The sequence below is a fragment of the Lycorma delicatula genome, chromosome 6 (genome assembly GCF_047948215.1).
Source record: "Lycorma delicatula isolate Av1 chromosome 6, ASM4794821v1, whole genome shotgun sequence".
Classification (NCBI taxonomy): Eukaryota; Metazoa; Arthropoda; class Insecta; order Hemiptera; family Fulgoridae; genus Lycorma; species Lycorma delicatula.
The window spans coordinates 42,749,297-42,893,475 of NC_134460.1; the positions used below are offsets into that span (position 1 = coordinate 42,749,297).

Genomic DNA, 144,179 nt, shown 5'->3' on the forward strand with positions numbered 1-144,179 from the left:
TAGGTACTGAAGTTTTTGCATAATTAAATTCAAATGTTAAATGAAGCCTTAGAACTGCCAACCCACTGGTTTGGTCTAGTAGTGAACTCGTCATTGCAAATCAGCTGATTTCAAAGTTGAGAGTTCTAAAGTTCAAATCCTAGGCAGTTACTTTTATACGGATTTGAAAACTAGATTGTGGATACTGGTGTTCTATGGTAGTTGGGTTTCAATTATTCACACATCTCAGGAATGGTTGACCTGAGACTGTACAAGGCTACATCTCATTTACATTCATACATATTGTCCTCATTTATCCTTTGAAGTAATACCTTATGGTGGTTCTGGAGGCTAAATAGAGAAAAAGAAGCACTAGGTATATAAAAAATATCTGTTGCAAAAGTAATGTCACCTTTTTTGGGATTTCCCAGCTTACTTTCTCTGATCAACCTTGACCACCAGAGAAATCTATTTCACAACAAGAAAATTAATTCATAACAAGAAGTTAATGTAGAGAATATTCAATTTTTTTTTTAATTTAGGTAAATACATAAAAAAATAAGGAATATTCACAAAATTATTATTTTTATTATAATACAAAAGTATGTATTATTAAATAATAAAGCTATTTTTTCAAGTGATTAAACAAATAATAAACTAAAGTAAATCAAAAAAATAGGGTCAAATGAAACTTGTAAAATTGTAATTGATATGAGTTGATATATTTACAGTGGAGTATATATTTTAGAAATTTTAGTAAATTATTACTTTAATCATACTGGTCTGTCTTTTTTTGCGGATTGTGCTGCCTCATGGTTGCTGATGGTTTTTTGTTAGCACCATTTTTAACAACTCAAACCTTCATCAACAGCAAAATAATAGTTTTCACAAATGAACAATATATCCTGTTAGTATAAATCAACAGTTCACAGGATTTATAACTAATAGAGTTAAATAAAAGCAATTTTTCATATTTTATGAGTACTGGTTATATTTTTGTTTAAAGTTCAAAGCCAATTCTGAATGAGGATAATCTATTAATATCAATTTATTATTTGTGAACCATATATCTCATATGTTTTGTAATGAATTTAACTAATTGATCTTGACAATGAAAAAGGTTTAATAAAGTGAAAATTAAAATAAAGTACAAAGTGGAAATTTTGATTGTGTTAGATAACAGGAAGGTTTATCCAATGTCAAAAGTTAATTTACTGCATTAACAATATCATAAGCACTGTTTCCGTTAACATCAAGCAACACTGAGTGATGGCTATCAAACAAATAACTTCCATCATATTTCTCTATTTCTTTTTTAAATTAACAATTTTTTGTATTCTAAAATTATTTTTGTAATTAAGCCATTTGAGGGGAAATGTTAAAAACAGTTTTTATTGCAATTTAACAAAAGATTTAGCATTTAAGAGTGTATAATGTGTACAGAATAGGAGAATGGTCTCATAGACAAATGCTGTGTTGTAAAGTGGATTAAAACATGAAAAATAAGATTCTTGCATTTAGCTACTGAAATGTGGACTGAAAATGGTGATATCTGGAATAGGTTAAAGGAGAAAGGGTAATCTATTGCTCAGTCTGTTAGAAGTAATAATGAAAATAACACTCAACTGAAACTCCGTTTAATCATGTCTAAAAAATGAACAACATAATTTCAAAATGAAAATTTTTTGAAAAATTGTTTCGCATAATTGCTAAGTAGTTAGTAATCTTTCTGTAAAATTTCATAAAAACTGGACAACACATTTGGTTCTAATTGAGTCACAAACATACAAATATACAAAAGTACCAAAATGTTAAAAGTTAAAGCTTGGTTTGCTTGGTGACTTATTAACAAAATTTCTTGCTTACAAGAAAGATACAAAGTACCAAATATAGCCTTTTAAATGACCACGTGCTTACTAGATTTATATTAACTACTAGATATTCACTAAATTTATGATAAAAATATTACACTCTAAAAAAGAAACATTCAGTAAAATATATCAGTTAATACTTTTTTATGAAATGGATTTATCTGAAATATTGTGTCATTGAACATGACTATATCCATTAGATTAACCAATACAGATTAATAATACCTGTCAAATATTACAGTAAATAAGACAAATCTCACGCAACAATTCATTTAATGATGATTTCAAAAAGCAATTTTAAATATTTTACTGAGAACTGATTAAACATTTAGTGACAAAAATATAACCATTGAACAAAATTCCTTACTCAGGTTTTTATCTTATCTGTTTCTTATTTATTATTTTATTCGCAAAATGTATCAGTTTTAAAAAAAAAATCTTTAAAGATCTGCAATGTTCCTCAGCTAATTGAATTTTTCTTAAATATTCCTAGTATTTTCTAAGTTAGCATGTATGCAAGTAGATGTTTGCGTAAAAATAAACAAATCTATTTGTAGATATGTATGTGTATGTCTGTGCATATGTGCGTGTGTGTTAATTAAAATATTAAATTATAAATTCTTGACAGATCTGAGAAATTAAAGTAATAAATGATATAAAGAGACCCTGTGAATATAATAAATGCAAATATATGAAGAACAGCACATATATAAATATTATACAATGTATACATGATATGTCCTCTAGATGATGCTACAGTTAAGAGTGTGACCAGCAGGCACAGCAAGCGGCGAGCTGTCTGATTGCCATACCATCCAATGGCACCTAAAAATTAAAACAAGTTATAGAAATCAAACATCACAGATTAAAAAAGAAACTTTAAACAAATTTAAAATCTATTCAATTCAAATTATAAATTAATGAAAATATGCTTCTAGGTGATTCTTTCAAAATTATTGTGCAATATCAGTGGTAGTATTGCAGATAAAGCTGCTACAAATTACAAATTTTGTCATGTTTACTTAGAATAAATTGATTATAAACTTACTTAAAGTTAAATACTTTTTAATAAAAAATTTGTATTCGGGATAAGAAAGCTAATCTGAAATTAAAAAATAAGATCTTTTTAGGATTGAAGAGAATAATATATTAGCTTGATAATTCTATTTTCTATTTTTCTGGGTATTAAAATGAATAAATATATAAATAAACTTTCTTTGGAAATTGATTTTTCTTATAATTTAGTAATTCATAGTTTTTTATACGTTATTAGGTAAGCGCATTTTTATCAAATTAACATATTTAAACAATGTACAAAGAAGTTTGTTGTTTTTAGTGCTTATTGGTCATCAGTGTAAATTCATAGAAATCTGATATACAACTTTATGTTATTTGTAGAAGTTTCTATGTACTATGTGATTTATAACATGTTTTGGTACTTTACCAAAACATGGTAAAGTACCAAAACTTATAAAGTTTTTATAAAGAAAAAAGTATCTGATTTTTATTGCATTTTTTCAAGTAGGTTGGGTTTGAAACCACTTTGCAAGTTCAATTTCCAACTATAAAAATATTCTTTGGAGAAAATATTCTTCATGTTTTCTAAGTAGATCAACTAAGTTTCAGTTTTCTGGTTCTATGGGCTCAAGACTTTAAAATAAAATTGTTACATGAGGGAGAATCAAATATAAACTGGAATTTTTGTTGTCACTGATGCATGGCTAATGGAGAGAGGTGTGGCTTTTGTGTTGTACACAAAGATGTGTAGAGGGGATCCCGCTCTTAGAAAGCCAGCTCACTACTTTTTTCTAGTCAGCATCACAATGTCAGAGCAGGAGGTATCATCGTGTGTTGCGCAATGTATTATTATTAAATTTCTCATGGCAGAGGCTGTGAAACTATCCAAAATTTTGAGAAGACTTCAGGCACGGTTTGGGGACAAGATACTTAAAAAGACTCAAGTGTATGATTGGAATAAGCAGGTTTTAGAAGATTGAGAACTAGTTGAAAATGAAGGTCACCAATATCACCCAAGGACAAGTGCTACTGTGAAAATTTTCTCATGGTTTGTTGCCTTATTGAGGACAACCATTGATTAACAATTGCAGAAATTGCTTCTGAGATTGGAATAAGCTTTGACAGTGCTCAGGAATCATTACTGGCAATCTTGTATTTAAAAAGTGACAGCACGTGGGTCCCTCATCTTCTCACCAAATGCCAGAAGCTCTACTGGTCAGAGGTGTACCAGTGGTTGTTGAATCATTACCAAGCTGAAGGAGAATTTTTTTTTGGATCTAATAATGACCTGGAATGAAACTTGGGTGCACCATTACACCCCAGAATTGAAACAGGGAAGTATGGAGTGGCGAAAAAAGGGAGAAACTGCACCCATTAAAGCCAAAACTCAACTGTCAGCTGGAAACGTCCTGGCCACAAGCTACAGTATTTTTTGATTTCAAAGTAGTTTTACATGTTGATCTTCTCCATGAACATTGTACAGTGGATTCTGAATACTACTGCCAACTTTTAGATGAAGCAAAACTTGCATATCGTCAAAAAAGACATCAATTTCCAATCTGAGATGTCATTCTGCTTCACAACACTCGGCCCCATACTGTGGCTCAAACTCAAGAAAAAATTGCATCATTATTCTGGACCCTCCATACCGTCCAGACTTATCGCCCTGTGATTATCATTTGTTTGGGTCACTAAAAGAAGCACTTGGAGGACATATATTTGAAGACAATGCTGTTGCTGAAATGTTTGTGTGCAATTGGTTGATGTCATGCCCACCTTTATTTTACGATAGTGGGATCAAAATGCTACCTTACTGCTGGGAAAAATATGTTTCCAAAAGAGGAAACTATATAGAAAAATAATATTATGAGTATATATTTTTATTATCCCTCAATAAATCATAAAACAGAATTCCAGTTTATATCTGATTCACTTGAAGAGCACAAAATGCTAGTATACTTGGATTAATAAAAATAAAATAAAATTTATATTTAAAAAAAAATTTAAAAAAAATAAAATTAAAATCTAATTTCTAAATTAAAATAAAATCTAATTTATAAAATTAGAATTTAATAACTATGGAGGATTTTCTCAGAATAATGTGTGTTATAATAATGAAGATTAATGCAAAATCTTAATTAAATTTTTTTTAAGAGATGATACATAATCTACCAGATGAAGTAGAATGTGTTTTTTTTTTAATTTTTAATACTTTTGTGGTCTCAAAAGAATATTATAAAAAAATGTGCAATCTTAAAGGTTTACAAAAATAATTTTGCTGTAATCCCTCATCAATAAATAAATTACATGTATTTATTTACTTGGCATTAATGAAGGCACAAGAAGTGACTAAGAACTGCTGAATCTGAGCTTCTGTTTCTTTACAAAATCTTGCGCTTGTTTATCCCAAGTTCTTGTTTCAAGAGTTTGTAGAATTGGATGCCCTATACAAAAAAAAAAAAAAAAAAAAAAAATAGAAAATGTTATTAATAGTGTTAACAAAGATTACTGACTTTCATAGTTGCTTGTTATTATAATAAAAATTAGAGAAGATAAGTTGATCTCTGAATACAATCAATATGGGAAGAAAGTAAACACATTTAAGTTATAGCTACTATTTCCTCTGAATGCAGAACTACAATTAGAGTCATCATGTATATGATGTTTGTTTAAAACTGTTCTAAATGTTAATGTTTTATCTATTTTTTCAGAAAGCTTAGGCAATATACAAGTGGATCAATTTTACTTAAATACAGTACTACTTTCATAGAAGTGGTATTTCATAGTGTTATATAATTTTTACCATTTTAGGAAAAATTTCAAAAATAAAATTTCCAAACAAAAAAAAAGAAGAAATAAAACAATATTTCCTAAAAATAACCCAATGGATTTTGGTTGGACTTCCATGAAATATTCCAACAGTGCTCTGTAATATGCTGATGTAATCAGTAATTTCAATAACGCTGCTAATTTCTCCGTAAATACGTTTTTGAATTTATAAATAACCATTTTAGCAAAACATTTTATATAATGTAACTTGAAAATCATTAAAAATTATCTTCATAACCTTCATTCTAAATGGTTTCTAATGAGTTTACATTTTTTATGAATTTTAATTCTGTTTATTTGAAAACAATTTTTGACTTTTAATTGCTGAGCAGTTAAATTTTACTTCCTTTTACAAAGGAAAATTAAAAAAAAACCAATACTTATTTATTTCATTGGTATTAATACATTTATTTTTCACTAGCTATACAGCCAGTTTCACTCAGGTGTCCCAAAGGGGGAAGTATATTTATAAAGTTTCTAGTAAAAGTTAACATAAGTTTAAACCAAGTAAATTACTTGAACAAGTTTTGTAAAATAGTTAAATATATTATTCAAATATGAAGTGCAAGAGGCAGATTGACAATGTTGAGATGACAAACAATCTCATCTCATATCAAGGTTGTAGGTACAATAGAAACTGTACTATTTGTGTATGATACAGTAGTAAGAATGTATTTTTAAACAATTGTATAAATAAGCAATGTGTTTTACAATACAATATAGAACTCATATATGTATATTTATACGCACCTAACAACTCAATTTCACAAAAATGATATCAAATGATCATATTCAGGTTTCCAAAAAAGATTAATGGACAGTTAAATACACCAAAATGGCAGATATTTTATGTTAGAATACGTTAATATATCAGATTTTTTAAAATTGTATATGAAAATTGTTTAATTAAAATCGGCCAGCAGAATATAAAGAAGACAGATGTTACAATGTGTATGTGGTATAAAGTAAGTATGATATTCAGATGATATGATGTACGTCAGTGAGCATCTTCTGCCATAAGTGAAACAGCAGAAAAATCTTTTGGGCAAAAGTTGACAGAAAAAAATTCTCATTTATTTTATTATTTATAAGACATTCAAGTGAAAAATACCGTAAATCGATTTCAAAAGAGTAATTGTTATATCTTTTGTCATTTAGCTCTTTCTTTCTTTCTTTTTCCTGTTTAGCCTCTGGTAACTACCGTTTAGATAATTCTTCAGAGGATGAATGAGGATGATATGTATGAGTGTAAATGAAGTGTAGTCTTGTACATTCTCAGTTCGACCATTCCTGAGATGTGTGGTTAATTGAAACCCAACCACCAAAGAACACCGGTATCCACGATCTAGTATTCAAATCCGTGTAAAAATAACTGGCTTTACTAGGACTTGAACGCTGTAACTCTCGACTTCCAAATCAGCTGATTTGGGAAGACGCGTTAACCACTAGACCAACCCGGTGGGATTTGTCATTTAGCTCTAGTACAATAGTTAGTTACTAATGCAATATACAGTCATAAATAAGATAATTAATATGAATATTATCAAGTCATTTCTTAAACCTTTTTATTAATTTCAAATTAAGAATCATGTAGAATATAGAATGATATACGACGTCCATTCAATATACAGCAAGACTATTATACTATAATATTACATATTTTTATTACACTATAATATTACAGAAGTGTAAACTTGCTGTTTCTATTACAGTTCCATGGTTTAAAGTAAGTGAATATTTTGGTGTTTGGTATAATCATAGAAATAGATGTCAAGGTCACTCTTTTGAGGTAAATTTGTACTTAACACAATATTTGGTTTATAATACAACAAGACTGACTAATATAACAATAAATGTAAAGTACACAAAAGATTCTGAAAATGTAGGAAGTTTATAATTGTTATTTTCTAAAGATGTTTTTTAAAGATAAACATATATAATCCATTTTTAATCAAACTTGTACAGATACAACATATGATTATTTTTTTAATACAAATTATTAAAAACATTTATACTTCTTAATTACATTTAAAAACATTCATTATTTTATTAAGATTTACTGATAAATTTTAAACACGTAGTTTAAGAGGATATTAATAAAAAAAAGGAGAAAAAGAGTATAAAATAAGTAAAATTATATTAATTATTTACTTACATTTATTTTTCTGATGCATGAGGCACAATTCTACTTGTTTCAGTCCATGAAAGTTGTCAGCATTGCATGCTGAATTGACACCTGGTATACTTCCTAGAGAAAGAAATGCTTCACCCGCAAAATCATTGGCTGTCAATACATCATGATCCATAACAGTGAAACAAACCATAGCACCCTCACTTCTACATTGGTCTAATGTCACAGAACTGTTAAAATAAAAGATTACAAAATTATTCATAACTAAATTTTATTATTTGCAATGAATTAAAATTTTATACTTTCAAATAAAAAGAAATAATTTAACAAAATAATTGATTAAATATAAGAGTTGTATAATACTGATTTCAGACAAATCCTCCTTTTTTTAAACTTTGATGCAATGAGAAACTAATTTTACATATCCATTCAGAACATAAATAAAATTGGCTAAGTGGATGGAAGTAAAATTTTGATAAACTTTTAGAAGTGTAAACGTGTTGTTCTGTTACATTTCCATGGTTTAAGGAAAGTGAATATTTTAGTGTTTGGTATCCTCAAAGAAATAGATGTCATGGACACTCTTTGAGGTAAATTTGTACTTAAAAATAATTTTATTATTTTGTTGAATTATATTCGTCAAAAAAATTTGATAATATTATCTGGAATACTATATATTCTAATCAGGTAATATGATAATTGTATATTAATTTTTAGATTTTAAAATTCTGCGCTTCTTTGAAATCATTAAGAGTACTTTTTTCATCTTTTATGACCGCATAGGATCACTTTAGTCAGTCCATTATCCAAGTCTCTTTGATACTTTTTCATAAGTTCCAATCTTCATGATCTTTCTGGTGTTGAAAATATTCTTGTTGTGAGTTTCTTTTGTGTGAGTGTGAAGCGAGTGTTTTTGTTCTTGATTTTTTCATTTAATTTTATCTTGCCTATGGTGTCTTCTAGCGTAAGGCCAAGTTCCATCAGCTCCTCTCTTATTTCTCTGATCCATCTGCATCCTGACTGTGTTTTTTGAGTCAATATTTTACTGTACCAGCTGTTTCAGAAGTCTTGAATCTTGCATCCTCATAATGTATCCAAAGAATCCTAATCTCATCTTAGGCATGGAATCAGTGATGGGTTCTAACTCTTTGTACACAACGTTGTTAAACACAATCTTCTACTGCCAGTCTTTCAGGTACTTTTTGTTGATGCAGATTCTTCCAGTTTTCTTACGATTTTCTGGAGCTATCGGTCTTTGTTTGTTCAGGTTGAAAAGTTGCTGTTCTACAGTGGCTTCCAGTTTTATAATTGTGTTGCAGTGTTTTATTTTTGTGTTTATGGATAAATACTTTTTAACTGTAGATATACCAGGTAAATTTGTAAGCTTTAGCTAGTTTGTTTGTTCTTGTTTGGATTGAGTATTTTTTGTTTATGTTATTTGTTATTACTTTTCCCAAGGTATTTAAACTGTGTTACCATTTTGACTTTATTACCGTTTATATTTACTTTTTTTTTTGTTGGATTTTGGGGCATAGTTTCTATTTTCTTGGTTGACATTTTGAGGCCAATTTTATTTGCAATGATTTGAAGTTATAATATGTGTTTTAGCTTCATCAATGTCATTTGCTAGCAGTACCAAGTTGTCAGCAAAACCAAGGAAGTTTGTTTTGATTTTTTGGCCTATTTTTATTTTTGGGGGCATTTCTTTGAGCCATCCCTCATTAAAATTTCCAGAGCTCAGTTCAATAGTAGTGGTGAGAGTTCTCACCTTGGCACAGTTCTGTTTTGACCTCAAATAGTTTCAAGAGTTCACCTCTGAATTTCACTTTTGATTTAACGTTAGTGAGGGTCAGTTTTATCATGTTTATTAATTTGGGATGTAGTCCAAGGTTCTTGGAATTTTTAGTAGGGATTCTCTGTAGATGCAATCATATATGTTTTCTTGAAGTCTAGAAACATTATCACCATGTCTCTGTTTCTTTTTTTGTTGTAATCCATTATTAGCTTGAGACTCATGATCTGTTCTGGACAGCTCCTCCAGGGTCTGAAACCTCCCTGGTATTTTAGTAGTTCTTTACAGAGTTGTAAACCAATCCTGTTGAGGATGATTCTTGAAAGAATTTTGTTATATTGTGTCTAGGAGTGAGATTCTCCTGCAGTTGGCTGTGTCTGTTTTGTTTGCTTTTTTGTGTATTGAATGGATGAGGGCCGTTGTTCAGTGTGCTGGCAATTCTTCTTTGATCCAGATGTTGACAAGCTGTTGACGAAAGGTAATTTTTGCTGATCTTCCTGCATGCTTCTAGATCTCTATAAAGGTCTGATCTTCTTCTGCTGCTTTGTAATTCTTCAATTCTTCATCTCATCCAGTGCTTGGTAGGCTTCTTTTATTGTGAGAGGGCTGATGTTTTCCAGTGATGTTGTTATTGGGGGTCAGTCATCCTTCAGTAGTAGTGTTGGGGGTTTGTATTTTTGGAGTTGTTTTTTGAAGGTTTTGTGGTAGTCTCTTGACTCTGTCTTGTTGAATTCTTGTTCTATTGATTTCAGTGTGTCTTTATGATGTTGTCTTTTTATTTTCCTTAATAAGTGTTGACTCAGGTGGTTTCTTTTCTTTGTATTTCTAAATTTTTGAAGCATATTTTTGATGTTTCTACTCAATTCTTCTGCAAATTGCTTAAGGCTGTTCACTAGGTCTTTGATTTATTCGTGATTGTTAATTTTTTGGTTGCATTTTGGTAATTTTCATTCTTGATTACTTGGGTAGGATCTATTTATCTTTTACTTTTAGGGGTATGATCTCTTGCTTCCTTTGGGAAGTGAATTCAATTTTAATTTTGATTAAATAGTAATCTGAGCCTGTGTTTACTCCTTGGAGAACTATTATGTTGAAATCTTTATGATGGTGTTTGTCCACAAAGACATGATCTAGTTGCCATTGCCATTCTCTTTTAGTGTAGTCAGGGCATTTCTACATTTTGAGTTTTTGAGGTTTCCTCTTCAAAAATGTAAATTTTGAGATTAGGTTGTAGTTTCTACAGAGATTGATGTGTCTATCTGTTTTCATTTGTTCTCTTTTGCGCATGTCATTTTCTGATGTTGTCACAGTATCATCTTTCTCTGCCTAATTGGGAGCTGAAGTCTCCGATTAGTTGTTTACTGTGATTTTTGGGGATGTTACTTATGGTCTGGTCAAAAAGGTCTCAGAACTATTTTTTTCCTTTATGGTCTTTTGGAGATTTGTTTTTAACATTAGTGGAGGTTCGAGCATTTATTATGATGTAGATTTTATTAGATGCTTTTAGGATGAGTGTTGAAATTCTTGGGGATTGCAACTTGAATCCTAGTATGGAGTTTATTATTTTGAGGCTGACCAAAAAAACCTGTTCAAACTGTGAGACACTTTTCATCATTCTCTTCCCAGGTATTTGTTTGTATGTGTGTGTGTATAGATTAAAAAAAATTACTGTAACATTAGTGGATGTGCAATTTGTGTCTGTGATATATTGACAAATGTTGACTGTGCTGTTATGGAAGGCAGTTTTAACAGTTCACAGCATTTTTGTTTGAAACTGCAACCTACAGAACACAATTTATGTCTTGTTGAAAAACCAATGTAGAACATTGTTTAGTTTTTATATTCAATGAGCAATATGTTTGGTTGGTGACAGTATTTTACGTGTTTATTGTTACAAAGTTGTTTATTGTTACAAAGATTAAAATGTATCCAGATTAGTTAAATTCATAAACTGTTTACACACTGGCTATGGCAACCGGTGCCAGGACATTCATAACCATGAATGTCCTGTCCAGTATGAGCATTTACGGTGAGATATCCTATTTTACCCACTATTTCCATTCTGTGCAGTACAGGTTTTAGATAGTTGGTTGAAAAATATAAATTTACTATCACTTTTGTGTGACACAAAACATATAGGATTGGTACAGCTGGAGCTTAATGTGATATATTTTTTGTTCATTAATTTTTTGTTTATTTTGTGTAAAAAAGTAACATGCTGTTACACATTACATCTATTTGTATATGTCAGATATTTTACAGTGATGAGTTCTTTATTTGGTCTTCAGGTGAAGTTGGTAAATAATCTATTATAAAGATTTGGTTCAGTTTGTTGTTACAAATTTTTATAGTTTTAAAGCAAAAGATTATTATCATCCTTAACAAATGTATATTGTAAAAATGAGTAAGAATAAACCTTAACTTACAATTCAAAACATTCATCAAATAATGGATTTAATGTCTTCTTTTGAACATTAGTTGTTTGCTCTGCACAATGAGAAAATACAGATCTAGGAAGAAGTTCAACTATTACAAATGGATCACTAAAACCTGTAACAAGAATTTTTCATATTTGTTTTTATGCTGTTTCATTTCAATTTCCCATATATCATAGAATGATAAATAGCAATAATGAATGAAATGTAGCACTCAGAGTAATAGAATGATATAAATAATATATTTGAAAATAAAGAACAATATTCTAAAACTAGCTGTTATTAAAATCACTATAAAAAACAAAAACACTTTCTACAGGTTTCTAAGAAATTGTACCATCAAAAGCCAAATTGTCCTATTATTTCTATTTTTACAGTATTTATTTAGGGCAAAGTTTATTGCACTGTCAGTACAATTATTGAAAAACTGAAAAATTAAAAAAAAATTGATTATAGTACTTTTTTAAAATATATAAATTACTAAAAAAAACTTTGTCTCTGAACCAACTTTTCTCTTTGATAAGCTTCTTCAGACAGACGTCTGAAGAAGCTAACTCAGATGTCTAAGATTAAAATTTCTAAAATGTCTAAAATGAATTTCTAACTCAGATGTCTGAGTTAGAAAAAACTAACTCAGACAAGTAAAGGTTTTTAGAACTTTTACCTTTAAAAAGTAAGCTGTATTAATCTGTAGAAAGATTCTTCAATTTAAAAAAACATGTTATGTCACGGATATCATAATTCACACTGTTGAAGGACGTTACCAGCCTTCAACAAAACACTCATTCACTTACAATCATATATTACTTTAAACATACATTTAATCTTACTGTGAGATTTAAAAAAAAATCTTTTTGTTTATTTTCCACAACTATGCTTCAAAAGGGACTCTTATATGTTGTCAGACAGAACTAATCTGTACAGTTTGTATTGAGTGGTATAGGTAACATGTACTCGTGTTTGCTTCTACAATGCTCTGTGGATTTTAGCCAGGAACCTATTGAATCTTATGGAGACTTGCTTGACTGTTTGGTATTTAGTTGGAGGTAATTTTAACAATCAATCTACTTATTTCCTATCTGCTGATTGTAAAGAAAGTTTAACTTGGGGCTGAGATATTAAAAGATTGCTTAAAATCTGAAACTAGACCTGCTATTTTGATTATTAAACAATTGTAATCATTTAACTGATAATTCTGATGAAAAAATCTATACAAAAAAATAAAAATAATAAATAAATAAAAATTATATACATGAAAAATTAATAATACATATAAATTAATAAACAAACAATACAAGCATAACACTAAAAGGAACATTTCTAACAATATTTCCAGAATAAAAGTAAAATATATAAGGAAAAATTTGAAACAGGGAGTGTAATTTTCAGTAGAATAGATGTTTTTAGCTAAATTTATGCTTTTAATTGGGATTGCCTTAAATAAAGATTCTCAGTTTTAGCCAATAATAGTTTGAGTTTTTTACCTGTATTCGATAAATACAGACATAAATTCTCACTTTACAATGTTTCTTAGCTATTCTATGTCTATTCATTATTTCATTTATTTATTATTATTTTTTAATATACTTCTTCAGTCAGTGAATATACTACTTCGTCAGTGTTTGGTGGAGATGATTGTTAACAATAAAAATTGACATTTAATTTTTGATTTTAAATAACTGCTTGTAAATGGTTTTTGGAAGTTTTCTTATTTTTCTAATTTATTTCAATAATTGTTCCATATTAACTGGTACAAAATATTATGGATAAAAATGCTAATGATAAGATAACAGAAATATTCTTGCAATATACATGTAGAAGAATGTGATTGATGTTTTTAGACAAGCTAGTACTAGTGTCAGTCTGTTTGTTAACTAAACTTGCAACTTGGAATAGAAAGCAATCACATAGTATATGGGGCATTATAATACCTATGCATTATAGAACGGATAGGAATGAGATTTTTTTCCGCAGTCAGCATTCCACACATGTGCACTGTGTACCTGCATCTATTGGCAAGCCAGAGACGCCATTATAGAAATATTCGATTGTGCTTATATTTGTGAGTATTTAAAATGCTCTGGTGATCGAGAATCCTGCCGACTGTGAAATACATGGTGTGATTCGTTTTCTTAGTGCTAAAGGCATGAAAGTGGCTGAAATTCATCATCAGATCAGTGAAGTGTATAGAGAAAACTTTATGAGCGATGTAATGGTACAAAAATGGGTTAGAGCTTTTAAAGATGGCCACCAGAATGTTCATGATGAGGAACGGAATAGATGACTTGTTGTTACTGAAGATTTTGTGCAGAAAGTTGATGAAAAAGTGAGAGAGAACAGATGCTTTACGATTTGCTCGCTATCTGAAGAGTTTCCTCAAGTTTCAAGAAGTGTTGTCATGCAATTGTGACCCAATTATCAACAATGACGATGTCAAAGCGACCGTGTTGCAGTGGTTATTAAGTGACAAATTTCTATGATGACAATGTTCAAAGGCTGGTTGCATGATATGACAAGTGCCATAATAAATTATGAAGAAAGGCAGATTAAAGTACATGCTTCCACATAAAAATAAAATTGTTAAGAATAGTGTACTTGTTTTTTTTTTAATTTAAAAACTGTACTTACTTTAAAAACATGCCTCGTATTATAAAATTGGAATAATTACAAGTATTTTTACATAATAATTAAATAAACATATTTTATTTGAAAATAAAAACAAAATAAACAAACATTTTGTAGATCATGTCTATATGTAGATTATGTAGAGTAACCTACTCTATTCCGTAAATAAAAAAGGAACTGCAAAAGCATCTGCCTGGGATAACAAGGGAAATTATTGTAAAATTTTGATCAGAGCAATGCCACAAAATAAAGAATTAATTCATTATAAAAAAAAAGATTGGAACAAATAAAGTCTACATCAATAATGATATTAACAAATAACAAGTCTGTGAAACTTTTGAAAAGCGTTCACACATAAATACTAAATAAAATAAATAAAAAAAAACAACAATTTACAATATTTTATAAAGGTTTGTATTCCAAATACTTGTTTAACAAAAATAGTGAGCATTCATTTTTTTTTTTAAACAGTATTATTTAAAACACATTCCCGAAGTAATATTCACTCTACAAAGGAAAATCATTCAGTTTTATTTTACATAAACTGTTAGGAAGATATTTTAACAGGATGGTGATTTATTAAAGAGATAAAAAACCATAATAAGGTGCTTTCTAACATACCAGAGTATTACAGCAAATGACATGAATGCAAATGTGTTGTCTGGTTTCACAGAGGTAGATGTTTTTATATATGTATAAATTAATAATATTACTTATGTTATTAATACTTACCATTTGGATCCAAAGGTATAACATCTCTAGCATTTAATACTTCAACACATAAAGAGTCATGGTGAAAGTATGCTCTCACTGTAAGTGTTCCATACTCAGTGGTTTCAGTCATCATTTGTTCATGCAATCTTTCATTGTAATACAGATTTATTAAATGCTCTGTGTCTGTCTTATGATATTGTAATCTCATTTCAACTGCTTGATATGTTTCTGAAATGACAAAATCAATATTTTAATTAAAAAGTTCAACAGAACATTAATGCATTTTTTCTTTTTCTCTTTAAATTATATATAGTAATATTGTTTATTAAGATTATATTACAAGTATAACTAAAGCTTCCACTTTTTTAAACAGAAAAAATTTAAATGAAAAAATTAGATATACATGCATAAAATATTATTTGTAAACCTAAGTTATTTCTTTACACGTATTTCTCGTTATAAACAGATAATCAGTAACTGAAGACATTACAAACTATGTAGTGAGTAAAGTTAATAATATACTTGAATTCAGGACTGGATAAAGAGATGGGTTTTCTGAATTGTTATATCACACACAAAATGGAAAGATTTCAACGAATGGAAACCAAAATACAGTGATAGAGAAGACTTGAAGAACTGATCAAGTTTATTTTAGAGAAGCAAACTTTCTGGTTTAATATTTTTATCAATGTGTATTGTTGGTTCAAAATTATGTAGACAGAAAAATAAACTAAAAAAGCTTGTTAATTTTAAGATCAGTAGAAGGTGATTAGTAAGGAAATTCAACGGGGGGGATTGCATTTGAAAAGATATCAGATGAGTATAAAGTAACTGATTTACAGATGACTTCTGATGTCAAGAAAATCTAAAAATGTAATCTTATATTGCCATGAAAATTCAGACCCTTACTACAAACTAAACTAGGAACCTTCAGATTAGCAGCCAGCGGTGCTCCAAACTGAATCAACAAAGCCAACTTGTTGCTCAGCCTTTCTGATCAGACAGCTGTAAATTCTGATGTATTTGTAAAATAAATAAGAGGGGAAATAACTATATCAGTACAGACTGAAATCTATGTGAATTACATTCACAGCAGAGCAGCAAAATGTAATAAGTTATGAAAATGTGATTTGCATTGTAACTTCAAAATGTTGTAATTCACAATAAGGAAATGTTGAAAGAAATATTGGATGATCAAAAAGAAGTAAGCATAGGTGGAAGAAATATAAATTGTGTCAAATTTCCTGATGAACTGCTGATTGAAGCTACAGACACTCAGATATTACAAAGAATGACAAAAACATTAAAAGTAAGGATGTAGGAATATGGGATGAAAATAAATGTGAGGAAAACAAAAGTTATAAAGGTAAATGAGAGGGAAGATATTGTAACAGCAGAAGGAAAAATTGAACAATTAAAAAGATACAGATATCTTTTGACGGTATCAACTGAAGACTGGAGGAATACAGAAGAAATTAAGATGAGAACTGCAATGACAAAAGAAGCCTTTTTTAGAAAGAAGACCTACTTTGCAGCAACATGGATCTGAAACTGAGGAAGAGATTGGTAAATGCTATGTTTGGAGTATAGTTTTGTATGGTAGTGAAAACATGGATACTGTGGAAAAAGGAAAAAATAATAAGATTGAGGCTTTTGAGATATGAGTCTGGAGGAGGACAGAGAAGATAAAATGGGTAAACAGAGTAAGTAATGTAGAAGTATTAAGAAGAATAAATGAAGATAGAACAATATTGGCAACTATCAGAAGGGGGAAAAAGAAACTAAATTGGGCATATAATTAGGAAAAAGAATAATAAATACAGTTCTTGAAGGCTCCACTGAAGGTGAAAAAAGAAGAGGCAGGAAGAGGCTGAAGTTAATAAATAACATAAAGGGAAGTGAATGTAATGATGAGACAAAAAGAAAAGCATAAGACAGAAACAGATGAAGACAACAGTGATACCACGGACCTGCCAATAGGGAGAATACCATATGATGATGATGATGATGGTATTTTATGATGATTGGTTTTTGGAACACTTCTTTTTCAAAACAATATTATTTCAATGAAAATAAATTTTACTTATGTCACAAAATGTTTTCTTATGCAATAAGCACTGATTAAATCTTACATAAGTTATTAATTAAAACAGATCAGACATTCTACTATTAAATTTGTAATGAAATTTTTTCTTCATATGTACAGGATTTTCTGAAGGATATGTATGCACGAGTCACAAAAATCTGTCTATCTTACTTTACGTCGGACAAAGATAAAGAATGTCGGAATGATCCTTACAAGATATAAAGTATATGTATATACTTTGTATATACATCAAGTAAATTGTCCTTTATAAAGATTGAATGATAATCAGTATTATCAGCTATTTTAATAATCCTGAATAATGAAGATCTCGGCAAAAACAAGAATATTATGGGAAACTATTTCGGTCTTTTTCTCTGACAATATGAATAATTATTTATATAATTCCATGATTATGTAAATCAGTACCTGATTTTATGGCTTCCATAGAAAGCCCTTTCCCTTCTGCATGAAAAAAATCAGTAAGTATGTCAAGTGCTTCATACAATCTATCATAAAATCCTGGTAATTTATCCTGTGCATGACCATCCATTTGATGAGCTAATTCTTGAAGACCTGTATCCCAAATGACCGATAAGACACGTTCAAAATTCCGTGGCAATAACGCTGAGTTTAAACTAATAAGATGCGAGTCAAGATATTCCAATAGAGGTGATATTGCATCACTTGTTGGAAGTGAATCTGGTGACCATGCCAAATGAAACATTGCTTTTTTCAAAGCCCCTCGCATCTATAAAAAAAAAAAATAATCAAAATTTCAATATCAATATATATAAAATTCAATATAAAAATAATAATAAACTACTCTTCACTAATTTTTCTGTTTATTTATTTTAATAAAATAAGAAATTTTTCTTATTTTATTAAAATAAATTTTTATCACTCATTGTTTTTGTTTATTATCCATGTTCAGTACTTTCACAGAGGTCTCTGCTTCTTCAAAGTGTTATATAAGATTTAATTAAATTTAGTGAAATCTCCTCATTTGTGCTTCCCGTATTCACAATTTCATTATTCTTGGTGCAATGTTCTGCGATGTCTTTTCTATATTTGCGGCTAAAATTTTCTGTATTCGCATACATTACATTTTATAGTGACATTAAAAAATAAAGATATTAAAACATGTAATGGTGAGGTAGAATATGAACGTGAAGAGATAGAAGATACGATCCCTGAAAAAAAAAAAAATGTTAAAACACTTACCGAAGGCATTAAACTATCCCATGATCTTATCCAGTGTTTTATAGATGCTGATCCATCTTTGAATAGAAGCTTTATCATTAAGTGCAAAATTGAAGATGTCATGCAAGAAAACATAGAACTTCACTCAGATGTAAAAACAAGAGCGAGACAAGGAAAAATGATAATTTTTATAAATGCAATCCAAAATACTATAGGTAAGTTTTGTAAATTTCCTTTACAGTAAAATTAATTTTAGTGTTTGTAGTACTGTTTTCTTGACTTTTTAAGGCCATTCTTAAATGAGTATTAAACCATTCTTCCTTAAATGAGTATTAGTTTTGTTCTATATTTGCGGTTTTCTGTATTCATGACATTTTTACGGTCTCTAACCCGCACAAATAAGATTTTATTGTTCATAACTTAAAAGTATAATGGATTTAAATTTAATAAATCTTCACAATTTCAATCAATGAAATTAAATGAACTTTATGAACTATTTTCTACAAATTTAATTGTTGTTTTTAAAATTCTGTACACACTTTAGAAATAGAAAACAATAATAAATTTCACTTCTAGATATTACCATAAAATTACAACTGGGTATTTATTGAAAATAAAAATTACCAATAATAAAAATGTATTATAAATCCGTACACCTATAACACCAAAAAAACAACTAACTTACTGTAACATAATTTGCAAAGCGCCCAACTACACAGTATTGAATTAAATTATTTATTTAAATTGAAATAGTTAGGCCTATAATACAAAATACATAAATAAATTAATTATCATTTTAAACACAATAATAAAATAAATAAATTTACAACATTAAAAGGGCATAAATAACTTTTGTATTCTTATAAATATTCATATGTATATACATGTTAAAAAAAGAATTTAAATAATAGTAAAATTATTTTAAAATTAATAATAAAAACAATTAAACAAAAATGTAATTCTAATACTAATATTAAAAAGATTTTATAAAGTGGAAAGCAGATAGTAAAATTGTAAAACCTTTGACATAAAAATGACAAAAAAAAATACTTTCAAGGACAAGCATTTGAATTAAATAAAAAAATAATAATTTTGCTGATCACAATAGGGAAGTTCAACATACATTTTCAAGTATAGAAACATGTCAACAGTAGAAATCAGTAACAAGAAACTTAAATCCCTTACAACTAAAAAATTACATATAATAAAAAACAAAAACAAAAATATAATTAATGAGCAAGTAACTTTAGAAAATTGTGGTTGGCTTAGGAAAATTGTACATTTAATTTATATTATTTAAATGTATAATTTTTATTTAATATAATCAAAATGTAATAATAAACGCAACTGTTCATCATCTACCAATACATTAGAATAACAACAAAACAGTTTATTTCAATTACAGAGATTGTAAAGATACATTTCATTAAACAGAATATTTTAAGTAATGTTTTTAATTACTTTTTACAAATCAACATTCTAAAAAAGCAGATATCTTTGTAAAGTTTTAAATACTAGCTCCCCATTGCAGCTTTGCCTGAGCTATATGGTTATGTGTGCTGTTTCTCATCGGGGCCAATTTTTTTTATTTTACATTTTTTTGTTAAGTAACCAGAGGCAGGTGCCTCCAGTTACTTAATAATATATTGCCAGTTGCACATATAATAACGATGGCAGTAGCTGTGTTGGTTGCAAATACCCTGTTTGAATATTGAAAATAGGAAGATTGGTTGCAAAGATATAACAACATTTCCGAATAACCATGATCTCTTAGATCGAGAGTGTACCCGATGCATACAAAAGTTAGCCTACTAACAGATACCCTATTTGAATTTTGAAAATCGAATGATTGTTTGCAGAGATATTTTAAGAGCACCCCATTGCGTATTCCAAAACAGAGTCCCAAGGGCACCCCATTTGTTACCAGTTGATGGTGATGATTGGTCTAAACTCCCATGAGCTGCTCGCTCGCATACCTCACCACTCTAGTCTCATACATCTTCCCTCACCACAGGAAGACCATTATTGTTAAACAGAAATTTTATTAATTTATTTAATATTATTTTATTTAGCATAAATTTAATTCTATTATTTTTGTAGTATTACATAATATATATATATATATATATATAGAATTTTATAACAAAAGTTTTGTATTTTTGGCTTGGGCCTCAAAAAACTGAAAAATACAACAAATTCTCACCATTGTTGTAGCAACACAACAATGGATGGTATGTCACATTTTGATCGTAGCCATTAATTTACTCTCCCTTTGTTCATAATATGATTCAAAGGAAAATTAAAAATCATTATAAATGTAAAAATGAATTCATCTTAAGAAATCATTAATGTAAAACACTGATAACAACAGTAATCTATCAAAGTTAACTCACTTTAACACCAATTCTGGTTATAATATGCATAACATCAGACTGCAGCTGATTTGTACATGACTCAAGTATAGACATCATTGCATCTCGCCACTGTCCTGTACGATCACCAGCAGCTTCAACTACTTCTAAAACTGCTTCTAATTGAAGTTCATCTGGAAGAAGGCTTATTGATCTTCTAACATACTCTAGATCATTCATTGCCACACACATCTACAACAGAACAAATCATATCATAAATCGAATAAATAAACTACAGTGACACAAACTGTACTTTCACATTGTTAAAATACACAAGCTGTAGTTATAATTTAAGTCTAAACAAAAATATTTCTTTTTATGTAAATAACAAGTGGATATAACTTAAAATTATTTTCTTTTTTTATGCTTTAATGCTTTCACACTGTGTATTCTTCTTTATCAGTTGAATGTAATATATATATAACTGATAAAAAATTATTTTAATATAGAATAATAAAGGTACTCTTTCTTCAGTAACAAATCAGAACTGATTGCAATTTATCAAAACTTGCTATTCGAACAATCTGATGCAGGGATTGAGAACTAAATAACTGTAATTTTAAATTATATTAGGATCTATTGTTTCTTTTATCTAATAATTATTTTCAAATCTTTTTTGTTCATTTATTATTTTTGTATTATCATTAATACTGTTAATGTATGTAGTTTTTCATATGTTTGGTTTCTAAATTTGTTATTATTCTCTTATACTAATATGTCTAATATATTTATAAAATCTATGCTTATTATTATTATTTAAAAAAAAAAATTACTTATTATTATTTAATTTATGAACTTATTTTTAAATTAGTGCATAAATTAAATTTATATATTTCATAGCTTGATTTTTTTTTAATATTCTTGTTTTGTATTTTGAAATAATTTTTTGAAATCTCTATTAGTCATTTCAAAATAAAACTGTTATAATTGGTTTTATTGTGATAATACGTAGATATCATTTTTTAGTTTTTTTAATGTTATGTTTTTATCTATTTTATGTTTATGTTTAAAATTATTAATTAATTTCTTTACAATTAGTGTGTTATACTAATTATTAATGGTAATGTATTTAATGTTTTAAGGACTTTATGTAATTCAATATTTTTATAAGTCTAAAACTATTCTATTATAGTTTAGTTTGCAATTTTTGGATAACATATATATTTAGTGTTATTACTGATTATAGTTATTGCTAATAGGTTTTCTAAACATTACAAATTTTAATAAATATATTGCATTGATTAATTATTTATTTAGATTTTAGTGCTTTGATGGTTTTCAATAAATTATTTATTAAGTTTAATTGTTTTTATAAATACATAAAATTAGGTATTTAAATTCAGAGAAGTGACCAAAAATTAAACCAGTGGACCAAAAAACTTCAAAGATATTTACAAGTTCAAAATGTTTCTTTACATAATTAAAAACTATGTAAAGAAAATTTTTTAACATTCGTAATGAGTTATATTATTAACTAATGTTACAATTTGTCAAACATATTATGAACCACCCATGTATGTAAACAGCTCCTGTCTCTAATTATCACTAATATTTATAATAGTTACTGTCATACTGATATTATTCTGACTGAAAAATGCCTTTCCAAAAATTAGTGAGATATCTACAAATAAGAAATATTTCAAGTGTAAAGAAAATTAGTTGTGTGCTCAATTATCAGTTATTTGACTGCTGTGGCTTTTGTTGGGGTGATCTGGTAATATGACAAAAAATAAAAATTGTGCAGAAATTACCACAAGATCTTGACCATAAAGTTATGAGTTTTCATGAGTTTGTTATTGGTATGAGGCAGAAATGCAACTTTCCATTATCTAATATTGGAAATACGGATGAAACACCGATTAACTTTGACATGATAAACAGTAGAACTGTGGGGGAAAAAAGGTGTAAAAACTGTTAAGAAGTACAGGCAATGAAAAGACCAGGTTTACAGTAGTATTAACATGCATGGCAGATGGAACAAAGTTAAAACCCACGGTCATTTTCAAGAGGAAAACTACTCCTAAAATAAAATTCCCGCCAGGTATTTTTGTACATTTTCATGAAAAGGGATGGATGGATGAGAATAGTGTAAACTTTTGGATGGAAAATCCAATGATGCTCTATGAAATCAACACAGTTTGTTGGGTGGGATATGTTTCGCAGTAACTGAGAACACTAAAAATCGCTTAGCACGGAACAATACTAAACTAAGATTGCTATTATACCAGGTGGTTTAACTTCGATGCTACAACCTTTAGACATCTCTCTGAATAAACCATTCAAAGATAACATGTGTGAACAATGGAATGATTGGATGATGAATGGTGAAAAGTCGTATATGAAAGGTTGAGCTATGCGGGCTGCTTCACTTGATGTGTTGTTTGATTTCATGATGAAATCATGGGAAAAGTGAAAGTGGAAACACTGATCAAATACTTCAAAAAGTGTGGGATTTCTAATGCTGTGGATGGCACTGAGGATAATTTGTTATGGGATACTGGTAATGAAGTGGAAATCGACTAGCTAGGTACAGAATGAGACCCATGTGATGAGCTTATCAACAACGAAAGTGAGGATGTATTTGAGGAGCTATTTGCCTTAGATGATGAATATGAGAATTTTAAATACACTGGTGAGTGATTTGTTTTATTTTATAATGGTTTCAATTTATATAAATTCCAATCTAATTTTTTTTTATACCTGTCCTATAAGATGACCCCAGATTTTGGAGGCCTTTTTTATGATTCAACTATCGTCTTATCTGTGGAAATATACAGTATTTTAATGTTCAATTTCTTTAGTAGTTTCTACCTTTTAAATTTACATCCACAATTAAATTAACTAACCTTAAATCTTTAGAAGAAGGTTAATTTTCTTTATTTACAAAATTATCCCAAAAACCATTTCAATTATAAGTTTTAATTTAAACATTCTTCATTTTATCTAACCAATTAGGTTTTGCTATGTTGTATTCCAAAATCCTCATTTTCTAGCTTTACTATTGTGTATAATTTACTACAGTTCATATAAATATTTTAAAGAATTTTTTTTATTCCCAAAATCAATTTCTGATAGTAACAGGCTTTTCTTCTGAATGAACATTTTCTTTTACTGTGCCATAAAGTTTTTCATATTTTATACATTTTATTAGTTCTTAACAATTATATATTTACTCATAGTAACAAAAGACTAATGCCCAATTATTGCTACTCTTTTTGTGACAACAATCTTTTTAGCACATGAAAAAATTCCATATCTTACTAGTATATAGATGTCGACAGAACCTTCTGTAAGAATGACAGACCTTATCACTCTGCTATAAAGGTTAGCAGGTATCAAAGTAATAGCTACTTATTATTCTACCAAAATAATATAATTTGGCAATTCTATATATATATATATATATATAATTTATTGAAATTAGCACTCAAACTGCATCATAACAAATAATCTAAGTTCCCAAACCCTGAATTTATTTCACTGTGTATATTTTCAGTTAATTCTCCTTATTAATACTTTAAATGTTAATTATTTATGGACATATTTGCAACACACTGGAAATACGTTTTACACCACTTTATAAATTTATAGATAATAAAATAAAGCTCTATTAGCATGAAATAAAATTTATGTACCAATTAAATATGTAACTCAAAAAATTAAGCTAGAAATACATCTGATAAAGTTTCAAACATCCAAACCAGCAAAGGTTATTAATATATAAGATCATATATTACTACTTACAGAATTATGCTTTTGCATTCTAAACCTTTGAAAAATGAATATGTAGTGCAGCATTCCTACAAGAAGTTGTAAAATTATAGTTTGAAGAAATATAGAAAATATAAAATACTCTTATACTAATATATATTACAGAGTTATTATTCTGTTATTTATCAAAATTTACATTTTTCAATTGGAGAAATTAAAAATTTTAATTGATTAAATTACTTTTAAATAAATTCAATAATTAAATAAATATTAATTACTGTCTGGTATAGTGAACTCTACAGCTTTGCTGTTTATTTATAAAAATGTTCAATTAAATTTTTATAAAGGTATAGTTTAGAAACTGTGCAATGCATTTTTAAAACAGTTTAATTATGCCAAAAAATATGCTAAATTCATTTTTGTAAATAAAATGTGATAAATACAAATGTTTAAATCAATGGTCTTATTAATTAAAATTTTAGAGATGCACGTTTGATTTTTACCTTTTATTTGTCTCAATATACTACTTTATTACATTACCTTCTGGCAACTTATGACTAAACACGTTAAGTCTGTGTTCTTCTCTGTTGGTTATAATTTTTGGATATATTTGTTATCTATAATCATCTCAACTTACAATGAATAAATCATACTAATAATATCCAGAATAATTATGTTTCAGAGAACATTAATGTGCTATTAAGTTGTATAAATAATAATGTCTTCTGGCACATAGCATATTGAGGAAGGAAAATTCATACATTAATTGGAATAAGAAAAGTAAGATTAATAGTTCTGTTCCAAATATGTAACTTAAAAAAATATGGTAGATTACAAGAGAATTACTTTGTTTTTGACACTAATAGTATATGTCTGATTTGTAATTCATTATAGTTAGACTCAGTTAAATCCTCTTTTTTTTGTAAGGTACTGCTTCCAATGAGGGCACATCACCTTAATAAATATCTGAATGTGTGGGATAGAGAAATGAGCTATTTAAAAAAACCAGTTCATAAATAGATACATTTTCCTAATAAATGATGTTTATAGAATTGTAATTCATGCTTTGAGAATCAGAAATTTAGTGTTTTCTAATCAATCAGTTGTTATTAATTTCTAATGTTCATTTTATACATAATTCATTTAGTATTATGATGTGAACAATCATTTTTTAGGTAAATAAATATCTTAAATAAATAAACTATCTTTTTTTGTTATATAGGAAGAACAAATTTTTCCCATGGGTAAACTCCCATCAAAGTACACAAAACAGCAGAAGGGCAGTAATGGCATTAAAGTATGTAAAGAACTATATATAAAACAGATTAATTCATCATGATTTTGAAATTTTATGGTGAATCTTGGCAGCAGCATTATTATAGGAAGGGATTTAAAATTTTGCCACCAAAATATAGATGGTTTAGTCTCATAACTCATGTGAAATCATGTCTCATGATGACCTTTGTGATAATATCTCTGTCTATTAGAACCTAGACATTTCTGAGTTTAATTCCTGATCAGACTTGGGATTTTATATACATTAAAAATTCATTCTTATCATAAAAGAAGTATTTGTGTTTAGGCATTAGCTTAAGAGATTAAATAAATACATTTTTTATTTTATTAAAACATTATTAGTATGAAGGTATAAATGTATATTATTTACAAAAGAAAGACGGCATAGTTCATCTTTAACAAAAATCAATACCATTATAAATTTATTACTAAATTTATAATTGTTCCATCTTGAAAATAATATAGCTTCTCTTATGTAAACTAGACACTTCACAAATATGTTAAAACAGCATGATGAAATGTGACAATAGTTTAAAAATTAAATATCAAACTCTTTAAATAATATGGAACTAATTTTTTCAAATGGGCTCTCAGAGCTCCTAGCAGCATCTTCTTTATTGTAGTAATCGATAACACTGTTATTAATACTGTCTTAAAAAGGTTAGGAAAACCCTAAGCTATAAAATCAAATTTTGTTTGTTCATAAATTTCACATTCTTGATTACATTAAGATTCCTGATTTTGTCTGGTGTGTGTAACATACAAATTGTGGTCAATGCCTTTGCATATGTTTGTGAAGTGATTTACAAAATTTAATTCAGTTGTAGTGTTTAGTGCCTCTATGTATTCCTTGAATCTGAATATAAATGTATGTCTCATTTGTCAAATGAAATATTTACTGCATTTTAATTAGTATACTACTGGGTTATTCATTTCATTACAACTCTATATGATATTTTTGTATTTCATTTGTTGTTTTGAAAGTGACACAATAAAATTCTTTCCAAATTCTTGCAATTGTTAGTGAGTTTTTAGAGTGCTAGTTGTTATCTAATTTTTATCACTGAGTTTCTCATTTTTTTCAGTAACTTATGTAACATACTGTCTATAAATATGGATGTCTAGCCAAAAACATGTACTAGGTGTTTTGTTGTAGTGAAATTATCATTGTAGTTAGCTGACAAAGGTATTGGATAGTACAACATATATATGAAAGCTGCATCTTTTTTCTGAATTAAGTAATTATATGGGTTGTATTGTAATTTTCTTGTAAATTCTAGTCATGGTTGTTGTCTACTTTGGATGTGGGAGTATCAAGAAACTTAAGTGATTTATTTGTGTTCATATTCTTCAATACAATGTAAACTGGAATACAATTTATTGATATCTGAGGAATGTGTGATTCTTGTTTTCTTTGTATAAGAATCACGTCATCAACATAGCAGTACCAACATAATGATTTGCCTACATTTTTCTCATTGTGTGATAAGTGAATTTTCAAAGTGTTTAAAATGTTTCTTTCACCTAGGAGATTAGAAATTGATAGGCCTGGTTGAATGTAGTAATTTTACTGCAGATGGCATTTAATTGATCATCCCATGAAAACTTATTTAACAATATGCTGAGGAATTTCACATGATGGGCATCAAAAATACTATCAAAATTAAAGTACTATCTTAGATAGGAATACTACCAATGTAAATGCAATGATTTTGTACATATTTAAAGTTATATAACAACAATCTATCCAGTTAATAATTTTAGAATTTTCTAATCCTTTTAAGTACATATTTTTGGATATTGATACACTTCTGCAGAGAGGATTACAATGAATATTTTGAGATTTTTGGATAAAATATTAATAAATAAAAGTAAAGGACTACTTTGCTTTAGCACTTTATATTCTACATTTGGAGTGAAGACCTATAACTAATTTGGATGTTCTTATCAAAAAATAAAATTTTAACTTGCAGTTTGTGGTTGTTCAGGTATGACTGTTCTCTAATACCAACGTAACTAACAGTTTTCATTAGTAATAAGTTCAAAATTGTAAATTATCTTAATTTAATAATTTGTGTTTGATACTAGTATTAAGGTGTTTACAGATATATAGTAATAAAATTTGACATGAACAATTATATAATATTTGACACATAAAACTAAAATATACTCCTTAAAAAAAGTACAGTCACCTTTCATACAAGAACTTACAAATAAAAAACTCTTTACTGATGTAAAACACTTTTACTTATTTGAAGAAATTATATTTTATGAAGAAAATAACTTTTCTTTAAAAAGTTAATTATATAATTTCTTTTTTACTAGTCAATGACATACAGGATAAGTTTATTTACATCAGAATAGCATATTTTTTATAAAATATTTTAGTAAATTTATTGTAATTACAGATTCTAAATAAACTACCACAGAAAAAAAAATTAAAGATCTTTTATTATCTGCCTATGATGATTCATAGCTTTCAACTTATTATTACATGAATTATTCTAAAATTTCCATGCACACTAAAAGCAACATCATACAGAATACAAACAGTGATCACATACTGCAATAGACAACTTACCTTTAACAAAACTATTTCAGTTTGTTAAATTTATTATTGTTAATTACCTTTCCGTACGTTATAACACATGCAAAAAAAAAAACTGACAGTAAGATAGAAGAAACTTTTAACTGTCTAATTCACATATTGACAACTGAAAGGTGTTTGTTGACACACCCCTATTTGTTCTTTATTAAAAAAAACATAAAAAAAAAAATAGTTACATGAACAGAGCGGATAATTTATTCAATGACTGAAAACTTTCATTTCATGTAACAAACCCATTACATGTGTTATGAATTTGAGACAAGTTTATAGAATTTTTTTTTTAATATTAAATTGTTATTTATTACTTTAAAAGCAATAAACTCCATACAGGAAAATACGAAGCCTGGCTTTACCTAATCAATTATAAATAATAAAAAGCTGTTAAAGACTTGTATCTTTTCCAAATTTTTTTATGCAATATGTTTTACAAAAGTTATTCATTTTACAATTAGAAAAGAAAAACAATCAATTTTTCAAGTTGGTTGTCTTTACTAAGTACTTATGTAATTTCCAATATAAAAAATTGACCTTTACAGATGATATCTTTGTGCAGTTTTTGAATACTTTGGAAAAACATTAGCCTTCTAATGCAAAGGGTTCGGTAGTTAAGAGCCATTTAAAAAGTACTGTTTTCTTTCCCAAATTTAAATGTTGAAGTCCTTCTATTAATTAAACAACAAAGAAACATTTTTTTACTTGTTTCATTTTTTCTTGTAATAGTATGTAAAATATTGAAAATTGCGGTATAAAGATTCAACATTAAAGTTAGATAAGATGAGTATAGCTGTCATTTTGCATAGAAAAAAAATTGCTGACACTTTTTAATGCTGACTTAACAGTTCAGTGCTAAAAAATTTCATGAAATCTTCCATTCATATTGCTAGCAAGTGTAATTTTTAATTACAATTATTACTATTCACTGTTATCTAAAATTTCTCCTTTCTGAATTTTTAAGATATTGGTGGTCAACCTTTGAATCATGTGTCAAATAGAACACCTTTTTTCTATCTTCTGTTTACCCTCCAGAACCACCGTAAGGTATTTCTTCAGAGGATGATATGTATGAATGTAAGTGAAGGGTAGTCTTGTACAGTAACAGCTAGACCATCCCAGATGTGTGTGGTTAATTCAAACCCAACCACCAAAGAACACCGGTATCCACGATCTAGTATTCAAATTTGTATAAAAGTAACTACTTTACTAGGATTTGAACCTTAGAACTCTTGATTTTGAAATCAATTGACAGAACACCTGTCAGCTAGTTGTATAACCTAGTGAATTACTTTATTTCTAATTGAAATTTGGTAACAAAAATGATTTTTTTTGAAAAAATCAGAAGAAGGGAAGACCATGTGACAGTACTGAATATTTAAACAAAATTTCATCACAATCTTTTTTTAACTTCTAGATAAGTAGCTTTTGCTATTAAGATTATATTTATTTCCTTTGACTGTAATTATAAAATAGTATAAATAAAAATTTAATATTGTTTTATGTAAATGATTCTATTATTAGTAAACAAAAAACCCAATGTGATAATATTTTATTTCCGTTATCAAATGTGTTGTTTTTATAAAATTTAAAAAAATATGTTTGGCAGGAGGGTTACAAAGTTTATTACAATGAGCTGTCTAATGATTTTTGAAAACTTATTGGCGTTGGGTTGAAAAACACAGACAACTGTCTTAAGAAATCTTAAATAGACCATTCATAAACTCAGGTAAGGACAGGCAATCAATGGTTGCCTGTCGAATATAATAAAGTAGTACATTTTAATACTAAACAAAAAATTAAATTAAGGATTAGTAACTGTCTTTAATTTATTGCAGAAGTTTAACAATCACATTTTAAAGAAGAACAATTTCTGTCAACTTTTATAGATCTTTGAAGTTGGTTTAACAGGAGTAAAATCCTTAAACACCATCAAAAGTATAACACATAATATTTACACAGAGTGCATTCTAAACAACATATCTACATAAATGTGTCAGTGCAAAATATTATATGATGCGATAAACAACATAACTACTAAATAATATTAATATTCATTTAAATACAACAATACTTTTATAGTTAAAAATAAACTGTAAATTTAAAAAAAACTTTTACAATTGCAAATAAAGTTTACTAACGGTGTTTTAACCAATTAAAACCAAACTGGATATGAATAACTTGTCTGAATTTTTCATCTTCTTTGGTGTATTAAAAAAATTAAAGTTTCTCTGCTTCATTAAATTTTAAAACTACTTCTGGCTACAAATTTAAAACTCTTTAAGAAGAATTCTATATAATATTTACATATTCCAAACTCATATTAAAATAATACGATTATAACAACAGAATTAAAAAAAGTGAACAGATGTGTAATAAAATTATCTAAAAAAAAACAACATAATTCAAGCAATTGATGTTTATCAATTCTATTGTAGACTTAGATTGGTCTAATAACTTCATCATTCAAGTTAAGGCTTTATCTTACTGTGATCATTTAAAGCACTGATTTTACCAAAAATATCGAAGAAAACCTTTTTCTTCTTTTTTCATTCTACTATTGTATTAAACATTTGTAAATAACTCAGATTTCTGCTAACATCTCTGAAAAGGATATATATAATAAATGAATAGCCACACTTAATATGTAACTGCCTAATTAAAAAAAGCCATCAACAATAACTTCAACTGATCCCAGTATGGAAACAGCAGAACATCATTCATTGAGGATAGTCACAAAGTTGATTGAAAACACTTTTAAGTACAGTTTTTTAAAAGCATTATATAGTATATTTTGATTTGTCATTTTTAAATCAAAGATCTCACTTTTCATATGTTCCTCATTAAAATTTATTAGGTCATATAAATTTTATTTTAGGTCAAAAGAAATAATTAGGTAACTACTACAGCTGTATTTAGCTTTATCAACATTAATAATGTACTGTAAAATTATATTTTTGCTAATACAAAAATTTTGTTAACTAGAAATATTTTGCAATTAAATTTTCTACTGGTGATCTCAGCTTTTAATTACCTGAATTTACATACTAAGAGATCCTTTGTTTATAAATTAACAAACTTTAAGATAATCACAACCACAAAAATCAACATTTTACTATATACATAACACATAAACGAATATTTACAACATAAATAAACAGTATTTACAACTGCACAACATACACATACGTACATACATACATCCACGAATGATTGGCTAGAGCAAAGAAAAAATATTGAAATTGAAAACAAAATTATAATGTTTTAAAGCATAAGCCAGAATAAGCAAACACAAACTATAATTTTTCTTTGTATAATCAACAATAATTTTGCTTTTATAATTGAAACAATATGTATTAACTACTCTATGAATATATTTAAACAAATATTTTTAAAAATATAACAGATATAACAGTGGTAGTTTTTATGTTAAAAGTGCACAGCAGCAGACTTCTAGTAATTACTTATGTTTAAAATTTAACTGTATGTATAAGTATACAAGGGATATTTATAGAGCAAAAATTGAAAGCATATTTAAAATGTTAAAGGTTGAAAATAGATTTAAATGATTCTATTTTGGGATTGAATTATAATACTATATATCTTCATCTTCAAGTCTAATCACCACAGACGTCAATGCATTTGGTGAGCTGAGAATGAGGTTCATGGTTCTGATGTCATAGAGCCTCTGTTACCTTAATGCCTTAATAGTGTTACCTTAATAGTGTTCATTAATCTGAACCTCATCATTGCCAAGAAGAATGTTAAGAAAAATTATAATCAAAATTTACAACTTTGTTCTTCCAACTATGTAAACAAATAATAGCTGATGTGATAGTACTTTCAAAACTGAAATGTTTTTCACACTTTCAGTTGTTCAAAGTATCAAAACTTTTAAATGTACCAAGGTGTAGAGATGAAAGCAGTTATCAAGATGTAGAGAATCATAAGATTTCATAACAAAGGATCTGCAATCCTTACACATTTTGTTTTCTATCATCTAAAAATTTTTTCAGGATCTTCCATTAGAAATAGGTGGTACTTATTGTTTCTCTTTGAGGCAGAAAGTCAACAAGAAGTATCTCCTTCCTGTCCCAGAAGATGTCACAATTTTTTGGTTTGATGCTGAAATTTTGAATTTTTTTCCCATTGAGAATATGTATACATATTTTTCATAAACAGAAACAAGTTGATCAGAAATTTAAATTTCAGTTTCTACCTTTATACACAGGATTGAATGACTGAATGAATTTCACAATAAAAGTTTCTGTACCAAAGACTTGGAAAACGCTAAACATTATAGACTGCATCAATTGCATATCAGATAAAAAAATTTTCTTTGACTTTTATTTGCTTCTTTTATTTATTTTTCAAATGCTGCTACTGCAGCTGAGCTGAATAATTAGGGTTTTAACAAATGCCAACAGGATTTAAGGCAGTTATGGTTGAAACCAAATTTTATAAACCAGTTTCCATGGATCACGAAGTCAAACAGTACATGCAGTTTTGCTGCCCTCTGTTGATATTAATCAGTTTTTAAATTTACTCAGATATGATCTTAGTGCCTTTACCCTATCCAAGTGAATTAAATTGGTAGCACCGTAGCAATGAGATTAGTAGGGGATCTTTAAGGAATAAAAATTTTCTTTCTTTCTTAATAATTTTTCCATTCAATTGTTAACTGAAGTTACAAAACTACATAACTAACAAAACTACAGTACGTACTATAACAACATTATTTAAACACATAATCAATGTAAAAAAATTTCTATCATTAGAGGGCCTATGTAGTAATATTTTTTAAAAATATTTGTCATATTGAAACTGATCATCATTGGAAAAAAAATGTTCAACTTTTAAACAATGGATAAAATTATGTTTTAAGTAAACATAAACACTAAACACTAATTTGTTAAGTAATCTGTAACAAGATTTAAGTACAATTGAAATGATACTACCATAAGAACAGACGAAAAGTAGAATCCTTTTCATTTATAACTTTTTTAATTCCTACACATGTTTCTTCCTTGAATAAATTGAAACTCTCAGTAGTAATACAGAAAAGAACACGATTTAATATAATATAAAACTCAATTTTTTCCAGTTAAGTAGTTGCACTTTAAAGACAAGATTTTTCTCTTGTGAGAAATACTGTATCACAATATTACAAACAAATAGAATACATCAAACAGAAAAATCTTACTCAGTTTGCACCATTCTATGTGAAAGTTTTACAGCTACCACTGATATACAACATGTATGATATAAAAACAAAACTGAGCATTAGTTATACTAATAACAGTAAAAAAAACAAAAAAACAACTGAATAAAATACACACAAATAAATATTTTTTTTGCACTATTTTACATACCAATAAAAGAGATTAAAAAATAGTAATATATTTAAAAAAATCAGTATGCAACTATTATAGCATTAGGCTAAATATAAACTCAGCTTATAATATTTAAACTAAACTACAGTTTAAATTATGTTTAAGTAACAAACATTTCTAAATAGCATCAACAACTTACTTGAAGTCACTGGTTCTATCCAGCTTTACTATACACTATTAAAATGTGTAGTTCAATTAAATTTTGGCAGTGAGACCAGTTAGATATTTCAAATAAGCATTTTCACCATATTAGGTAAGCATATCAATTACTAGATACATTGATTATTAATAAAATATTTTGTTAATCAGAATAACATAAACAAACTAAAAAAGGTTAACAAAAATTGTATGTATGATTTATAGACACTAACTTTTTGTTTTGTATTATAGAGCATCAGAAACAGCATTAACATAATGTATTTCTCCAGGATTATTTCTTAAAATATTAATTATAAAATATAACAGAGAAAAGTTATATTTACATGAAAAATGAAATGCAATTATTTGTTGGAAATAGGTAATTACATTTCTTAAATTTTACACTAACAATAAATGTTTTGAACAAATTTTGTACTTCATTATTTGCGAATAAAAGTCTTATCGAAAGTGAAGTGTTTGTGAAATGTTTACATGGGTAGCATTTAAAATGAAATTTTGGTACATACAAGGTTTGTCTGAAAAGAAACCAAACTTTTTAAAAATTATTTTATTGGTTTATTACACACTTTAATGAGATTTCTTCCCTTCAGTCTAATGTCTTGCATTATTGATACACTCAGCATTTTTTCTGCTCTTAGAATCCGTTTTCGCATGCATTTTGTGGAATAGCATGGTCTTGTACTAAATATTTTTTTTTTCACTTGTAATCTTTCCTATGAAAAAATGTCTGTCAGAATGACTTTAATTTTCATAAAAAGGAAATTTGCAATGAAAGCAATCAGCTGAAGAGGGGATTTCACCAGTTTTATGCTTCACTAAAATCTTTTGAATGACTGCTAAAAATGCAGTAATGGTGTGGCACCCACATTTTTTTTCCACACACTTCATACCTTTACATTAGTTCTGTCTCTAACAAATCACACATTACTTCCAAGCAAATCTCTTCATTGATGTTAAGACCATATATTATTGTACTCATAATGTATGTGTTATACTTCATATTCCAATCAAAAAGAAACTTGTTTGGGTGACACTGAGATACTTGATTTGAAATGATGATATTGGATTATGACTTCATATGGTACTGCATATGGCTTCTCCTTAACTTTCTTGCAACATTTTCAGAGTTTCTGTAAATATGTTGCCTAATTTGAAAATAAATTTTTCATAGTCATGTTACTTTTCAAAAACACAATTTTTTATATCAGAAAATTGTCCAAATATGAAAAAAAAATCACTTTTACAATGGAAATGAAACAACACAGAATGACGTGGGCAAAAAAAATGATTTTTTTTAAGTCCCACTCTTCAGTGCCACTATCAGAATAGTGACACTTAGCTATTGTTTTCTTTTTTCAAACCTTGTGTGTGTATTAATAAATTAAAAACTAATTTAAATATAATATCCTGTATATTTTTCTAATTATTATGATTGTGATTCATTTATTAACATAAATTAATTTCCAATTAACTTATTATATACCCATAAAAATTTAACTAAAATCGAATAGATATTTTTCATTAACAAAATCTATTTTATAAAAACAAAAAGTGAAAAAAATTAATCAAGAATTCATTAATGCCACCTTTGACAATAAAGTACAAAAAATTCTGTTCTACATTTACAAACCTTTATTAATCTGTAGTAATAGACATTTGTTGAAATCTTTAGGTAAACAATAATGCATGCAAAAATAACTTAATTTTAATTAACTGCAAAAAAATTCTACTCAAAAATCAAATCATAAAAAAAAATAAAAATATTAAGACCAGAATTCTGTAGTCCACTGTTTGTTAATTCTTTCATTTGGTCACAGATAATGAAATGATAAAGCTTTTAAATATTTACTATTACTGGAGATAGTTGTGTGTTGAGGTACTAATCTCTGTTCGCATCTCATACTCCCTCATCATCCAGTCTGTGATATTATTGGTTAGAAGAAAGTTTTAAATTTTGGACTTGCCTTGTAAATTTTCATTAACCAACTAACATTGTTCTGTTAGCAAAAAGTAGTTTATACAGCAAGTTTAAGGATGAATATTTCATAACTGACTGGAAATATTTAAGAAATTTAATGAAATTTCTTTGGGTGAAATTTTTAAAAATATTATGTTAACAATGGTATCTGATTGTAATAAAACTTAGGGATAAATTTATTTATTATATTGTTACTCGAATAATGAAAATAAAAGTTATCAACATATAAGAATTTAACATTAATAAGTCACAAAATATTATCTCTACATTGAAAAAATTTACAGTTTAATTTGGCAAACAATAAAATAAGGTATTTTAAGCGAGGATTACCTCATCACTAGTTTTGTAAGGTCCAGTGTCTTCATAATAACCAGTTTCCTGAAGCTTTTGCTGAGTAAGTTGTGCATAATATAATGATCCACCACATATAATCTAGAAACATAATTTAATTTAAATGATGATGCATATTTATATATGCATAAAAATTATTTATTCTAATAAATGATATAAATTCAAAAAATTTATCAAAAAATATAAATTTCAAAATATAAAACAATTTCAAATAAAATAACAAAGAATTAAAAGAATGTGTTTTAATGTAATAGATATAAATTTAATACCAACTAAAGGTGTGGGATACTACAAAAACTAATTATTGGAAATTAATATGGTAAGTTTATTAATTACTGTGTTTTGCTGGTTTATATTACATATAATATTAAATATAAAATTGAAATTTCAATATAAAATTGAAATAATAACCTAACCTGCTGAATGGTTAAGAGCTTATTAATAGTGATTATGGTTTTTTTAAAGGATGAATAATCTAATCTTGTGAATACATAGAGAGCAATAAAGTAATTTACTAGAAAAGCAAATAAGAACATTCACAAAAAGGGAGTAAGATGAATGCTTGAATGAGAAACAAGTTTTCACAGAGTGTTTTTAATGTGACAAAGCTTACTGTTGTTTTTTGCTTGTTGGCAACTGATATTCACTCCTCTATTTTATCCCCACTGATTCTTCACAAAACATATCTAGTCAGAATGGATCACTTGTTATACAAAGATCAGCTGGGAGCAAGCCTTCTCGGCAGCTGCATCAGATCGTCTGTTGATTGGGATTTCTATATCGTTAGGAATCCAGCAGCATATACACAAAATAAAACACAAGAATTGTATTATGAAAAAGTTGGGTTTAAAAATTAAGAGCCCTCTGAACTGGATGATGTTGCTAATAAATCCATAAAGTGACAAAAATAACTGATAGATAGCATTTCATTTTCATCAAATATGCTGGAATTAGCTGTTCTGTTATGGAAGGACTTGAAAATCTATACAGTGAGACTCAGGAAATGATCCTTATGAGGAATGGAGTTTATATTTTATAAGAGAATTACACGATGACATTCGGTGTTACAGACTAGATTAACAAAAATTTAATTTTTAGGAGAAAAGTTTTACAAAATTATTGAAAAAATAATTATTTCTTAAAAATACAACTTTTCAAACCTTAATTATGTTAAAAATGACTTTTATAATTCTAAAAGCATTCTTATCTTCTTATTACATAAAATATCAGTTTTTGCACATACTTAAAACAACTTTTATTTTTATTTTTTACAATTTCTTTAAATTAATACTGATCAGTCACTAAGTAGCTGGTGATCAGTCAATATCACTACTAAAAAATTCAGCAAACTGCATTCTAACGTACAACAAAATAAAAAAATAAACTTTTTTTGTTGTTTAACCTACAGTCTCAGTTCGACCATTCCTGAGATGTGCAGTTAATTGAAACCCAACCACCAAAGAACATTGGTATCCACGATCTAATATTCAAATCTGTATAAAAAGTAACTGCCTTTACTAGGACTTGAACGCTGGAATTCTCAACTTCCAAATCAGCTGATTCGGGAAGACGTGTTGAGCACTAGACCAATCCGGTGGGTAGAATGCCATAAACTGGACTCGTTATTCTTAATTTTGGTATTGTGCAGGAAATGAATCATGGAACATTAATTTGTTTATTGAGATTTTATTTCATCACATCCTTCACTTCCCAGGACATTTCTTCGTGAGATTCCAGATGTAGCAGAACCATAGTGTTGTACGGATGACAGGTTATTATTGTATTACCCAAAAGCCATTTTTAACAAATCTGTTGAGGAAAAAACAGTTGGCTTATTTGAAATATTGGTCAGAGGAATTTCATATTGGTGTTATGGTAAGTTTTCATTAAAGCAATCCATATAAATAATTAAAATTTGTTAAAAAATTTGCTACACAGTTGAGGATACAAATGTAGACTCTCCATATAAGGTCCAAGGAGGTTCCACATCTCCCTAAATTACTGTTCTTTTCTAAATTAACCATTTTTAAGCAAATTTCACATCTGATGATTACATGATTATAATGCACTGCTCTTTGTACTAAAAACCACCATTAATAATTTCAGCTATAATTACATACACACAACTATAATACTTGAGTTTTAACAAATCAAAGTTACTTATTTTTGCCTAAAATTGTTGTGATAGGATGAAAAAGTCATACATTAAAGTTTTGGTAAATACTAAAAATAATAATTTTTATAAAACAGTAAAAAGAGTAGATAAATACCACTATTTAAAAATACATTTGTAGGTTAATACTCACATCTATTAATTTCATTAATAAATTATAAGATCCAACCACATCTGGCCAAGCTAACTGTCGCCAAAATTCTTTAATCTGTAAAATAAGTACATATTTTTCATTATATTAACAGGAAATTAATGTAAAAACAAGTATGATAATGTTAAAAATTTTAAATTATGAGGAAATTCTGGAAGTAAAGATACACAGGCCAGAAAATATATCAAAGCATTTTTCATTTATAAAAAAAATCATGAGCTTCTGAAATTCAACATATTTTTCTTAATGTAATGTAAAATAGTTTATCATCAATTTACAGCAGATGTTTAAAATTTAAACCTAATATTAATATTTTTCTTAATGTAATGTAAAATAGTTTATCATCAATTTACAGCAGATGTTTAAAATTTAAACCTAATATTAATAATTATTATTTCAATATAAATTTTAAAAAGACAATCTGTGAATAGTGCTGGTTTGAAAAAACTCAAAAGACTTCTGATTTAGAGCTTAGAAAACTATATTATAATTGAATAATATAACATTAACATTATTAACATAAAATATAATATATATATATATATATATATATATATGTTATATTTATATATACATATACATATATATTTTGTTGCCACATACATGCCAAGCTTCATATCAGCGAATGCATTGCTAGCAGCTCAGATGTCAGTGGGTGTGCAGTATATGTACACACCTGCACAAGCATCACTCCCACGTAGTAGTTGACCATGCAGCTCTCCCACCACAGCAGCGTGATGGCTCCATCACTCTCAGGCTCCAATAAAAGAGCAAACACCAGAGCGAATTTTCAATTGTCGTCGATCACTGCATGAAGAAGAAGAAGAAAGAAGTTCCCTGGCCAGCTCAACGTGGGACTTCCTGACAGATGCCAATATCCCTGCCAGAGCAACAGGCCTGGCCGACCTGAGCCAAGGGAGCCGCTGGACACGGAAGCTACCTTCCCGTCCCAGCTCAACAGGCTTCAATTACCCTGGGTAATGTGGACTGCTTGGAGGAACCATCTTGGCTGCACTGGCAGAAGACAATGACACCGATCTGACACTGCGGGCCTCTGGCCAGCCACCACTGCCATGCTGTAGTGGGGACCCAACTGCCACAGAGGGGAAGCTTGGTCTGATTCCAATGGATGAACTACAACTCCCCAACTACAGCCGAGCTGACATTGCCAGTGACCAGCTTCCGGACCCAACAGCCCTTTGCAGAGCTACCTCACAAAAGATATAAACAGCCCTTTTCAGGGCCACCACTCTAAAACTCTCAAACCTTTTCAAGGGTACCACAAAGTTTTAAACAACCCTTTTCAGGGCTACCACAAGGTTTTAAATTGCCACGTGCCATCAAAGCTATTCGGTGACAATACACACACACATATATATACATATATATATTACTGAAGAAGCTATATTTTAAAGTAAGAAGTAATATACCCTAGTTACATTATAAATAACATTGTAAGTAAGATGGTTCAACCATCTTCATAAAATTACATTTTACATTGCTTTTTCTTAGCAACATAACAGTAAATCACAAATACATTCTTCATATAAAAAATTGATTATAAGTACAAAATTTTTCATTTCTGAAAGCAATTCCTATAAAATTCACGTACTTCACACCACAAAAACACCAAAAAAGATAAACATTCAAAAATAAGTTTTTGATTGAAGAAAGAAATCATGAGTAGCATGGCATTATTATAGTACAATAATCTGTTGTTATTTTACTCTGTGATTTCAAGTAATGCACTCACTTCTTGTTACTATACACTAATGAAATATAAGCAATTAAAGATTATATTTATTGTATTTTTCTATTTGGAATCATTATAGAGACAGAAAAACAATAAATGATAACAGTATTATTGGGCTCAACTGTTAAGTGTTTATTAATACATCAGGATTTACTAAATACTTATAAATAAAAGTTGCTTAATTAATGCTTAATTTTCTTGTTCGTAGGACATATTAATTTGATTTTACTTTACCATTAATAAATTCATCTACACTGACTTCTTGCTTTTTGCTATAATCGTTGAAATATATCCTTGATGAAAAACAAGGAATTACTCTAACTAATGAAAAAAAAATGCAGTAGTACCTGGTAAAAACAGGCACTTGTGTCAACAGCTGAGGTACTATGTTTGACTATAAGGTCACCAATACAAAATCTATTAAGTTCCATCGCTTTCTTTATTCTATGCATTGCCTGTGGAGAGAAACAATAAAATATAAGTTAAAAATAAGTAAAAGGTGGATTATAACATGTAAACTTTAAGAAATAAACAAACTTTTTAGAAGCTTTTTTCACGATGTAAGCTAAGCTTTGAAATATGGACGAATGTACGTAATATATTTTTCCAAAGAATTTTTTTTATAACATAGCATATAACATTTAATAAAGAGAAAAAGTAACAGTTTATTTTTAATTAAAAAAAGGAATATAAGCTAACTACTGATTTTACAGTAGTATTCAGATAACAGAGCAGTAACAATGTTCAGTAGGCCACCGGTTAAAACCCTCCTTTACTTCAGCAGATGTTCTCCCAAATCTGATTGTCATTTCAAATTGTTTATTTTTTAAACATATTTTTAATTTCTTTTTTATTAAAGAAATATTATAAAACCAGTGTAATAAAGTTTATGTGGAAAAGTTATGTCTTTAAGTTATTATTATTATTATTATTGTGTAGTAGTTATTTAATATGAGTCATAATAAATAGATCATATTTTTAGTATAGCTGTTTTTTTTTGTTATAAACAAAATTGTTCTTTTTATCCTGTAATTTTTACATTACAACCTAACTTTATAGTCAAGTAAGAAAGTGTGTTATATCATAATTCTCTTCATAATCCCAATCCAACAAAAGAGAACTAATCCTAATCCAATGAGAGAGAAATTATAATTTACTACATCCATATTGAGATCAGAATTATACTGCAATAAATGCAACAAACGAAAAAACAGACAAAATTAGATAACATTTTTCAGTTTAAAGATTATTATTCTGTTTTAAGATTACCACCACCCTATAATCCTTAACTAATTCTTAACTTAATCTGGATCTACTTTAATGTGAAGACAACCCCAGGTATTAGTGTATAGATTCATTTACCTTTTGTCAACTGATCCCATTACTTTATATTGAAAACTAACAAGGAATGTGATAAAAAAAAGTAGAAATATCTTTGCTGTGACAGGAATATTTTTGATAATGTTGTAAATATTGATGACTGTGAATCAGATTTCATGGATGGTGAACAAACTTATGAAAACTTACAAGGAGTTATTTTTCTTGCATTAGAACCTGAAATGATTAGCAAACCTACATTACAGATTCATTTTGGTGATTTTCTTCTAAATATAATAATAGTAAGTGAAAGAATTCGCTGTTTAAACAATAATTTAACTAAAAAGTTGAATTATTAATAATTTTGTTAATTATAACAAAAACTGTATTTATAATGGCTAATAATTAAAAAGCAGTAAGAATATCCAATGGTGTTCAATGTAAAATAAATTCCCTAAGTTGGGAACACTGATGCGGAAGCCTAACTTCACAAAACACTATTTATAACATGAAAATTGCTAAATAACCGAAGAACAATAACCTCACATTACACACACAACTTAAAGAATGGGTGTGGTCAAGCAGTGTAGCCATAACATAAAAATAAATAAAAAATTCCTTGCATTTGGTTTAAATTGCTCGCTATTGCATACTTTATAAAAATAAACTGCTTAATTCATTTACAATTTTTTACAATAGATTAACAGATTTTAAATTCTGAATTCATAATTGTAAATTTAATCCATGATTCCCATCAAGCATAACTGGTTCTGGTGGAGAAAAAAACACCTGAAAGTTTCTCTATATAAAATTTATTCTCAAAATAGCATTTATTAAAACTTTATATCAGAAAACATCACATTTGTTAATGGTAATACTAATTTGATTGACATTATCCCTCCATGAGAATTACATGCTCAGCATGTGGCATAAATCTAATGTTGTTAAACATTTTTGAACTTTGATCTTTCATCACATACACCATGGCACTGCTATCAAGAGAACATTTTTTGTTAGAGATTTATTTATGTAGAACAATTTTGATAACCACTTTTGAATAAAATTTGTTATTGTTGAATCTTTAGTTCATTCAAGCTATTACAAATTTTAAATATTTGAATTCTTTTTGCAGTTATGTAAAAACATCAGACGTACAAGTAATAACTACAAGCATCATCTGTGTTTTAACAATTGTGATGTACAAATATTTTATTAAAGATATACCTTTACAAACAATCACAGTATACACTTGATTTTTTTTTTTCAATTTTGTTTTTTTTTTTTAATTTACCTTGTCTTTGGGAATAAATGGATAACCTAAATTTTAATACTGTAATCACCTTTCTTTAACATTTAAAATAGTTTTTTTTTTTTATGAAATATCAAAAACATACAATTATTCAGAAGTAATACAAATTATGGCACAACATTTAAATTATTCAAATTTATGTAACCTGTATATAATCTTCCATCTAATTATAATTAAATATAAAAAAAATAAAATCATTAAAATTATTATATTAAATAAAATGTTGAATATATTTTTTATACAATATAACAAAGCACTTGTGTTAATAAAACTTCTTCACATGGTTGTTTTTATTGATTGTAAAATTTCTTACCAAAGAAAATGATTTTTAATGAATTAATCTTAAGATAAATGTTAGGTAAACTATTGTAATAAACAAGTGAAATATAGTTAAGGAAATGCCTTAACAGTAATATTTATACTAATATTACAAGTTAATGACATGCATATAATAAAAATTAGTTATACGTCTATAAGTTATCACTACCAAAATAAGTGTATAAAAACTGGGTTGAGAGCATAGTATAAATACTGTACAGAGTAATAAAACAATATATACTATGGAATTAAAAAAAAAGGACATCTCCGTTACAGAAAATTACAGTATAATGCAGAAACTTGCAGCACTGCAAATTCTTTTATTCAATTATAATGTACAAATTTGTTTACCGAACAAATTTGCATGTTTATTACCTAAACATATAAGTGCGATTGTAAGGTCAAAAACAACACATTGCAGAAACAAATTATTTATAAATCTCAGTGAATATTTCATATTTTCGTTACAGGACGCTTGAGAAGTATGGTATATTGTGCTTCGCTGATGAAAAAAGGTTTGTGTAGATTTCTGTGTTGGTGTTAATGTCAAAAAAATATTATTGGTCCAATGATTAATATTCTTGCTAATTGAAAACTTGCTCCAAAAAAATGTAGGTTTCCTTAATTAAACTTGTTAAAAAGTGTGGTTCCACAATCATCACTATTTTCTACTGACATCATTTGTTCAGTGTGGAAATAACACTGTTTAGCCAATACACATTTTGATTCAAATGACAATAAGAAATGTTCAAAATTCAGAGAAGTAATGATGGCAAACTGTAGACACGATATACGGAGATTACAAAGAAAAGTAAATGACATTCCATTCCAAGCATTTAAAAAATGAAAATTATAAGTACATGCAAATCAAAAGCAGAATATTTTTTCATGAGCCATTCTGTAGTTATTTTACAAATACACTTTAAGAGTTTTTCATCTCTACTAGCTCATATATATTTAGTATTTAACATAAATGATAATGTTATTATAGTTCAGATATTTACCTTAAATTTAGCTAGGTCTAACCATTTATCTATAGCAGGTTCAAACCATTCATAATATGAGGCCACTGTTAACATCTTATGATCTGGTAAGTGAGTTCGAAGGCTGTAAAAAAGTAATAAATACTGACTCAGTCTTAATTATACTGTTGGAAGGCCACTTACTACAATAAACGTAGAATATCTGAGTTAGATTTAGTAATGTGTAACATTATACTATTAATGGTTTAAGTCCTTGCATATGCAGTTGATTTTATATGATTTTGAATGCTAGACTGTGGATACCTGTTCTTTGTGGTTGGGTTTCAATTAACCATGTCTCAAAGAGTGGTTGATTTGAGTCTGTTCCAGACTACATGTTTACTGGTACATATACACTTACATTGCCAGAAGTAGCAATTGAATTTGCTTACAACACACATACACACAACACACACACACACACAACACACACACAGATCTGGCGGTAGCTGGAGATCTGGTAGGAGAAATATATATATTATTAATGCAAACCACACATTGAAATGTGTGTACTGTATAATAAAAATGTCTTATTAAAGCACTGAACAAGTTAAAAAGTGCTATGTAAAAAATTTCTTTCTATGAATGTTGAATGGATAATCTCTGTTATAAGAATTTGTAAATAGCAATTTGCTATGACTTCCTTGAACGCCTATTTAATTACACTTTTTAAATGAAAAGCACAAAAAATTTTATTTCATTAAAACTTCTGATATTTTTATTGAATTATTATTCATTGTAAAAATTTTTTTACAATGTGAGGTTTAAATTAAAAAAAAAAAGGAAAAAAGGTCTGAATCGATGTGTCTTCCCCTAAGGTCCAAATATTTCATTAATTAAAATTTTATTTTTTATAACTCTGGAACCAATGAAAATAAGTACCACTTATATATCGTTTAAAAGCTCTCAATGAGGGCTTATTACTGCAGTTAAGAAAAATTCCAAAATCCAGTTTTTTTTTTGGATTTTGGGCTTTATTGGACACTTTTGGTCCAGTCAATTGCAATAAAAAGGGGAAGTGCACAATTAGATGTTACAACAGTCCTAAATTCAAAATTTCAACATCCTGTGGCTAATTGTTTTTGAGTTTTGCATATGTACAAACATCACGCCGAAACTAGTCAAAATGGAATCAGGGATGGTCAAAATGGATATTTCCGTTGAAATCTGAAATCTTTCGTGAATCACAATACTTCCTTTACATTATACAAGGAAGTAAACATAAGCAACATTATACAAACATTTATTATTACTTTATGTAAGAAAATTATTGAATTATTTATGTAAGAAAAGTAATAAGGTTTATTTAAAAAGAAAATCTATTTTCTGAAACAATGGAATGAATCAGTTTAAAATAATTATTCACATTATTTCATATGTTTTAAGTCCTAGACATTGATCTTTAAAGTTATAAAATCATCAGATTAAGTTAGCGTGAATTATCTCATAAGTTATTAGTATTTGAGAGTAAAGCACAATATAACAAATTTTACCGTATATTGTTTGATTTCTTGGTTCTGATCTCTATCATATCTATATATTTTAATTGATTAATCTCATATTATTGCACCAAAGAACTTAACAAAAATTATTTACTTTAAAAAGGTTATGATTTAATTTTCAATAAAAGTTAGATTTTTTCTAACATATACAGAATGCATATTATTGTCTTAGAATATTAACATACTTCTTAATACAAACTAAATAATTCCCTTTAAGAAGTTTAATAATCTAAGGATTAAGGATTTCTTAACTCTTTTGTTGTGAATTTGCATGTTTATTACTGAATATTATAATTTATAAACAGGTCTAGTGTAACTGACAGTCAAATTTGCTTGTTTCATGGATATATAATAATGCTTCTTTTCTTTACAAGAACGGTTAATTAATTAAAAATTTTTTAACTGATAAACTTGCTGATAGGAGTGCATACTTTATTTCAGAAAAAAATATCACTTATGTAATACTTAATTTATAGATGATATGACACCTTTACTATCATGTTTTTATTGTTGCTTCTTATAAACTTATACAAATATATTTGCTTCTAGCTAACAAATATATATATATAAATTTAGAGCGAGTTAGGTTTGATCACTTTTAGTGGGATTACAATAAAACAGGATGTATAACTGAAAATCTAAAACTCATTTAGGATAAAAAATACACCATCATTTAGCTCTGTACCAAAAAGAAATAAAAAACAGACAGTAGGTGTAAAATAACATATTTAATTTACCACAGGACCAATAAATCTGGAATAAAACTGAAACAACAATTATATCTGTGAAGTCTACAATTCAGATATTATAAAGATTAAAATCATGTAGATAAATAGAGAACAAATAGTAAATACATATGATAATATCTTCAATTAAATATACATAAAACAAACAGATTCATCTCAGTATCCACTTTATAGATGTGACTAATTAAAGATCAATAAATTGGCCAGCACTACAGGAACTTAAACTTTAACCTATGATGACGTTTGAATAAAATAAAAAACTACAGGTGTAATTTACAACAAAATATTTCATTTCTTTATCTTTAAATGAAATATGTTGGAATTCTTTGGAATAAAATGTTAACAAGACAAATTTTTTGGGTAGAGATTAATCAAGTGAAGTCATCAAATTCAGATCTTTAGACAGCAATGTATGATAAGACAGATTATAAAAGGGAAATGGTTACATTAAGTTTACGTTAAGTTAGTTTAGTGGATTAGTGGACTACGATGAAAAGATTAACAGAATTTTTGGTAAAAGAGTTATACACTAATTCAAGGTGAGCCAGTGGAAATTCAGGAGTAAGTACTATAATAAAAAAGGGGGCCTGAAGATACTATTACAAACTTGGTATGAAATTATATTCCTATTACGATTCTTAACTAACTCTATGTTTGAAAGTTTAGCACTTTAGTAGTATATAAAGATAAGGATTTAAGTACGTAAAAGGTGATGAAAATGTAATTATAATAATATGGTTTGGATGCCACACTAGGGGAAAAAGAAGAGATAAGATTGTAGGAAATTATGAGCTGCCAGAGAAATTGAAGAGAAATTTCATACGCCAGGACAAAAGCTAATAAACAACCTTTTTTTTTTAAAAAAAAAAAATATTTTTGTAGAAACAGTTATTCATGAATGAGGCCTGGAGATAAGTGATGGATTACATGATGAGCCAAACAGATTTTTCTAAAATGAAATTATTAACTGTTTAACAGAATGAGAGACAGATGTGAATACTGATCTCAATTTATGATAAAATATAAGTTACGTTTAAGAGGCTTAAAAACTTGGAAAAAACAAAAGATTAACTGATAATAAATAATGAAGTATGATCTAATCAAAGCTTGAACAAATGGCAATATAGAAACTGCATTAAATTCATGAACAACAGAATTAATGGATCACTTTAAAAAGGAAACTATTAAAACAGAAGGGAATACAGGCAAATCTTTGAAAAAAGATGGCAAGAAAAAATAAGAATTAAAGAAATATAACTGAAATAGGTAAAATAATATTGTTGTATGTACAATCTTATAATAACATATAATGTTAACATTTTGAGAATGGTGACTAACATTAAAACAGTGAGAGAGGCTTTGCGTGTTAAGAACTGCAATATCATTTGACGATATTGTTATTGTAGCTAAGATACAAATAATTTAGAAGAAATGGATTAATGCTATGACAAAAATTCATATGTTGTAATAAAAAAATGAAAAGTAATATAATACTTAAATCAATTAAATTAATAAAAATATACCGTACATCTAATAAAGAGTAACAGATAATAAAACAAATATAAATAAATTTAAAATGAGCCAGACTTTGCAAATTCTTGAACAGATAAGTAGAGCTCAAAAATAGGAGTCCCAACTTCAGCTCCAGGAGGTAGTGCCGGTGTTTCGCCACCTAATTCAGATGTTCTTAAATGTTGACAGAGAGTAGTAATTTCTGGTCCTAATTCATTCACAACCTGCACAAACAATAACAAAAAATAAAAACCACAATTTTTTTGTTTAATTTAACTTGAATATAATTTATGTTTGCACATACTTTAAAAAAAAAAAATACAAATATAAAAACCAATTTAGGTAATTGAAAACATTCAAAACAAAGATTAATTTTAAAATGTACATAGCTACAATTATTTTTCATTAACTGAATATCTTTCATCTTATCCACAAAAATTAATATATTGTCAATTGATAACTACATTGGCTGATAAAAGGGCTGTATTAGGGAATGTAGTGTGTATGAATATTGCATGTTTATGCTGTTTAAAACAGATGTATCAGATAATTAGATGAGGATAGTTATTTTATACATATTTTAAAAGCATGTTTGTTATCTGTAGATGTTTTCGGTATTTCATTTGTAGTATTGATATTTAGTAGTAAAATAAAATAGGTTTGGGCATAATTTCTTGTTTTGTGTAATTTTCCTTCAACATACTGAAAATAGAATAATATTTTTTCTGTCTGTTTCTCATTATGTTATATGTAAGTGTTTATGAAGTGTTGAACATTTTTTTGATTAGGAGAATAGAAATAAGTGAATCCATTGATGGAGTTGATTGAGTGTGATATTTGTTGTATTACAAATAATTTTGTTTTGCTTTACCTTAAGTAAGGTTATGATTTCAGATATATATTTGTTGGTTTTCAATTGTGAATTTATGTATGGGATTTATATCTTTCATTTTATTTTTAAGTTGCTTTAAGTTTTTTATGTATGAACTGTTTTACATGGGTTAAATATGTATAACCTAATGGTTTTATCGTTGGTTAGCTAGTTTGTACATAGAGGCTTCAGTGTAGTTGATGGTTGAAATTGGTGCATCTGGTTTGTGTATTCTGAGTTATACTTTTAACGTAGATTATACTGGGTGTATCTGTTTGTGTTATAACTATGTGTTTTGTGCTATTTAGAAAGTGTTTGATTTTTGTGTGAAATTTTGATCTAATTTTGAATTTTATTTCAGTGTTGTTTTTTAACAATATATTTTGTAATTTGGCATGGCATTATGTATTACTCTGAATTTCCAGTGTCAGCTTTTATTTAGACATAAATTTCTTTATTGTTTTCATTTATTGGTGATGCTTTATTCACAATGTTTCGGTTACTCTCATTTTAAACTTAAAATTTCCAGTCTTTTATTTATTTATTCATACAATAACAATAGGCTGTTGACCAATAAAAGTTACTATGATAGATTATAATAAATTTTGTAGCAATGAGAGATTCTATGTTCCTAACCGGGACTGGAACCTGGAACCTTTGGGTGAAAGGCACAGACACTACCACTTCACCATGGTGATTGGTATATAATTTGTCAGAAAAAACACAACTATTAAAAACGCTTTAGTATTTCATAGTTAATTTTTTTAACTCTTCTTTAATTAGATCATTATAAAATGTAACAAACAATTACAGAAATATATGCCTCTGGATTTATTAAATCCTTTTTTAACTCCTTATTTTCTACAGTCGATTTTAACGAGCGACTTTTGAAATTTGTGTGCTTTTTGAATAATTCAAAAACGTAAAATCTGTGGTATACTTTTTCAACTCGCAAGTTTTTTTTTTTAATATATTCATTTTTTTTATTTATTTATTGGAATAACTATACTTTAGCTAATCAGGATTATATAAGAATTAGCTATTAGGAATTTAATGCATTAATGAAATAATGAACGAGCATTAATGGAATTAATACTCATACTATACAGATATTGTTTTAATGAGATTAAATATTCATCTTTTATTTATACATGTATTTAATTAAAGAAAGTTGCTATGTTCATAATTATGCAGATAATGTTGAGTTTCATAAGACTTCTGTAGTTCTCATTTTAACACAAAATATACAATAAGTATACCAATAACATATAAGTTTCATTATACTACAAGTTAAAAAAGAAAGAAAAAACAAGGTACATTGTAACAAATTAAATAACAAAATCAACATAAAAAATACGTACAATATTAAAGAACTAGCCTTAAAAAAATCGTTTTTGAAATGTATATTCTGAAGTACCATAAATACAATAAATTAAAGAATGCTGAAAAAAAAGGTTAATTTAATTCAAAATATTAAAAAATATTATTTATTATAACAATTTTATCTGAGTTTTAAAATAAAACTGAAACCAAAATAAATTATATATTTTTAACTGTCAAAAACCATGCTATAATTTTTGCACATTTAGATAATACAAGAAAAAAATTACAAATAAATTCATATAAATATTATTGAAAAACAGTATGAAACATCAACTGAAAATGTGTAAATTGTGAAAAATTAAGCAAATTTATATTTCAATCACGTTTATATTTGTGTATGTGTAATTAACAGCAATAAATGTGCTTTTTAATAATTGTTGGAACAATAAAAATTTAAAACTGTGAAAAGCAGTGTTAAGTGCTTATAATATGAAAATGTTTTTATAAACATGAAAAATCAAAAACTTAGGTTATACAAAAAGCAGTTTTAGGCATTTAAGCAATAAGTAGGTTGTAGAAGCACTGAAACAGAAGAGGTGGGCATTGTCTAAACTATGTTCAACAATGATGGTAGTTAAACTGAACTACAATCATTGCAACCGTTTCTTGTAGTAACACAGAATTCACCATGTAAGACTTCTCTAATGCTACACTTATATTTCTATAAATATCTATGAAAACTGAATTTCTTTGATTTTGCTTATGTGCTTGTTATTGAAATTTGTAGTAATTCTGATGTTTGTTCAATTAATTTTAGTAATAAGGTATTACTACTGTTATAACCTTTAAAATAAGTTCTGAATTTTAGAATTTTTGATAAATGCAAGACAAAGTAATTAATTGTAGCAAATTGTAAGGTATATACTTATCTACTGTAACCTCTATTTAACCTTCAAATAACAAATCTTTCTTTAGGCTTCATAATCTAATACAGTTCCATTTTTTAATTTGCAGAATAGTTTTCAACAAAAAAAAAATCATGATTTATTACTATGAATACAGAATACAGCAAGATGCCAATTAGAAGGCCCTGTCAGTAACTCAGAATGCACTCTTTTTTCCAAAATATTTTTAACCTGTCAGAATCTGTTACAAATATATGAAAGGTTATACAGTGCTTTTGACCATGTATGAATAAAACATTCTCAGATATTTAAGTGTTTTCTCTCCAATAAAAAAGCATGGTGTGTTGGTTTGTTTGTTTGCTGTAGGTACTCACAGTTTTATTTAGAATGAAGTGTACAAACTGTTCAATTGTTTGAACAATTCGACTACTTAATATGAACAATTTATCTAAACTTATATTTGTATTTTGGAGATAGAAAAGTGAAACATTGGGGTTAGACCTGAGTTAAAAAAAAATCATAACTTAAAAGTCTTATATATATAATATATATATATATATATATATATTAAATGTGAAAGTTTGTTTGTAACAGCATCACGCGAGAACCAGTCAAGTGATTGATTTAAAATGTTCAGGATATATTTGTATTATACCAGGGAAGGTTTTAAACCACAGATTGAGGCCCTAACCCCAGAAGTGAATTTGTAAATTAAAGATATTCATTACAGAAATATAATGAAGTAAAATGATTAATTCTTTTTTTATTTAATGAATATCTATAAAATATTTAATATTCTAACAACCATGAGGATAACAGCATCGGGATCCAGGGGGCGAAGCCCGCTGACTGGTTAGTCATTAAATAAATTAACAAATAAAACCATTGCATACAATCAATCAAAGCTGTATTAGTTTAAATAAAAATAATTTTATACTATATGTTAAAAATTAAAACAGAAAAATATGGTTTTTCTATAGTTGGTTATGAAATTAAGGGGGCAGTAACAAGTTTATTATAGTTTATCAAATATGTCACAATAATGCAATGTTTGTGACATATTTGATATGTCAATGTCATGATAACATAATGCATATATTCACATATTTTATTTTTCAGTAATTGATTAGTTTAAATTTGAATTGCTATCAATTTAAATTCATTATATGAATCATCATAATTAAACTTTTAATTTTTTGAAGACAGTAATAATAATGCACAGATGTATTATGAAATAGTTATGAAATTGAATGACATTAAGAATTGATCTGTTTCATCCATATCTTGAGACAGTATATTTGTTCATCTGTGGCTTGGTTTTTAATGTTTTCCAAGTTTTGAGGAATTAAAAATCCCACTTACATGAAAAAACATGCTTCTCAATATAAAAATGTTTACAAAATATGTAGAAAAATAAATTTGGTATGTACAAATATGGAATGAGTAATATTTTTTTTGTGTTTATTTTTTTAAGTCAAATCGGTTTTTTGTCACATGCTTCATACTTGTCAAAAAAATCATTAACAACCTCTATTTGCATTGTGTGCATGAAGAATGAAATTCAAGGAATTTATTTCAACTGAATTCATTTAATGGAACCACAGTCACTAATTTTGAGTTATAAGAAAAGGAAAGTTTAATTTAATTTAATAAAATATTGGTGGAATGTTTATAACAAATGTTCTTGACCACATAACTATTTGTAACCATGTTTGCTATTCAGCTATTGCATCTTCAGCTTATGGCTTCTACACTCTGCTTACTGCTTAGAACTGTTATAAATAAGTTCTCTATGGTTTATGATTTCAGATAAAAAATTTCTGTCTTCTCATTATGCAAATAAACTTTTATATATTAAAATGTAACTGCTGCTACAATTTATGTATATATTATACAATGATTATAAAACAACATAATATAGTAATTACTTAATTTAAATGAAGAATTACACACAGAACTATAAAAAAATTATAAAAATGATTACTTTTATATTTATTCCTTCTGGAAAGTGTCAGTAGAAGGCCTTTTAAGACCAAAGCAGTGATAAACACTAAAATAATATTAAACATGCAGAAAATATACAGATATCTCTGAAGTTTTGCTCTTTAGGAGTAATTTAATTTATTTTAAAATAAAATAATCTTTGAACAAATATTCATTGTTTTTCCCATAAATTTACTAATAAAAACAACACATTATACTTTTAACAAAATCTAATATATTTTATAAAGCTAATACTTTTTGTCAAGGTACTAAATTAATTCTGTATTCCTATTACTACACACAAATATAATTCTTGAATATAAACAATGTAATCAAATTCAAGTGTTTTTTAGCATTATTAGCTTTTTTACTTGTTTCACAAACTACTATTATACCTTCTCTATTTACGTGTTGAAAAATGAATGTGGATTTGAAATCTTTTTTATTTTCTAGGTAAAGGAAGTTATATGAGAATTTATTTATTTAAATACGTGGATGTAGTTATTTCTGTCTATATATCTGCTTAATCAATTGGAATTATATTATTCAAGAAATTAAATGTTCCTAATGAAACAATAAACTGAGAATCTACACACCTCTTAGTTGTATAATTTGAATATTTGAGCATAAAGGGGATAAAGGGTTATAATAAATAAGCATAAAACTGGCAAAAGCTGAATTAATAGTAGATTAATGCCAGTAGACTACACCTTGGATTTATCTCACAAGTATTTTAATCAGGACGATGAGTTAGATGAATGGTAGGTGATCATAAAAATGCAAGACTCTTGCTTGGAATCAAACCTGAAACTATTAAATCTACAAGCCAGCATGCTAACTACTACACTGTTATCGACACTAGGTGTTTGTATATACAAGGGAAACATGAGACAGATGTACCTCTCAATAAATTATGCAAATTTGTTGAGTTTCAATAATAAATAGAATTTTAGAGAACATTAGAAATGTATCACCAACTTTCATAAGAAAGAATCTAGTCTGGATGCCATCCCATCCAGGAATTTCATAAGATTAGATGCCAAAGGCTTTGTGAAAGTTCTGAAACTTCCCCAGCCAATAACTTTACTATGAATTCTCAACAAAGAAAATAACAGCAAAATCCTTATTAAATAATTGCAATATCACTCAATTTAACTGAAAAATAAATACAACCAACATATATATTCAACTTGAAAAGTAAAACATCTTTCCAAATGCAGATTGCACTTGAATATCATACAATTGCACTGAGAGATGTCTTTATTAAAGCATCATGTAATGTCTTTAAAATGTAAAATAACTGTAATTATAATTACTGTTATAACTTTGTAACTATAAATGTAAAATAATATGTAAATCGTCATAGTTTATACTCAATAGCTGTAATTGAGAGAGTAAAAACAACTAGTATCCAAATTTAATTAGATAAATAATATAACTTTTCAAAGTGAAAGACTGAACCTGGCTCTGAAGCTAATAAAATGTAACCGTAATTAAAAAAAGGTCATCTTACAAGACACTTGAATTGATAAATAAAAAAAATTATGATGCCAACAATTTATTAGTACTTTCATCAATATTAATTTTAGTAAAAATAACCAGTACGTGTATCCATTTGGATCAAGTAATATTTCAAAATGGTAGACTGCTTCTGCTTATCAACTGTTCAAAATGATTGATTAAATTTAGATGTACCAATTTATCAATTAGATATTATAGAATGTATCACAATAAAAATCTTTTCTTAATTTTTTTCCCAGTAATTTTAATGAAAGATGGAATTATTGAATGCATAATGTATGAAACAACTACTCAGGAAGACTTGCAAGTTTTAATCAAATTAAAAAGCTTTACCTTATCTTGTATATTTAACTTTATGATGTATTAATACAAAGAGAGGCATAATGCAAGTAACTAAAAAGCTTTCTTCAATTATTTTTACTTATCTAAATGAAAAATAATAGTAATAAATCATAACGCACATACAAATAATAACTATCCAGTTCTTAGGTTGTAAAATGAATTTCAAAACACATATAGAAAATGATTCATTACTATTCTATTAAAAAAAAAAAACATTTTAAAAATAGATTATACTATATTTGGAATATGAGAAGATTATACTTTAATTTTGCATAACATATTCTAACCATTTGATAAGTCATGTCATGGGAATAATATAATTTTGTATTTTGTTACTTTACATATTCCAGTCAAACGATGGTCACTATCAAGCAAGTGAACAGCTTCAAAAGTTTGTTTTATAATCTGATATAAAATATCCTTGAAAACATTACTTTGGAATGGAAGGTGATAAAAAATATTACAAAATTTTTTCTTGTATTAATTAATTGAAATATGGAATTAATGGACATTGATATACGAATTTGCGACTGCTCTACTATCTTTGCAGATATCTGACTCTTAATTCTGTTATAAAAACAAATAAACAAAATGATGATCAACTCTGACTTATGGAAAATATTTCCTGACAATATCAGAGGGGTAATGAACTAAAGGAATTTTTTGCAGTTTAGTGAGGGTCTATTTTTCAGTCACTCTGTAGTTAACTTTAACGTAGATAAAATTAAAAAAAAATTCCAGAATAATTAAATAAAATTGAACAGAAAAGTAGAAAATCCAAAAATTATACAATTCTAAATTATAATTTTCAATTAATATTAAATAATCAGATGTTTCACCAAATCTATTACTATACACATATGTAATAATGCCTATTAAATTACATTTACACATAAGTACATAAAATTTTATTTCACTAACAGCGTTTGATTTAAAAATTTTTTTTATCATTGAATTATTATTTATTGTAAAAATTTTTTACAATCATAGGTTAATAATTAATTATTCAATATATTTAAATAAAAAAAAAGTTAAAAAATAAATTAAAAAGGGAAAAAAGGAGGTGAAGTCTGATTGGAACTGATGCGCCTTCCCTTGTAAGATCAATGAGGGCTTATTACTGCACTTAAGAAAAATCCTAAAATGCAAAATTTAATCATTTTGGTCTTTTTTGGACACTTTTGTTCCAGTCGACGGCAATCAAAAGGTGGTGCCCAACTAGTATTTACAACAGTCCTAAATCTCAAACTTCAACCTATATGACTAATCGTTTTTGTGTTATGTGAGATACATACGTATGTACATACGTCATGCCGAAACTAGTCAAAATGGATATTTCCATTGAAATCTGAAAACCAAAATGTTTCATTATCACAATACTTCTTTTACTTCGTACAAGGAAGTAAAAAGGAAAATTCTGAGCTTTGTTAAAGTAATTGAGATGCTTTGTGTAGTTCTTAAAAAGCATGATAAATCTTACTTTTCATTAAGTAAGTGGAAAGTCCTGTTTTTTGAAAGAGATAAAAGCAAAAATAAATTTTTTGAACTATAATTAATGACATTTGATTAGTCATTAATGACAAATTTTTCCAACAGTTTGAGTTGATAGCTAACTTAATCAAATTTTTTTTTATCAGAATTAATATATGTGTATTTAAAATTAACTATTATTATTTTGGTATCATGCTTTAATGGGCACTGTGAGGTGATCTTGGGAATCAGATGTACATGAGAGGTTGGTAGCTATTATGGCATCATTAGATATAAAAAATTATTGCAACTTCATTATGTTTCAATGCATATGGCTACATTCATTGAAAAAATAGTAAACAAAGAACTAAACGTTAAGAATTTTCTCATTAATCTTTCTCTTTTGAAGACAATACAAGATGATTTTGTGTTTTCGAGTTACGAGATAAATAAAAAGATATCAAGGTGTAATCAAATATTAGCAAGTGTTTAATTTATACAGATGGAAAGGATTGTTGGTTTTTAAACATTTTGATTACAATTTGGGAAAATAAATTATTGAGAATTTTTTCAGTATGTTTTTGTTTTGAAAACAATATGCCGACTATATCCTCAATTTTTAACTAATATCTCAGTACTAGTTGAAAATTGACAAATTGACAGATTGTCCCAGTGGTGTTTCTGCTGTCATTTCCTGACTGAAAGTATAAGTTTTTAAGTTTTCCGAATATTTAAGCTATATCTTGTCATAGGTGGAATTGAGACAGATTTTTCATTTATTAGAATCAATTAGTAACTTTTATTTATCTACAATTATTGATGTATTGCAGCATATCTTTAGTTTCCAAGTGCTGAATTGATTTTAATTGCTTCATGCTTTCATCGGAGAGGATTTGAAAGCAAACAATGCAATGTGGCTTCCCATCCAATGACATATAAAAATCATGATTTAAATAACTGTCAATGTACAATCTTGTATTTTTACCAATCGATTCACTGGATGTAGATTGATTCATTGACTATGGATCAATTCACTTTGTTTTTTCATAAATTTACCCATTTTGTATAAGAATCTAATTCGAAAAAACACAGTTACACCATTTGATTGCACACTAAAAACCGAAACCCCAATTATTATTAATTTCAATGAAAAAACGCTTTTAAAATCTTAAATAAAGGCACCAGATGTATGCTTCGTATTTGAAACTAAACTGTCATTTTGCAATCTCTTATGCCACCTTTAATACTACTTAGAGCACAACATGTTCAAATGTATCATAAGCATGTTTGAACATAATGTTATTACAATGAATATTATGCAAGCAGACTAAATTACAAGGAGCAATGTATATACATGAAGTTGGAACATGTAAACTGCTCATGTTTGTACACTTCATACATGCATGTTCATACCTGTCCACTATCAATGCAGCTAAATAGTGTTTACTAGGTTTGACTGGGTGGGGTTGGAGGGTTGTAAAATATTCATTATATATTTTTTTTTACTTTTTTGGAGTCATGTTGCTAAAAAGATTGAAAATCATTGGTGTAGAACATTATGCTATAAAAGTTGTAGTACATGCCCTCTAAAATATATATATATATTTTTATGTTATATAAATTGAATTTATTTTTGTAATTGTCTGTGACAAATAAAAATCAATTTCAATGGTTTTTTTTTTATTCCATGACATGCACTATTTCTACTTATAATGTTTTACTAAATGCTCCAATTCTCTTGAGGTTAAAAACTGTTTTTAGAATAACTTATAGTACTAAAAAAAAAAAAAAATATTAAAATATAAGGCTTTACTTAATTTTATTAGTAAATGAAATAGCCTATTTGTTTTAATCTTCAACTAACGAGGAATAAAATATAACCCTTGGTAAAATTTTTGAACAATAGATCTAAACACATTATATAATTTCAAGACATTTAATTTTGAACATAATACATTTCCTAGTTAATTTGGAAACAGTTCCTTCTTGAAGGATAGTAAGAATTTTTTCATTTCAGTCTGTGATGGACAGAGAAGGATACACCTTTCTAAAAAAATTCTTCAAATTTGTAAATGTTTTTTAGGGTATATTTATACTTCTACTAATTTATTTCAAGTTTGTATAAAAAACTGGTTTCATTGCAAAACTGGAATTTTCATTTGGAACTGTAAATTATATTGTGTATCTCTTTGAGTTGGGCATCTGATTAAAGTTTTTCAATCAAGATTCTAAAAATTACATAAATGCATAAGCAAACAGTAATAAAAAAAATTTTCAGACATTTCAAGGATTTTCATGAGGGTAGAAAAGGCTCTTCTGACCAGGTTCATGAAAATCCTAGACTCTCTCCTTGTTAGGAGTGGTTTCCCTTTGATAGATACAATTTACTTTTTGATGGATGGCTGAATTCTCATGTATTTGGTTATTACCAAGTATATGAATACTGCTTAAAAGTAAATGAAAACATTACTTTAAAGTATTATTTGTTCAGGACAAGAGAAGCAAAACCATCACATGAAGCATTGGTTGACTTTCTCACCTTCTTACTATATTACCTTGCTTTCTCATTATTTATCAGTTTTTATTTTAGGAATGACTTTGGGTTGAACCACTGTGAACTGTCACCATTAGACATGCTAATTATGGTTAGTAGCTGTTATACCAAGTACTTCTTTTATGCTAGATGTCAGGCCTCTTAGTATATAATCAATTAATCAAAGTTTTTATTTAAAAAAATGTAATTAAAACTGGAAAATTTTGTTTCCTGTATTATGCCTGTTATAAATGACCTAAATGACCTAAACTAAAAATGTTAATTTAGTGTTGTACAAAAGGAGAATATATATACCTTTTCCGTATTTAAATCTGATAACAAAAATTATATTTATTTTTTTAATTAAAATACCATTGGTGTAACAACTGGTAAAAGAAGTGCTGCATACATCTATCTCATACCTTTATAAACCCATTCCAACTTTACATACAAAAATATGCATACAGAACTAAACAGTAATTTCACATATTATCACGTAAATATTTTGACAAACTAAGTTTTAAAAATTTGTCTATATAACCCTGATGAATTTAAATTTGAACATAATAAAGATTCAAACCAACCATATTCAAATTTTAAATATTCACTAAAAACTTAATATTAAAATTATCTGAAAAAATAAAATAAACAAACACAGTTTCATCTAACAGTCATTAAAATAATAATAGTTAATTTACATACAAAATCACATAACATAAGCTTAGCAATTTCCACAAGGCCAGCAGCTAACATCTTATATCCTAAAAAAGACAAACACAAGGAATCCAAAGTGGAAAATACAAACCAAAATGCTTTCGAAATTCTATTTCATATGCATAAAATTTTTATAAGAAATGTATAATTAAAAACTCCACATTATTAAATTTCAGCATGCTTTTTTATCACAAGATTAACAGTATTAAAAAAAAATAGCCCTTGCATGAAGTCAGTAGAAAATTATAAGATATATAAAGAAATATTTAGTACGTAAAAAACTTTAAAAAAATTAATACCGAATCAGAGAATAATTTAAAAAAAAATAAAATTAACAACAAATTTTGTTATGCTTAAAAAATACAGTAAAACCAGTCTAAGATGAAATTGTTCAATTACAACTGTAGGAACTTTTCCTACATTAAATACTTATAATAAAGGATTAGTTTTAATTATTATTTTTTCTACTCAAAAAAGAATGGATAGTGTTTTTATAATTATTTGTTCCTGAAGTAAGAAGAATGTGTAATATGTCTTGTTGTCCCTCAAAAATAGAAATCTGATGATTTTGTTAATCATTCAAAAATTAGCTTAAAACTTGAATAATTTTTTTTTTTTCATATTTTCTTTCAAGGAACTTTAATTTTTGACAATAAAACTAAATTTTAATACTGTATTAGTTTATTGAAAATTAAATTAACATCTAAGGGATGATTTATTGTGAACCTTTCAGTTAGAATCATTTCTAGTAGATATGTTTACACAGTTATAAAATTTGCAAAGTCTAAAAAAGAGACTACGGTATGCTTTGTAAACCTGATAGTTGTTACACTAGTTTAAGGTACTTTGAAAAAACGTTAAGTAAAATGATCTTAAAAATTATATGGATAAGTTCTTTAATATCTGCATTTTCAAAGTTTTTTAGAAGCTTATTCATGACCGTTTTTAGTGGATTTTTGGAAAGACTTATTTTAGTTTCTTTCAGTATGGTCTTAGAAGATATTAACAGCTTTGGGATGGCTTTGAATGATTTTGTAAATTGGATTTTGACTGCTTTGGGTGTATCAAACAGTATCACAAGATACTTTGAGACATTTCCAGAGCATTTGATGGCTTAGAGCACTTGTTACTATTCAAAAGTTATTAAATACAGGATAATATGTCACAATGTCATACATCATACAATAGTTTGAACTGGTTTTATATCTCAGTACAAGCAAAGAACTCTCATTTTGAAGAATGATACAGGGCATTAACTTATCAATTATAGAGTTCCACAGGGATTTATACTAGGCCTACTTCTCCTCTTAAATTTATTCATGGCATCTTTTGCTGTTGCTGGAGAACTGATACTCTTTGCTGATGATAGTAACGCACTTGTCAGGACTAAATCTGTGATAGTAGTCTGTTCTTCTTTACGTCTGATGTTGAAGAAATTAGAATATTATGGTTTACAGAAAATAGATTGATTCTTAATAGATACAAAACAAAAATAATTAATTTTATGTTATCTAATATTAGGAAGATATTGTTATGTGAGTATTTGGTAAGATCTAATTGATTCAGATAATTTTGGGAATAAGATTGGATAAGAATTTTAACTGGGGATGATACACCAGTTATTTGGCAATATGAATAAATTCTAAAAGTTTTCCATTTTCAGTTTCCTTTAACAATACTTTTAACAGTATTTTTGTTATAACATTACTTTATGTGGGGTAGTTCATTTAAAGTAAAATGAACATTTTCTTTTGGTTTTTAAAACCAAAAGAAAATATTTTGTCGAACCTTATAAAAATATTTTTTAATTTTTAAAATATCATCATTGTCATGTCCATTTAAATACATTATAACATCAGGAAACTAAACCTTATAGTAGAAAAACAAAGATCAAGTTTCATTTAAAAGAAGACCACAATATGCAGTGTAGGAGTGAAACTGTATATAACTTATCAGAAAGCTTGAGGTTACTGAATTCTTTAAATTAAAAAGGCATACCTGAGAAATCCATTTAGGTAAAGCATATTATAATATACATCAATTCTTAAATGATATAGTTCTGAGGAAATATCAGGGATTTTTAGATAAATTTAAACATTTGTGGTTTTTAAGAAATAAATTTAATTTGTGTACCAATTGTAATTGTCATATATATATATATATATATATATGCCGGAGAATAAAGTACAGTGGAGTATCTTCCGACAAAACGATGAGAATATTCTTTAGAATATCTGTATTTTTAGTAGTTTTAAGAAATGTACTATTACTTGTAATGTTTTGTAAAATAAGGTTTAAATTGTTTTATTGCGGTAGGCTTAGGCCTAGGTAGGCACATGGTTGTCAACGTAGTCGGGATCCCAGGACGATAGGGGTATCATAAAATTAATAAGGAAAAGGAAATATGCAGTAGGTATATTATTTGAGAATATTGAGAAAAGGTAGTCTTGCTTTGGAACCCAGATCGAACGGACGTCCTGGTGGTCGCGAATTCGTTATTTCCCCGAGCCTCGGTCTATCGCAAGTTGTTTTAGTATTGTTTGAGTTCTAAATTAAATTAATCTTATATTATGATTCGTGTACTGCTGAGTTATTGATGGGTGATAGTTATCATTTGTAATTGTTTCATTGTACGAGTTGTCTACTCATTTTTATTGGTTGAGCTTTATTATAGTCTTATATATTCTCCACTTGTAATAATAAAAGTGAGTGAAACACAAAACGTTGAATCCCTGACAAATCTCCTCGCCTCTCCGATATATATATATATATATATATATATATATATATATATATATATATATATGTGCATATTAGTTCATTTTAGCATTAATTATGTGGCCTATACCAAACTGAAAATCTGTTTGACTGTTCAGAATCTGAGTAGCTAGAGTATTTAACAAGACTTACAGTTGACTTGATGTGATGCTCAACAGCATTTTGAGAACGCTATTAAAAGTGTTGCTTCCTGCTGGTTGAAAATTATTTTTTGTAGTTTTCTCTTTTCAATGCAATTTCAGTAAAAATTAATAAAAACATTATCCAATTTGTTAAAAATTTTGCAGTTTTAAAAAACTGAGAAAATTAAAGTAACTTTAATTTTTGTTTATGTTTACATAATACATAATTTTATACTCTTAAAACAAGTTTTACTGTATAATCAAAGAAATCCTCAACATAATTGTTTGGAAAAAATGTAATAATTATTAAGGAATTTATAAAATTTTCATATTAATATGAAATAAGAATTTTATAAATTTTCAACTTTGCCTTTCTTAAATCGTTCTTGAAATAGTTAAATTATTCTGGCCAATCAGTTAAAATAAATAAAGCTAATGTTTGAGTTACATAAAAAATGAAGAAGATAACACAGAATTCCTTTTTCTCAACAACATAAAAAGTTTTAAAAGTAATTTATGTTTTATTCTTCTATAATTATTAATAATACTTTGTTTTAATTAACTAGTATGCAACAAATTTTCTCCAATAACAATTTCTCTAATGAGGCAATAAATCACTATATAAAAACAGAGACTCAGGATTGACACAAGAACAAGAAAACTCATGCGCCATAAAAGCAGAACAATCATGGCTGCCCCTCTAAAAAAACAAGCGAAACAAAGATATTAAAATCTAGTTTTTCAATCCAAAAATTCTTGTAAAAACATCTAAATTATAAAATAATTTACGATGCTTTAATGAAAATTGGTCATTTGTGAAAGGATAAATGTGGACATTTGAACATTTGCTTTTCCACTTTTATCAATTTTTTATGATTTTGATAGGCACTTTTCTCATTTAAAAGAAAAAAATGAAAAAGTACTTTTCATAAAATATTAACAAAATTTTGATTTACAATTTTCAGAAGTTTTAAATGTAAATAAAATTTACGAATAAGTAATAAAAAATGTACATCTGTTTTACATTTACATCCTATGTTTCATATAACATATATACAAATAATCAGTATAGAAAATAAATTCACTGAATTGGGCATGCATTAAACAATATGGACTGAAAAACCATTTTAATTCAGAAAGAAACTTCATTAATTTTTTTCAAATTCAAATCAAATATTGTTACCCAAGAATTTCATTCTAAAGGTAATTAAAATCCAAATATGTTACAAAAGAAGAAGTAAATTAAAATTTTTATAATAAATTAATGAAGTTTCATAATTATAGCTGCAAAAAATTTAGTAATTCTAATCCTGAACTAAAGATTAAGCACACATTAGTAGACATAATTTAATTTGGAAGAAATTTTTTTAATCAAAATTATATAAAAATTGGAAAATAATAATAATCTATAATTTTTTAAATTTTAACAGGAATTTATGATTTATTAAAACTAATAAAATTGAAATAAAATTATTTTTGTTTATAACATTTCTTCCAAAAATATTACATCTACTGACAAGTCTAAAAGCGAGCAATGCAATTGTTACTGTTTTGTGACCGTCGTCAAATAATACCTCGAAGACATCCACCATTTTTGAGAAATCCTTTGCCAACTATAGAAACATAATTAGACAACAATTGGGTCAACAAATGATCCATAATTATAATAAGTGTGAAAGATAAAATGAAGACAAATTAATTTATTTATTTTTATTAATTTATGTGGGAACTTTTTTAAAAATTGTTAAAATGTAACAAAAAAAATAAGAATTAAAAAAATCCATTTGCTGAACTGAAAAAGAAAAAAACCTTTGATACTAAAAAATACTATCAGGTGTTTATTAAATAAATCTTAATTCAAGTAATCATAGAATAACAGAAGGCAATGGGGAAATTTATAGAGATTTTGTTGGTAGAAATGAATACCTCCATACATGTAATTTTTGTAACTGCCATTTCAATCCCAGTTGATGTTATTATTATGTATTTCTGATATATATGCTGGGAATCCACCACATGAAAATAAAATATTATTGCAAGATAAACAGTATAAGATGAAGGATCCATTATTAAAAACAGATATAACTTGTAAGGCAATCAGTGAAAATACCTGTTGAATGAAAATTAGACTTACATAAAGGATTATATAAATGTTAATGTATCAAATTGAAAATCTCAAAAACTTTACACAGTTCTACAGTATATGAGAAAGTTTCATAAGCTTTAATGATAGAAATGAAATCAAATGACAAACATTTCCAGCTTTCTACTGTAATCTTAGAGAAAGTCAAAATAATTCAATTTTAATAAAAATTCTTTCACAGGTAAAGTAATTTTTCATAGATACAAGGATGTAATAGACACATCCCAGAATATAGGAACTAAAAAATTTTGATACATCTAAGGTTAATATTTGGTTATGATCTAACAAAAAAAAAGAAAAAACTATTGTCTTTTGTTTTTCAATGAAGAAATAATAATTTAAAATATTTATTTCAACTTGAATAACTGATGATGCCAATATTTATTTCCAGCAAAATTCTATACTTCTACCTTTTAATTAAAAACAGTTTTAAATGAAACACCTCCAAAAAGGACCGGATACGTTTAGCATCATATTATCTCTGAGAAATCCTACATTATTATATTCAAATTTCTTAATGGCCGATTCACAAAAGGTAACATTACCTAACTCATAAGTGTAAATGAAAGAAGCAGTTTCACCCTAGTACGTTTTTAGGTTGTGCATCGGTAAGATCTAATACTGATTAAACAATTGGTAAACTACAAATGGTTAAAATGTAGAAATTTATTAAGTTACAAAAGTATTTGAGAACACTTCCTTATGAAGTATAATGTATTTTAAAATGTTATTTATCAGTATTCAATTTTCTATTATCTTCTGATTATTCTATATAATTTATTAAGTGAATGTTGTATTTTGAAGAATAAATGACATGTTTTAATATTAAACATTTCTCAAAAGTGAACTAAATATTAATATATTTATTGTGATCTGATTTCAGCCAGTTGACTTAACACTGTAAACAAGTGAGAAGAGTTCACATTTTCAGGAAGAGAAGTAAATTTGCTGATGATTTTAAACCACTAATTATCAGTTGTTTTTATATAATTACAAGAAAATTTTCTTGCAAATTTTTATCCTGCCTATTGAACACTGAAACTAAAACTTCTCAATAGGGTAGATTTACTAAGTGGTTATCTAGGATATATTAAAAATAAAAGCATTTAAAATTGTTGAATTAGGTAATAAACAAATTGGTATTGATGGTACTAAAAAAAAAATAATTGTTTGTAATTAGTTTTCATATGCGATAAACTAAGATGGATTCAAATTATTTCTACAGAATTTTACACAACTACAGATTACAGATTTTTTTTTAATGAAAAAATTTTCATAATTAATTTAATATTGTCTTTTCATAAAACAAGTGCAATGGAGACATTTAAATTAGATAAGAAACTTTTATCAATCTACTTGGAATTGGTTTAAACTGAATTAAGATTCTACTCTTCTAAAAAGAACTTAGTTTAACAAGAATTTCATTCTCATGTACTCTTAACGTATAAAAATATTTGTTATTAAATAGCCAATTTTAATTACACAACCTAATAAAAACTCTAACATTTACAGAATAAAACAGTTCTTTATAGTAAGATGAAAAATTTGCATTTCCTTCTACAATTGAGCATTTTCTTTATTCTTTGTACTAAAGAAACAGATTTTTCTCTTATTTTGCAATTGCTCAACACAAAATGAAATGCATCAGTCTGTAAAGAACTAGTTACAGATTCAACATCATATTTTATTTGTTTAAATTAAAAAAAAAGATTAGTCACGTGATCACGAATGTGAACATTACAAAAAAAAATTATTAGTATTTTTTAAAACATTTCTGGAAGAATTCTGCTGCTTTTTTCACACTGGCATCAGCTGCTTATTGCTAGTGATTCTTCAAGTTAGAAAGAGAGATATCTAGAAAGTGGTTGAAAAGTGCATTTGTTAATGGTAGTTCTATCATTCATTTAGTATTTAGGTTAATTTGGTGTTCAGTTCTGTGACAAGGAACTAAATTCAATGAAAACATGGCTTAGCTATGTGCCTTGCTGTAGATCCATTGATGAAAAGTGGTCAAAATTTTTTGTATCAGATGGTTGTTAACCCCTAATGGCACAAAAATAATGTCAATGTCTGTCGTTTCAGTTAAATGTTTGGATTTTGAGGCAAGTTCTGCCTCAATTTCTCTGCCTAGGTCATTTTATGATTCAGCCAGATTTGTGGATAGCGGCCTCTTCATTTCCACATTTAGGCCACCCTTATGTTTCCAAGCCATGGGTAGCTCCAGTATGTGCGGTTCTGTCTTGTTCTGTGGTCAGCTAGAATCGGGTAACTTCACCAGGGTAAAGTTTGACCATGTCTTTAGCTTTTGGTAAGCCATGTACTAGGCTTGTGTTGGGCAAAAATGTATTATTCTCAGTGTCAACCTCCACTTGAAACAAGGAGATCTGATTCATGCAATTCAGACATATACAATGGGTTTAGATTAGCCACTGGGAATGTTAAGCGGTAAACAATATTATATCATGTTTTGAGATCTGCAGTGACATTTGGGTAGCTAAGGATTACCCGTTGCCTACTACAGTTGACAGCTGATACTGCATTTATCATATCTTACATTGCCAGAGAGATATTGATTGCATTCAAAGGTAGGCAGGTGACTGCAGAGATGAAAGCTGGATAAATGATAAGGTGCATGACGTGCCACAGGACTATTTGCATGTTTTCCATGTTTATTCTGTCATTGATCTGGCATACTGTCAGTTGATTAAAGCTCATATAAGGGTATTTATTCTGTTCAATTATTATACTGTTATGTGCTTTTATATTTTATAATGCTTTGGTTTTTTAAGGTGTCATATTTTTTTGCATTCATTTAGAATAACAAGGTTATTGCGGCTGGTGAATTTGTGATCTGCATCTATGAGATTATTGAAAAATGTTCTCTATGTTGATTTGGAGAGCTTTCAAGTGCTCTATGTATTTTTAATTGAAGTTGCATTCAGTTTAATCAATGCAGATGCAGAACATTTTGCAACTATACTCAATTCAATATATATACAAAGCGATTAAGGAGACAAGGAAATAATCTGGGAATTGACTATAGAGCTTGAAATAAGTAAAAGTTCATACAAACATATGTTCAAAAACCTCTCATCAAGTCACGGCTAGCAAAAAATTTCACCTGGATTTCAATTCCCAGGCATGAAATGCCCGGGAATTAAAAACTAAACAAAACAAATTTTAACAAAAAAAATGTTATGAATTTAAAAAAATTAAAAACAGTTGTTTTTAGTAAAATAAATTTAGACCATTGAAAATTTAGCTGGCAACCCAAAGTGTATGCTTAGAAATTAATCTAAATAATACTCATTGTTGTCATAAAATAACATGTTAATAAATGTTAGGTGTTATAAAGTAAATGTCTAATAAATTTGTAAATTTTATTATCAAACTTGCAGAGAATTTAATTCTCGCAAAATTGATCTAATTAAGTATATGAAAACAAAAAAAAAACATCAAGTTTTATTATTAAAACAAAGCAACAGAAAAATGTTACGAATTTGTAAAAGTTAAAAAGAGAGTTAAGTACAATAAAGTCCTTTGAAAATGTAAAATATTTTCAATTTACTTAACAAAAAATACTCACTGTGGTTTATACTATATTAATTTACAATAAATGTTCAAAGATTCCACCACTGACATCGATGTACTTGTGCGGCTCCTTTTCTTTAACTTTCTGTTGCCAACCTAATGATATCTTTGTGTTCCTTGATGAGGGTAGCAGCATTGAGAATGCAAGTGATCAGTTCATTACTATGTATCTACTTTTTCTTCTATACTTTTCATTTCATCCAGCCTCAAAAACAGTAATATAAGGGAGTAAGGTCCGGCGATCTACATGGCCAATTTATCTGCCCTTTACATCAAATCCATTTACCAGTACATTTATCATTTAAGAATTGTATTACTTCATTCGTGAAATGTGTTATTGCTCCATCAAGTTGATAGTACATTTCGATTTATTTTGCCATTATGAAATTTTCAAGCACTGTAAGAGATTGTTTATTAAAAATTCCAGATAATTTCTCCCTGTGACATATCGATCTAATATCCCTATTAACTGGTTTGATCACATCACACCAAATGTTCAACAAAAATTGTTGCTTGAATTTTGATTCAATTACAGCATGTGGGTTTTCTTCAGACCACTGATGTGGATGTTGTGTATTGTTTATACCATTATGGGGAAAAAGTAACTTCATTCAAAAACAGTATGAAAGGAATTAATTGGAAATTATTCTTAACCCATATACAAAACTGCAGTCATCTGGCATGGTCACTAAGCTGGAGGTGTTGAACTTTCTGAACACAATAAGGATGCAGTTTGTGAGCATGTTATGTACTTCATACTCTACTTTGTGGAATGTTGGGTTGTGTAGAAATTCTTTGTGTTCTTGTTGGAAGACTAAATTGTACCACCTAAAGAATGTTTTACTTTTCATCATGATATACAGGTTGACATTTAGATGAAACATAAGCTCTGGGAAATATACCATTCTAAAAAAGATTATTAAACATTCTATAAAATACTATACTTTACGATTTGGAACTAATCACCCAGGATACTTACGTCGATATTCTTCTACCACAGCTAGAGCACTTCCATCGGAAAAGATGTATATATAAATCATATCAGCATATTCTGCACGAGTGAAGAGACGTGGTATTTTTCAAAATGGAATTTCATTTTTTTAAATTCAGATTCAATTGGAAAAATGTTAGTACAGTTTAGAGTGTAACAAATGCAAAAACTCTTGAAAATACTAACCGATTCTAAAAAGTAATTAAAAAAATCCCAAATTATGTCAAAAACAGCTAAACCGCCTAATGTTTATTATTAATGTGTAACCAAAATTTAATGACAACAATGAGTAGTATTCTAATTAATTTAATTTGTTTAGTGTATTTTTTGTTTTGCTTACCTTAGCTTTTATTTTTGTTAATTTTTTGTAGGAGTGGATTAAGGAGAATTTTTATTAAATTTTAGTTAGGTATTTTATAGTTTGTTCTGTGAGACAAGGTTTGTTTCAAATGACAAGGTTGTGTTGAGTAATCAATGGATTATTTTTCTAAAAAGAAATAGTTTATGTTAGTTGGATTGTTGAAGTGCTGTAATTGAGTGTACCTGTCATTGTTGGTTTTCTGTGCATTTTGAAAGCTTACTTTTTTTGATTACATTTGTAATGGTGAAGACAAGAATATGTATTTGTTAATTATGTCTGTACTTGTCTGGTTTAATATGTGAAATATTTTTTTCATATATGTAAAAAGAAAATTATTGTTTGTGTTTCAGTACAACAAAATGGTGTCATTAACAAATTTATACAGACATATTATTTTATTGGTCGGTTAGCAATTGGTGAGTCTAGTGGCATACTAAATGCGTATCTATCTAACTTAAAAGACTGCCAGCAGTAACAGAACTAACTCCAGCGTGACTACAGCAGCAACTATAATGAAGATGGCTGTGAAAATGATTGCAAACCTTATGAGATTTTAAATGCTTTATACGGAAAATTTGGTTTGGTTTACATTAAATACTGATAAATTTTTAATTTATATTAATAGATTATTATTTTAATTGAATAAAAATTTGAACATTTAAAATAATAAACAACTATAGTATCAAAAAGCATAAAAATATTATTATATAGTAATAGACATTTATAATAACTTTACATGACTTTTATAACAAATTTAATATAAAATTATTTCAAACTTATGAGATCTTTTAAAATAAAAGTTGCATTGATTGTTTTCTAACCATTATGCAGAATGTATTTGTTAATACAGTAAGAAACATCATCAATATAATGGCAAAAATATACCATACTTGTATTTACTTTAATTCTGTTTAAATAAATAAATTACTGTCTTTAAACCGAAGAAAATGTAGTTTAATAAATATTTGTTACAGAATAGGCAAGTAAGATAATAATAGTGACTGAAGTAAACAGTATATGAAGTTTAAAATTTATGATAAAAAGTAACATCAACATTTATAAATATATATATACATACATGCAATCAATAATAAAGCAATTTTGATTAACAATATTAACAGTAACATTAAGTCATGTGTCAGTAAAAAGTAGAATTACTGATTAAAATTTAAATAAATTGGAAAAAAGATAATGAATATGATAAACTCCTGTAATACATTATAGGGATAGAAAGAAAAAAATCATAAACCAAAAAAATTTTTGTTTACAGATTTAATGAAAATTTTGATAATTTTCCATATTATGACGAAATCTGTTTAATAATATTTTTCTTGATATCTTCATAATTTGTTCAAAGATATACTAAAACCTAAAGAAAAATGATTGATGTAAACAAAATTGGAAAAATTTCTACTCTGTACCAGGAATTGAAACCAAGAATTTATGTTTTATTGACCGATCAAGTTAGATTTAAGATCTACTGAATTAGATTCACATCTCAAAAGTATGCTGTAGTTGGAAAATTTTCTTTATAATGAAAAAGGATTTCACTGATTTATATTATCTATGTATAAACAGATTTTATACATAGGAAAATGTGTAACAACAGGAGTTATAAAATAAAACCTGAAAATGAATGGATATATTAAATTTTTGAGTCACTTTATAAATAATACAAACAAAAATTAGGATTTAAAAATTCTATAAAAAAAAAGATAATCACATTTAAAATATGTATATCTATTTTATTATATATGCGTAGTGTATTTGCTAATAAAAGATTATAAACTATATAAAAATAAAAACTTACCAATTTTTCTAACTGTTTGTAAATGGCACAAAAATACGGAACACCATTGTTACTGAAATAAAGAAAAATTAAATAAATATAAATTAAATATAAATATAAATTGAAAAAATCAAAATATTTTCCAAACATTCAAGAAAAGGGTAAATTTTTAGTTCCACACACATCAACCTAAAATACTTTATATGTACGCCTTACGATTCTTAAAGATCATCAGTCTTTGCCTTTAGAAAGACAGAGTATTGTCTACAAAAATAAAACCGAAGTCAATGTTTGGGATGAAGGAAACTCCCAAAAATTATGCCTTTTTTTGGAGTTTCTCACATTACAGGAGTAAATTACTACTTGCCTTGTTGAATTACTGGCACAATTTACCAATTGAATCCTGTCGTGATTTTCAGTTGATTCCATTTACGAGACTGGTCACTGTCATAAAACTTGGTCTCTAAAATTTAAAAAGAGGTTTGGTAAAACTTTACTCACTTACTTACAGTGATAAACCTAAAGAATTTTTAGTATTATTATAATAACAATAATATTGAGTTCTAATGAAACAGGAATAGTGGTGCAATGAAATAACATACCATTTTCTCTGACTGTATAAATTGTATGAATTTTGTATAGCAGCTTCATTTTTGTTGTTCATTAAGACTTTTTTTTGTTATTATCTGTCTTGCGTTAGTATTTAATTATCAATATGAGCTCATCAATTTAGTCTTATCTGAATTTTCAAACACCTGCGTAATAATGCTTTACAACAGGTCTCGCCCACGGCTCGCTGGGCAATTTTATATTTTTATTGGAACTTTTGTTTTTCTCATATGTATACAAAAAATAATAAATAGATGAATATTTGCATGTGTCATTGTTATAACGTGCAAGTGCAACTATGATCTCCAGTTCTATATTTGATATCCACGAACGCCAAATGTTACTGAAAGAATCAGTTTCATTAGGCAACCATTGGTAACGTTCATCTGTAATTTGAATTTTGTTATGCAATAAAGAAACAATCCCCAGATTTTTGCTCTTAGTAATGTAGGAGAGTGGAATGATGACATCGAGTGATGGGCAGCAGGTTGTTTGTGAGGAACCGATGCACTGTTGTTTGATACATTAACAAAATTTATGTGGTCAAGTATTGAATCATGTTATGAACTTAGTTATAAGGATAGTAAATTACATTCATTCACATGCTCTTCAGCATCAGTAATTCAAAAATTCAAAGAATTCCTAGTGAATTATCTTCTGAATATGGTGATATCGTATATTTCACCAATGTTAGATGGCTAAGTCGTGGAAAATTTTTAAAAAGGTTTTTTAATTTACAGGAGGAAATAGATATGTTTATGAACAAGAAACAAGAATTTGTTTCTGAATTGATTGGTTGTTAGACCTATGTTTTTTAGTGGCTGTTACAGAAAAACTTACATCAGCTAAATAAAGACTTGCAAGGGCAAGGTAATTTAATAATCGATGCTTGTAATTTCATCAAAGCTTTTAATAAGAAATTATTATTATTATTATTTGAGAGCCAACTTAAAAATAATAATTCTCAACATTTTCTGCTGTTAAATAACTTCCTAAAAAACCAAGTTAAGATTTTCTTGAAATATGCTAATGAAATAAAGAAACATAACTGCAATTGATAGTCATTTCTCAGAATTAACAAAATATGATAAAATGTTTGAAATATTTTCATGCCCATTTCATGTTGACATGAACAGTGTTCCTGAAAATTTGCAAATGAAATGAAATGAAACAAATATTTATGTTCACATCAAAAATTAATTTTTACAATACTTATATTACATCAGAGAGATATTCCAACTTTAGATATTTTGCACAAGGGGTTGTAAGTGCTTTTGGATCCACATATGTTTGTGAAACATTTTTTTGAAGATGAAATTTACAGAGTTCATCACGTGCTTCATTAACTGATGCTTTAGAAATCAGCTAAGATGTGCAACATTAAACATAAATACAGATTTACAAAAATTAAGTTAAAGAAAGGATAAACTAATATCTCATTAATTAAAACTTGAGAGTTAATTATATTGAATCATAGTATAACAATAAAGTTTTATTCATTTTGTATTTGTATTACACTTTTTAAAAGCATGTTTACCTAACGTGTGGCCTGCTATAACATAATGCTTCATCCAAGTGCCCCTTAAAACCATTTGGGTTCACCAGACTTGCTTTACAATCACAAATGTAAAGTTTCTTGTTGTGGAAAGTTTATTAAAAATTTCATAACCTGTGAATGAGGTAACTAAAAATTGACAGGCAGTATTTACACAAAAAGAGTGATAATCTTGTTTTCTTTCTTTTTGCTACATTAATGAGGTCAACACCTTCCATCAAAACCACATCTACAGTTGTACTCATATGACCATTAAAACAGACTTATTGTCCTCTTAAATTATCAGGGAAAACTTACTGTTTATCATTAAAATAACTTTCTTCACAGAATAAAAAACATTCGAGTTCAACTGATAACTTCAATTTTTTGTCAGTAAAAAAAAAACTACTAAAACTGTCTGTAAATTTCTCTGAATCAAAATTGTTAGCATCAAAACACAATTTCTAAATGTTTAGTTTACGCTTTCTTTTTGCATTATAAGTAATGAATTTGTTAACTCTATTATGTTACTGGTAAAATTCCTGTTATAGTTTTTATTTAAGAGAAAAAATAAAAAAAAATATACATTTTATATCAGAAATTCCTGCGAGAAACACAAGATACTCTAGAAATATACAATGAAAATTATTCTAATTTTTTTTGTCATTTATGTTTTAAAAATGTAAAATAATACATTCATGTCTGGTAACAATGGTTTATTATGTTGTCAAGTCTCCTTGTAATCTACCTTCCACTAATGATTTATTAATCAGTAATTTATAATCATCAAAATAACATTAATATTAATAATTATAATTTTCTAATGTCAAGATAGGTTTATTTATTATACATTCTAAGATAAAACATCTAATGAACAACTTTAAATAACTTGATTAAAAAAAATATGTTGTTTAACATTTAGATGTCAAGTTGATTTATCATGTAAACCTATATCAGAATGTTAGAAAACTGAGATACTTAGTTTAAAATGTAGTAAACAAAAAAATACCAAATTTCTTGTCTAATAATAATCCGTACAGTTCTTTTTTTAATTTTCTGTATGTATCAGTGCTTAATTATCAATGTGAGCTCACCAATTTCAGTAGTTTAGTCTTATCTGGTTCAAATACATATGTAACAATGCTTTACATTCATAAATGTTAACTTCCTTGTTATGGAAGATTTGTTAAAAATCTCATAATCTGACAGGTAACTGAAAATTGATAGTATTTACATAAAAATGTATGTACCAATAAACATATGTACATTCACGACCAATTCAGAAATTGAAACAATAATGATAATAATGCTTTTAGAAAGAAATATAAAAGAAATACCTATGAAAATTTTTGTCAATATAAATAAATTCAGACGGTTAAAAGAAAAGAACTTAGAAGAAATGTACTAACCATACCATACAATTGCTCATATAATTTCACGATGAAATCGAGTAGCTGTCTGGAGTAACTTGGAGTTCAGATCAGTGAATTTTACTGGAAAATTTGGGAATGAGAAGGGTCGCTGCAAAGTTTGTGCCTTGGCGATCCTGACTGCTCAGCAAAGAGAGGGTCATTGTGAAGCATGCCACGCTTTGAAAGAACAATCCCAAACTGATCCAGATTTCTTTTTTTTTTATTAATGAATTAATTCTGCACAGAAGCTTATGAAGAAGCTTGTAAATGGGTATGTGAAAATGGAAATTTGTAGCTTGTGAAAAATGCCATGCTTGACCAGGATTTGAACCTGGGACCTCCGTATGAAAGGCACCTCTCCATCATGGAGTTCGGCGGAGATTTCTTTTCAAATCATTATTAGTGATGAATCATGGTGGTCTATGGTAATGAGCCTGAAGCAAACAACAGTCAATTCAGTAAACCGGTGGTAGACTGCAATGTCGCCTTGCCCAAAAGAAGCAAGTCAAGTGAAGTCTAACATCAAGAAAATGCTTATGTGTTTATTTGATGTAGAGGGGTGATGCATTCAGAATTCATTCCACCAGGTCCGACTGTTAACCAGGGTTTCTACTTGAAGGTTCTGAAAAAATTGGGCAATAGTTTGCATTAAAAAAAGGCCTAATTTGTGGCGGATGGAGGATTGGTTTTTCCACCATACAATGCACCTGTTCACACAGCTCTCTCAGTGCATCAATTGGTAACAAAAAAAACAGCATGACTCCCTTCCCTCACTCCTCTTATTCACTGATTTAGCTCCATGTTATTTTCTTTTGTTCCCATGATGTAGATGAAGTGAAAAAATTACAAGGAAGATGAATTTAAAAAATGTTTTGAACAATGGAGTAAAAGTTTGGATAAATGTATTAGTTTTAATTGAGAGTATTTTGATGGAGATTGAAGGTTTTGCTTTAAAAAAAAATAAATATATAAACTGAAAAAAAAATTCTGGTTATTTTTGTATATCCATTCGTATGTATATACACGTACTGATTTTTTAAAACATTTGTATATGTAAAACACAATTTAATCTTGGTAGTAGAGTTAAAAATATAAATATTACCTTTCAAATAATGCATTGTAATAGTCATAACCTCTTTGAAGATCAACTATAAGTGCTGTTATTAATTTGACTAAACCCTGAATTCTTGTTTCAGGGTCCGCTCTAGTTCCTGCTACAACCTTATGATTCTCTTCATACCTGAAATTAATAATAATAATAAATTCTACGATTTATAATATACAAAATTAAAGATAATTTATAGTAATTAGCTTTTGGGGGGTGATGGTGTTTCTTAAAAAATATGTAGAAGATACATGATAATGTCTCGAGGAATTTAGCATAAAGGATTTACAAATAAATTATGTAGAATAGGAACGGTAAGAATATGGAGCTTGATTAGAAAAAAAAAACACCAATGTGTAGAAAAAATAACAACAGTTTTCTGCTAAGCCTGATTCTGTAACTTCAACTTCTGAAGAAAAGAAAGTAAGATTACAAATTCTCTACACAGACTTCACATCTAGTAATAAATAATGTTGTTTGAAAAATTGGCATTTGTTTTCTTTAATAACATTTATATTTTTGCATTGCAACAATTTATTTAATCAATTTTGGTTAGTTGCTTATTTTTACAGTTTACAACAAAGTTCAAGTACATTTGAACATATTGTGTATAATTTCCTTATATAATTTACATTGACTACCCAATTACTACTATTTCTGACTAGTGATTGATAAACTCCAGTTTGATCGTAGGAATGGCTCTGATTATGAATACAGTATTACAAACTTTATTACAAGCTAATTACATCAAATCTAGAAGGAAGTTTGTGTGTGTGTGTGTAAGTGAGTGTGTGTCAAACTCTCAGAATTCATAAAAAAGTTTGCAAAAAAAGTTGATAGTAATGATTATATGCATACCACTTAAATATATATATATATATCTGAACTGAATTTTTGTCTTCACTTTGATCTCCTTATCTTATTTTATTGTATGATTAGTCATGCTTATTATGTGGGTTATTTTTTTTTAAGGTCCGATCGGTCACAAAATTAAAACCACAGTGAAAAAAAAAAATTTTTTACTAGTAAAAAGTACTTACATGGTTATGCTATTTTTCTACATAGTCGCTACTCTGATTCAGACATTTGTCATAGCGTGGTACCAACTTTCCAATACCCTCGTCATAGAACGGAGCCACCTGTGTTTTCAGCCATGTTTCTACGCTGGTCTGCAGCTCGATGTCTGTGCCAAAATATTGTCCTAGCCAGCGTTTCATGTGGGCAAAGAGGTGAAAATCGGATGGAGCCAAGTCCGGGCTGTATGGTGGGTAATCAAACACTTCCCAATGAAAACGCTGCAGGAGTTTCTTTGTTACAACTGCAGTGTGCGGCCGAGCATTGTCATGGAGAAAGACAATGCCTGATGGCAACATTCCTCTCTGTTTATTCTGAATTGCCCTTCATAGACGTTGAAGAGTCATGCAGTATGAGGCTGCAGTAATGGTCGTGCCACGTTTCATGAATTCCACCAAGAGAACTCCATTCCGGTCCCAGAACACAGTAGCCATACACTTTCTATTGAGAAGGTTCGCTTTAACTTCTTTGGTTTACTGGGAGAATGAGAATGCATCCACTGTTTGGATTGTTCTTTTGTTTCTTCAGTTTCGAAATGGACCTGTGTCTTGTCTTCTGTGACAATATTGTTCAAAAAATCTTCTTCTTCATTGTGGTAGCGCTGGAGACACGTTAGGGAGGCATCCATTCTCATTGTTTTGTGATGGTCGGACAGCATCTTGGGAACCCATCTCGCACACAGTTTGAAGTACTGAAGTCTCTCACTCACAATGGTGTAGAGAGCTGACCTTGAAATTTCAGGAAACGAATCACTCAATACAGAAATTGTGAACCGACAATTTTCTCGAATTGCCTCATCCACTTGCTCAACGAGATCATCGGTTGACACTCGCTTCCTTCCCTGACCGCCTGCATCATGAACATCTGTACGTCCTGCTTTAAAGTTCGTGCACCATTGTCACACTTTGCTGTCACTCACTGAAGTTTCACTGTACACATTACTTATTCGTCGATGAATTTCAGCTGCATTACACCCCTCAGCCTGAAGAAATCGAATTACTGAACGCACTTCACACTTGGTGGGAGATGCTATTGTAGACATGATTACGTGCTAGCTGCGTGTTCAGACCTAAACAAAGTGACGCGGTGTGATTGAAGGCCATACTAGAGATGTTGAGAAACACATATCCGCTAAGGTTCATCCGATTTTTGTGCGGGTTTTTATTTCGCGACCGATTGAACCTTGAAAAAAAATCCTCGTATTTTATAAATGCAAAGTTTAAGTATTTCAACTATTTTGTCTAGATTCCTAATTTTATAGGCTATTTCTTTCAAATTAAAATAAAGAATCTCTCTCATTTGACCAAGATTTTCCACTGTTATGTACCCATTATCTGTTGGTAACCAAATAAATTTCAATTGAGTTTAGAGAGATTCTTTAGATTTATTTATCAGAATGAAGAAGAGAAACCAGTACTCATTATACGGGATACCTCATATGGTAAAGAATTAAATGGGTAGTGAGGAAATTCCTTTTTATGATTACCTCACAGGTTTTTTGGAAGAAATCCTTTTCGGAGGATCCTGTCCTATACAATGTATAAATGGTGGGAACTTTCACATTACCATTTTATATATCAGTTGATAAATGTGTGAAATAGCTAAAAAAAATATCAAATATTTGCAACCAGAAATAAATTTATAGTTAAAGTTTTATAACAATATATAAATCAACAGAATAAGCTTCACAGTGATGTCTGAATAATGTATGTATATTAACATAATGTAATTTATGTAATTAAAATGTTATGTATTAACTATATGAATGCTATGTATTAACTATATGTTATGACTGTAGATGACTAACACATAATATGTTATTTTGTTTTTTCTTTCAGTAATGAAGTTTATCTTGCATTTAATAGAAGACAATTGTAAAATTTGTGAATAAAATTACAGCCTTCACAGAATGATACAATAGTTTAGAAGTTCTGCTTTTACATATTTTTTTCCTTTCTTGGTCAAACAATTTATTAATTATATCTAAGAATCACTGTACATGATTATTTCATTTTGGAACTAGAGATTTTCTTATTTTCTTTCAAAATGTTAATTGAGAATCTCATAAAAATTATAATTTTATAAGCTATCGATTGTTCAATGCTGATCTTTCTTCCGTCGTTCTCAGGAGTAAACATTTTTGACTGGGATTTAAGAGATCAAAAGAAAGCCCAAGGAAAAGGTGGCTAGATAAAGTTACTCATAATTCATTCCTATGGCTGTAGAGGTGGAAAGAGTTATGGGTAAGGGGTTATAGTAGTAACAGAACAGTAATAAGACTGCTCATGTTCTAAATTTATTTGATACACACTTTAACTATATTTAATTGTACTGGAAAAACAGATTAAACAAAATTTCAACATCTTTTTTTATATTTTTTGAGATTAAATGAATCTTATAGCATATAAAAAATGCTTAAAATCCTAAGAGAACCCAATATTTCAAACCCCTATTCAAACCCAAATCTTACAGAATAAAGGCAGAGTCCTTTAGGCAAATATTAATTTTTTTTATATGTAAATTACATTTAAAGTTGCAGATTGTAATTCTACAAAATTTTCATTAGTAAAGATGAATAAAAATACAAGTGATTTATAACAAATAAACTTATAAAAAATGTAGATAAAGAAAAGAAATTAATTTTACCAAAAGTATGAAATTAATTTACTAGAATAATATAAGAGTACTAACCATTCAAGAGTACCTTTCTTCAATGCTGTTATGATTTCACCTCTAATTTCTTTATTAAATGGACATACTTTCCAAAAGGCCTTCATATTTGATAATAAACCTAAGCACCTGTAATTGCAAAATAGTTCATCAAAAGTATTCATACAGTTACTAGCAGTTAAGTATAGCACTGATTAAAATAATAAGTTGTTAAATTATTTCAATAGATGTTTAACAGACGGTGAGATTATTATTTTGTTAATATACCAATAAAAACAAGTGCAGTTATATTATGTTATCAGAAATAAATTTATTCTAGACTATATTAATTTTAATATCTATATTTAAACTTGCTTTACATCGACTTAATGGTTCATTTATTAATAAATAAATAATGAATCATACCTGAGAAGATTGTCAAGGCGAGCCATCGATACACGATGATGCGGGGGGAACAAAATTCTATGTTTTCTTATTAACTGTAATGAGTAGTCCAAGAATACATTAAACGATTCTGCTAACCATTCTTCCTAATAATCATACAAACCACATATAATATTACATTTAATAACAGTAATTAAAATACTAACAATATAATAAAATAGATTTTAATTTAAAAACAATTAAATATCTATTTGTATACAACAGTGATTCTCAACCTTTTTAGTTCCATGACACCTAGGCACACCTGCATGCAAGAGCGGGGAAGTCAGGGTGCTTCTGATGGTAGGATGGAGAACCCTGATGGTATGAGGGGAAGGGAATGTGAAATGCATGCCTGGAACCTAGTAGGTTAGGTTTGGGAAGGGCAACATCCCTGGGGAGGAGCATTTTGGGTATCTAGAAGTGGAAGTTGGGTTGTTCCTATGATCCAGGGGAGACCTCAATAAGGGTCTCTGGGGGGAGGAGCCACAAAGAGTGGGGGAATTTGCTGCCACAACACTGGAGCAATTGAGATAATACTTTAAGGATGCGCCGGTCGTTCTGGAAGAGTTAAAAAAAAAGTTCCATGACCCCCAATGAGTAAAAAATATATATAATGAATATTTTGCAACTCCCCAACTATAACCCAATGAAACCTAGTTAAAACTATTTAGCTGTGTTGATAGTGACATGCATGAACATGCAATTATGAAGTGTACAAATATGAGAAATTTACATAAAACCTGTAAATTTCTCAAATTGATGTGAATGTGCTCCTTGTAATTTGGTCTACTTGCATAATATTCACTGTGAGATCATGTTCGAACATGCATATGATATGTTTGAAAATGTTGTGCTCTCAGCATATACGAGCTGCTACCCAAAAGTTCGGGGAATATGAATTTCGCATGCGAACCATTGCTGGTACGACCTGCTGCTGCTGCTAGATGTAGCTAACAGTATTCTTTATGAATCAGTGTTCCAACAACTGTGACGGTGAGAGACTGCATTGTTGACTTTTGTGCAGTTGTGTAACGTGTTTTACTGATTCGGCGAAGTTCTAAATGGCAGATTTTAAAGAGCAAAGAACCTGCATCAAATTTTGCTTCAAGCTTAAAAAAACTGGTGTAGAAACCCATCACATGCTTGTGGAAGCATTTGGTGACAATGCTATGAGTAAAAGTAAAACTTTTTTGTGGTACAAACGATTCAAAGATGGACGAACAACAGTCGATGACGATTAGCGTTTAGGAAGACCATCAACAAGCGCAACACCGGAAAACATCGCGAAAGTGCGAGAGGCTAATGTTGCAGATCATAGACAAACAATCCATGATGTTTGTGCAATCGTACTAATGTCATATGGGTCCGTGCAATGCATCTTGTCGGACAATTTGAACATGAGATACATTGCTGCAAAGTTCGTACAGAGACTGTTGAACAGCGACCAGAAAAAAAATTGCGTAGCTGTCTGTAGTGAATTGAAAAATTCAGCAAGAGATGACCCTAACTTCATCTCCAACATCATAACTGGTGATGAGACAGGTGTATACCCTGAAACTAAGCAGCAGTCGTCACAGTAGAAGTCAACAAGTTCACCGTGGCCAAAAAAATCATGCCAAGTTTGCAGCAACATGAAGTCCATGATGATTGATTTTTTCGACATCAAAAGCATTATCCATAAGGAATTTGTTCCTCTTCGTCAAACTGTCAATGGGATGTTCTATTGTGAAGTTTTGAAGTGGTTACATGAAAGCATTAGGTGCAATTGTTCAGATCTGTGGGGTAACAATAGCTGGGTTCTGCACCATGACAACGCGCCTGCGCACACATCGCTAGCCGTTCGAAATTTCTTGGCTTCCAAAAAGACAGTAGTGATTCCCCATCCACCCTATTCACCTGACCTTGACCCGTGCGACTTTTTTCTCTTTCCGAAAATAAAATTTCAATTGAAAGGCCGTCGTTTTAACATAATTGAGGAGATTCAGGAAGAAACGCACAACATGCTTCGAACACTTACACCTGCAGACTTCCAGGGATGCATGGAATCATGGGAAAAATGCTGGGATCACTGTATCAATGCCCAAGGGGATTACTTTGAAGGAGACGTGGAAATTATAAGTTATGGTAAGCTATTTTATTTTTATGGTAAAATTCCCTGTACTATTGTGTAGCACCTCGTAAAAGAGATGTGAATAACTACAGAACAGTTTAGTTTCGAATGTGAAGCGTGGGGCTGGTGTCTTTATTATGTTTTTAAAAACATAGTTTTATTGAAAATAATAATAATTATTGATGTTTTGGTTTTTTAGGGTGTAGTTAAATGGTGTAACTGTTCATTTTTCAATTAAATTCTTATGTAAAATGGATAAATTTGAGAAAAAAAAAATGAGCCATCTACAACCAGTGAATCGACAAGATTGTAAAATGACTGTTATTTAAATTCTGGTTTTTACCTCTTTGTTTGGAAAGTCACAGTTTGTTGTTTGTTTTCAAGTATTCTCCAATGAAAGCATAAAGCCATTAAAATAAATTTGACACTTGGAAACTAAACGTCTGGATCAAAAAAGCAAACCTATAGAAATTTTCAAAAGAAAATTATTTACTTTGAGAAATCAACAAGCTTCTATTTTTAAATCAAGTCATACTGATAAAAGTACACTTGAAACATCTTATTTCATAGTGTTAAAAGTATCTAAGATGTCAAAACCCCATACAATCACAGAAAATCTCATATTGACTGCTGCAATCGATATGGACAGTGTTTAAATAAGCGTGGAAGAAAAAACATATTCTGCTTCTAAAAACACAGTATCAACATGAATCGATGATATGGCTGCTGATGTTTGCAATTAGATAATTCAGCAAGTGAGTTCAAGTGATTTTTTTTAGTAATCCATTTGATAAATTAACAGATGTGGCAATCATTTTTCAGTTATTATGTTTTGTGAGATATAAATGCGCTAGGTACAGATCAATTAAAGAAAATATGTTGTTTTGTAAATCAATACCTACCTGGTCATGTGACAGGACAATGTCTTTTTTCATGTTTTTTATGAAGCTACTAAAAAATATAACACAGATTGGACAAACTGTATTGCAGTATGTAGTGACAGTGCAAAGGTGAAGGAAAGTATAAGATTGTCTTATACCAAGGTAGAATGAACACACTGTTTCCTTCACAGACATTCTCTTACCACAAAAAATGTGCTGGAAAATCTCAAACAAATTCTTTGTAAAGCTGTAAAAAATGGTTAATTTTATTAAAAGTAGACCATTACAGAATAGAACTGTTTGCTAAACTATGCTGTGAAATGGGCGAAAAGAAAAAACCTCTTCTTTTCCATACAGAAGTCAGATGGTTATTGCGAAGGAAAGTATTTTACCTGGTTACTGGAATTGCGATATGAATTAATAATATTTTTCCAGGATAAACAAATCCCATTCTCAATGTTTTTACAGAATAATAAGTGTATGTTGATGTTGGCTTACTTATATATGATGTATTTTCACATTTGAATGACTTGAATATGAATTTACAATAACATGAAAGATTTTATTAATGATAAACTAAGTTCATGCTTTCATTAAGAAGTTTGATATCTGGATTATTCACCTTCAAGGCAAAACTTTTGATATGTTCCACTCACTTTCAATTAAAATGAGAAAAATTTGGATGAAGGCAAATTCACTGCAGTTTGGGTAGCATGAAGATGCATTTGCTTGCTTGAGCTAAAAATTCAGTTGGCGGAATATTTCCAGGAAGATAATGATGGTTTCTCAAAGAGGTGGACACTGAATCCATTTAGTAAAAACGCTGCTGCTAGTGCTGCCTAGTTACCTATTGAGATTGAAGACCAGCTCAATGAAATCTGCTGATAAAATGTTACAACTACAATTCACAAATGAAGATTTTGACTTGCTAGTCCATGTGAATATGGAAATTTAATCACAGAAGCATTGAAAATATTAAGCCCTTTCACCATGTCTTCTCAAAGAGATAAAACCTCTTTGAAAACGTTTTATCGTCTATGATTGCACTAAAATCTAAAAAACATAGGAACTGTCTTTTATCACTTGAAAACAATTTGCTTTTGTGTGTTTCTAACATAGACTCATGTATGGAGAAACTTTTAAATGGAAAACAAACGCAACCCTCTCATTAATTTATTATCTTTACATATGTACTTATAAACGTAAGTAAAATGTTAATAATAAATGATATTTTTTCTCATAAAATGATTTCATTGTTTACATATAAAGTTGTAGGCTAATTCCTCGATTTCCAGGTTGAGAAACACTGGTATACAATAATAAACTGGAACTGTTAATATGAACCTGATCCAGGAGTGCCAGGAAAGGTATATGATAATAATTAACTATATTCTGTCATCCATGAATTCCAGAATAAAAAAAAATTACTGCAGATATACTACACTGATGAAAATAAAAAAAATTAGTTAAGAAAATAAATAAATTAAAAAAAGGAGTAACAGTGTTTTTTTAACTTTTTTGAAGATATGGTAATCTTAATATTAAATTGGAAAAATTGTAATTTATTCACAAACAATGAGGTCCTTGATATTTCCTGAAACTCTATGTTCTATATAAGCAAGTTTTTTTTCAGCACAAAAGAGCAAAGCAAATTACTTCTGATATATTGTTTACATTACTTGTGTAATGTTAAAGCTTTAATGCAATGTTTTACTTGTGTTATTACTCTACATTTTATATCTTATTAAGATACAAAGATGAGAACATTATGAATGCACTACATATATTTTTCCTATCGAGTGGAAATACAAGAAAAAAATTTATAAGCTTGAAGATGCTAAAATTTTCTGATGATATTCTTTTACCCGAAACTAAAAAAAATGTTTGGAAGAAGTATTGAATATTGTGATAAACATTTAGTTTGAAAATTAGTATAATTAATGAAATGTGAATGAAAATAAGAGAATGAAGAGTTAAATAATAAGATCTTTTGTGCTGAAAGTAACTTGCTTGAACCAAACATGAATTTAGCAGTTAAAAATAAATAAATCAACTTGTAAGAGGTTTAGTTTTTATGGCTGCAAAACATGAATAACATAAAGCCACAAATGAAATAAAAGAAGCTTTAAGAGTATAGTTGGTATAAATTTTTATTTGTGTCAGCTCCACTCTGGTCATGGAGAATTTAGTGGTTACCTCCACAAATTCAAGCGGCGCAGCTTCCCCAACTGTATCTACTGTGGGGAAGCTGACACGGCCGAACATACTTTCTTCGGGTGCCCGAGATGGCAGGACATGAGAAGATGTGCAGGAATGGATGGGGGTCACGCCGGACACGCTCGTAGCCTTCATGCTCCAGAGCCGAGACAGTTGGAGGGCGGTCAAGGGTTTGGCAGCTGCAGTTTTACAATGAAAGGAGCGGGATTATGAAGAGTCGGGAGCGGACTGACAGGGAGTTGTCTGTCAGGGTCCGAGGGCTGCGCTGCATCGAGTAGGCTTAGCTGAATTATTGATGTCTACGTGTTTTATTTTGTGTTTGATTGGGTTGTATGTCATCTAACATTTGGCTGAGCTGAGCTCAAGACTGGGTGGGCCAAGCAGCAAAGTAGGTTAAATTTTATTCATTTATTTTGTTTTTATTTAGTGTTTGATGTCTTAGTTAATAGTGATTTGATGTATATTTCTTGTGTTGTCTGCGCCAGAATGATAAAGGGACAGATTTCATTGTGTGTATTCTTAAATATTTATAGTATTACTGACCTTCACTGTCAGGGTGACTCAATTGTGGTTGGCGAAGCCGATGTTAGGGCTCGGAGAAGAGCCGCACACAGTGGGCCTGGTTGTAGTAGCTTTATTGTTTAACTTGTAAGTTTATATTGGGATCTGGATGTAATGTGAATTCTTACGTTGTTTAATGTGTTAGGGTTTTTATTATGATTTGGTTGTGTTGTGTTTCTTGGTCTGCCATAACTGGCATGAAGCGGAGGCTGCAGGACAGGAGAATTACATGGGTTTTAACATTTGACTGAGCTGAGCTCAAGACTGGGCGGGCCAAGCAGCAAAGTAGGTTAAATCTTTATTTATTTAATTTTGTTTTTATTGTTTGATGTCTTAGTTAATAGTGATTTAGAGGCTGCAGGACAGGAGAATTACGTGGGTAGTCTTAGCGAGGTGCTAGGACAGGGAAAAAAAAAAACCCGACACTGCGTCACGACGCACATGGTATGGCGTGTTGTCCAAAGAGCAATGTGTGAAGAGGAGGAAAAGAGAAATGAAAACCTCAAAAGAGTTGAACCGGTAGGCTGACCTGCCATGCCAGTATATAGCCGGTAGGTGGGGGGAGGCCTATTAGAGTCAAAAGACACTCCCCTGGGCGACGCTATACCAGCAAGTCGGATCAGCCCACGGGGAGTAGAGGAAAAAATTAAGAGAATGATGAAACGTGGCGACGTTAGGGCAAGGAAGGTAGCCTCCATATTTAGGTCGCCCGGGTCTACATGCAAGTTGTAAGGGTCGGGGTGCTCCGATGATGACATGGGGGACCCTTGAGGTGTGAGGGGCCGTGATGCGATAGTCGAGCGAACTGCTTGGCTATTGCATGTAGGTTAGGGCCGGGGAGGGTAGCCTTTCAGCAGAAGGGGCATGGGCTGCCAGAAGCAGCGGTCCATGTGTCCTAATGATGCTGAGGGGACCCTGGAGGGAAACACCTGTTGAGGAGTAGATAGTGGGCAGAGACTGCTGCCACGACGCCCTCTGGTGATTGCGTATGCTTAATTGCTGAACCGATTACCAGGAGGGGGTTTAAAAAAAAAAAGTGAAAGTAGAAAATTAGATGGGTTGATAAATGGTGAAATGGAAAATAACTTAGTTAAACCCAAAAAAAAAAAAGAACTAAATTGTAAGTGAAAATAAATCACTTGGTCATTTATTAAGACAATGTGAATTAATAAATTTTATAATGGACAGAAGTATAAAAACTGAACTCTGCAAGGGTAATTTACAGGGTGTTTCTGTTTCACTGAAATTGGAAAATAAGGGAAAGGATTGGAGAAGCAATAAACCAGTTAAGTGAATGATAAAAAATATTTTTGTCTTTTTATTCAAGTGCATTAAAATTTGTTGTATTCTGTTATAAGCAAAATGAAAAATCAATTTACTAGAGATTATGAAATAATGTAGCAGAGTATGTAAAAACTATGAAATACATTGATAGGTGAATATAACAAGTCAATACAGTAAATTCTTAATCTTCCTTGCAGTCATATCTTTTGAAATAGTATCATAACAATATTGGAAGAGGTGGTGTTGAATTCCATGATATTCAAATTTAACACAATTTTGAGATGAACGTAAAGTTGCTTAAAAATGTTTACATTCATCTCATTATTGGGTCACAGTGTCCTACAGAATTGTTCTAAAATGTTCTGTCTAATTTAAATTAGAAGAATAACTAATTACTCTTTTGTTAAAAAAACTCTATCTTTGAAGTAATGTGATTTAATTTGAAACATGTATTTTTTTGTGGAGAAAGCATACATTTTGGATTCAGAGTGGTCTTATAGTCTATTAGAAATGAAAGCAATGCCGCTTAAAATAAATGAAGAATGTTTCTCCATTGTCTTACAAGACAACATGAACATGTTTCAGATATTGTAATCTTACTTCAAAATATTAACTGCTGTGAGAGCGAGAGAGACCAGCAGAAAATGTGCTAACCATTAACATGTCATTCTGAATCAATAAAGTGCTTTATATATAATTTGGTTTTGTAGATTTATATATATTGGATTATTCTGTGGACATTTAGCTTATTCATTCTGGATTAATTGAATATCTAAGTTGTAGTTAATGTTATTATTACAATCTGTTACTATACGTGTTTATAAAGAATGACGACTATGGCTGCTATGGAATGCACTTCCATTTCCATTGTGTCTTTGATGCTGAATCGTGTTGTCCAATATACAACTTTATGTTGCTACAGCAATTAATTTATTTGCCTGGGATACTGTGTTTCGTGAGTGTATTCAGTGTGTGACAGTTTGTTTTGTTTTATATCAAAAGTTGTTTGTGTTTTTTTTTTTTGTGAACATTTTTCAACTTTTTTTCTTTTAATGGGAATATGGAATTTTGACTGACATCATTCTGGCTGGGATTCAAACCTAGTACCTTCCTCCGAATGAAAAGCTGACACACTTAAAGACAGCAAAGTGATACATATTTTGCTAATGTAAGTCAATAAACTACCTCAAAGAAAGAGATTAAAAAAAAAAATAAACATCCTAAGTATTTTATGCATACAAAAAAGTCCACATTTCAACACACTTGAATATTCATATGTCCAAATACACAAAAACTCATGCACTGAGTGGACATAGTTGAAGTTTACAATAATTTGGCCATATCACACAAGCTAATTTCAAAATTAATAAAAAAAACCACCAGCAATTATTACTTTGTGTGAAACTGCAATATATTAACACAATTTTAATAATTATGTCCAGACTAATTTAAACCAGATATAAACAAACAATAAGTATTTAATACTGGTTAAGCGCTTTCATGTTATGTTATCTTTCTACCTTTGTTTCTGCTGTTTATAGCTGACATTTTTACTTGACTATTAAATTTTCATATAATATAACCATAAATATAATTTTCATGCATGTTACAGCCAGTGGAAACTGGTTTGTTTTGATGTATCAAAAGGTATATGGTTGAAAATATTTTCAGGCAAGTAAAAATTATATTATAAACTGATGATGGTTTATTCAGGTGATGTTTATCGCACTATCAATTGCTACCTCAAGAGAGCAAATAACAAAATATTTTAATCACCAACAAAATTCAAAATATAGTCTTGAACACCTTTTTATACACCTAAGATCTCTTGGTCAAAATAAAAAAAAAATATATATATATATTTTTTTAAAGAATTCGATGAATTGCAAAAATGTTTTCCACAATAGTTATTGCAAAATTTGTGTTCTCCGATTTGTTTTTTTGAGTATTTTTTTACATTGCTTTGATTAAGTAGATCTTGAAGCAATATATTTAAAAATAAAATGGCATAATAGATCTTTTAAGTTTTTTAAAATTTTAAAAAGTAATTTAGAAATTGGTTCCATATTTGTATGGTGAGCAAATGAAGAAAATACAGATTAAAATGTTTCTTAAATAATTAAAATTTTTTAAATTAATCTTTTCTAAATTAAGTAATTAAAATATTTCAAGTAATTTAAAGTACCTCCAGTAATGTGTAACTCCCAGGCTGATAAACCTGGACATGACTGAAGAAGAAAGTGGAAATTAATTGGCACTGTGTAGATGGTATTTAGGTAAAATTAAACTGACAGATTTTAGATAGGCTAAATAGCAAACATTTTGTGTACTACGCAATTAAAATAAATTAAAGTTAGATCCAAGATTGCAGATAGAAATTTTCCTAACTATTTTCAACTATTATTTTAATGCTATGTAGGTTTGTACTAATTGTTTATTGATGTCCACTGTTGAGGGTACTAGACTGTTTTATGTTTTTTTTTAATATCATGTGTGTGTGAGTGTGTACACACAGAGTGATATACATAAAGGTGATATTAAAATATGGAAATGACTTATATTTCAAAACTGAGGGATACTAGGACGTAGAAACAAGTGTGGATCTACATAGGTACAAAATTAATACTTTATGGTATGTTTGAAATTTCTGTTTGCAATGTTGGATTCACCGCATTGAATTAAACTTTTTTTTTTGGAATACGAAGGTGTACATACGACACGTGATGTAAATGTATTCTAGAAAAACAATGGCAAAAACCAGTTCTCAATAACTGCCTTTGTTTTTGAGTTAAAAGCAATCAAAATTGTAAAAACAGAAAAACCATGGTAGTAATAAAAAAAAAGGTAAAACACCCTTTACTGAATATTTTATTTTGTTTATGCATGTACAGTATTTCATTCCTATTTTACATTGCCATAGAGCTTCATAACTAGGTGATGCTCAGTTAAAAGTTTGGCAGTTACAGAATAATACTAAACATTTAACTGAACCCTAATGCTTATTGTACACTGTTATTGTAGGTATTGTAAGTTATTAAAATTTTTTTACCTGAAGTATATCTATCCGAATCAGAGTCTTCAAAAAGAATTTTCTAAAAATAAGAAAAACTAAATATCTTAATTTACTCATTATCAAAATAATGTGATAACAAACTGGGCTATCATTGTTACACAACAGAAATATAATTCCAACTGACAGTAAAAACTGCCTGAATAATTTTAAAAAAGTTTTTTTTTTTTTTTATAAGTACATCAGATTCAAATAAATTAAACAAAAAATAAATGCAGTTAAAAAAAGTTTCAAAATTTCATACCTCTTCTCTTGATAATACTTCCAAACCCCAGCAATTTTCTAAATTTTGTAACTGTCTGTAAAGAACTTTTGGATCTATACTGGCCTCTACTCTACTACAAGCCAACCATTCAACAGCTGCTAATTGTAATTCTGTTATATCACCTTGTATTGCATGTTGATGTAAGATACTACGTGCTATATGAGGAATCTCTCCATTCCAAGAGCCCTGAAAAAATTATAATAAAGTTGTATGAAAACCATTAAGCACAAAAATTGAAGACTAATATATATACTCTATAGAAACATAAAGTCTAATTGCACTTTTTATATAAAAAAGTCCTTGTCCTGCCATGCCGGACGTAATGACGGCAGGTTAGGCTTGTTAGAGTTCTAAGGACATTCTCCTGGGTTGAGCTTTTTACTTGATTTTATGTCCAGCCCAGGGGAGTAGGGAAGAAAAAAAGGTACTCTTTGACAAACATGGATTGACAGTCCCAAACAAAAGAATTCAACATCTTGTTTCCCAATTTTCAAAATGCTTCTTTCTTAGTCTGTGAATTGATGTAAGTTTTCTTATTCACTGATTGCTTGTAAAATTAATTCTTGGTGAACAATACTCTGTGAATAAAAAAAAATCTTTCAGCATAACTCTTCCTTTGCTTCTATCCAAACAAAATTTCTGAGATCACAGAGTTGATGTTGATTTCCAATCTGAAGACTAGGTTTTTGTGAATGGATAATACAATAAACACCATATCTCATCTCCTGTGATCTTAATCAGCCATAATGGTCAGAGTCATGCAAGTTTCTTCTCATCTGCAGGTAATATTTTGGAGCAATGCGTTGACAAACGCAAATTCAGATATTATGGAGAATGCTGAGGCAACTTCTGACTGATATTCCACCTATTGGCACAATTTCCTTGATAGATTTTCTACTGTCACTTTGAACAACATTTTCCTGATGCTTGATATTTTCTTAATTTGTTAAGGTACATGGGGTCCATTATGCACGTTATCCTCAACACTAATAAACTATCACTAAAACGCTTATTGTAGACTACAGTCTTCTTCTTTGGTAATTCTCTTTATGTTTGTTCAAGCACTGTTAATGTTACTGACAATGATCTTTTTAAGCAATAATGAAAATTTGATATTTGTATACAGTTCAATTGTCAATATTTTTCACTACAACATTAAGAAACAAACAGATTTTTAAATATTGTTGTATGCAAAACAGGAAACATATGAGTGGCAATGCTGCGACATCATAAATGTCCCAATATATGAGACTTGGCTGATAAATTTTGCACATATATGCGTAGCATAGGAATGGAAAGAGATACTGGAATGAAATAAAAAATGAATAAAAGTACAATACCTTAGCTACAAAATAGAGTATTTATTTTACAATATAATTCCCGTTTACACTGATACACTTTTCCCAACGTGTGACAGGTTTTTGCATTCTGCCACTGAAAAATTATGGCAGTCTTCCTCAGATCCAAGTGGCCACAGCTTCCTTCACCTCATTGTCGATGGTGTAATGATTACCTTTGAGATCCTTCTTGAGATGAGGGAAGAAGTGGAAGTTGCATGGAGCCAAATCCGGTGAGTACGGCGGATGCGGAAAAGGCTCAAACTTCAGCTTGTGAAGAGCCATCAGAGAGCTTGCACAGTACCCATCATACACAGATTTTATGGTAACCCAATTGCTCAATAATATGACCTACTTGTTCTTTAGATATGCCTAACTGAGTAGCGATGCATTGCTAGATGATTAGCCGGTCACTTTGAAGCAAATCGTCCATCTTCTTTTGATGTTTCTCGTTAATCACAGAAACTGGACGTCCGCTGCAAGGTCAATTGTTGCTTTACCAGCTTCACATTCACAAAATTTCAACGACCACCTATACACACTATTCTTGTCAACAGTTTCACTACCATAGACCGCTTAAAAACGATGAAAAATATTTGTAGAATTCACATTTTTTGCTGTTAAAAATTCGATCACAGGGCGCTGTTTTAATCGTGTTGACATATTGGCTGTACTTGACTCCATTTTAACTGCTACTGAAAACAAACCTGTAAACAGATTTCAATGCACTATTGCAGATTTCTAGAGGGGGATTTTAGCTATCATATGCTGTCATATCAAACTCGATAATACCTTTTTTCTCTGTGTAGCATGCTAATGTGTAAAATTTATCAGCTGAGCCTCATAAAAACCAAAAATTTCCTTATTATAATTTCTATCTTATACTGTTTGAGGCATTCCAGGAAACATTTTCAAACCTACCTTGTAATTGCACTTTTAACTTTGTAACTAAATTAATATATAACTTAAAAGGCACAATAGATGTAATGGCAGCAGTTTATTTGCTCAAAATATAGTGAAAAGATTAAAGAAATTTTAGAATTAATTTATTGGATTTTCCCATCTCCTTTCCACTAGCAACAATAGAAGAAAGTAAAATAAATTACTATTAAAAGATATGTACACATACATTATAATAATTATGAAGTTATACTGCGTATTAAAGCAATATGAAGCATAAATTCACTAGCTAGAGATGTTCAGCTCGGGATCTTCAATCTCGATTCCCAGTTATAACTTGATTAAAAATAGTTAAATTATTGATGTAAAAAAAGTTTATAATATGTAAATAAACTTTAAATTAGTCTGTTTTCTGTTTTCAAGATATCAATTTACTTGATTTATTCTTAAACTACCTATGTCTGTTTCCATAAGCTTATCTTCTACTGTCCTCAATTTTATTTTTGTTTACTTTTAGCTCACAAATTGCTTTTATTTTATATAAATATTGTAACATAATTTATAACTTTTCTATTTTCTACACGTTACCTTTATTCAATCCAGTTTAAAATTATTCTATTATTTAATTAATTTATCTAAAAGTAATTTCCTAGTTAATTAAGATCATTCAACACAGATATTTTAACAAAATTTTGTAAAGATGAACTATGATTCATAGTAAAAATTAATCTGGGAATTTTTTGTTAACTGTTAATATTCCACTTTTTCTAAACATCTCTCTCTCTCGCTCTATAAATACTTTAACTACCATTGTGAAATCTCTTTGACCCATATCTCCCTGAAACCTAATTTTTCTGTTTCCCTCTATATTTTTTATCAGCTTTTTGCCGAGCACTCTAGAGACTTTTTTTGTGGGGTATGTATAATCAGACTTATTGTGTGGTAACCTTTATATTTCATTTTCTTTTTTCCTAGCTAAAGATATCACTTTTAATCTTAATATTTTTGTAACACAATGATGCTATTTATTTTATATTGTCATGTTTAGACATCTAATTATTTCAAAGTAATCCACCTGTTCTCAGTGACTTCCACTTCCCATTTTCTTTATTTGCTAGATATCAGTTGAGAGGAGTCCACTATGGATTCCTGGTTTTACGTATGATGTAAATCAAATATTCAACATTTAATTATGTGTTCCTAAAACCATGATAAATATTATTTATTCTAAGTAATCAGTAGTTAATATCTTAGGTAATCAGTATATGAATTACTATGGTAGTTGATTTACAACTGCATCTCAATGTTTAGAAAATTTATTATCAATGTTTTGAGTACTTTAGACTTTTCTAGTATTATCTTCTTGTTAATGCAATATTAAGTTCTTGGTCATTATAACATGCTTACAACATGACTGTAGATGTTGGATGGCATCGTTATAGAGTCTGGGAAGCAAATCACGTTCAGCAAGAGTGATACCACTGGTAGACAAGATGAGACCGGCATGGAGCATGAAGGTGGTGATGACTGAATTGTCAAGTTTCATTCAAATTCTGGTTCCAAAGTCAACCAGATTTTTTGGTACAGATGGTATGTAAACTGCATCTTTCACAAACCCCCACAAGAAAAAGTCACATGGTATGAAATCGGGGATCCTGAAAGTGACTTGGTAATGCCATGCGAGACTCCATGATGGGACTGGGTGGGGGTGCAGGGTTTGTCCCTGGCTCCTATGCGGACTGGAATGAGATTACGTTCCCCTTGTTAGGTGACTTAATTTGGTCGACATATTTGGGTGTAGGTTTGAATTTCTATGTTGCGTAAAACATGATTTTGATTGGTGTGAGTGTAGCACTGATTTAACTCTCAACTAATTTGTTTTCTGAGGCATTCACAGTCACGAACAGTGCTGTCAAATTTGGACTAGGGACAGGGTCCATGGTTTCGGTTAGTTAGTTTGAGGGAATCATGTTAGGTTGGATGTGATGATATCCGTTTGAGGCCTATGTGAAGGCAAAATTTGATTTGTATTTTACTGATGCAAATGTCTGTTGAGGCATATATATATATATATATAGATATATATATGTTTATATGTTATGGGTTGAGTTATTTTAAAATTGTTAATCACCCTCCTCTTTCCTCTGTGAAAAGGAATAGAAAAGATGCATGTAATATGGACAATTACATACTTCAATATATATAAATATATATGTTTTGGGTGTATATACTGTTGCTACATACATGCTCTGCTTCATGTTGACGAATGGAATGCTAGCAGCTCAGATGTCAGCAGGAGTACAGTATATGTACGCGCCTGAACAAGAATCACTCACATCTAGTAGCTGACCATGCAGCTCTCCCACACAGTGGTGCTATGGCTCAACCACTCACAGGCTCCAATAAAAGAGCAAACACCAGAGTGAATTGTTAATTTGTCATTGACCCGCCTGGAGATGAAGCAGAAGAAGAAGAAGATGGAAGAAGAAAGAAGTTCTCTGGCCGGCTCAACATAGAACCTCTCGACGGATGTCAACATCCATGCCGAAGCAGCAGGCCTGGCTGGCCTGCTGAGGGAACTGTTGGGTGCAGATGCTACCTTCCTGCCCCAGCTCGCTGGGTTTCATCAGCCTTGGTTGCCGGACCCAGCCCAGCGTGGGATTGCTCAGGAAGAACCACCTGGGTGGAAGACGACTGATGCTGACCTGACACTGTGGGGCTCTGTGACCTCCACTGCCAAGCTGTAGTGGGGACCCAAATGCCACTGAGGGGAAGCTAGGTCTGATTCCAGAGGACAAGCCGCATTACAGATGAGCCGACATCACCAGAGACCAGCTTCTGGACCCAACAGCCCTTCTCAGAGCTACCTCACAAAATACAGCCCTTTTCATGGCCACCATTCCAAAAACCTCTACTAACCCTTTTCAGGGCTACCACAAGGTTTTAAACAGCTCTTTTCAGAGCTACCATAAGGTAACTCTGAAATATATATAAATCAATTATTTATTATTATTTACAATAAGAATTACATAACATGTTCACTGTGGAGTTGATGAACTGATTGCAGTTTTTTTCCATTAATATGGGTGGTGGCCGAATATATAATCATACAATAATGTTATTTATTTGAAATTATAAATTTCTAATTAAAATAAACTAGCTTTTTAAATAAACTTTCTATACATTTTCTGAACTAATTAAATTAAACATAATAGTATTTTACATACTTTTTATAAATTAATTAATCTTAATAAATAAATTAATTAATTAATATTTGAATTCCAAGTATCAAATTTTAATGATCATTATTTGTTTTTTTTTTCAACTCTACTACATAACTCAATAATTACTTACTGGATTTTTGGACATTTCATAATCTATGAAGATAGCATGAAGACGTTCTTGTTGGTGTATATCTGACCAGTTATCTTCCTCAGATGTCCCTCGATCTTCTCTTGTTGATAACCATAATTTAAGTCTAATTCTACCTTGAATATTAGATCTTTGTGTCCTAGCTTCCAATTTGTACCAACAATCAAGTCCTGTTGATGGTATGTCCTAAATAAGAATCAACAGTAATATTATCCTTATAATATTTTTAAATGATAAATATAAAATATGTTCCTCAAGCTTATCTTAAAAAAAAAAAAGCTTATGAAATTTGAATAAAGGACTTATTCAAATTTGAGGTTGTAATAGATAATCTTTTCTATTATTTGCAATGTTTTAAAATACTGGTTGCTACTTTCAGTTTTGTTCATTTTTGTTTATGTTTAAAGTGCACTGGCTGCTATGTTCATTAGCTACAAAAAAATTCCAACAGCATTCAGTGAACTATACCTGTTACAAAATTTTTTAATTTCATTATTATTACAAACTAGTTTATCGAATGTATCTTAGACATCTCATCTTGCTTTCATCCTTAATTTTCAGGATGAAACTTTCTTAAAGTCTTACTTTTTTCCTTTGGTAAGTAAATTTATTAATATAGAATAATGTGATTTTTTCAATGCTCATAATAGTATATAATTTTATTATTTTTACCATATTTCATTGATGTTTATGTTGAATAAATAGATTTATTATTTATTTTGTACTACTTATTTTACTGATATAATAAAAAAAAGGAGTAAGATTCCGTTATATAAAGTAAAAGTAACTACAATTTTCATATTACTTTTTAAATTAATAGTTCCTGAACAGATTCTTTCTTTTATTTTGATAATTGTGCAACAGAGCTCATTTTGTTTTATCTTAATATATCTGACAACTTGAAATCTGTAACATTTTGGTTTTAAAAATCCAATGAAAAATAATTATAAAATATATCAAAGTTATAATGCTTATAATAATACGAAAAGGAGAATTTATAATCAAACTATCTCTTAAAAAAAAAAAAAATCAAATAAAAATGATTATTAAATAAAACGTAATAAGGGTTAAAAAATAAGAATCAGTTTTCTAGACTGATATACCTACTAAAATTACGAGTATAGTTTTAAACAATAAATCTTGAAGAAAAGTAGGTTAAGATTACATTCTATGAAGACTTTTCCTTTTTTTTATTTCAAACAAATCTTTTTTTCTGATGTTATTCTTTTTAATCTGAAAGACTAATACAATGTTTGTTAAAGAAGTTGTCAATTCAAAACTTGAAAAAGTTATGTATTGTAGAAGAAAATGAGAGAAAAAATCAGTAATGTTATAAAATTTTATTTTATAAATTATTTTCTTTTCTTTCTTTTATTCAACTAATCTTTTTTCTTACATTATTTAAAGAAAAAACTAAAACATCAACATATCTGTCCATCAAGGATGTTGTTAATTCTAAAACTTAAAAAAGCTTTGTGGTACAGAACATGAATATAAACGATAAAGAGGAAAAAATACAGTAATAATATTCTGCATAAAAAATCTAATTATTTATATAAAAATAAGTATTCAGATTCAAAGAGGTATTTGAGGCTAATACAGTTGAAGTTTTCTTTGAGGTAAATCATTATTCTGACTTGTATAATTCAAAGCATCACATTTCACTTAACTGATTTCATACAATTTCATGACTGATTTCATACATTTTTATAATAAAATTTATTTATTTTTTTTATATAGTACTTTATGTAAAAGGCAATACCAAGACCATTATTTTAAATTACCAATTGTTTTTAGTGATTAATCTTACTATGTGACAGTTACTAATTGTTTTTAGTCAGTTTGAACTAATTAAAAGTGTTCACCAAAACCGATTAATATCAACCTGAAACCAACAAATTACTGGGAGTAGAACTTTGAATTATTTGTTTGAATTCCTTTTCTTATTTAGATTACTACTGTTATGAACAAACTTACCTGAAGACCGTTAACACATTGTGGTACATTTTAGAGCGAGGTTGGACTGTATATTCATAGGTGATGAACTGAAACAACGCCTTATTGCTTACTGAATTGTTCTTTAATTACTTGTCGTCTTGACATTTTGATAATGTATAATTGACTATTTAACACATATAATTAAAATTAATAACATGTGCGTGTACTAATAAACTAAGTGTTCATCCGAAATGAATGTGAAACACGACCGCTCTGGGTCAGATTCGAGCGCTGAATGAGTAGAAGTCGCTACGTCATAATGACCATTCCTTGTGGTATTATGACATAGGACATTGCATGAACAGATCGCCTGACCAAGCTTGCTGGAGAGCCCTAGCCTTTCCTAGGTAGCAGCACCCAACGGCACAAGTGGAACGGAACAACTACTTTAATTATAAATCTAAAATAATTGGAATCTACCTGAAGTGGAATGTTTACACAGCCTAGAAAATCATCTTGGCTTCCTGAACGAGCACTCTGAGCAATTTGTTTAAAAAAACGCCCAAGGCCTTTGACACCTCGTACTTCATTTAATTTGCTTACAGCATCAAGAACACTTGATTCATCGTCATGGTCCCTAAAAAAGAAAATAAAAAATATTTCAAGTTAAAACTAGTACAAATTTTCATTCATTTCATGAAAAAGAATGGAATTATGAACAACCATTAAGTACAGTCAATATGGGTCAGTCTTAAACTTTATCCTTTTGAGGCAAAAAATTTAAATAAATAGAGGGGTGTGTATTAAATGTTACTAGAGGAAGATAAATATGAAGTATTTGAATCCTTGATTCTATCAAGGAAACACAGATGACAAACTTTAAGTGGTCATTTACTTCCATACTGTTAGGCTATTGGTAGTATACATTTGGGCGTATACATTTTAGAAGAGTGTGTTTATATAAGAAACTATGATTATATTTAAAAAAAAATAATAAATTTTCTGTTTTAAAATCTTTAAAACTGTGAATATCCTTTGTATATGGGAATAAAAACATTTGATGTATTACACAAGATTATATTGTGGATTTTAACAACTTTGAAATGTATCTACTTGATTAACCTGCATGTCCATTGTAAAACTTTACAAATGGACATAAAATCCAGTGAAGTTGTTTATTTATGTTGAGTATAAAAATTATCGTATTAAATTCTATTTTAGTTTACACTGTACGTGTCTAATGTACAGTAATTTTAGTTTTTGATAAAAGTACAGATTGTGTACAAACAATGTCTGAATATTTTCCTTAGTTTTTTTATTTTTATTTGTAAGAACTTTTTTATAATCGTAAGTTAAAGATATTTTGATTATAAATTATTTTATTAGGTTGAGTTCAACAATCATCTTCAGTCATGAGGATGATGAAATAATACAGTAAGAAATTAACAAGGCAAGTTTATGTTTTTTTTTAAAGTGAGTTATGGATTATGTAAGGGAACATGGGAACATATGATGGTAGGTTTTCTTCAAAAAGAAGAACTTTACCAAAAGAAGTAAACTTTAAAATTAGATTTTATTATCTGTTTTTGTGGTTGGTAAGTTGGAAGATTTATTTAATAGGTGATTGAATTTTACTTCTTGAGTGAACTGTAGTTTACTGTGCGTACTTTTATTTAATTATGAGGCTAGTCTGTAGTTAATAGTTAATTTCCATTTAATTTGAAAACAATGCTTTCAACATAATGATAGTAGGGAATGATTTTCAATGAGAATATTTTATTACATGTGCATAACATAGAATGCACATGCGTTCTATGTAAGAACATAACAGTAGGTAAGAAAAAATTAGTGCTACAAATAATAAAAGTTTTGTTACTAATTTTATTTTAACATGTTATCTGCTGCCTCTGTAGCATATATTAAGTTTCCTATGCACCAGCTGTATGGTATACGTGGAAAGTCCTACTACATTTTGTAATTTCCTTTTATCATAGATTAAGAAAAAGAGGATTCTCTTCTTAATCTATGCCTCTATTCAACTAGTAACCATCTAGCATGTTTGTAGAACAAACATGTATTGTAGGCATACAATATGATTCCTGTTTCATTAGAGTGTAGGTTTGCATAACAAACAATTTTAATTTTACTTGTGTGGTATAATATAATCTATTCAGTCTGGTTTTTGGACAGATTTTTTTTTTAGTCACAATTAATATAAAATTACAGAAAATATGTATGTATATTTAAAAATTAACATTTGTCTTATTACTGAAAACAAAAATTCAAAGTACTTTATCAGGGCAAATAATGTTAATCTAATAATTTTCAATGAACTAGGTTTAAAACTTTCATAAAATTCATATAATAATTTATTGAATTTTATCCATTTTACAGTAACATGACACACTTTTACAGTATGATTTATGTGTTCTTTATCTCCACGAAAAAGTGGAGTTTAGGAATTTTAATTTGAAACATTTATAACAGAGAAAATTTATACCATAAATACAAATTTTCTGGTCATAACTGAACAAGATGTTAAAAGAACTTCTTCTTAGGTAATAACGCAGGATAGAGATACATTTTCTGGTTGTGCTGTTATGGATACTTGAAGTACAAAATTCTTCACCAACCAAAAAAGAGTAATACGTTTCTCCAGCAGTCATCTCCTGACCAATAATTCTTTCCCTTCAATTTTTCTCGCTTCTTTCCACCATAACCACTGTAATTTGTTAAAGTACATGGAACAACCGATATACCAACAGGTATATCACCTCTTGTTATTTTTATTATTTATTAAATGAAGAGTTCTTTAAACTTTATGTCTATAATAACGAGTTACAACTGCAATCAATGTGAACGATGTAATATTTGAATCTTGAAGCATGCCACTGCAGTTAAAAATAAAATCTTCAGGTGAAAATAACTACTATTGAAATATATTTAGTGTATTGTGTATTAATATCATTATTTTTAGTATCCAAACAGACTTCACAAATCTAAACAAATTCAGAATAAATTAGTGATCTGCCATTCAGAGCACCATTTTACAATCTCAATATATACTCCAGAAATGGCAAACAATGACGTATGTTGTAGTCATGCTCTGTGTCTCCTCAGTATATGTTATAGAGTAAAAATTTTTCTATACTTGCCAGTTAAAAAAAAATATAATTCAAATTAAATGCTTTAACTAGAAAAAATAAAATAAAAATATAAGATTATCAGGTAACCTCTTAGGGATGTTATTATGAAAAAGAATGAGAAGAGGGAAGAGCGAAACAGCTAAAATTGTAATACATATATTGATTGATCTTAACACCACACAATTAAATAAAAAGAAAAAAAAATGAAAGCATATTGTACATCTAATTAAAACAAAATGTATTAGGCTTAGGCTTAGGTTATTGGTTTACTTATCAACATTTTTAATTAAAGGCATTTATGTTATATTACAAAATATCAAAGAGTTTTCCATTTTTTATAAATAAAATGAAGTTTCCAATTACAAAAAAAAAAAACATTTGTCAGAAATAGAGCATTAATAAGAAAAATAATTTTTTCATAGAATTTTACAATGGATACTTTGCTATTACATAATTATCTTCCCAAAACAACTATTTTTATGTTAATTATTTTTATAAATTTTTGCAATTATCATAATTCTAAATTACAAGAAGTCTACTTGAAATTTTACTTATTTTAACATCAAATGACTTTAAGTTATTTCTACTCACCAAATATCAAGGTGTAAAATATCAGTAGATACATCATCTATGTCACTGTAATAAAAATGAAAACAAAATAATTTTAAAACTAGGAAAATTAAGAAAAATATTATAAAAAAGTAATAAATTTGTAAAACGGGTTGATAGAATTTACTTAGGTTAATCCACAATAACCCACTGGGTCGGTCTAGTGGTGAACGCGTCTTTGTAAAATCAGCTGATTTTGAATTTGAGAGTTCCAATGTTCAAATCCTAGTAAAGGCAGTTACTTTTATATGGATTTGAATACTAGATCATAGATACCGGTGTTCTTTGGTGGTTCAGTTTCAATTAACCACACATCTCAGAAATGGTCGACCTGAGACTGTAGAAGACTACATTTCATTTACACTCACTCATGCATATCATTCTCATTCATCCTCTGAAGTAATACCTGACAGTGATTTCCGGAGAGGCTAAACAAGAAATAAAAAAAGAACGTTAATCCACAATATGTTTCTTAAACTTTTTTTTCTTCAGTTATCATGGATTAGGATCCAAATCCTGTTCCGGCATCACAAAGTCTTCCATCTTTCTTTTTCTGGGGTGTTCTTGATCTCGTCTAACCTATGGATGATAGTTCAATGCTCTTAAGGGGAGCCTACTGTCTTTCATTCTGTTGATATGCTCTAACCAGTTCTGAGTTTCTTCAAACTTCATTCCATAAAAAATCTTAAAATAATTTAAAAAAATAATATTTACTTACACTTTCTTTGGCTCTTTTAATAGATAATCATAAAAGGATATAATGCAGAACTGTGAACTTATAAATGATGTACTTTGTGGAACTCTGTACCCTAGTGACACGTCAATCTTACAACTTATCTTTGTTATTCCTATGGTATCATAAATATACTTAGAGTTTAGTAATCTGGTAATCTCATGGTATACCAGGTATGTTATTGTTCTTTTATTACTAGTGTTATACTACTACTCTTAATATTATAGTCTTAGATTTATTTGTCAAATGCCTGTGCATTTTATTAATTTAATTTTTTGAAGGGATTTCATCACATAGGGATATTATTATTTTAATGGCATACCTAAAGCAACTGAAATACTTTAACTGGTTAATATCAGGGTAGATTAAGAATAAAAAAAAAGATTCAAAAAGATGTTACATTTATTGATTTACTTTGTTGACATGCTGTGATACAATAAAGAAGTATAAGTGATGATGGTTTTCATCACTACTAAAGTATAATATTAAACTGATAATAGAGGAGTTTAGACATTATAAATTCTAGCACTTTAGAAATGATTTATTATTAGAACAGTCTTTTTAACAAAATAAAGAAACACACAAAAACTGTTCTATAATTTAAGTTTATTGGTTGAGAGTTGCCATGCCAGCTGCTATAAATAAACAATTTAGACAGAGAAGATAGAACCCACCGGGTTGGTCTAGTGGTGAACGCGTCTTCCCAAATCAGCTGATTTGGAAGTCGAGAGTTCCAGTGTTCAAGTCCTAGTAAAGCCAGTTATTTTTACACGGATTTGAATACTAGATCGTGGATACCGGTGTTCTTTGGTGGTTGGGTTTCAATTAACCACACGTCTCAGGAATGGTCGAACTGAGAATGTACAAGACTACACTTCATTTACACTCATACATATCATCCTCTGAAGAATTATCTAAACGGTAGTTACCGGAGGCTAAACAGGAAAAGGAAAGAAAAGAAAAAGACAGAGAAGATAGACCTTATAATTAAAATAAATTAGAGGAATTAGAGGAATAATTGAAGAACATAAGAAAGAAGCCGTAATAAGAAAGGGAGTCCGACAAGGATGTTCCCTATCCCCTTTACTGTTTAATCTTTACATAGAACTAGCAGTTGATGATGTTAAAGAACAATTTAGATTCAGAGTAAAAGAACAAGGTGAAAAGATAAAGATGCTACGATTTGCTGATGATATAGTAATTCTAGCTGAGAGTAAAAGGGATTTAGAAGAAACAATGAATGACATGAATGAAGTCCTACGCAAGAACTAACGCATGAAAATAAACAAGAACAAAATGAAAGTAATGAAATGTAGTAGAAATAACAAAGATGGACCACTGAATGTGAAAATAGGAGCAGAAAAGATTATGTTGGTAGAGGAATTTTGTTATTTGGGAAGTAAAATTACTAAAGATGGACGAAGCAGGAGCGACATAAAATGCCGAATAGCACTGGCGAAACGAGCCTTCAGTCAGAAATATAATTTGTTTACATCAAAAATTAATTTAAATGTCAGGAAAAGATTTTTGAAAGTATATGTTTGGAGTGTCGCTTTATATGGAAGTGAAACTTGGACAATCGGAGTATCTGAGAAGAAAAGATTAGAAGCTTTTGAAATGTGGTGCTATAGGAGAATGTTAAAAATCAGATGGGTGGATAAAGTGACAAATGAAGAGGTGTTGCGGCAAATAGATGAAGAAAGAAGCATTTGGAAAAATATAGCTAAAAGAAGGGGCAGACTTATAGGCCACATACTAAGGCATCCTGGAATAGTCGCTTTAATATTGGAGGGGCAGGTAGAAGGAAAACATTGTGTAGGCAGACAATGTTTGGAATATGTAACACAAATTGTTAGGGATGTAGGATGTAGGGGGTATACTGAAATGAAACGACTAGCACTAGATAGGGAATCTTGGAGAGCTGCATCAAACCAGTCAAATGACTGAAGACAAAAAAAAGGAGGAAGCAATGCACAATTCACAAATAATCTCTAAAAATAGTTATCTCATCTACAAATTGGTTCGAATCTGAGTCAAAGCTAGCTGCTTACATATGGATTAGAATACTAGACAGTGGATATTGCTGTACTTTGGTGGTTAGGGTTCAATTAACCTCACGTTTCAGGAATGGTCGGCCAGAGTCTGAATGAGGCTGCACTTCATTTACATGCCATACATATCGTCCTCATTTCATTGGGCCTTTGGGAGGGGTTTGTTTATTGTTCAATAGTAACAAATGGAACATTCATATAAGGAAAAAAACTTGTTATTAATTTAAAATAAAATCTTCTTAAATGATTGTAGTAATCTATATAAATAAAAATGTAAATGTTCGTTTGTTAAAAATCTTAAATCTCTGGAAGTTCTTCACCGATTGCTTTGAAATTTTGATACAACGTTGCACTCGAATACGCACGTATTTTTATATACCTACTATTTATATACCTAAGATGTTACACCTGTGACAGGTAAAAACATGCTTTTTTTTAAAAACAGCACTATCTGTTGGATATAAAAGCAACACATGCTATATCAAATATTTTACGATTCCATTTCAATGTTTCTGATATGTGTGTCTGCTATAGACTAAAAAACTACTGGCCTGATTTATGTGTGGGGAAAAGGGGATAAATTGGAAAAGGGAAAAATCAAAAAAGGTAAAAGGGAATAAGGGGAAAATGGAAAATGTAATGGAAAGGGAAAAGGGAAATAAAGAAAAGAGAAATGGGGGAAGGAAAAGGGGAAAGTTGGAGAAAAGAAAATGCTAAAAATAAAAATGGGAAAAAGGAAAATGAGAAAAAAGGAATTTGGGAAGGGCTGAAAAAAAAAGAAAAAATGAAATGGGAAAGGGAAACAGGGAAGGGCGAAAGGGAAAGGATAAAAGGGACAAACGGTAAATGGGAAAGGTTAAATTTTGTGAAGTTCCGTAATATTAATTTTGTTAATGTTTTATCAAACTTTCAATTACATATATATACACATTTAAAATTACGTGAAATTTTAGAGACCACAAAAACACAGTAATTAAGTTACAGTATGTTAAAACATATTCATTTTATAATTTGTCAATTTGTCGAAATCGTTTTCAGTTTAAAAAATTTCTGAAATTTATTATGAATGTATATGAAAATTCTGCTGTCCAGTACTAGACAAATAGATTCCAGAACTGGAAGGACTAATAGTAATGGAAAAAACTGGATTCAGATACTAATCTCAACAAACTGACAACATATAAAATGAATATGTTGCAATATAGTAATAGAATTCAATACCAGCTGAAGATGTGGGATCCTGTGAAAATCAATTATTGGAAATTAATGTGGTAAGTTTAACTCATCTAATTATTGTGTTTTGATGGTTTATATTTCATACAATATTAAATTTTATTAACACAGTGGTAAATAATTTGAGTTATTTTATTCTTAAAAAAAAAAAAAATTGTATATATATTATATATATAAATGTAAGAGTGTCCATTCTATATGTATTGGATAATTATCCAATATAATGGATTATAATCCAATGATTAGTAAATAATGTAATGTACAACCACTCCATAAAGTCATAAAAATGAAAAATTTTATAAAAATATTAACATAACTCCTGCTTACACTACAAATAAAAAATTAATTTAATGTATTAATAATAATTATAATAAGACAATAAACAGTAATGATTCTAATTTTAACAAACAAAGGGCATATATAGCCTGGGTTGTGAGGATTGCAATATGATATATGTTGGTATGACCAATCGTAAATTCACTATACGTGCAAAAGAACACATTGATAATATTAAAAAAAAATAATAAACCCAAAAATTCTAATTTTGTTAAACATATTTTAGATAATGGTCATACTTACAATCCAATTGCATTTATAAAAAATGTTAGATCTCTTAAAATCATTTTAATACACATAATTTAGAGAAATTTCATATCTACAGTAACCAAAAAAAATTTAATTAATGAACAGAAATTTTTTTAAAGAAGATAAATTATTTAAACAAGTACCAAATACAAACATAAAGAAATAATAATCATAACTAAAATATCATTTCTGATAACATGGTTTTCCTTTTAATTACATTTCAATCCACTAAAGTATCTTTATATTCTATTCAGTACACCATTAACATGCAAACAGTCAAGGCTATACATATTTTAACTTTTGACTTCATTATAATATTTTAACTCCAGACGATGGTTTGAAAAATCCGAAAGATCTTGAGGACTTTACACTTATTTCCTGGTAAGGTGGATATATCACTTATTATTTTATTAAATAATTTAAATTAAAAATACTGTGGAATATTTAAGTGAACATTTGGTTAAAATTTTTCTGAGAGAAATAGGCCTATAATTTAAATTTTCGTTTGCAGTGTTCAGTTTTCATAAATGTTTAGCTTTCAATAAAAATGAATTTGAAAACCTTGTGTTCAGTGCTCATACATGTTGATTAAATAATTTTTTTAAGAATTAAATTCTCTATAAGTTTTATAGAAAACATTTATTTATTTATTAGTTATTTAAGAAAGTTATTTTAAGCTAAACATTACAAGGTTGTTTTTTGGACCCCTAATTTTTGGTTTTAAGTCAGATATCTTAAAAACTAAAGGATGTACAATTGTGAGACCTATTTTATTGAATTTTTCAATAAAAAACGGTCTAAAACCGTAGAAAACCATTAATTTCACCTCTCAATTAACATCTAAAAAATTTCAGTATGACCTCATTTTGTTGAGGGAGCTGAGATCCAGGTGAAATTTTTTGCTAGCAGTAACGCTAATGAAGCGTTTCCAGACCTACATTTATATGAACTTTTTTCATTGTTTTGATAAGTGGAATATGCCTGTAAAGTATTGCACATTTCTCATGAAACATTCTGTATATATATTTGTGTTAATGTAAGTGTACTTAATTATTATACTACCCTTAACTACATTGATACTTCTGCATCTGAAGATTTATAAATAAAAAAATAAACGATAAATAAAGTTGTGAAAATCAAAACAGTAATAACTGCAGGTTGTTTTAAATATATTGTAACGAGACCAGTATAAGGGACCTGAGTAACGGATCCCTGCCAATTAAGAAGAAAGTAGTAGAAAATATAATAATGGAAGGAATTCACTGAAAGGAATCTTTTTTCTAAGGCTAACAGGTTTGTTTAACAATCATTCTTTGTAATACAGCCCGCTGACACATCTAAAACAGATGCTGTTTCATGAGAAGAATTACTAGACCACAGTAGGAATTCATGGGAAAATGCAAGGACTTGGATGATGACTCTTACGCTTCAACTTGGGTCTGGTTTTTTAGATCAAGAGGATAGGAGTATAAATACTAGGAAAGATGAGTTAATATCAGTTTTTGATGAGACGAGTATACGTGTATTGCTGGTTGTGTCCAGTGTGATTGTAAGACAGCATTATCTGTCAATGTGTAATACTGCAGGGTTCAGGGTAGTGTTTGACATGATACCACAAGCATTCCAGTGCAGACAGTGGAAGTTGTTTGGTGAGTTACTGTTAGACAATTTGTGAAATAGATAAAGTACTAAACTCAATCATAAATTTTTAGGGTAGTTTTATTTGTGAACAGGAAAGGTATTTGCAGAAAAAGAACTTTAGACTAATTTTATCTTCGTAGATAAAGTTAGGGGTGTAATATTTACACCCCTAACAACCATATCAGTTGTTAGGGGTGTAAATATTAGTGGACATTACAATGTCTTTTGTCAATTGAACTGAATTCTGGTTTTTACGATTTATTACCTGTAAATAAATCCTGACCTTACTTTAAATTCTATTTTGTGTAATTTTGTTATCAAACAAAATATCTCCTGTCGATCACAACAACTTTTATAAAAATAATATTTTTCTAAATTTGGTTTTTCATGCCTATATTTAATAAGAGGATACAGAATATTTGACTTTTTTATTGGTTTCTTTTTTAAATTCTTCAGAAAACCTCTCTTTGAATTTCCTTATTTGGTTTTTGCCTTTAAAGTAGACTTAATTTATTTAGTTGGTCATCAAGGTTTTAAATTCTCATTTTTGATTAGCACTTTATATACAAGGATGAAGACTTGGAAATATGCTACAAACTGCACAAAACAATTGATTTCTATAAAATAAACAATGAGAAAGTTATTTTCAGACCAACAAAATAAAGTAAAGAGTGATGATGGAGTAAGACTATTACTAACAAAGCTGACGTTTTATATAAATTGTGGTAATTTTTTTTACAGACTTTTGAAGAAAAGTACGGTATTACTTTTGGTTGCATAGCGGAAGTGGTAGGGGGGTGAAAATGACTACTTTTGTTTGTTGTATGTGTGAGCAAACATCTCACAAACATACACACACACACACACACACACACACACACACACACACACACACACACACACAGAGAGAGAGAGAGAGAGAGAGAGAGAGAGAGAGAGAGAGAGAGATATCTCCTTGTATTATATATTTATGTATATATAGGTTTATGTATAAAATTTTGTGGCTCAAAACTCTCTAAAACTATATGATCAGTTTCATTGAAATTTAGATGTGCTGTAGTAGTATATCTTAAGTTGTGCATGGGAATATTTGAAGATTGGTAGTAGTTCTTGAGTTATGCTCAGTTTAAAGTAAAAAAAAAGTTGAGGTTATGTTGACTGTGTAGTAGTGTATTTTTCATATGCGCTTACATGGTGAGAGAATTAGACATTTTTTTAAAAATTTTTTATTGTGATGTTTTTTGTCATGTAATATTTCTTATGGATCAATTTTTTTTTGTAAAATTTTAGATTACAATGAGTTGATATTTTTTCAAAAGAAAACAAAATAAAATAACAAACTTCAGTCTTCTTGTACAGAACTGCTCAAGAATCTTTTAATACAAATTTAAATTTAGAGCAATGCTGTTGGCTGTAGCGTTTATGAAGTATATATATATATAGTTTTATATATATATATATATATATATATATATATATATATATATATATATATAAAACTGCTGATATTGAAGTTATGCAGTCAACTGTAGATGAAGTTTCAGTATAAGTTAAAGATGAAAGAGTAATTAAGCTTTAGAAGAAGCAGGATTTTTGCATTAATCTAATTAGTGATAGAGCTCAATAAACAAAGTCATACAGGAAAGAATATCAAAATTATGGAAGAATTTTACTGTTAACTACTGGTTATAAGAAATTGTGATATCTTATTAAAACAATTTACAAAGAAGATTGTGGAATAACTAATGCAGATTTAGAAAAAAACCAGACACAATAAATCATATTTTCAATTGAGAAACATTTTAGAAAAAAATATACATACATAAGTTATTATTAATATCAAATAAAAATAAGTACATAGTAATATGTACTAGGAACATTTATGGATTACAGTGCATGAGTTTGGCTTTCCTAAATAATCTTATAAAATCTTTTAAGTAGAATGTTAAGAGAATTATGAGATTCAGAAGTTACAAGAGAGGCTTTTTCTATTAACAGTAGCCTATGGAAAAGTAATATATATTATCTCTTTTGTTAAATTAGTTATGAAAAATGGTTACTATTTCATAACCAGTTTGTGGCTGCTAAGTCCCAATATGGAATATGTTTTAGATTTTTTTTAATGACAATATGGATCTGCTAGGAAAATCTGATATATTCGGTAAATGTTTGGTGATTTGAATGAAATGACTTGACTGGTAGTTGTAATAGAAAATACAGACAAGTACACGGAGCTGGATTGAAGGAATATTGCATGTACAGATACAATGCTGCTAAATTTTATATAAAAGATGTTAGAAAATGCCTATAATTTTAAATATTAAAATTAATAATAGGAATAGGGTCTATGCTGTTCCTTGAGGTACTTGGTAAATAATAAGTCTAATTGCATTATTCTTGCTTTTGAACAATAGTTCACAAGTAAATGTTAAGGTTGTAGAAGTTAACTTTTTTTAACAAAAAAAAATTACAAATATTCTTAATTTGACAAAACCTGTATTAAGAACAAATATAGTAAAGATCAAATGTATTTGACCAGTTATTAATCAGATTCTTTAACCATTATGAGTTCCAATAAAAGTAGTAATACCACTAACAAATTACTGAAAAAAATCCTTTGCAGCATATTTTCTTAAGTTGAAACAGTGATTTTTTATTTATCTATTTTTTTATAACCTGTTTCAGTTAATTGTTTAAATTAATTTTATTTTTATGTGGGTGAATACATGTTCATTGAATGTGTCATAATTGTATGTTTAATTAGATAGTCAATCCAATTTTTTATTTATCTATTTTTTTTTAGTTTTTGGGATTCTTTTGCTGTTCTGTTCTGAAAGTGAACTACTATCTAAATGGATACTATCTGATCTGATAATGATACATATCTAATTTACAACCACTAAAATTTTGGGTGGGGGTAAAATAATTGTCATTTACGAGAAACATTTTGTCTCAGATATGTTTAATTCTAGAAACCTAATTATTTAACCAAAATAAACAGAAAGTTTTGCTCTGTGATATGTAGACAGTTTTAGTTTGCCAGTTTCCACTATGTCATAAAACGTTTTTGGCAAACATTAACAAAAATGAAACATTTTGTTGATATTTTATTTAATTTCATTTGAATTATTTTAAGATAACCTCTCTACACATCAGAGATCAAGAATTTATGTACAATTTAAAAAAATATCATCAAAATATCAAGCATACAAGTTTGGTTATAACATTTCTAGCGTTTTAAAATCCTGGGAAAAAATTTCGCAAATGAAAAAAAAAATATATTTTGTACATAATTAATTGATAAATTCAGGTCTGATCATGAATTTCTTAAAGTTCTGATTTTTGAAAATCAGACAGCCGTATTATCTGCGCTAATGTCATCTGTATTTACATGATAACGGCCAGCCTTTGGTTCATTTTATTATGTAGAAGCTACCAGGGTAACTTGATTTTTTGCCAAAGTTTTTCATTCATAATTTTCGCCCTCATACATTTTGTTTTTGTGAAACACGTTGTTTTGTCGGTCTCATATTATAATTAATTTACTTTATAAACAAATAAACTAATCAAATAAAAATTATAACTGTAAACAAAAAAAAAAGAAAAAGCAAATGTCTGTACCTGTAACGAATACATAACCTAAATACTATAATCACATGTGATCAACATTTTAAAAACACCTTATTTATCCCAGATAACTACACAAAGTGAAATAAAAAACAGTAATTAATAAAACAATGTAAGTAATTTACGTCATAAATCAAAAAAATTGAATAATCCAAAATAATTTGTCAAAATATTAAACAGTACAAACAAAAGCGGAGGAGATAAACTAAATATTCAAAAATTAGTGCTACTATCAGGTGGAAGAAATTGAACTTAAAGAAGACAAAATAAACTTTAAGATGAGTCTTAAAGGAACTACTTAAGACTATTGAAACCCAAACAATAAATTTAAAAAAAGATCGATAAGTTGTTTGTTTAAAAAGAAGCAATTTCATCTAGCAACGACCTATAATTTTTTTTATATTTGCAGCTAAGATATAGAAAAATAATTACATCACATTAAAAAGCAGTTTTAAAGAAACAAGAAATGAAAAAAAAATTTTTTAGTCAAAATCTGGTTAACTTAATTTTTCCAAACGCAGTCTAATTTTTCATAAATGATTACACAGGACGACAAAAAAAATTATTTGAAACTGAGATAAAAGTAGGAGAATAGAAATTTTATTATGCTGAATCTTAAAATAAAATAAGTTTTTCTTCATCATCCTCAGATTTTTAGTTATGACCCGTCAAAATATTAAGAAACTTCTAAAACAATAGAATATAAAAATAACGACGACAACAACAAAAGTAATAATAACGCTCCGGGTAAATCCAACCCCACGTCCGTGCAACAATATCCACGCACACGCCTGGGACGGACAACGACATGGTATTTCGGTACCTGTCACTTATGTCGGATAACGGGAAAATAGTCTTGCTCATGAGCTCCTTATGGAGTACTGGACTGGCGACTCCGAGCTGTCCGAGCTGGTTGTGTTTGTGCTTCTTGGTTTACGCTATTTATTGGGGGGGGGGGGGGAGGCATGAACGTGATCTCTTTGCCGACGCTGGGCGGAATGCGGACGGGGAGTGTCCATCCCTCTTCTCAATTATGGAGCCGGTTTGAGAGTGAGCTGTTCTGTGAGCTTGCTCTGCCGAAATCTAGCGCCATCCAACGTGAGTCGGTCGGTCACTTCGGCCCCTGGCAGGGATTGTCCCATGGGTAAGGGTATCGGAGCCCATACTGCAACGTGCGAGAGCCCTGAGATGTCGGTATCGTGGGGTTTACGGACAAATTAACATCCACATCTTCCATGGCAGAGGGTTCACGTCCAAAACCCTTGTTCTGGAGAGCATTTGTTTTTGCAAGCGAAGAGAAGGAAAAGCATAGAATTTAGCGATAAAGAAGAGGTTATCGATCTGGAAAGGAAGATAGAAATTCGTAAGTTTAGACTGAAGAGTACAAGTTCAGCACCAAAATATTTGGTTATAAAGAAGAAAGATGGCGACTTTTAAAAAAACTAGCACTTTCATGACAGCTCGTTGCATCATGGAAGCTGCTGGTGGGCTGGTTAAAGACACAGAAAACTACAGTTGGATTTTTTGTGGAAACTATCAATGATGTTCAGTCTGTGATTATTGGATTCAAAGATGATCGGAGTCATGGACATTGAGGTATCTCCCAATAATACATTGAACACCTCAAAGGGCGTAGTCGTGTGCTGGGATTTCTTAAACTGCACAGAAGACGAGATTGAAGGTGAATTACATGAACAAGGTGTTGCGTGCCATCGCTTAAACATGCAACAGAATGGGGAAGTTCAACCCTCTGCATCACATGTGTTAACTTTTAGTAAACCAAAGTGTCCGGAGAAGATAAAAGCTGGTTTTTACAGGTTGGATGTGCACCCATTTATCCCAATACCTTTGTGTTGCTTTGGGTGCCAGAGATTCAGACATATGGCAGTTCATTGTACAAGAAAGCAGATATGTGTGTGTGGTGAACCATTACACCTGGATGACCCATGCAGCGAGCCTCTTTTCTGTGTCATGGACACCAGTTTGTAAGGTCTAGGAATTGTTCTATTCATAAACAAGAAGAATCGTACAATTAGGGACAGTAGCCCAAAGTCGTAGAGGAAAGTAGATGTAATAAAACAAAAGTGTCCTACTCCACCACGGAATGAACCTTCGACCAGCTTAAAGGCAAAGAAAATTGAGACAAAAATGCAGAACGAACTTGCAGCTAAAAGTCAGACTGAAAAAATCCCAACTTTGGGAGCCGCAAAACAAGAAATTTTCATTTTGGAAAAGAAAGATTTAGAAAAGATTACAATGGAGCCTCCGAAATCACAGAGATCTTTAGCTCTCTTTAGACACTTGCCGCCCCACACATTCTTGCAGTGAGTACTCTTGACTGTGATGAGGAACTGAAGGATCTATCAGACATTACAGAATTTGACATTGAGGCCTTCAGACAAATGGAGAAGAGGAAGAAAAAAGGATGGCCTAAAGGGAAATCAAGGCGATAGATTTGAACAAGAGAAAGATCAGATATCTCAATTAAGAGTTTTATAATTAAATGTATTTTTTAATTTTCTATTGATATGTTTTTTTGAGGTTTTAATATAAGTGTTTTGTGTGATGTTAAATGGCAAGGGACCTTTATACTCTTGTTATACTTTGTTTAATAGATTTTTAATGTGTGTTTTAATTTTCATCACAGACAAGTTTTGTTTTAAGTTTTAACTAAATTTCGTAATGGCCCGAAAGATTTTAAAATAACAATATCCTTTACACCCTTGTTATGTTGTTCTTTCAATAACCATTATCAAGTCATTTTAGATGCTCTTTTTGACAAGACTAGTCCTTGACTATGTCATCTATGTTCTGTTTTCTGGGACGGAAAAGATATTTTTGTTCCTTTTTTTTTGATTTGGATAAGGCTAATGTCCAAAGAAGTTGTGCCTCAGAAACTTCAAGAAAAAAAAACAATATATACAAACACAAATGTATTTAATTAAACTTACAGAAACTAATCATTTAAAGTACTTACAAACGAAATTTCTCGTTCCAACGAGGGTTTAGTGTTTGTGGTCTAACACTTGTAGCTCTAATGAATTTGGCAGGGACTGCTGAACTTAAACTATCTCGGTGTTGTTCTCTTCTTTCTTTTCTTTTGAAACTTAATCTAAAACTTAATGAAAAAAATAAAAAGATTAGATTTATAAAACTTTAAAACAAAAAAATTTAAATCACATAAAGTTTACCAAAATGTTTACCTAATCAGATAGATTCAGTCAGTTTTTTAATCTTATATCTATTATAAAAAAATGAATTTATCTTACATACAGATATTTCATAAAAAAAAATCTAAGGAATTTTATATATGAGAAGATATGTTTCTATAAATCAACACAAAAGATAAAAAATGGATCGCAATTTTTCTTATTTATTCGTTCAAATGAATTAAATCATCAGAAATCATTCTTATTAAAAAATAAAAATAATATTACAATAAAAATACTCAAAACAATAGTTAAAAAGTTAATTTTTTAAGTTTAAACTGAAGAGTATAACAATATTTTTTTGAATACTACATTTTGATGAATTTGAGGTTGCAACACTAATATTTATGGTTTTATATATTAATGTTGTCAGCTCATTATTAAAGACACCTTCTTTTACTTGCTCTTCTCTATTTTTTATTTTCTCTCTCCTCTTTCTTTAGATTGAAATTTTACCAACGTTACCTGTCTCATATTATGTTGGTTTTTACCAGTTAATGGTCATTTAAAAAGGGTGATCCATTTCATTACTAATTCAGTTTACAGTTTTTTTTTTTTAATACTCTAATATTAATGTAATTTATTTTTGTGTTGTATGCTGAAGTATATGCATTTTTAAAAAGTGCATTATAAATTCATGGATTTGATTCCCATCAAGTTTGATATTTTCTTATGTAATAAATTTTTCCATCTCATATTCCTGTGCATAAGCTTCAAGCTTATCTGGTGAATTAACCATCTAAATAAAAAAAACTAAATTTAAATTTATTTAAAATATGCAAAAAATCCATTGTTATTTTGAAGTTAATTCTATTTATATTGTTCTTTATAACTGTTGATTGAATGAGTAATGAAGTATTTAATCTATCACTACTGTTTAATTTCTACATTTCTGAATTTTATTTATAAGACAGACACTATTAGCAATACTAGTTACTGGTAACAATTTTTATTGTATCAATTTCCAATAATGTAATTTGAAAATTAATTAATTATTTTAATAACTTACTAATTATTAAAAATTTAATTTAATAATAATTTTAATTATTTAAATTTTTATTATTTTTGAACTGCTTTGCATTATTTATTTTCATCAAAATGCAAGTTTATTGCACTTATTTTTCTCACAACTAAATTTTTTCATACTAGTTATGTTTTTTATTTTAATTTAGTAGGCGTATATAAATTTTAAATAAAATTAACAATTTGAAGTACTCTATAGAGTAGTTTTTTGAATTTTATTTTGTATCAGTAGCAGGAGGTATTGTATCTTACTAATCACGTCTTGTGTTATTTAATGATATTAATTTTATTTTTGGAGATTTCCTTTACAATCCTACAATCTTTACAATTTTGTTTCTGAGCTATACAAAAATAAAAATATGTGTTTTAGATTAATATCTATTAGAATGAACATAGTTTTATTCCTGCTACTATTACTGATTAAATATAGTTAAAACTAGAATCAATCAGTGGAATTTTAATTTTTCCATTGGCAGAATCATTTCATTTTCCATAGCAGCATTAATATTATTGCTGCTATTGTTTTTAATGAACATATTTATACAAGAAAAGCATGTATTAAAAAACAATTTCATCTGGTGAAATTTAAATGAAATGCAATCAAGACATCAAGTTATATAATAACTTTTATCAGATTTATTTAAGGACCAAATAATGTTTTGGTTAAGGACAAAGGACATGAGTCCTTTTTAATCATTCATTTATGATGTGTATGAATTAATTACCTTTATTATTGAGATTAATTACAATTACTTTTAATGAATTAATTATTTTTAAAAATTATTTTATTTACCTTTGGCTTATTTCATTTATTTCATTAAATAATACATTTAAATTTCATTTAAATGTATTATAAAGTTTGTAACTTGGTTGGTTGGCACAAATCATTTTGAAGTTTACTAATCTGAGATAAAATAATTAAAAGTAGTGTTATTTTATTGTTAATCTTTTCTTTCACTTTTAGAAAATTATCTCCTGTACTCTTATTTAATCCCTTACAAAATCTGTGACACTGTTTAAAATCTTTAAAGTAAAGTCTTTAATTTAAATCCTATTGTAACATTAAAACTGTAATTTTTGGTACTGCAATAACAAATTTAAATAACTTTTTAATGGTAAATATCTAATAGACATATTACAATACATAAATTTTTATCGGTAAATATTTACAATAAGTGCAGAATATGCCCCATCATTCTTCTTTGAATTAAAGATTCAAGAACATCCAGCATTTCAATAGGCTGTATGTTAATAATAATAATAATAATAGGCTGTATAATAGGTAGCAGTCATGGTCCTGTCAGAAGAGATTACATTTATAATAGTATTCATTGCAAGATGCATTACAACTCTGTTTCAGGTTGAAATCAGTTCTCATGGTATGCTTTTTGGATTTTCAAAATGTTGCTGCAGTTTCACTTAATCAAATCCAAAAATTGCTTTCATTAGGCAGTGAGATGGAGTGAGGTCTCATCAGAAAAGAAACTGTTATCCAAAATAAGACTTTCATTAGTTTAGTTTCTGCCCCAAACAAAACTAATCAACCATTTCAGAAAAGGAGACTCATGAAATATTAGAAGGCTTCAATTCCTGCTACTATATCATGCGGTAAGAATATAGATTCAACATTTAAGAGTGTGTTACATACTTCAAACCGCTATATCTCTCTGTGTAATTTTTCAAACTGATGTCAATGAATTATCGGTAAGGAATAACAAATTTCATCAGTTTTCTGTATTGTTAAAATGGGCTTATGAGCCTTTAATGTACAGCTCTCAATGGCGTAATATTTTCAAAATTTATCAAAGATACATTTAATTCAAAATTCTTAATGTGTAGTAGCAAAGGGCCATGAATTCATTTGGGAATCAATTTTGAATAACCACATTCAACAAGGAAGCAAAATAAAGCTCAGAAATGAACGCGTGTTCTTTTGTTCTTTGGTATGACGACTTACATTTAAAATCACTATTTCCATGGGAGAAACAGAACTGAATGCAAGAATGTCGGGAGATGTTTTATCACCCCCTATTTACTGCAGATCCTGGACATCAGTTCCTTGCTGTCGGGTCTTTCTATTCATCTGACAGGTATTTGATTTTTAATGGCGATTATATATTTATTTCAGTTTGGTTTTAAGATAAATGAATTTGGATCCTTTGTAGATCATGTTTGTGAGGGTATTTTTTTTTTTTTACTTGAGTTATTTTTTGAGAGATTAGCAAGATATTTGCGTCTTTCTACCAATGTGATTCTCCTTTCAGTGTTAGTGACTTTTGATTTAGCAGGAATCCACCTGATGAAATCCTAGTTTTGTGTTGGGTCCTATGCACTCTCTTAGCAGAGGGAGTCATGTATGATGTCTATAGGCATAGGCAGTTGCCTGACTAGTTACAGTAAGATGAAGGGAGGAAGGATGGGAAATCTATGACTTTTTTAGGATATTTTGAATTTTTGGAATCTCCACAACCTTCGTAGGTTGTAGGGATTCTTTTTCCTTCTTCTTCTTCTTCTGGCTTCCATGGGCACTGAATGAGATATTGCAACCGCTCTAATCCTGTTCTAATTCCTTCTAACATTACCATATTAATAGTAGGAATCAAGGTCACATCTCAATTCCACATCTTTCTCACACTGGTTAAAATGTGTACCTATATTTATCAGTTTTATATAAATATATATATCTCGTTGGACCGTGGAGTCGTTTACTAGTAGAAGAGATTTCAGCGTACACGTTAGGAGAATATAAAATTTACTTATTTTTCTGGTTAATATATATATATATATATATCAATTTTTTTTTCTAAAATATGTTTTTATATAAATATATTGCATGATAAAACATTATTAACATAATAAAAACATGTTATAGCTGGGAACTGAGGTATACACAACTGGTTACCCTAATTAATGTGTTACCATCAATTAAGACTGTCTTTTATAAATTAGTTGTATTTTATACAGAAATTATTACATAATATCTGACTTTGTGTATTGGAAAATAATATTACGTATGTGTTTGTATGTGTGTGAGAGAGAGTGCGCGAGTGTAAGAAATTATTTTGAAACTCCAATATTATCCATACTTTATCTATGTTTGAACTTTAAGTGCGTTCTTTTAATTTATTATATATTAGGTATAGAAATTCTTATCAAAGTTAAGGAAGAAGAATAATTTTGTTCCCATTAGTAGACAACGTTGAACTTTGAGCTACTCAAAAACTCATTCAGAATTTTAATATTCTGCTTCCTGTCTCTACAGCTGGTTATAAGATAGTAAACATTAATTCTCGCCTCGTGAACTCATAAATCTTCTTTTTCTTAAAAAAAAAGAGAATAAAATGAAACACTCTTCCTTATTGGTACTTAATTATAATAAAACCATTAGAACTTGATGCGGTTGACTAGATATAACTTGGTTTAATACCTTCTTTTTTTCTCTTCTTTTATACATATATGTATAAATTACGGGCGTAATACTTAAACTCTTGTAAAGTTTACCGTTGGTTGAAAAAATCTACCATTTTTAAACTTTTTTCGTTTTAAATTGCTCTATTATAAAATTATCTTTTTTCACTGTTTATAACTTAAAAGAAATTTATTTATATTTCTATTTTTCATTTTAGTACATGAATTATGCACCTAAATTACAGTCTTTGTAAAACATTTTTAAGACGAATTAAAGGAAAAAGTAATATTATCTAAAACTGCCAAACTTCTGTTATTTAAAAAAATGATTACAACATTTTATCATAAATTAGACTGACATACAAATAACTTATTCCATATTTTACTTTTTCTAAAGTATATAAAATATACATTTATGACTTTTTTTTTCAAAACTTTTATAAACTGTATTTAAGAATTAAAAAGGTAATATATATATAATTCAACCTTTAAATTGTAAACCGCTATGGCTTATTTGTAATATAAATAGTTTAAAATATAAAAGTTACCAGGTTCGAGTATCGTTCAAACTTGTTATTTCCCATTCAAAAACCTTATAAAAATCATTCCAACATTATGAAAACTTAGAAAACAAAACAATAAATGAAAAATATAATTTTCATTGTTGGAGTATGTTAGTGTTTAGTGAAATTTTTACGATTAGATTTAGGTAAAAAGAACCTGATATTAAAAAAATCTGAGATTTTAATTTATGAAATTACTAGCTCCCAGTCGCAGCTTCGCTCGCGCTATATGGTTACTTGCGTTTCCCGTGGTGGTCAATCTTTTTATTTTATATTTATTAGTCAAGTAACCGGAGGCAGGTGTAGTCAGTCACACATACAGTAACGGTGGCATATCGCATTTCCCGTTGCTCAGTTGTTTCAGTCGAGCGGGATTGATCTGTGCATATTCGGTCGCTTTCTAAACGTATTTCCCGTTGCTCAGTTGTTTCAGTCGAACGGGATTGGGCTGCGTGTATTCGGTCGCTTTCCAATCCTGACTGTCTTTCGTCTTCAGTCTCTAACGCACGAACAGTTTTCATCATACGTGCTTTTTTTGTATTTCTCCCAATTGAAGAAAATTTCTTTTAGGCATGGTATGAAGTTTTGAAAAAAGATAACAGAATTTAAAAGATTGCAGTTAAATACTTTACACGCTTTAAATTAGTAACACACACATGATAAATAAAATCAGCTATTTATTTATGTTTTTAAATAGCAATAAAAAATTGTAAATGAATGAATCGTAAAAATTACATATGCATGTAGGCTAAATCAATTGAAAATTAGGAGTAACTGTACGTTAAAACCCTTTTCAAAATTAATCAATTCAAAAAATGTTAGCTAAAAAATAATTTTTCTTGAAAATCAAAGTCATTTTGAAAATTAAATAAGCTTTATGGAAGAAATAAAGTGTTTTAAATTTCGTTATGTCGGAGGTCCAAAAAAATTAGCCTATGTTCACCGCAGGGCTTCAAAGTGTAGGCGTGCAAAATTTTAGACAAATCTGTCCGGTAGATATCGAGTTAAGTTGGAACAGACAGACAGACAAACAAACATTGATTTTTATATATATAGATAAGTAAGATATTTAAAGTATTTTGAATAATAATAATAAAAACAATATTTAAAACAAACTTAGGTTATATTAAAGAAAAGGATGTTTTAAAAATAATGCGTATAGAAGTTATAAAAACATAGTCCCTATGCGACAATAAAGCTTATACGGGTTAAAATGAAAGGTTTTAAATGTAATTTTTTAAAATTTTAATAACAGATATGACATTATTTTTGTCATTATTCCGTTTGAAAAACCAGAGATAATTACAAATATAAAAGGACACCCAAGAGTAGTAGAAACAAAATTCGGAAAAATTAAAGTCCTGAAAAAATTTTAACACCTAAGGTAAGTAATACGGTTCCATTAAAAATCAACTAGAAAATCGAGCAAATAAAATTAAATTGGCTTTCCAACTAACCAGAAATCTTTAAAATAAAAAATTGACTTCTTAAAATGTGAAATTAAGACTTTATAACACGGTTATAAGACCTGAAAGTCTTACGAGGCAAAAAATTAACATTAAATAATCAAGGAAGATTAGAGAATATTTAAAAAAAAAGAATGAAAAATTCAAGAAAAATATTAAACTTTCATACGATCATTTTCCTTCTACATAGTTTCGTTTTAATTTTACCATCATATGAAACTCAAACTATTCAAAAGTGAAAATTAGTAATTTATTAAAAACTCTTAGCGTAGTTAGATAAAGTTATATTTTTTTGATGCTTCGATCTTTTTCAGCGGACCGGTCAAGTTTGGTAAAAATCTCGTGTTTTCGATTGAAAATAAATAAAATAAATGATTGACGATGTGGGTTACTTGTCGATTCCATTTTTTCTATAGGGATCCTATTTTAATACGCGACATATTGCTTTTATCCTACAACGAATTCTACAGGATGAATTCAGTAACATACGAAACACTATTAAGAATACTATTTAAAAATAAGGTGTGATACATTTTGTTCATCATATCTCTTTTGTTGAGATTTAGTATATAAATGGTTTGTAAAAAAACATTAGCTCAACAGAAATATGTTTAAGCATTGAGTTGTATGTAGAAAAAAATGCCATATTGAAATATAAAAGGAACTTCATGTAGTTAGAAAATGATCGAATAAAAGTTTAAGCTTGACAGAATGTATTTTGATTTCATTTTTTGAATATGGATGCAATCATCCATAGAGTACCATGTAGATAAAGTCATTCTTGCTTCTAAATAATCTTTTTCGTAAAAAAAATAATGATCTCTAATTTTAAAAATAAATACGGAGACAAATCGTTGTTTTGAAAAAGCGTGGTTGTATGCTTTTTCAACATATATATATATATATATTGTCGCCGAATGGCTTTGACGACTCGTGGCACTTACTAACCCTATGTTGGCCCTGAAAAGGGCCGTTTTTTTCGTCGATTGTCTTCGGCAGCTCGTTGTAATTGCTAACCTTATAGTAGCTCTGAGAAGGGCTTTTGTTGTCGAATGGTTTCGACGGTTCGTATTTCATAACCTTGTGGTGGCCCTGAAAAGCCGGAGAAGTCAGGGAGTTGCGGCTCGTCCATTTAAGTCCGACCGGGCTTTCCCTCAGCGGCAGTTAGGTCCTCACTACAGCGTGGTAGCGGTGGCCTCCAGAGCCCCGCAGTGTCAGGTCGGCGTCGGTCGTCCTTCGCCGGCGCGGCCGAGGCGGTTCTCCCCCAACGATCTCAGGCTGGGCTGGCTTCTGAGTCCGTCGGCCAGAGCGATTGAAGCCCGTCGAGCTGGAGCTGAAGCTGGAAGGTAGCGTCCGCATCCAGCGACTCTCTCGGCGGGCCGGCCAGGCCTGCTGCTCCGGCGGGGATGTTGGCATCCACCGGGAGGCTCAATAATATTTTGAGGCTCAAAAATCTCCAGATTACTTCATCAGTTTCATTGAAATTTAGATATGTATGTTAAAATTTGATGTAAATTGGTTGAGTCGTTCTTGACGACATCATATGATGCACTACAATAAAAAAAAAACAAGAATGCTAATCGAAAAACTGTTTTGGGCATGATTCTTAAACTCAATCATTCATAAACACATCATTCTTATTTATTTAAAACATTATAATTCAGTAATCAAACCAGAAGCCACATATGCCTGTGAAACGCTTTTCAAACTAAACACCCGATCGACAACCGATAAAAATTAAAAAAAAATAGACAGAAGAATGTTAAGAACAGCCATTAATTTCCAACACCAAGTTCATGGTAAATGGTGAATAAACCCTAACAGCATAGTCTACAAGGAAAATGAGTCGGTAATAGACACAATGCAAAAAAGAAGAGTCGCTTTCTTCAACTACCTCTACAGAATACCTGACACAAGACTTGCCAACAGCTTCTAAACTGTTTTCTCAAGAACAAGATCCAAAATAAATGGATCCAAGAAATAAATTCCGATATTTTCAAAAATAAATTCAGATTAACTATAACTGAAGAAATGATCAATAACGAGAAGAAAAGAAGGTTTTAGAAGGAAAAAAGCTAACACAATTCCCCTTCAATAAAAGAAAACAACCGAAGATAATCACAACATAAAAAAGCTGATGGACACCACATGACTTCCTTGAAGTACGCCTATTATATTACATATACACATTTTTTTAAAATGAAAAGTACATAAAATTTTATTTCATTAATAACTTCTGATTTTTAAAATTTTATTATTATTATTTATCGTACATTTTTTTACAATCGGAGGTTAATAATTATTAATAAATCAACATATTTAAATTAAAAAAAGTTAAAGAAAAGGAAATGAAGTCTGATTCGAACCGATGTGTCTTCCCCTTTTAAGAAACAAATATTTTTTTAAATTAAACTTTCATTTGGATATAACTCTGGAACCAGTGAAAATAAGTACCACTTATGGTATATCGTTGAAAATCTTTCAATGAGGGCTTATTACTGCAGTTAAGAAAAAGTCCAAAATCCTAATATTTTGGATTTTGGGCTTCTTTGGACACTTTTGGCCAAAATCAAAAGTGGAGGTGCACAACTAGATGTTACAACAGTTCTAAATCCAAAATTTCAACATAATACGGCTAATCGTCTTTGAGTTATGCGAGATACATACGTACGTATAGACGTCACGCCGTAACTAGTCAAAATGGATATTTCCGTTGAAATCTAGAAACCGAAATTTTTCGCGATCACAATACTTCCTTTACTTCGTACAAGGAAGTAAAAATGAATTTCATATAAATTCTTGAGCTATTTTTCAATCAAATTTTTCTAAAGTTTGGTTAAATATATACTCTTCTTCTTTTTCCTGTTTAGCCTCCGGTAACTACCGTTTAGATAATTCTTCAGAGGATGAATGAGGAAGATATATATGAGTGTAAATGAAGTGTTAGTCTTGTACATTCTCAGTTCGACCATTCCTGAGATGTGTGGTTAATTGAAACCCAACCACCAAAGAACACCGGTATCCACGATCTAGTATTAGGTTAAATATATACTCAGAAAATTTTAAGTCTACGTTCAACAATAATATTTAAATAGTTTTATTTTACAGCTAAATAATCGTAACTTTTAATTTTAAAACTAAAACCAGAATTAAAAATAAAAAAAGAGAAGATAAAATTAATTACATTTTAAATGACTAAAGAAAATAAAGGTTTACGCCGATAAAACACCATGAAACTTTTGAAAATAACAATGATTCTTTGGAAAGGTTTCACAGCAGTAGTTAACTGCTGATGACAGTTAAACATACGAAGGCCACAACGCATCGGTTGAAGTTGTATTTAATTTAACCGCAATTAACTTTTTTTTTATCTATGTAGTAATTTTATTTAGATTGAATGTAATTTACTGTAAAACTCCGTTTAAATAACAAGGCAGAAAACTAATTCTTTTTGTTATTTAGGTTGTAGATAAACAAAGCTGTTTACCTAGTCTTTTTAGACCTTGGAGTTGAATTTTATTTAGAATGAAATAAACGTTTTTACGTACATTAATTATGGGGAAAATATTCCGAAGTTTTTTTTTTTTTGGAAGCGGAGTTTTAGAAGATTTAATGACCAATAATAAAAGTAAAAGGTAAAATCTCCTGGTCTCCGTGGAGACCAATCTCCGTGGAGGAGTCGTAGCGTCTCGGCATTTTATTCCAGGTTCGAATCCCGATCAGGCATGGAATTTTTCATTCGCTATAAAATTTCGATTTCATATTCCCATTCATAAGCTTCGAGTTATATGGTGAATTAATCATCCAAAAAAAAAGTTTCATAGTTTTAAACAGGTTAAAGAGGTTCCTAATTACTATTCTAAAACTAAAATAGAGAAGCAATAAAATAATTAATATTTTGCTCCCGAAATATTATTGAATAAGAAAAAAAATTGAAAAATATTCTCCGATTGGAAAAATACTACTATTTGTAATGGAATGTTTAAAAAAAAATTATATATATAAAAACGCAGTTTGTAAGGAATAGCGATTATACTACAGCACAGTTAGTAAGCGTAAATTAGAAAGACTTCTTTATTTCGTAACATTTAAACGACTTTCAGAAAGTGAACTGCGACTATTGAAAAAATCTTTAATAGATTTTAATCTTTAAACAGATTTTAATGTTAAACTAACGTAATTTAATTAACCATTATTATGTTTTTTTTTAAACAGTATTGTTTAAACATTAATTATTTATTCAAGAATTATTAGTTATTATTACAGACCGGATTATATGCATTTACATATTAAGCCCATTCTCACCGGTTATTGCATTTTTTCTTAAAATCTAGTGATGATGCATATTTTTGGTATATTTACAATATTTTTTCAGTAGGGTACCTTGTTAATAAATGAAATCTTATGTTGTAGCCGGCCAAACCTATTGGCTAGACGGCTCTTAGCAGCCGCGGAACAGTACCTCTTGATTGTTTATGTTTACAAAAGTAAAAAAAAAGTTAAATAATTGTTAATTATCGAATTTATCGATATGTTAAGCAACTACTTACTAAATTATGCTGATATTGAAATAAAAAAAAAAACTAAAAATTACTATTTTTAGTTAACTATTTTTTTAAATAAAATATATACACATTTGATTAAATTTAAATTTAATTAAATTGAACACTATACAATTAATATTAAAGATTTATTATTTAATATTTTATTTTAATTATTTTTCTAAATATTTTTAAGATTATTTTCCTTAAATGAAAAATATATTCACTATTTTTTAAGCGTAAAATTGCTATAAAATCCTGTTTTTCTAATTTTAGAAGGTTTCAGGAAGTTCTACCGTACTTTTTTATAGGCTTATTCTTCTCATCAAAATACGGAAAAATTCATGCAAACATAGATCTGAAAACGCTTTCTTTTCGAGTTAAAGTTAACGAAAGACTTCGTTCAGATTTCTGCTCTATAAGTAACAATGCTGTACTAAAACTCTACGAACACAAATTATTGAGTGAAATTAGTGGTTTTATATGTAATCTTACATAAAAAATTGAAAAAAGTGGGTCCCAAAACTGCATCTTCAGTACTTTCTAAGAAAGTTGTAAAGTGGAATTGAGAAAGAGCTTTTACGTTTAAAGTAAATTACTTTGTTAAATTGCCAATTATTAAATTAAATTTCAAGACAAAATTTGTAGAAAATGTATTTCCATAAGATTTATGTAATTGAAGTCAATAAAACCGATTAAAATAAATTTTTATTTAAAAAAGACAAGATTTTGAAACTTTTGTAATACGAATTATGAGTTAATCTTTCAAAATAATTTTATAACAAATTTGTATTTACAGTAACATTAATAAAGCACTCTTAAGAGAAAGTACTCTGACCGTTGCCTGTAGTCACTTCAGATGTTTTACATCCGCTAAGTGTAGGTGTATCCTCTTTACGGGAAGAAGAAGAGGATATCACCGAAGTGAGGTGCACCAAATACTTGGGAGTGATGCTCGACAAGAGTTTAAAATTTAGCGCACATATTGACATGATATGCAAGCGTGTAGGGCCTACTAGCAGAGCGATAAGGGGACTGTTCTCGAATCATAATATCCCAAGAGCTTCAGTTAGGAATTGATTACCTCCGTTATGATATCATCGGCGCTGTATGCAGCCCCGGTATGGTCGGAGGCAATAAACATCCAGAGAAACAGACAGAAACTACGAAGTGATGACCGTATTGCGCTACTGGGGGTGGTGGCGGGATACCGCACTCTATCATACGACGCGCTATGTGTCCTGGCGTCTGTACCGCCAATCGAGCTTCAAGTCAAGGGTCGAAAATTGAGAGCAGCAGGACTTACTAAAACTGAAGCTGAAGAAGTGATGAGGAATAACTGGAAGGTGGATTGGTCTAGCTCATCGGTTTGTGCGTGGACAAGGCGTCTGATTCCGGAATTGGACGCCTGGTTAGAGAGAAAACATGGTAATATGGACTATTATACAACGCAGCTTATGACCGGGCACGGCTCTTTCGGCTTCTATTTACACAGATTAGGTATAAGAACATCGCCCGCATGCATTTACTGCCATGAAGTCGATGATGCAGAACATAGAATGTTTGTATGTCAAAAATGGGCTCAATATAGGAATGAAATGGTTGTTAATAATATAACAGTTGAAAATTTGGTTGAATGGCTGCTGATGAATGAAAAAAATTGGGAATGGTTTGCAAATTTTGCAAGAACCATACTAAGAATCAAAGAGGAAGAGTTTAGACGCCAGGGTTTGTAGGTGCGTAAGAGTAGGGAAGGGAGGACAGCCCTGCCTCGGAGGGCCCGTATGCTTAGGTATGCGGGTTTCTGTGATGGGGTGGGACTCCTGAGGAATGTGTGTATGGGACTATGTTAAGACCGAGACCCGGCCGGTAGTGTTGGTTTCTGGGGCGTTACGGCGCTTTCGGAGCGCCGTAACGCCCCAGAAACCAACACTACCGGCCGGGTTTTTTTTTGGTCCCTTATACTACTAATATGTCTAGGTAGACATAAAGAAAATCGATTAAAAAATATGCAATAAATGGAAGATAGGTTTTTTTTAGTTTTGGGGGAGAGGGAATTAATAATAATAATAATAATAATGATAATAATTTTTCAATTGTTGATAACACATCATCCCTTATACCGTTACTGCTAATATTTAAATCACAACCATCAATCACTTAAATCACTAACATCGCTAACACCGTTTACGCCAATAACGACATTTTCAATGGCATTATCAATTAAAGACTCCTGATAAAATAAGATATTTCTATTTTCTTGATATGGTCACACCTTGATTTCCATTCGGAATTCGTAATTGAATTTGATCGTTCTTCAATTAATACAATTACATCATCTAATTTAAAATTAACATTTTTCGTGATATTCTCTTAAAACCACGCAAATGTTTTCAATCGGATTTAATTCTGGAGAATAAGGTGGCAATCTCAAAACACTATGAAATTTCTCGGCTAAAACTGAATTGATTTTAAATAATGTAACAGGCGGCTTATGCAGTTTTACTAAACTGTACAGTTCTTGTTTCAACATTGCACCAGTGAATAACACGTTATTTTGTATAAGTCAGTCGATCATGTCTGCTTTATGCGTGATCGAATTCGGAATGCGGTTATGGTACGAAGCATTAACTATGACGACTGAGTCAGATTGAACATAAGGAATTAATTGTTGTTTTATCCACCGCTCGTAACGGTAATTTCTTGTTTTGTTACCAGGTTTAAGTATAAAAGGCGCGTTCTTGACAAAACCATTTTCGGAATCGGCAAGAACGATGTAAGCACGTTTACGTTTAGAAATCGGAGAAGCAAGATTGCGGTCAGAGTCGCCACTCCACGACATTGGTTTGGTATGATGTATGATTCATGTACGTAGGATTTGTCAGTGTAAATTATAGATCTGTTTTGGTTACGGTACTCTTTATAGCTCTTAAGTAACTTAGCCTTAGTTCCCAATTTTTTAATTTTTTTACTAAAATTTTTCTGCTATCTATAGTTTTTTTCCATTTGAACCCCATGACTTTGATAATGCGTTATACAGATTAAAGGTTTCCTTAAAAATTGATTTTCTCTTTTACGACCGGTAGTAGCTATCGAAGAGTAACGCGTTCACCTTTATCAATGTAGAAATTATAAATCGTTTCACGAATGACACTTTTGTCAAAGATATCCACGGAAGTTTTTTCTTTAGCGTTACGATTATTTTTTTGTAGGTGTTAAAGCCTTTATCGGGAATAGGTTTTGCTTCGTTAAAAATTTGTTGAAATTACTGAGTGAAATTCTCGTAGCTTGAGCGAAACATTTCTGAACCTGGAGGCACAAGATGGTCCATATTGTGCCTCCTTTGTCATAAAGATAAAAATATTAGACAAGACTTCTATTGGTTGGCTATGGATATGTTCAGGCCTCCCAAGTTTTTTCTTGTACATCCAACTACTTTCACCCCTTCCATGATAATAAAGTGAGATTATAATAATATTTTTTTTTTTTTTAACCTCCGGGTCCGCAGTTAAGTAATTTTTTCCTGCAAAGGATGAGATGGATGCTTTGTAGCGTGTGTGTAAAATGCCATGCCTGACCGGGATTCGAACCCAGGACCTCCAGGTGAAAGGCCGAGACGCTACCAATCGCGCTACAGAGGCCAGCGGGATTATAATAAACTTATTGTAATCTAAAGCAACAGAATCTGTAAATAACAGAAAAATGTAAAAATTAAAAAAAAATTGTAACGATAATTTTCGTAAACAAAACAACAATATGTTTTCACAAAACTAATATAATACACTCACGCATACAGACACACTGCAACAGTGAAGAAGCAACTGAACGAATGCGTACTACCACCCTGAAAATGTGTTGTCTATAGAAATGCTTCAAGGACAAATTTATTGTGGTTTGTAACAAGCCCTACACACGATGATGGTTGAGAGAGGGAGGGAGAGAGATTGAGGGTGTTGTCTGCTAACATACTTCGCGTTGCATAGGTACGCGATGCTATGGATAATCCTATATTGATTTGCTTAATTCCTCGTCGATGTGCGTTCAAGTCGGCTCCATGTCAGTGTAAAAGGTTCTATCGTACTGTAGTTCTTGATGTGTTTAGTAATGTTATTCAAGGTAAGCTGGTTAAAAGTTCCTCATATAATCTCAACCTGAAGTTGATAAGTTCTTTCTTTTGTTGAAAAATTCTTGATTCATACAGACTGAATTGATTTTTATAGAACATTCAATCTTTGCAAATGGTGTAAACGATCGTGTTCCAATCTAGCTTCGCGTTGTTCTGATATTTCTATTTGTCTTGTGAGTGATACAAACGATCATATTCTATTCTATCATTACGTTGTTTTTTAAATTTGAAGCTACTGATTCTGATGAAAGTTGTCTTGACTGTTTTAATCTATTCCCACACTCTTCATTCGGTTCTTGTATTTTTTTAACTCTTTGTTTTTTAGTCTCACTTGTTTTTTCATCAAAACTCTCATTATTAATTCTTTCTTGATTTTCTTTCGCTCTTTTTTATCCGTTGTTGAAAAATTATCACTTAATTCAATAATTTTATTTGTGACAGAAAATTATAACTGTTTATGTATTTTAGGGTTATGCAGTGTTAATTAATTTAGTTAATCACAAAACCTATGTTGTTAATCATTTTTTAATTGAATAATTATTCACATCATAAAATTATGACTAAAATATTAAAAGAAAAGAAAATCAGTTTTACTAAATACGCTTTTATTTAAAATATAATATATGCACTAAAACGAGAAAAATAATGTCATTTAAATTTAATAGATATAAGGTATTAAATTATTTTCTTTATAACATTCTTCTTTGCTTATGAAAAGATGAAGACTTTTTTTTTTTTTTTTTAGAAAATCATCTTGGTTCATGAATACAAGGAATAAAATAATAATTTTCTTTAATTCCTATTTAATTTAAATTAAATTATTTCCTCTTTTTCATGCATACATAACTTTATATATTTTAAATAAAAGCAAAATTAAAAAAAAACTATATTTACTAAATGATATACTTTTTTTATCATTTTAACCGGGAAATCTGCTTTAAAATACATTATTTAAATATTGCGTTTGTACATATACTGAAGGAAGTTTTTAGAAATTTTTACTTAACATTGCACTTTTATTTCTTGAATGAAAATTTTGATAAGTTAAAACTAGGAAGTGTTTTATGTATATGAAAGAACATGTCCTTACTCACTCATAATCAATGCCCAGCAAGAACTAGTGAAGATAAATTGATGAAAATTTGTGTACATATTCTTCTTACGATGTAAATTCAGACAGAATGAATTTTTTTTAAATTTCGAGTTTAAAATATTAAAATAGATTAATAGTGAAATTTACAATTTTTTTGAATTTTTCGGTAACAAATGAAGATATCAACTTGATTTTTGGTGTGGGTAATTTTCATGTGAATATCTCTAAAAATAGATTTCTAGATTTCTCGAAAATCAACCTCGAAAGGGGTGAAGGAAGATAAAATTATTTTGAACAAGGATTGAGAATTTTCTTCATTTCCGTTTATACTAAACGAGATATTTACTTAATTTGACTTGCAAATCCTCTCCCGATAAATACCTAAAAACCATTTTTGGGTTTTTTGAATTTCGATTTTTTAAGGGGTGCGACGGTGTACGGCACGGCGCAGCGGCTCAACCAACACAGCTATATACTACTGTAACTATATGTGCGCCGCGACTGGCTAACCTGCCTCCGATTACTTGACTAAAAAACATACAGTAAAAAAATTTTAAAATGAGAAACGAAGTACTGTCGTCTAGTGACAGTTAACGGGTATTGCTAAGAACCTGGAAAATTACACTTTTACCCGTACGGATAGTTAAACAGCTATAACTAATATTTTTAAGATGGAGGCCGACTATTTTGAAAGTCGTATTCTTCAGATCACTCAAAGTTTCGGGTCCTGTACTGATGATACTGTTTCTCTGAAGAAATTACGATACACTGATGTTTGTATAAACTGAATAGGTTTTAATTTTTATTTATCATTATTATTCTCAAAAGGATGAGTTTAATGAACAGAGGGTCCAGGAGGTAGAGCTCCTAGTTAAACAGGACCAACAGGCTAAACATGACCATATACCCACCGGGTTGGTCTAGTGTGAACCCGTCTTCACAAATCAGCTGATTTCGAAGTCGAGAGATCCAACGTTCAGATCCTAGTAAAGGCAGTTACTTTTATACAGATTTGAATAATAGATCGTGGATACCGGTGTTCTTTGGTGGTTGGGTTTCAATTAACTATACTTCTCAGAAATGGTCGACCTGAAACTGTACAAGACTATACTTCACTTACACTCTTACACATCATTCTCTGAAGTAATACCTGACGGTGATTCCCGGAGGCTAAACAGAAAAAAAAACATGACCGCCAAGGGAAACACAAGTAACTATATAGCGCGGGCGAGGCCGCGATGAGGATGCTAGTATATATATATTTATGGTAGTTTCTTTTTTCTTCAAAGATAAAATACAAAATAGATTATACATAATGTGTTTATAATATTATATATATATATTTCTTAAAATTAGGTGCAGCTGTTCTGGAATATTTATAAATAAATTTACCTAAAATATTGAATATTGTTTATTGTAAAATATTTAATTAGTTTTAAGAATTTTTATTAACATTTTTCATATTTGAAGATTTTTTCTTTAAGATAAGCCAACATTTTAATCATGTAAAACTAAATGGACAATGATGATTACTGTAAAAAAAAAAATAATAAAAAAAACATTTATTCGTATTTCATAAAGTTTTCTGACAACTTTTAGAAACCAGCAGCAGCAGTAGCATTCTGTCTGATAAATAAAAATGTGATTTAACTTCTCTTCCTTATCGGATTCTGCTCAAAATTAATTACATTTCCTTTCATAGAAAAGGCGGGAAATACACAGAGGATGAAACCCGAAGTCTTATCTAGCATTATTAATCAACGTCACTCCCATCAAGGGGAATATAAAAGATAGAAAAAAGTAGGCATACAAATACAAAACAGAAATAATTTTTTTTATACAAAATAATTCGTTCGTATTAAATGTCTACCTTTAAATAAGATAACAAATGAATCAACTACATCAACTTCTTTAAAAACAAATTCTGTACTCGTACTGAAATTTTACGTACTTTAATGTTATTAAAAACTGGTTTAAGAGCATCGGACAGTAATGAGCTGGTTTAAATTTAAACTCCAGTGAATTCACAAATTAAATTAATTAAAATAGCTGAAATAATTCAGATTATTAAACGTAACTCTTGAAATAATATAAATAATTAAGGTGTTTTTGTTGATATCCAAAAAAAGTTAAATCCTTTTTATTGTAAAATATTCAGTTCTGACCAGCAGCTATTTATAATTTTAGTAGACTTCTATATTTTTATGTATTTTCCTATACGAGATATTACTAGAAGCCGCTTCTGGCCTTTGGTAACTAAAGGGCATGAATATACATAATCATTATGACGTACTTCTTGTGTACATACTCATCCGACTAACAAACAGTTGTATTTCATTGCATTCGTTCGTTTTACGATATTCAAAAAATTGTTGCTGTTTAGAAATCTTCAAAACATTTTAGTTTTATACATCGTTCCACAGTTGTCTGTTTTACTAAGATCAAATTAGATTATCCAATAATAGTGTCCGGCTGTAGATCTATTTACTATCCAGAAAATAAGAGATTTTAAACAGGTTTTAAAACTTTCTTCAAATGCGGAATTATGACAAAAATGGACTACGTTAGCTAATTCAATTCATATAGAATATTTTTTTTATAAAGTTAATCATTAACAGTTTATGAAAAACATTTAACGGAAGTTAAAGTAATAAAGAAGGATTCCGAAATAAGGCTGATCTCACAAGTTTGACAAGTAAAAAGAGATCGAATAAATGATTATCCTACTGTAATTAAGAAACGGAAAACTTTTTTCCCCCGATCCCACCTAAAAAAAATGCCTTTTGGCACGCCGGAAGGTGGAGGTAGATTTCACCAGTGCTAAGTAGTGGATAAAAAATATTTCCAGCTTACAGTTAAGAAAGAAAAACTACAAATTTACTCAATACGACAATGGTTGCATATGAAAAAAGGTTTCACCTGTTTAGCATACGACAAGCCCCATTTTCTTATAACTTCAGCAACATTTTGGTCATCTCTTACCGAAAGGGTTGGTCATATAAAAAATTGTTTCAGACAAAAGTTTTAGGTAATGTTTAGAGAAACACTTAAACCGATTCGATACTGTGCCTATTAAGGAAGGTATGATTTTTTTTTGCCTTTGAAACCCGATTTTTTCCACCCTCTGGGCCAATGGTTGGTGATATCAAAACACTTTACGTAGATAAGTTTTAGGTCCTTATCCAAAGAATAGTAACTTCTACGCACTTCCAAAGTGTGAAGTGCGTGCGGTAATTCGATTTCTTCAGGTTGAGGGGTGTAATGCAGCTGAAATTCATCAACGAATAAGTAATGTGTACGGTGAAATTTCAATGAGTGACAGCAAAGTGCGACAATGGTGTAGGAACTTTAAAGCAGGACGTACAGATGTTCATAATGCAGGCGGTCAGGGAAGGAAGAGAGTGTCAATCTATGATCTCGTTGAGCGAGTGGATGAGGCGATTCGAGAAAATTGTCGGTTCACAATTTCTGTATTGAGTGATTCGTTTCCTGAAATTTCAAGGTCAGCTCTCTACATCATTGTGAGTGAGAGACTTCAGTTCCGCAAACCGTGTGCGAGATGGGTTCTGTATTGAGTGATTCGTTTCCTGAAATTTCAAGGTCAGCTCTCTACATCATTGTGAGTGAGAGACTTCAGTTCCGCAAACTGTGAGCGAGATGGGTTCCCAAGATGCTGTCCGACCATCACAAAACAATGAGAATGGACGCTTCCCTAACGTTTCTCCAGCGCTACCACAATGAAGGAGAAGATTTTTGAACAAAATTATCACAGGGGACGAGACATGGGTCCATTTCGAAACTGAAGAAACAAAAGAACAATCCAAACAGTGGATGCATTCTCATTCTCCCAGTAAACCAAAGGAAGTTAAAGCGAACCTTCCCCAACAGAAAGTGTATGGCTACTGTGTTCTGGGACCGGAATGGAGTTCTCTTGGTGGAATTCATGGAACGTGGCACGACCATCACTGCAGCCTCATACTGCGTGACTCTTCAACGTCTACGAAGGACAATTCAGAATAAGCGGAGAGGAATGTTGTCATCAGGCACTGTCTTTCTCCATGAGAATGCTCGGCCGCACATACAGCCCGGACTTGGCTCCATCCGATTTTCACCTCTTTGTTTACATGAAACGCTGGCTAGGAGGACAACATTTTGGCACAGACATCGAGCTGCAGACCAGCGTAGAAACATGGCTGAAAACACAGGCGGCTCCGTTCTATGACGAGCATATTGGAAAGTTGGTACCACGCTACGACAAATGTCTAAATCGGAGTGGCGACTATGTAGAGAAATAGCGTAACTATGTAAGTACTTGTTAAAAATAAAAAAAATTTTATTTTCACTGTGGTTTTAATTTCGTGACCGATCGAACCTTGAAAAAAAATAACCCTCGTATATATTAAGAGATATCGTCTATATCCTTTGTCATTGTCTGCATCGATCGCTGCCTATGCCAATATCGACTTCCTCAGACAGTTATTATATGATTAAATATTATGTTACTAAATTATTATATTACTAGGCTCGGCTAATAAATTTTGCGTATTTATGCGTAGCATAGGAATAAAAAGAGATATTGAAATGAAATAAAAAATGAATAAAAGTACAATATCTTAACTACAAAATAGAGTATTTATTTTTTAATATAATCCCCGTTTACACTGATATACTTTTCCCAACGTGTGACAAGGTTTACATTCCATCACTGAAAAATTCTGACGATCTTTCTCGGATCCAAATGGCCATAGCTTACTTCACCTCATTGTCAGTGGTAAAATGATTACCTTTGAGATCCTACTTGAGGTGAGGGAAGAAGTGGAAGTCAAATCCGGCGAGTATGGCGGACGCGAAATAGGCTCAAACCTCAGCTTGCGGAGAGCCATCAGAGAGTTTGCGCAGTACCCATCGTGCACAGACTTCACAGTAACCCAATTACTCGTTCTTTAGCCATGCTTAATTGAATAGCGATACTTTGCTGGGTGATTTGGCGGTCACTTTGAAGCAAATCGTCCACCTGCTTTCGATGTTTCTAGTCAGTCACAGAAACTGGTCATCTGCTGCGAGGTGCGTTCTCAATTATCACTTTACTAGCTTCAAATTCGCGAATTTTAAACCCCACCTTTTCACAGTACTCCTGTCAACAGTTTCACTACCGTAAACCGCTTTTAAACGATGAAATATATTCGTAAGCTTCACATTTTCTGCTGGTAAAAATTCGATTAGTGCTCGCTGTTTTAATCGTGTTGACATATTGGCCGTACTCGACTCCATTTTACCTGCTACTTAAAACAAACCGATAAACGAATTTCAACGCATTATCAGAGGTTTGTAGAGGGGAATCTTAGATATCATTCGCTGCCACACCAAACTCGGTAGTGCCTTTTGTCTCCATGTAGCACGCTAGTGTGTAAAATTTATCAGCCGAGACTCGTATTAAATATTACGGAACTAATAACATGTAAACACTACCAGAACAAATAATAATAAATTGTGAAATTTTCAGCGAAATTTGTTGAGCAGTTTTTGAGTTAGTAGGGCATACACAAAACGAAGATTGTCTTTAATTTATATAAATTAACCCCTCCACCGTATTGTTTTTTTATATAAACGGTATAATCAAAATATTTATCTTCCACGTTTGTTTCAGTGTTATAAAATTTTGGTTAATTTTTAACATAAAAAGTATTGCATTACAACAGAATCTATGTTACATTAAGAATGCAAACAAAGAACACCTAAAAGATGTTTGAAAGAAATTTTTAAAAGAAATTATTTCATAAGATGTAATCAATAATAATCCTCTAATGAGTTTAATTTCTACTGAATAAGTTCAAGAAGGGATCGTCCAAAGTTTCCCTGAAATCTGTTTAACTGTTCGAAACTTATTGTTAGACAAAAACAAACATACATAACAACCAAAACAAACATAATGTTGAGATATGCAAGTTATCGCTGACTTATTCTAGGTCAGTTGCTTAGAACAGTGTAACAATTACATTAACTATTTAATGAAGAATTAAATACTATTTTAATTAAGAATTACAATATTTCTTGAAATATATATATATATATATACATTCGAAACTTATTGTTAGACAAAAACAAACATACATAACAACCAAAACAAACATAATGTTGAGATATGCAAGTTATCGCTGACTTATTCTAGGTCAGTTGCTTAGAACAGTGTAACAATTACATTAACTATTTAATGAAGAATTAAATACTATTTTAATTAAGAATTACAATATTTCTTGAAATATATATATATATATATATATATATACATATATATAGAAATTTCACTAAAAGTAGTTTTAATTTATTAAATGAGATTTTAATGAAAAAAGTGAATAATATAAAGATTAAAATATCAGATTATTTACAGGTATTACAATTGGAATTTCACCGGTATATAGTAGTACTAAAAATTATAAAATGATAACTTTATTTCACATTTATGAAAGTATTTATTATTAAACCAAGATTAAAAATTAGGATAAATATTTATAACGATATTATGGAATAAATTTTAATTGCTGCGTGGATTGTAATTCGGTTCATAAATTAAAATGCCAATTTTTACTTACCTATTTCAATTTTATAAAATTTTTGAAAACAAAAATTATTATATATACCAAATTAAAGTTCTTTCTCTTATAAACTTGAAAAGCAAGAAATCCCAAATTCACAAGTTAAATTTGCAAGTTAAAATTATTATTTAAAAGTAAAAAGATATTTGCTTGTTAAACTTTAGCTATCAGTAGAAAATGATAAAAAAAAGATAATCTTACTATATATCTATCTATCTATCTTACTATATAAAAAAAGATAATAAAAAATAAATAAAATGATAATAACAATTATAAATAAATCTACACTACTATTACATAAAGAAGAAAAGTGTTTTTGTTTGTTCGGAATAAACAAAAAAACTACTCAATCGCAAACAAATTTTTACCCATGTATCTTAGCGTAACTGAGAAGGTTTTTAGATATACTTCATCTCGAAAAAATATATATGTACGTATATATTGGTTTTGGGGTCTGGGACATGTGAAACGCGAAGATATATCGAAATTTTTCCGGAAGTCGAATCTTGGTACCCATTACAATAGGTAGCTTTCTTATGAAATCTACCTAAAACATTATATTGTCCAAAAATATAATGAATAAACTATTTTGTAATTTGGGGGGGGGGGGGTTTACCCATTTACAACCCCTTAAAATTGGATAATTCATTTGGTTTTAAAAATAGATATTTTACGTAAAAATAAAAAATAAAATTTATTTTTAATTATTAAAGATGTTTTACTGATTTTGAATAAAAGTCCATTTAAAACAATGATCTCGTCTGTATTAAAGTAAACATCCGACCTTTAATTATTAAATATCACGTCATTATTTATTTTCAAGTTATTTAAATATAGAATGATGCGTTGATATTAAAGTATTCATTCACGTGTATTATTCGTATTTTTTATAAATTAAAGATAAATATATAATACGAGTATAATGCATTAAAGATAGGCATTTTTAATAATATTACGTTCCATTAAATTAAATGTTTTATCTCTTTAATTTTTAAATAGTTAATTTATTTTTAAATAGCAAATGTAATAATATTTTTTATTACTTTAGACCGGAACACTTGTTTATAATTAATTCTATTTTGTATTATGTCGACATTATATAAACAACAAATATATATATATATATATATATATATATATATATATTTCAGTTTCTTGGGGACACGATAACTGCCGTAATTTTGCGCCAATAACTTTTAAATTGATACATAAAATATAACGACCTAAAATATCGATCGAGTTCGTTAATGACCAAAATTGGACCATTGGGGTTGAAATGGCGGAGCGTTTTCGAAAAAACAAAATACTTTTATAACTTTCTTATTAAGTAAAATATCGAATTCGTTTAAAGCTCCAACTATTCTTTGGATAAGGGCCTACGTATGTAAGTAACGTTTTTTGATATCACCAACCGTTAGTCCAGGGGGTGGAAAAAATTGGGTTTCGAAGACAAAAAAAACCGTACCTCCCTTAATAGGCACAGTATCGAATTGGTTTAAAGTTGTTGTTAGTCCTATAAACGTTACCTAAAATGTTTGTCTGAGACAAATTTTGATATGATATACCCTTACGGCAAGGGACGACCAAACGTTTGCTGGAATTGTAAGATGGGCTTGTCGTATGTTAAAAATGTGAAACATTTTTACATGTAACCATTGTCGTATTGAGTAAATTTAAACTTTTTCTTAATTTTAAGGGGTAAATTTTTTTATCCCCTACTTAGCACCGGTGAAATCTACCTCCGCCTTCCGAGGTGCCGAAAGGGATTTTTTTTTGGCAGTCGTATTTTTTCATTTTTAATATTTTTCTCTTGTCTACTTTCACTACGTTAGGACATTTTTTGACCAGTGGTTTTATATCAAATATCTTTGTTAAGTCTTATTTTTTTTTTTTTTTGAAACTGAATTTCTCTTCAAGCAATAAATCCATGTTATTTAGAATTTATTTATATTATTCTTTATGTTTGCCAAAATAACCAAGTTATTAGTGAAATAACAGTTTTATTTTTCACCTTGAGTAGTTAATCCACTTTCGAGTTCCTTCTGTTGTACTACAAGAATGGGAAGGTTAAAATTAAGAACTTTAATAATTCAAAGGGAATAATCTCGAAATGACACTAAATGACAATTTGTCAAATGTGATCTTGGAGAGGAGAGAATAAAATAGCTATTAATATTTATTTACATAATTTTTAAATTATTTATAAATAGGTAATTCAACGTTGAGTTTTTAAAAATATTTTAATTTTATTTTGTTGAAAAGAAGATTATGAATTATATTTTTCAAACATATTTCCACCAAGTTAAATCGATTTTAAATATTTATTTACCTATGATGTTTCCGAAGTTTTTCGTGATGAGTCGTTTCTGGAGGATCTAATCCTCCCTCTGATAAAGCTCTTGAACTAGCAGATCGACCGGGAGAAGGTGAACCTGGTGAGGACGGCTGAGGTGAGGCCATGGTTCCTGGCTGAATACCCAACATACAGTATGGGTCGCTGAATCCTGAAACAAAAATATATATAAAATTACAAAACTTATAATTTAAATTTATTAAAAAAAGAAACAGAACAAAAACGTAGAGGGAGCTGGTTCACTGGGAAGTTATAAATTAAATAATTAATAGAACTGCATATTATTCATAAATCCCGTAATCTATATATGTAAAAATGAATGTTTTTCTGTCTGAATGTCTCTTATGCCTTCCTAAACCGTTCATCCGATAGCGATGACACTTTAGGGAATGGTTGGACGCATGCCAGGGAAGGTTTCTGAATTAGTTTGGACCCGCTAGGTGGCTCTGGCGTACAATTTTTCGAAATATCTTTTCGAATAATTGTATTTATGGTCCGATTTGCCTCATATTCAGAATACATGTTAATTACATGGAAAGAATTATCTCTGCAAAAAATGAACCCGCTAGATGGCGCTGCGGTTGAAATATTTAGAAAAATTATATTTATGGACCGATTTGGTTCATATTCAGAATATGAATATTGGTTACGTGAAAAGAAATATTTTTGCAAAAACTATACCCGCTAGGTGGGGCCGGTGTCGAGATATTTACGAAACAAATAAATAAATATACAAACAGACTTTTTTATTCTATATATATATATATATATATATATATATATATAGATGTATATATATATATATATATATATATATATATATATATATATATATATATATACATATAAAGACATGTTCGTATGTGTGTCCGCTAAAGACCAAAAAAATAATGAACTGATTTACGCGCGGGCAAAACAGAAAAAGGGGAAAACGTAAAACGGGGAAAAGGTGGAAAGATAGAAGGGGAGAACGGGAAAGGGTAAAAAGGAAACTGGGAGAGGGAAGAGGGGTTAGGGAGAAGGGTGAAATGGAGAAGTTGGAGAGAGAAAAGGGGAAGGAGAATAAGTGAAAGGTAAAATTTGTGAAGTTCAGTTTTTAATTTTTTTATCAAATTTTCAATTGTGTTCATTTACACTCTCTCTCTCCCCCCCCCACTCTCTCAATCTATCTATATATATATATATATATATATATATATATATATATATATATTATGTAATAGAAACTTCATAAAACTGGCTAAATGAGGGGCTGAGAAGTTCACAATCGGGATTAAAATTAAAAATTTTTTCAAAAACTCCGAATATTTCAAATTCGTCATCAGAATTCAACAATTATTTTGTTTAATATATTGGGAAAACTGAAGTGTTCACTATTAAAGAATTTTTTTTAACTTCCGGTACCACCGTTAGGTATTGCTTCAGAGGATGAGATGAATGATTTGTAGCGTGTGAAAATGCCATGTCTACCGGGATTCGAATCCGGGACCCCTGGATGAAAGGCCGAGACACTACTACTCGCGCCACGGAGCCCGGCTATGAAAGAATATTGGGAAAATGTATTCGTTCGAACAATTTTTGGAGAGTGTCCAACCAAAATAAAATCTTTTTAAAGCAAGAAGTTACAAATATTAAAAAGATTTTTGGGTAGATTGAAGTCAAAATTAAATATTATTAACAACATGTATTTAAAAATATTGTCAGGCAATTACAGTCCCGTTGGTTAATTTAATAGAAATACTCCTTCCAAAGATGTTTTCCCCAACCGTGTTAAAATGTAGTATTTAATCTTTCTATATTTAATTTTCCTGTCCTACTACTGTGTATAAAAGACAGCGTCTTCTGGATAATCCCGAAAACTACTGAACCAATCATAATTAAATTTTAACTGTAGCTTTCTTATGACCCTCCCCCCAAAAAAATTTACCACAGTTCTAACCTCATCTTCACTATTATTAAATCATGAATAAAAAAAAAGTGTAAATAAATAGCCTAGAACGTTTTTTATAATAAATTTAATGTCATCTATATCGATTGATATTATCTATATCGATCATTTTCTATGTCAATAACGACCTTATTAGGTATTTATTATGTGATTTATAAAATTTAATGCACTTATCTATAAAAGGTCAATTTTTATTAATATCATAATTATACGTAAAAACAAATTATTTTGATAATAAAATTATAGGAAATAAAGATCATTTTACTTATTTAATAACTGAAAAGTTATTATTCATCCAAATGAACTTTTCCCCGGAAAGTCGTGAATAGGGTTAACTCTGAAAGCAACAACCCAGACGTAATTACGTAAGAAAAATATTTCCAGTTTTTGAAGCTCTATTTGCATATAGCGTGGGTGAAGCCACGAAAGGGAATGCTGATTTTATATATAAGGTTTGTGAATCCGTTATAAAGAATTAGATACAATCAACTTGAAGAGAATGGCTTACTTTATTACCAAAAATTTGATTTTTGAGAGGGTAAAAGTTAAATTAAGGGCTCAAACCTTAGTCGATCAAATCGCAGATTCATTTGAAACTCGAAATTACTTTGGTGTTGTTTTATTAAATTTGAGTAGAGCACTTGACCTGCAGATTAATTGAAACGTAACAACATTAATACAGTGAAACTTCTACAAAATGGAACCTCTAAAAAACGGAAATATCCTCAAAACGTATCGTTTTTCAAGTCCCGATTTATTTTTATAGAAATTAATCTGTTCAAGACGGAAAACTCTGCAATACGGAGACTGAAAAGAAACATAGATTTTACTTTTAATTTTACGTATTAATCTTGTCTCATAGGACAGAAAGGAAATTAAAAAAAAAGATTGTACATTCCCACGATTTGTAAAAAAAAAAAAATCCAGTAGATTATTATCATAATACAGTACTGTAACTGTTGTTTATCTAATTATAAGCCATCACATTCTTGGCTTCAAACTTGGCTCAAACTCAAAACAAGGAGAGAACACAGAAAACAAAATTAACAGTTGTGGAAAAGCATTTATTGGGTATGGTCGCACAGCTGGAAGAATTCACGATTCATATAAACGGCGATGAGTTTTTTTCTTCTAACCTTGGGGTTCACAATTAAGTATTGCTTCAGAGGATGAGATAAATTATTTGTAGCGTGTGTGAAAATGCCATGCCTGACCGGGATTCGAACCCGGATGATTTGCGACAGAATATGTTAACCGCTAGAAATGTTATTGAAAACAAAAGTTCCAAGAGTTAATTATTCAAACAGAACACTGTACTTGATATTTTAGAAAATGATTTTATTTTAGAATTAGTGTGGGATCAATTTGTTTTAGGATAAGTGAATTTTTTCTATTTACTTGTATTACTGAAATGTATAAATTATTGAAAACGAAAGTTCCAAGGGTAAATTATTGAAACAAAAATGTACTTTATTATTTTAGAAAATGATTTTACTTTATTTTTAGGCTAAGTATATGTCTTCTAATTAAACGTAACTTAAATGAAAAATTACTAACAATTTTTGAAAATTGGTGGTTAATGTTCGCTATAATGCAGTATAATTTCCGGATTATTCCAAACGTTTATTCTTGTATAACTTCATTTTACA

At 29.3% G+C, this 144,179-nt stretch overlaps 1 protein-coding gene across 1 annotated transcript; it reads right to left on the bottom strand.

Moving 5' to 3' along the window:
• Positions 1–667: 667 nt before the first annotated feature.
• On the bottom strand, positions 668–119,024 carry unc-13-4A (BAI1 associated protein 3). Its single transcript, XM_075369588.1, has 22 exons — positions 118,828–119,024; positions 115,185–115,325; positions 102,320–102,364; positions 99,063–99,219; positions 96,627–96,830; positions 91,015–91,221; positions 80,627–80,751; positions 80,243–80,350; positions 76,475–76,612; positions 71,839–71,890; positions 48,456–48,604; positions 44,603–44,705; positions 41,002–41,109; positions 38,884–38,958; positions 36,557–36,658; positions 21,073–21,282; positions 17,906–18,227; positions 15,412–15,621; positions 12,046–12,169; positions 7,852–8,057; positions 5,189–5,311; positions 668–2,675 (listed from the first exon to the last, which is right to left on the bottom strand). Exons 1-21 carry the CDS (start codon positions 119,022–119,024, stop codon positions 5,217–5,219), a joined length of 3,078 nt encoding a protein of 1,025 aa, XP_075225703.1. The 3' UTR covers positions 668–2,675; positions 5,189–5,216.
• Between the last annotated feature and the right edge of the window lie 25,155 nt (positions 119,025–144,179).

Bases quoted from the DNA above. Each gene is read 5' to 3' on its own strand.
- unc-13-4A (XM_075369588.1), bottom strand. From the start codon at position 119,024: ATGGTAATGTTAGAAGGAATTAGAACAGGATTAGAGCGGTTGCAATAT. The intron at 115,326-118,827 runs GTCAGGCAACTG...TTTTTCATTAAG, and splicing joins CCTTCATCTTACTGTAACTA to TTTTAGATTAAGTTTCAAAA. The intron at 38,959-41,001 runs GTACTACTGCAT...CTTATTTTACAG, and splicing joins CAAGTGCCTGTTTTTACCAG to ATTAAAGAATTTTGGCGACA.